The 122,750-nt window shown below is 42.0% G+C and overlaps 2 protein-coding genes and 1 long non-coding RNA gene across 4 annotated transcripts; 2 read left to right on the top strand and 1 right to left on the bottom strand.

Moving 5' to 3' along the window:
• Positions 1-22,083: 22,083 nt before the first annotated feature.
• LOC124865354 lies at positions 22,084-47,526 on the top strand. The gene is made up of 8 exons (XM_047360366.1): positions 22,084-22,665; positions 26,936-27,048; positions 27,591-27,694; positions 28,161-28,335; positions 28,416-28,524; positions 29,238-29,323; positions 45,634-45,704; positions 45,888-47,526. Exons 1-8 carry the CDS (start codon positions 22,213-22,215, stop codon positions 47,123-47,125), a joined length of 2,349 nt encoding a protein of 782 aa, XP_047216322.1. The 5' UTR covers positions 22,084-22,212; the 3' UTR covers positions 47,126-47,526.
• An 11,862-nt stretch (positions 47,527-59,388) lies between these two features.
• LOC124866243 (aldehyde dehydrogenase, mitochondrial-like) lies at positions 59,389-118,952 on the bottom strand. 2 transcript variants are annotated; one of them, XM_047361937.1, is made up of 13 exons: positions 118,819-118,952; positions 105,141-105,245; positions 104,676-104,816; positions 96,801-96,880; positions 78,245-78,356; positions 72,414-72,542; positions 72,111-72,224; positions 71,656-71,776; positions 70,254-70,438; positions 69,967-70,131; positions 69,183-69,340; positions 61,012-61,126; positions 59,389-59,679 (listed from the first exon to the last, which is right to left on the bottom strand). In XM_047361937.1, the coding sequence occupies exons 1-13, from the start codon at positions 118,930-118,932 to the stop codon at positions 59,647-59,649; spliced, it is 1,572 nt and encodes a 523-aa protein (XP_047217893.1). In that variant the 5' UTR covers positions 118,933-118,952; the 3' UTR covers positions 59,389-59,646. The 2 variants fall into 2 exon arrangements, with proteins under 2 accessions (XP_047217893.1, XP_047217894.1); XM_047361938.1 differs by having other exon boundaries at positions 71,656-71,758.
• Positions 118,100-120,430, top strand: LOC124866245. The gene is made up of 3 exons (XR_007037760.1): positions 118,100-118,593; positions 118,745-118,964; positions 120,105-120,430. It is a non-coding gene; the product is annotated as an uncharacterized LOC124866245 (long non-coding RNA).
• The last annotated feature ends 2,320 nt before the right edge of the window (positions 120,431-122,750 follow it).

Below are 122,750 nucleotides of genomic sequence, written 5' to 3'. Positions count from 1 at the left end.
CTGCATTTTGTGGACATCCGGATAGTAAAGAATTACAATAGTCCAGCCTTGAAGTAACAAATGCATGGACTAGTTTTTCAGCGTCACTCCTAGATAGGATATTTCTAATTTTGGCAATGTTCCGGAGATGAAAGAAGGAAACCCTAGAAACCTATTTAATATGGGATTTAAATGACATGTCCTGGTCAAAAATAACACCAAGGTTTTTTACTTTATTATCGGGGGTCAATTTAATGCCATCCAGGTTAAGTGATTGACAAAGCAGTTTCTTTTTTAAAGACTCCGGTCCAAAGACGACAACTTCTGTCTTGTCTAAATTTAGAAGCAGAAAATTTAAAGTCATCCAAGTTTTTATGTCTTCAAGACCTGCTTGTAGTCTATCTAAGTGTTTGGGCTCATCAGGATTCATGGATAAGTAAAGCTGAGTGTCATCAGCGTAACAGTGAAAATGTATCCTATGCCTATTGGAAGCATATATATAGTAAAGAGAATTGGCCCAAGTACTGAACCCTGTGGTACTCCATAATTAACCCTGGAGTTTAAAGATGATTTATCATCTACATGAACAAAGTGGAATCTGTCAGACAGATAAGATTTAAACCAGCCTAGTGCTGTTTCCCTGATCCCTACAGCATGTTCCAGCCTTTCTAAGAGAATATTATGGTTGACTGGATCAAATGCAGCACTGAGATCTAACAGAACCAGAACAGACACAAGTCCATTATCTGAGGCCATAAGAATATCATTAGTGACTTTCAGCAGAGCTGTTTCAGTGCTATGATGAGCTCTGAAACCTGACTGAAACTCTTCAAACAGGTCATTGCTGTGTAAATGCTCACACATTTGATTAGCAACTATTTTCTCAAGAATTTTAGATAAGAATGGAAGATTGGATATAGGTCTGTAATTTATTAAATCATCTCGATCAAGCGAAGGTTTCTTAAGTAAAGGTTTAATTACAGCTATCTTAAAAGCCTGTGGTTCTGATCCATTTACTAAGGATAAATTAATCATATCTAAAATGGGGCTGGTAATCAGAGGGAACACTTCCTTAAATAATTTGGTTTGGATTGGGTCAAACATACAAGTTGAAGGTTTAGATGAAGCTAATATTTCTGATAACTCAGGAAGCTCCACTGGATCAAAACAGTCCAAACACAGATCAGGTTCTACAGTTACTTCCAATGTTGTCTCACTTGCTGAGGATGAAGTAATCCTCTTCGAGAGTATGTCAAAGATTTTCTTTTTAATAGAATCAATTTTATTTAAGAAGAATCCCATAAAGTCATGGCTGCTGAGAGCTAAGGGAATGGATGGCTCAAAAGAGCTATGACTCTGTGTAAGTTTAGCAACTGTGCCATTTTCTCTCAAATTTTCTAACGTGCTTTAAAGTACGCAGCTCTGAATTAAACCAGGGAGCTAGCCTCCAATGAATAATTACCTTCTTTTTTTTTAAGGGGGCTGCATTGTCTAATGCACCACGCAATGATGAAGTAACACTATGAACAAGAGAATCAATTTGTGAAGGGGCAGAAACAAAATTATTGCCCTCCACTGTGTTTTTCTGTGATAATGAGGAAATCAAAAGTGGAACAGATTCTTTAAAGGTTGTTACAGCATCGCCTGATAATGACCTACTATAATGACATTTTCTTTCAGGTGTGGAGTACTCGGTTAAATTAAACTCAAAGGTTATTAAAAAATGGTCAGACAGGACAGGGTTATGAGAAAATATTGTTATGTCTTTACACTCAATGCCATATGTCAGCACAAGGTCCAGAGAATGAAGACAAAGGTGGGTAGGTTTGTTAATGTTTTGAGCAAAGCTAATTGAGTCTAAGATAGCATTAAAGGCTATATTTAGGCTATCACTTTCAGTGTCAACATGAATGTTAAAATCCCCCACTTTAATAACCTTATCTGTATTTAACACTAAATCAGATAAAAGGTCTGAAAACTGATCTAACAATTGAGAGTAAGGGCCTGGTGGATGGTACAAAACAACAAACAGAAGTGGTTTTAGTGCTTTGCAATTTGGATGAGGAAAACTAAGGATTAAATATTCAAAGGAGTTGTAGCTATTGATTGGTCTGGGACTAATCAATAAATCGGACTGAAAGATGATTGCTACTCCTCGTCGATGCCCAGTATTTCGAGGAATGTGAAAATTTAAACAATTAGTAGGGGTTGACTCATTTATAACAACATAATCCTTTGCTGCAGCCAGGTTTCTGTGAGGCAAAATAAATCAATCTGATTGTCACAAATCAGGTCACTGATTAGCAAAGTATTTGAAGAGAGAGATCTTATGTTCAGTAAGCCACATTTAATTGTTTTATTTCTCTTTTTAGTCTGAGCTGTTTATTTTTATGAGATTTTCCTGATTTCCTCGTTTTAGATTATTTCTTAATCCATTAAATTTTGGCCGTGGGCAAGACACTGTCTTAATAGATTAATGGGTGGGTAGCAGTACAGAAGCTGCAGAGAGGAGTATTAAACTACGACCCTGCTTCCTGGTCTGAACCTGGGTTGTCAGAGGTTTGGAGAACTAATAAATTTGGCCAGATTCCTTGAAAGAAGAGCAGCTCCATCCAAAGTTGGATGGATGCTGTCTTTCCGGATCAGACCAGGTTTTCCCCAAAATGTTCGCCAGTTATCGATGTAGCCCACGTTGTTTTCTGGACACCACCTAGACAGCCAGCGGTTGAATGACAGCATGCGGCTAAACATGTCGTCACTGGTCAGATCAGGGAGGGGACCAGAGAAAATTACTGAGTCTGACATTGTTTTGACAAACTTACACATCGAAGCAACACTAACTTTTGGTGACCTCCGATTGACATAACCGGGTGTCATTACCACCAGCGTGAATTACAAGTTCTTTCAAGACTCTTTGTAAAACTATTTCAGGTGACAACCTCATGAAGCTCATGGAGAGAATGTCAAAAGAGCAAAGTATTCATCAAAGCAAACGGTGGCTATTTTGTAAAACTCAAAAATATAAAAATGTTTATTTACTACATAATTCCATGTGTACATTCACAGTTTTGTTGTCTCTGGTGAGAATCTACAATTTAAATAGTCATGAAAATAAAGAAACCCATTAAGTTTGACTGGTTGTGTGCGTGTATATACTGTATATATACACTGCTCAAAAAAATAGGAAAACACTTAAATAACACAATATAACTCCAAGTAAATCAAACTTCTGTGAAATCAAACTGTCCACTTAGGAAGCAACACTGATTGACAATCAATTTCACATGCTGTTGTGCAAATGGAAAAGACAACAGGGGGAAATCTTTGGCGATTAGCAAGACACACTCAATAAAGGAGTGGTTCTGCAGGTGGGACCACAGACCACTTCTCAGTACCTATGCTTTCTGGCTGATGTTTTGGTCACTTTTGAATGTTGGTGGTGCTTTCACACTCGTGGTAGCATGAGATGGACTCTACAACCCACACAAGTGGCTCAGGTAGTGCAGCTCATCCAGGATGGCACATCAATGCGAGCTGTGGCAAGAAGGTTTGCTGTGTCTGTCAGTGTAGTGTCCAGAGCCTGGAGGCGCTACCAGGAGACAGGCCAGTACACCAGGAGACGTGGAGGAGGCCGTAGGAGGGCAACAACCCAGCAGCAGGATCGCTACCTCCGCCTTTGTGCAAGGAGGAACAGGAGGAGCACTGCCAGAACCCTGCAAAATCACCGCCAGCAGGCCACAAATGTGCATGTGTCTGCACAAACGGTTAGAAACTGACTCCACGAGGATGGTATGAGGGTCCGACGTCCACATCACATAGATGCAGTATGAAAACGACCAGCATGGCAAGTAAACATAATAATAAGCAATTCAAAATAATGAGCATGTAAATTAGCCACATTCAAACATGTTGATGCTGTGTGATAATTTCATTTTGCAAAATCATCATTATTTACACATTTCTGAATCCAGTCTAAACTCTATCATTGGTTAATTTCTGTCCTTTGATTACTGGGATCGCATTTGTTTTTTGATTATTTGTTTGTTTTTTGCAAGAACCAATCACAGCTTTTAGAAAACAGTGTCACACCTAGCATTGGGGTCAACCACATCTCATTAAAATAGGAATCTCTGTCGTCTCCTACCCAGAGTCGTTCTCAGCAGCGAGCTCAATCACTTTGAAGCTAAGAGTCATGTTAAGAATTTGTATACAAAGATGAAAACTCTGAGAGTACAGGTCCTGGTAGTTAGACACAACCTCTTTCTCATCTTCTGTGATTTTTGCTCTAAAGTCTGCAAAAACCCGTACAATTCCTTGTTTCAGAAACTGGACCTCTTCTAACCCTCCTCGTGAACAGTTTTGCAGTCCTGGGCCCCGTTTTAGAAAGCGGGGTTAGTGAAAATTCAGTAATTTCTGGGGTACCTGAATACCCTGGGGGTGTGTGTATATTTATATATATATATATATAAAGATTCCGCCATTTCTGATACGTTCCTTGTGTCAGGTCTCAAGAAAGTAGAACAAAGTAGAACTAATAGGATTTTGTCATTAGGGGGCGAATCTAGAATCAACAAATTAAAAAACAGAGGGGCGTTCTTCATTGTTTGTTTTAAATACTAGCGGAAAACGCAACAATTTACCTGCAGCATTCGCTGGAAAAGAACGCTTGTTGAACAATGGTTAGAGTTAAGAGAGTTTTTCATCAAACCGGGGAGAAAAGCAAGATGTGCCAAGATGATGAACAACCATCTACATCATCTATTTCCTCGTCTGAGATACCTATCGGAATTCCTATCGTAACATACTCTGCAGATGATGATTCAACTTCACCAACAACAATGGATGAAAAACAGGCCTCAGGTCAGCTAAGACGTACATCTCTTTTGTGTGAAACCCCAGTAACCGTCTACAGGCATACGCGCCGTGAAATGGATGCCCCGAAGAAATCAACATATTACCTATGCAAGGTACAAAGGCCTCCCCGTTCGACACTCTGCAGGAAGAGGGGTCTTTGGAACCATATGGACTGAGCGGTAGCTGGGGGTATATTTTCATGTACGAAATAGGAGAGCTCTGCCTGTATCAATTGGATCAAGACGAGGTATTTAATGGATCATTGGCTCTGTGTACTCTCACCCACAACGACTGGGCTGTGTTACGGCTGGCAATCCCACACCTTAATGATAACCTTGAATCAGTCTCAGTGTACGAAAGGGAGGATGAAGATGAAAGCTCTCCTCGACCAGCAAAAAGGATGAGAATGTGTCCTTCCGATGTTGAAATAGCTGCGAGAGAACCTCTCTTTAGTGCAGTGTGGGGGTCAAAAACCACAGCAAATGGCCGCTGGTCTTTTCAGGCAAGCAAACGCAAGAATAACCAGACGACCCCCTCAGATCTGTTTGTGTTGGAGGCATTCAATCAGAACTGTGGTGTATTCAAGACTGTGCTGGCTCTACCGTATGATGCTTGGGTTGAGAAGATGAATGAAATTGGACAGCGTCTTTCCAACCTTTTCGAAAACTCACGCTGCTGGATTGATGTTATGTCAGTGAAAAGAATCCTGACGTTCCCTGTTGTGGATCTAAAGCCCACCCTCTTTTGAGGACCCACCCTCTTTTGAGGACCCACTCCCCTTTTTGAGGACCCTCCCACCTTCCTGCGCTATATATCAGGGTCTAACTGCGAGCTCACAGACTCTTCTTCTTCATAACGGCGGGCGGCAGACCTTGAGAATGTATGTAGCGTACGGGAAAACACCATACTGGGACCTCTACAGCCAGCAAGAAGAGACCGTCTTCTCTCCTGATCATGATGATAAAAGCTTCAACACCGGGCCATATCATCCACCTTCTCCAGACCTCTACTCACCAGTCGCCTCATCGTCGCAGCTCTTTGAGTCCCTATTCAGTTCAGGGACACTGACAGGATACAACCTCAGATCGTATCATCCGCCTTCACCCGGCCTCTATTCACCACTATGCGTGGCTGAGTCTGTACACACAGATATCCAACCTGAAGACAAGAGGGTGATCGTGGAGGACAAGGCAACCATCAGCTACTCACCCTCCCCACCAACTCCAGACCCGATACCTGCCCCTCAGCCTTCACCAGAGGAGGAGGAGAGTAATCAGGTTGATGAAATTGACGGCTGGATCTCAACCGCTCTCATCAATACGGTGAAAACAGCAATACTTCATTTATTCAACATAACCTGTTTGAACTATGTCAAAGAAACCTGTTATGGGTGCATTACGAACCACCCGAGCCAACGACAGCATCAGTGCCTGGAGATATTGGAGGAGGAGTATTACCAAGTCAACTTTCAACGCATCGTGCGACGACTCGTAAACCCCAAGCTCCTTCCTGCTATTCGGAAACTTCTGACACTTCGACGCATACAAGCAGATGACTTCAGAGTGAAAACGATTGCTGAGACGGTTTTATATGAACTGAAATCGGTACAAGGCTTCCATAGTGCAATCACTGATATGTACGATAAGATGAGCGGTAATGATTGTCTCAAGCAGCTTAACTCTGTCTCAGAGTGCTACGATCCGATCTCAGATGATTGATGACTTGTTTTGTCTTTTCTGTGTTCTCTCTCAGCTTTCTACTGGTATACATATATAACAGTTTTGGTTTTTTTTTTTTAAAGATTGATATGTTTGAATTGATCTTTATTATCTGAATGTGTTTTTTTTTTTTTCTGTTTCTCTATTAAATACGGGTATAAAATAAAAAAAGAAGTATAAATATACCCTCAGGTGTTTGTTTTATTCATTATTTAACAAGTAGTCGTCAGAGTGAGCATAAAACTGGGATGTCTGAAAGAAGGATCATGAAAAATGTATATTACAACCCATCAAATCCTGGAAGTTTAGGGGGTTTAGAAAGGTTGAGGAGGGTTATACAAGATGAAACGGGGAAGAAGGTAGCGGTTGAAAAAGTTAAAGATTTTTTATCGGGAGAAGATACCTATACTCTACATAAACCTGCAAGAATAAAGTTCCCGAGAAACAGAGTTTTTGTCACCAGACCATTGAGGCAGTTCCAGGCTGATCTCTGTGACATGCAAGCTCTGGCCATGGAAAATGATGGTTATAATTATTTATTAACAGTCATTGACATCTTTTCAAAGAGGGCGTATGTACATGTTTTGAAGAGGAAACCTGCTGCAGAGGTGCTAAAGGCTTTTGAATCAGTTTTTAAAGAAAGTCAGGTCCCAAAAAAACTTCAGACTGATGCAGGGAAAGAATTTTTTAACAAGAAATTTAAGCTTCTAATGGAGAAGCACGGTATTGAACATTCTGCCACAGCAAGTGAAGTAAAAGCCTCTGTGGTTGAGAGGTTTAACCGTACGTTAAAAACAAGGATGTGGAGATATTTTACTGCTAACAACACCCGGCGATACATTGACGTCCTGCAAAATTTAACTAGAAGCTACAACCACAGCTACCACACCAGCATTAAGATGAGCCCAATGGAAGTGACCTCAGAAAATGCCTTTCAAGTGTTTCAGAATCTGTACAATGTTACCTCCAACAGATATTGCAGGGACTCAGTGACAATGTTTAAACAGGGGGATCTTGTCAGAATATCCAAGGTACGTGGAGTGTTTGACAAAAAATACAAACAGAGTTTTACGGATGAAGTGTTTACAGTGTATGAGCGGATACCCCGATCTCCTCCTGTATACAAACTCAAAGATTTGGATGGAGAACCTATTGAGGGTTCTTTTTACGCTGAGGAACTTCAAAAAGTAAAAATATTTAAGGACAAGATGTATCAAGTGGAGAAAATATTAAATCAACGCACCGTCAAGGGTGTCAAACAGGTTTTTGTACGCTGGAAAAATTGGCCTGAGAAATTCAACAGTTGGATCAAGTTTGATGAACTACGAAACGTATAAAATAGGTGTGTACTAAAACCTTACGATTCATACAGCATCACGGACAGCAAGGCAGAGGATGACGGTTTTTACATTACCCTTCCCTCTAATGCTAGCATGGAAGTGTTTAAAAATAATACCAGTTCGAGTTTCCATGTAAATTTAGCTCAACATATTGATTTGGGGCCCCGGTCATGTATGGACGCGGAATCGGATCATTATTTTCAAAATTATTCCGCTTCGTATCCTCTCTGGTTAAAAAAGGATTTGCTATTGCAAAACCCCATCTTAAAACGGCTGCATCAAATATCGCTTCGGATGTCATCGGTAGAGCCGTGAGTAAAATGAGTGGTTCTACACGCACCGAAGGTCAAGAAGGTTCAGGAATTATGGTTTTATCCAAAAGACCCAGAACAAGACCCCCTGGTGATCGTGACAGTTAAAAAACAACGACAAACGCGAAAAAGGAGATCAGTTGGAGCTGACAAACGAAGAGGAAGGAAGTCATCCGCATGTTTTGATATATTTAAATAATGGCTCTTTTACATAACAAATCATCAGAGTGCACGCTGGCAGAGTTGGACTTATTTTCTGCCCCAATGACGCAGCTATCGATTGAAGATAAAATTTACACCGAGATCCAGCCTTTATCAGCAATCACCGATGGAGGCCCGATCGAGTTTTTCATTCCGGGAGATGGAGAAAAGTATCTAGATCTCAACGATACACTGTTGCATCTCAGAGTGAAAATTACTAACGAGGATGGAACAAACCTGCCGGATGATGCACCTGTAGGGCTCATCAACTACCCGTTAAACACCATCTTCAGTCAGTGTGACGTCACTCTCGGAGATCGATTGATTTCACAATCCAGCGCTACACATCCGTATAGAGCCATGATTGAGACATTGTTAAACTTTTCTGAGGATTCTTTAAAAAGCCAGTTTAGCTCTGGTCTTTTTAATAAAGACACTGCAGCGGCTCTGAACTCTATTGTTACAACTAACGGCCCTAACCAAGGTCTTAACAGCAGAGCAGGCTTTACGGAAAATTCCAGGGAGGTACATCTCCTAGGCCCCCTGCATGCAGACATATTTTTCTGTGAAAGACTTCTTTTAAACTCTGTTGACCTCAAAATTAAACTTACAAGAGCCAACGATGCCTTTTGTCTCATGGCCGCAAGAGACTCTACTTTCAAACTCAGGATATTAGGAGCATCTCTTTTTATCAAAAAAGTTACTGTCTCTCCAGCTGTACGACTGGGTCACACTACAGCTTTAATGAAAGCAAATGCTCTGTATCCACTTTCACGTGTGAATGTAAAAACATATTCCATCCCTGAAAATTCAAGGGTATGCAACCAAGAGAATCTTTTCTTAGGCGTCTTTCCCAAGTATGTGGTGATTGCATTACTGGATCATGACGCTTTTACAGGAACACGCAATCTCAATCCATTTGACTTTAATCATTTTGATATGGAATATTTAGCTTTGTGTAAGGATGGCAGACAAATTCCAGCTAAGGCCTTCCAGCCCAATTTTAACCAAGGTAGTTCAGTGAGAGAGTATTACAACCTGTTTACGGCTACAGGACGACATCTAAAAGATCTTCCGCTGAGTATAACACATCAGGAATTTAATCAAGGATACTCTCTATTCACATTTAATCTTAACCCGGGCGAGGACACAGATGCTCTATCTCCAGTTTCCAGTGGGAATTTAAGACTGGAAATGCGCTTCAGAAACTCGTTGCCTCATACCACCACGCTGATCATCTACGCTTGTTATGACTCTATTTTAGAGATTGATTCAAAGAGGCGTGTGCTGGTGGATTATTATTAATCTAATCAGGCATGAATAATCATGAAATTGAGAACATACTGCATCATCTGCTGGGAGATTTGTTTTGCGGTGTGTGGCCGTGCGACCAGCTCCCGCTGCTAGCTGACAAATTCCCAGGGCCGGCCTACTTTATTGTGAACACACATCCTTCACACATGCCGGGAGAACACTGGTTAGCTCTGACTTTGGATGAGAATGGTCAATCCAGCTTTTTTGACTCTTATGGATTCTCTCAGGATTTCGAGTTCTACCCATCAAGCATCGTAACATTTTTAGAAGACAGATCCTCAAAAATATTGTATCATAATAATCAGCTTCAAAACACTATGTCCACTGTGTGCGGTCACCATTGCATTTTTTATCTATGTCATAGAGCGTGCGGATTATCACTGCAGCAAGTGTTGTCAAAATACACCGGAGATGTGATTAAGAATGATTTAACGGTATCTAACTTTGTGAAAAAATATCAGAAATGTGTCATTAATCAAAGTTGTACATTTTATACTCACGGAACATGCTCTTTGGAGATATTTATGGATTGTTATGGAATTTAAATTGTCTTTTCTTTTTCTTTTTTCCATTGTTTGTTTTTTCTTATGATATAATATTTGTGTAATGACATCATTTGTTAGTGTGTGAAGTAGAGAACGAAGCTAGACTTGAAAATATAATATAATAAATATTTTATTGAATAAAAGAAATAGGCTACATGTTTCATTTTCTTATAATGGTTTATGGTGAAAATGTAATCCATCGGGGTGGTAGTGTCGTCTTACGAAGAGACTTTTTTGACTTCCCATCAGCATTTTTTGGATCTTCCAGCTCGGATCTCGACCAATGGGGAGAATGAGTTATCTGCCTTCTTCTTCTTGTTCTTCTCTGCTTAACGCTGGGGGGTGTACCCCCATTTTCAATAGATGTACCCCCTGTTTTGAACTGTCTATATTCTTCACGAGCATAAGGGTTAATGACTGAAGATATGGGGATGTTTACCTCTGACAAGATGTGTAGAAAGTCTGACCACCCTTGGGGTAGCCATGCTCCAGATTTTTTAAACGGAAGGATGAGATTTTCCAACAAGTCAATCATGTGGGACCCCTTTACAACATTCCCTTTATATACAAATTCACCTCGCGAAGTCCAACTCTCACTTCTTTCGGATAATTTCATCAAAATGTACTCAGCATTTTTACGGTTATGCTTCGGTAGGCTTTTCAGTACATCCGTAACAACCTGATCCTTAGGGACCTCGTCCTGCCCTGGGCCTTGTTTTTCTTGGGACCGCTCATGTTCAGGAACCTCTGTGTCACGCTGCAGCGTTAAACTTACCCGCTGTTCTTCTTTCACACCTTGCTTAAGTAGAGTCAGATACCTCTGGAAAAGTGCCGTTAAGATGGGGAGAATAAAACCACCTCGTTGCCTTTTGAGAGCCAGCTGTTTAGTTTTTATTCCGTTTTTTTTATCACGTGATGATTTTTCTTTGCTTCTTCAATTTCCGGTGTTGAGATGGAGATAGTTTAATGTTACCTTTTAGGATATTCAGTGCAATCTCGCGCAGAGCCTGAAGAAAGTCGGGAGAGCAGTGTGCAAGAATATCTTTGCGCTTCTGCGGGGTGGCCTCAAACAAGGCTCTGAATAATGGGACATTCCTTTTTATACGTGCAGACATGATGACTTACTTTGTTCTGGGCACATACACAGCAGGCCACTGGTGAGGAAGTATGCCTGTTCTCAATCTGAAATGTTCTGGGCAGGTAGGCGTAAAATCGATGATTAAATATCCATGAGCTTCTCTCGTCGCATCTTCAAAACTCTCCAAGAAGAGACCCTTTTGAGATGGAAACATTTGACGGGCCAGTATATTCAGCTGGAGTTTATCTCTCGGGTTCTTAAACAACACCATATAATTACAGTTCAAACTAATAGTGCAACTGAACTTTCCTTGATGAAAAACATTCTGAGTCAACATCATAACACTCATATTACGATGGTGACGAAACTGGGTAAAGACCTTCATCACGTTTTCATCATCTGAGGCTTGAGCGATAACATCGTCTAGAATAATCAGATGATTCTGATCAGGAGGAAACAGGTTTTCATCTTCAAAAGAATGAGGCAATCCTTCCACAAATTTAATATTTTTATTCATCTTCTGCAATTCAGCATACATGGGTTGAAAAGAAGTGTAAATCCACACAATATTTTCTGGAACAACATCCATGACATGGTTACAGTTCTGCAAAACACTTTTTACAAAAAAGGTTTTTCCACAACCACTGGGTCCTATAATCATACATGAGAAAGGGGCTCTAAATCTAGGATCAAAATCAACCTCCTGTAAATTGGCAGATTGCAACATTTTTATTTTATCTTTCTTCTTCTTCTTCTTATGCTCTAATAACCGAAAGGCAGAGTTGTCCGTTGTCCCGTCAGAAAAAAGGCATCTCTTGTCATACACCAACCGAAACCTTTTAACAAATGCAGCATTTCTTAAGAGGAATCTCTTTTTATCCCTCCTGATCGTGTGCTGAGGGATTTCAATGACACCCTCAGTTGACCCCTGTAAGTAGCGCTGGACCAGCCCTTTGATGCTGTCCAAATTGACCCTCTCGCTGCATTCATGCGTCTGAGTGATACCCTTAGCACGTATCACTAGCTTTTTCTGGTTTTTGGTTTGATATGCATAACTCTTGGGTCCTGTTGATGCAAACTCCGAAATGCTGTCTCCTGTGAGCTCGTCAGTAAGATCACCCATATAATTCCCCAACTCCAGAGGAGTTTCACCACTTTTTGTCACATATATCAAACTGTCTGTGTCAATATAAATCAATCTGTCCTGCAATTGTTCCATGCTGCTGAGAAGTTTTAAACGTACATAAGCGGTGGTGAATGCTGCAATAAAGACATTGTTTACCTTGCTTGGGGGGGAGATGACACGTTTGCTGTAGTTCCACTGCACTACACACATTTCAGGGTTGAAGAAATGGAAGTAGTTAACCCTGTATTTACTCGAGAACATGAAGCTGAAAAACTCATCAGGGTTAGTGATGACTGTGGTCTGAGACAGATCACTTCGCTGCGCAAACTTTCCCCAAAAGCTGTTTAAGCATAGTTTCGCTACCTGTCTTTTGGCAGGGTTCACCTCGATTTTGCCTGCGTCTAATTGGATACCCTGGTGAAGTTTGTAGTCTGCGACATACTTTGACCTGCTCTCCTCATCCACCGCTTCAGATGGGTAGCCTGAAGCCTCCTGCTTACCCTTTAAAAAGCAGTGAATGTAACCTTGAAAGATTGTGTCGCTGGTCTTCTCAAAATGCCAAACTTCAGTGATTTTAGCTAGGCTATAACCACACTGTAACGCTTTACAAACCTCTACACTCACCCACACACCCGTCAGAGCTCTGTCCTCATCATTATGCCTGCAGGGACCTGACTGGTTATTTATTTCAGCACATGTGCGGCAGAGAGTAAACACCAGTTTACCTTGGGATGTTCTGTAAGGCAAAACAGGGAAAAAGAGCCCTCGTGGTGGGTAGACCACAGCTCTGATTATTCCGAAGTAGCTGCTGGGGTCATCAAAATCTTTGTAAATGATGGTGGGGTGCCCGAGGGGAAAGACGCAGCTAGCATTTACATAAATGCTAGCTCTACATAGCATCTACTATGTAGATGTGTAATCTACATAGTGTACAGTTTCACCTGCCCCCGCTGTGTACCTCAACCTCATAGGACATGTGCGTCCACCATACAGAGCATCTCGGGGTGATAGCGGTTCGGGTGCATTAACTTTCTCAAGAAAGCTGATCACCCCTGGGTCTGATTTTTTCATTTCAGTCCACTCATGCTCCCAGATAACCTCGAGACGAAGACCGTACACAGTTTGGAGCACCTTGCTTCTCTCAACAGTGGCTGCGTAAAACTGTTCAAATGCAACCCTTCTCAAAGGACACTTGTCATGAGGCATGTAACACTTTTTACAGCCGTGGAAAAAACAGCCGTAAAATTCAAACGCAACTTTGACACCGTTAATCTCTGCATACCCATCCACAGAATATGGACCAATTTTCTTTTCCCCCATGTTTAATGCACGTTCGATGTCAATTTTTCTGCTGTCTGAAATCCAGCCAAGCCATTGAATGGACGTGCTGGAAAACGTCTTACTACTACGCCTGTAGTCCAGAGGTGAGGGGATGGCCAAGGTTTTAGGAGGAAGGAAATTGGTTACAAAAACCTTCATGCAGGCTGAGGCTATCGTGACGCATTTAAGCGGATCCACACTTGTCTCCTTAAAGAACTCATCCCTGAATTTAACACAACCTTGATAAAGAATGTCCACATCATTTTTACAATAACGAAGAGCTTCCTTCTCAAAGTCAAAGACCTCTTTGCTCGCTTCTCTGTACCAGCTGTTAAACGCCTGTTGTTCTTGAAGGCTCATGCGTTCTACAGCGTAGGAGGATGAAGGAGGAAAAGACCCCACATACTGGAGATGTTGCTCAGACGAGAATAGGTGGGGGAAAAAACCTTTGGTCTGATCACTAAAACCTAATGCTTTCGGCATCGCGCTAAGCTTCATACACATGAAGGACAGGCTATCAATGAATTTTAACCTGTAATCAGGGTCGGTTAAACAGAGAACTTTACTTCCCTGCATGATGAGATGAGGTTTAATGCCTAACTGCAGCATAGCTGTGATAATCAGGTAGCTATCATACCCACGTGCGTTATGAGCTATTAAGGTAAAGCCTCTGTACATCGGTCTCCTGAAATGGAGAAGTAATTTTTGGGTGCAATTCAATCCATAAGCATGCCATTCCTCACCTTTCAGCGTTTTCACACAGACCAGATAGGGGATGTGCACACCGTTCTCGTCGATGAAGCAATCAAAATCATAAAAAACCAGTTTATCATCTAACTGATTACAGGCTTGGGCGGTTTGAATGTAACACAGATGACCATCGCACGTCACATCTAAATCAGGAGGTATATTCTCACCACAAATACGGCATTTTACATTACACACGTGTGGTTTATCCTGCTTGCTGATTGGAATAATGTATATCCTTTTGCACACCTTGCACAGTTTTACCAACTCACAGTCACTCATGGGCCTGTCAGCAGTAGGTCTTTTGCGGGGTTCCCTGTGTCTACTGAAACAAGAAGAGTTACGACAGATTCTGTGACAACCTGCACAGGCGACAGGTTCGTTAATTTCATGCATACACTGGTATGAGTGACACACCGGACAATAGCCTTCACAATGGTGTGTGTCTGGCTTTTCATAGCTCCCGTAACAATATGCACAGATGTATCTAGATCCTATAAAACCCTTGAGATTTTTTATCCCATAGTAGTGACCTTGAAATAACAGCAGAAAGAGAGGGTTTGATCGATCAGGGAAACTGGTCTCAAATTTACACAGAGCTGCAGAGTCTGTAACGGTTCTGTGAAACACTACAATTTTTCTCTTTAGAATGTTTTCAAATTTACCAATGTCGCTGAAAGTTACTGCTGTCTGATCATCTAAACCAGCCCAGTGTTGCCACTCCCTCCCCAGCTCTAAAGTCTGATTATCAGTAAGGTTAGAGTCAGAGACGTGTGCAAGACTTATGGCAAACCATAACTGATTACCGGAATTATCTACAATATACAGGTGACGCTTTTTCTTATTAATCAGTTCACAGTCTAACGTTCCTTTAACCTTACGTTTTGCCCTCCTGCAGGGTCATTAACTACCTGTAGAACAAATTCCAGGTTATTATCTGCAGGCATTTCAGCGTTGGACTGTACTAACTCATCCAGAAAATTCTCAAAAGCAGGCAGAATCATATTCCCATCATCGTTAATGGTAAACGTGACGTTACGGTTCAGATTTTCCCCGACTAATTCTAGCTGCACAACATCGTTACGTCTGGCTAACGATCTTGCAGTATCGGCTAATTCAGTGAGAATATGCATGATGTTTATATAGATTGTAGCAAGATCAGGAACATGACCAGGGCAGGGAGGCGGAGTGGTAAAAGGTCTCCTTATTTCAATGTTATTAAAACGTTCACGTTCAACAGTCGCAGGAGGATCTCCCTCAATCTGATCAGGGTTGACTGCAACCTCTGGATTTAAATTGCCGCCATGCTGCCCAGTATGATCTGCGGCGTGTGACGTTGAAGGAATTTGTAAGTCAGCTGATTCATTTTGCTGAATGCTGGTTGGAGATGGTGTTCTATTTAAATCGTCAACAGCCTGTTCTAATGAGCTTAAAAAGTCACCGTACAGATTTTGATTTATTACATTTTCACTGTTAGCAGGAAATGCATTTAACCCGATGTTATCTGCTACATCAGCATTAACAGGAATTTCATTAAGATGAGCAACAACATTCCTTATCTCATTCAGCGGATGTGTGATCTGGCTTTCCATATTAACATCAGAAGAAGAAGAAGAAGACCCAGGGATCAGTTTAAATTACCTTGATATCAGCGCAATGTTTCAGTAACAATGTCTGACATGCTGCCAGAAGCGTTAAACATGATGCTTTATTACAACGGTCACGTAAGGATAGGGGAACTCTCTGTCTGCGCTGTTGCTGTCCAGGTCTCGATGAAATCTGCTCCACCATCAACGTTGCCTCTGGAAAGATAAAGAAAAAAATAAATTAATGAAATCAGTCAGTCAGTCATTTTCTACCGCTTATTCCATAGTGGGTCGCGGGGGAGCTGGTGCCTATCTCCAGCAGTCTATGGGCGAGAGGCGGGGTACACCCTGGACAGGTCGCCAGTCCATCGCAGGGCAACACACAAACAACCATGCACACACTCATTCATACACCTAAGGGCAATTTAGAGAGATCAATTAACCTAACAGGCATGTCTTTGGACTGTGGGAGGAAGCCGGAGTACCCGGTGAGAACCCACGCATGCACAGGGAGAACATGCAAACTCTATGCAGAAAGACCCCCGGTTGGGAATTGAACCCAGGATCTTCTTGCTGCAAGGCAACAGTGCTACCAACTGCGCCACCGCAAATTAATTCAGTAGGTAAATGAGTATAAGAAGAATTAAACTTACCATTCAATAAACCTTTAACAAGCCTTGCCCTAGTATAAAGAGCACAGAGTCGCCGTCCTTTCCTCAATTTAAGATATTCTGTGAAACAAAATAAAGTTACCTTACAATGCAGGTCTTTTGAAAAAAAAAAATCTTGTTTCTGTGAAGATTTGAATATAACTATAACTTATATAACAAATACACGGGGTATTTGAATGGTTCCGGACGGTTCCAACTCTTCCTGCACTGAACTGCTACAGTTCTGCTGAATGTTATCCAGGCTTGGGTTCTGGATTAAATCATTCGATATATCTGTAAAATATTTTATCAGGGGTTAAAACAAGTCTGCAATATCGCATAGACTTGTGAAAACATATGCTTAGAAATATATATATATATATATATATATATATATATATTTTATATACAGGTCCTTCTCAAAAAATTAGCATATTGTGATAAAGTTCATTATTTTCTATATATGTAATGATGAAAATTTGACATTCATATATTTTAGATTCATTGCACACTAACTGAAATATTTCAGGTCTTTTATTGTCTTAATATGGATGATTTTGGCATACAGCTCATGAAAACCCAAAATTCCTATCTCACAAAATTAGCATATTTCATCCGACCAATAAAAGAAAAGTGTTTTTAATACAAAAAAATGTCAACCTTCAAATAATCATGTACAGTTATGCACTCAATACTTGGTCGGGAATCCTTTTGCCGAAATGACTGCTTCAATGCGGCGTGGCATGGAGGCAATCAGCCTGTGGCACTGAGGTCTTATGGAGGCCCAGGATGCTTCGATAGCGGCCTTTAGCTCATCCAGAGTGTTGGGTCTTGAGTCTCTCAACGTTCTCTTCACAATATCCCACAGATTCTCTATTGGGTTCAGGTCAGGAGAGTTGGCAGGCCAATTGAGCACAGTGATACCATGGTCAGTAAACCATTTACCAGTGGTTTTGGCACTGTGAGCAGGTGCCAGGTCGTGCTGAAAAATGAAATATTCATCTCCATAAAGCTTTTCAGCAGATGGAAGCATGAAGTGCTCCAAAATCTCCTGATAGCTAGCTGCATTGACCCTGCCCTTGATAAAACACAGTGGACCAACACCAGCAGCTGACATGGCACCCCAGACCATCACTGACTGTGGGTACTTGACACTGGACTTCTGGCATTTTGGCATTTCCTTCTCCCCAGTCTTCCTCCAGACTCTGGCACCTTGATTTCCGAATGACATGCAGAATTTGCTTTCATCCGAAAAAAGTACTTTGGACCTCTGAGCAACAGTCCAGTGCTGCTTCTCTGTAGCCCAGGACTGGGGAATGCGGCACCTGTAGCCCATTTCCTGCACACGCCTGTGCACGGTGGCTCTGGATGTTTCTACTCCAGACTCAGTCCACTGCTTCCGCAGGTCCCCCAAGGTCTGGAATCGGCCCTTCTCCACAATCTTCCTCAGGGTCCGGTCACCTCTTCTTGTTGTGCAGCGTTTTCTGCCACACTTTTTCCTTCCCACAGACTTCCCACTGAGGTGCCTTGATACAGCACTCTGGGAACAGCCTATTTGTTCAGAAATTTCTTTCTGTGTCTTACCCTCTTGCTTGAGGGTGTCAATAGGGGCCTTCTGGACAGCAGTCAGGTCGGCAGTCTTACCCATGATTGGGGTTTTGAGTGATGAACCAGGCTGGGAGTTTTAAAGGCCTCAGGAATCTTTTGCAGGTGTTTAGAGTTAACTCGTTGATTCAGATGATTAGGTTCATAGCTCGTTTAGAGACCCTTTTAATGATATGCTAATTTTGTGAGATAGGAATTTTGGGTTTTCATGAGCTGTATGCCAAAATCATCCGTATTAAGACAATGAAAGACCTGAAATATTTCAGTTAGTGTACAATGAATCTAAAATATATGAATGTTAAATTTTCATCATGACATTATGGAAAATAATGAACTTTATCACAATATGCTAATTTTTTGAGAAGGACCTGTATATATATATTTTTTTTTTACTTACTCTCCTCTTCCGGAGCTGTTAATTTTTCCGGCGCAGGGTCAGGGGACTGTGGTGCATGAATGGCTTCGCCCTCTATTTCATGTTTAGCTGGGATCGGATTGTCTTTTTTAAAGACAAGTTTCCGTCTCAACTTTGATTTTTTCGGAGGCAGACGGTTACAAACGCTGACTTCTCTTGTTAAATCTGTAAGTAGAATTTATCTCATTTATTTTTTAAATCACAAAATAGCATTCACCAGTTGACTAAACCAGATGTTGTTGTTGCAGTTAATAATTACCATAGTCAGACTGTGTAAAAACGATACCATCCAGCTCATCACTCGTGAGTTCTAAAGAATATAAGTTAATCAATATTATTATCCAACGAGCATTCACAAGCACTTAAAGAATTCTTAAAGATGAATACTTACTACTGAAGATTGCGTTGTATCTTTCGATAGAAGCAGAATGTTCACCTTCTTCGTTTCCTGAAATATTTTCCGACATTTGTTTTTCAGCTTCTCCTTACAAGTGTTCTAAAAATATTTCAGTGTAACTGGTTAAAAATAAACTTTTAGCTACCAGATTTGAAGCCGATCTCCCAGTAAAGATTGCGCTGTATCTCTCAATAGAACCAGGGATGACTGACTGCTCCACCTTCAGCGCGCTTAGTCACGCCCCTTGGGCACGTTTTACATAGACATACTGGTTACAACCTCTGGCTCCCACGTGGAATGAGGAGAAAACTGTTTTCTCTAAATCATCAAGATCTCTAAGATGAAAAAAAGAAAAGCTTAAGGTAAGTAAAATTATCATCCATTTTACCAAATGGAGTCTCTCATGATTCCAAACAAAGTCTTTTAGCTGTAGAATCCATTTCTAATTTGGAAACAGGATGCTGAGCACTCATAAATTTTTTTTTTTTTCAGTTCATTGGTTTCTCCGTTTTAGATCATCTCTACAACAGAAGCCAATTCATCCTTCTTTTCTAAATAGCATCTAAATAACCCCCTGTGTTAAAACAAAATGAATTTACAATCTGTCAGGTTCTCTCTTCTTATCAGAATTTCGTGTGATGTGCCTGCATTAAATTGAGTGACCTTTTAAAGTGGAGAAACTACATGTTTTGTTTTTAGATGTAAAAAAAAACATCTAAAAACATACAATTAGAAAGATTCACTTCCTTGTAATGACAACTTCCGGTTAATGACAACATCCGATTAATGATGATATCCGGCTAATGACAAAATCCAATTAATGATGATATCCGGTTACGTCACAGGAAGCCCCAGCCACCGGAAGTCCCGCCCTAGGATGTCCCAGCCACCGGAAGTCCCGCCCACCTGTCAAAATTTTCACACCTCATTTGTGTAATGGGTTGCAAATGTGATGTTTAAATTAAAGGGCTGAAAATCATGTCCTCCATAGAGGACGAAAATGAATTGATGGGTCTCAGGAGGATATAACAATATACTGTACAATAATACAGTATTTGTCAGTGCATGTTCTCTTTATTGGCAAAATAACTACTTAAGCCTTCTGTTAAGGCCTGTGAACCAATTATAATATTTAATTGCAATAATTTGCATGAATGTCCATTGTTAACTCACAATTAATCACAAATTAATCGCAGATTTTAAAAAAAATATTCTCTATTTACCTAAAGAGAATGTTTTTTATTATCATTTTAAGCATTATTGTAGATAAATATACTGCTTTTATGCAAATGTATGTTATATTATAGTTGCAACAGTACCAAACATGACAATTATCAAGAATATTCAACAGAAACCTCTATAAAGAAACTTTCACAAAATAAATTGCCAAATGGACTCATATATACCTCTACACAAGATAACTGTGTTTTACTTATCATGGAGGACAATTAACAAATAAAGTACAATGAATTAAATGCAATAACGGGTAGTATAATACAGAAATGTTTCTTTTTTAGATATGTTTTTCAGCACTAGTGGCCTTTATTTTGTATTTTTTGGCAGTAGGTAGACAGGAAAAGGGTAGAGAGAGGGGGAGACATTCGGCAAATGTCACCGGGTCCTGGACTCAAACCTGGGACAGCCGCCTCGAGGACTACAGCCTCTGCATACGGTCGCGCACCTCCCCCCTACACCATCAGCGCCGCGCCCAATACAGAAAGGTTTCTATAAGGTGCAGTTAGAATAAGACTTATTTTTCTGCTGTTTCCACGTGTTGTATTTGTTTGATGCAAACCCCTAAAACATCTAAAAGATCTGACTTTGCAGAGGAAACTGACCCATATATGACACGTTTTGTTTTCCTGAGTAAGATTCATTAGGAGTTTATTGAAACCAAAAATCTTAAAAGGCTGTTAACACTACTGTTTAGAGTAAATAATTTTTGAATTAGGACAGATGTAGCAGGCTGAAAATGGGATCATTTCTCCTGTCTCTTGCTTTTGCATTTATCATTTTTCATGTTTTTCATTTGTTAAAAATGTTTAGTGCTGCTTCAGTAGTGAATAACTTCATGTAAAATGATGTTTTGCTACGGTTTTTGTCTAAAACAGTCAAAACCTCTGAAGGTTCTTTCTGTTTCTCTTCCTCTAAGCCATTACTGAGGGGCCCCCACAGCAGCTCTGAGAGGTTGTAGAGCTGGACAGGATACGGGACAGAGTGGAATTGCCTCTCCAACTTTTTAAGAAACTGGAAAAACAGCTGAAACAGAAAACGAAATAATAACATTCAAACTACAGTGCAGACATGGTCCAAAAAGTACAGAAGCATGTGTGTTAATCACGCATAAAAAATGTAATGGCACTAAAATGAAGTTGCGTCAATCCACATTTAGTGTTAACTTTAACTTTGATAAAGTATCACCTGTAGCGTACAACTGGAGCAAATAATTTTGTTTTGTATTGCTTATATCTTATAACACGCTTTACATATTTTGATCTTAAATATGTCGTTATTATGATTACTATGATTTTTCTGAAGAGCCTATGCTACCCCGAGGGTCAAAGGTGTAACTTTGGGCCTAGCATTGGGGGGGTTAAGCTCTCTGCCTAGTATTTATTGAATCATTTACTTTTGTAAAAGGAGTCAGGCTAATTTTGCGTTCCTGATTTAGAAATTCATTCTAATGCTTTTACTGTGATTTACTTAACTTTCCTGTTTTCTTTGTATTTACTCTGCAGTTTTTCTGTTCCATATCAGTTCAGCAATTAATAAAAATCTTACTTTTACTTTGTCTTTTTTCTAACACAGAACCAAATATTTAACATTTTTAGAGCAAATTACGCCCTGGGCCAGGGTACATGGTACCTACGAGCAGTGTATGATGGGGCCCTGTAGTGCAGAGCTAATCAGCTTGTAGCAGGTGTGATAATGAAGCTGGCAGGTGGGCAGCTGACATCAGATCTAGTTTTTACTGCTGGCAGCTCGGTTCCACTTTCCACTGGGTTTGTTTCTACTGTTGTCGGGTCATGTTGGCGTTTGTCTGGCTTCTTTGGAGGCTGTTTCATGTTACACTTGGAGGTCCGATACTGCATCCGACGTGGCCAGAGGGGATGGTGCCAGCGACGAACAGTGTCCCCAGTCCTACCTTCTACCGCCTGCCAGTTTTCTTGCACGCATCAACGCCCCTTGTTCCACAGGAGCTGTTCCGACCTATTCGGCACAGAAAGCCTCTCCCGGCCGAGCTCACCGGGCTGCTCATTCCCCCGCTGCGACAACATCAAAGCATCCCAGATAAGGTGGCGCAGGCCGTGGAAGCTTGGTGCGGCACAGAGAACGTTTCTGTACGCGTGGACCGCATACTGCTGCGCGCTTGGAACGTGCCAACCCTGTTCCGGATAGGCTCGTGCTCACCCAGCGCAGTCACCTCGCGGTACTTGTTCTTCCAGTACGGAATGCTGGAGTGTGGCGGACGAGTTCAGGTTCGGACGCACAGCCTTTTAAAAACTGATACTTTATGTTTGTGAATGAGGGTAAAAAAATCTAGATGTAGTGATTGTTTAAAATACACTCGGACACATTGTTGTTGTCGTTGTTTTTTAACAAAAAACATACAGAAATAACACCTGTAGTTAAAGTAGACGTAGATTTTTAATTGTAAAATGCTTGAAAAAGACCACAGAAAAATCACTAATGCCAGTGACCTCTGACTATAACAGGAAGTTGCATTCTGTATTCGCTGTATATTAAGGGCAATGTGTTAAAACATACGCTATAAAACGACATATCTGTCCGACACATTAGAGAAACTTTAAAATTTTTATTTCAGTTAAAAAAAATTACATTTTATTATGATATTATTTGGATTAATTTTAACACAGCGTGATAAGGAATATTTTGACAATTTTCTAATTAGAAATGTTGGCCTATTAAGAACGTTGTCCCGATATTTAAACCTGCGGGGTTACTGTTTCATAACTTCCACCCCCCTGACCTAAATAAATGGTTAAATAAGTTTCTTCAGCACTTGATGGTATGATGAGGAGGTAATGTAAGTGAATTAACTGGTTATGCTGGAACTACAGCTGGGTAGCGGAAAAGTTAAAAAGTAGTTACCCAAAATGTGTATGTATGTATATATATATATATATATATATATATATATATATATATATATATATATATATATATATATATATATATATATATACACACACTACAGACCAAAAGTTTGGACACGCCTTCTCATTCAAAGACTTTTCTTTATTTTCATGACTATGAATATTGTAGCTTCACACTGAATGCATCAAAACTATGAATTAACACATGTGGAATTATATACTGAACAAAAAAGTATGAAACAACTGAAAATATTTCTTATATTCTAGGTTCTTCAAAGTAGCCACCTTTTGCTTTGATTAGTGCTCCGCACACTCTTGGTATTCTGTTGATGAGCTTCAAGAGGTAGTCATCTGAAATGGTTTTCACTTCACAGGTGTGCCCTGTCAGGTTTAATAAGTGGGATTTCAAGCCTTATAAATGGGGTTGGGACCATCAGTTGTGTTGTGCAGGAGGTGGATACTGTACACAGCTGATAGTCCTACTGAATAGACTGTTAGAATTTGTATTATGGCAAGAAAAAAGCAGCTAAGTAAAGAAAACCGAGTGGCCATCAGTACTTTAAGAAATGAAGGTCAGTCAGTCTGAACAATTGGGAAAACTTTGAAAGTGTCCCCGAGTACAGTCGCAAAAACCATCAAGCGCTACAAAGAAATTGGCTCACATGAGGACCGCCCCAAGAAAGGAATACCAAGTCACCTCTGCTGCGGACGATAAGTTCATCCGAGTCACCAGCCTCAGAAATCGCAGGTTAACAGCAGCTCAGATTAGAGAACAGGTCAATGCCACACAGAGTTCTAGCAGCAGACACATCTCTAGAACAACTGTTAAGAGGAGACTGTGTGAATCAGACCTTCATGGTAAAATAGCTGCTAGGAAACCACTGCTGAGGACAGGCAACAAGCAGAAGAGACTTGTTTGGGCTAAAGAACACAAGGAATGGATATTAGACCAGTGGAAATCTGTGCTTTGGTCTGATGAGTCCAAGTTTGAGGTCTTTGGTTCCAACCACCGTGTCTTTGTGCTGCGTAGAAGAGGTGAACGGATGGACTCTACATGCCTGGTTCCCACTGTGAAGCATGGAGGAGGAGGTGTGATGGTGTGGGGGTGCTTTGCTAGTGACACTGTCGGGGATTTATTCAAAATTGAAGGCATACTGAACCAGCATGGCTACCACAGCATCTTGCAGCGGTATGCTATTCCATCTGGTTTGCGTTTAGTTGGACCATAATTTATTTTTCAACAGGACAATGACCCCAAACACACCTCCAGGCTGTGTAAGGACTATTTGACCAAGAAGGAGAGTGATGGGGTGCTGCGCCAGATGACCTGGCCTTCACAGTCACCGGACCTGAACCCAATCGAGATGGTTTGGGGTGAGCTGGACCGCAGAGTGAAAGCAAAAGGGCCAACAAGTGCTAAGCATCTCTGGGAACTCCTTCAAGACTGTTGGAAAACCATTTCAGGTGACTAAGTCTTGAAGCTCCTCAACAGAATGCCAAGAGTGTGTGGAGCAGTAATCAAAGTAAAAGGTGGCTACTTTGAAGAACCTAGAATATAAGACATATTTTCAGTTGTTTCACACTTTTTTGTTCAGTATATAATTCCACATGTGTTAATTCATAGTTTTGATGCCTTCAGTGTGAAGCTACAATATTCATAGTCATGAAAATAAAGAAAACTTTGAATGAGAAGGTGTGTCCAAACGTTTTGTGTGTATACTGCTCAAAAAAATAAGGGGAACACTCAAATAACACATCCTAGATCTGAATGAAAGAAATATTCTCATTGAATACATTGTTCTGTACAAAGTTGAATGTGTTGACAACAAAATCAGACAAAAATCATCAATGGAAATCAAATTTATTAACCGATGGAGGCCTGGATTTGGAGTCACACACAAAACTAAAGTGGCAAAACACATTACAGGCTGATCCAACTTTGATATAATGTCCTTTAAAACAAGTCAAAATGAGGCTCAGTATTGTGTGTGGCCTCCACGTGCCTCTATGACCTCCCTACAACACCTGGAGATGCTCCTGATGAGACGGCGGATGGTCTCCTGAGTGATCTCCTCCCAGACCTGGACTAAAGCATCCACCAACTCCTGGACAGTCTGTGATGCAACGTGACGTTGGTGGATGGAGCGAGACATGATGTCCCAGATGTGCTCAATCGGATTCAGGTCTGAGGAACGGGCGGGCCAGTCCATAGCTTCAATGTCTTCATCTCGCAGGAACTGCTGACACACTCCAGCCACATGAGGTTTAACATCGTCCTGCATTAGGAGGAACCCAGGGCCAACCGCACCAGCATGTGGTCTCACAAGGGGTCTGAGGATCTCATCTCGGTACCTAATGGCAGTCAGGCTACATCTGGTAAGCACATGGAGGGCCGTGCGGCCCTCTAAAGAAATGCCACCTCACACCATTACTGACCCACTGCCAAACCGGTCATGCTGAAGGATGTTGCAGGCAGCAGATCGCTCTCCATGGTGTCTCCAGACTCTGTCATGTCTGTCACATGTGCTCAGTGTGAACCTGCTTTCATCTGTGAAGATCACAGGGCACCAGTGGTGAATTTGTCAATCCTGGTGTTCTCTGGCTAATGCCAAGCATCCTGCACGGTGTTGGGCTGTGAGCACAACCCCCATTTGTGGACGTAGGGCCCTCATACCATCCTCATGGAGTCGGTTTCTAACCATTTGTGCAGACACATGCACATTTGTGGCCTGGAGGAGGTCATTTTGAAGGGCTCTGGCAGTGCTCCTCCTGTTCCTCCTTGCACAAAGGTGGAGGTAGTGGTCCTGCTGCTGGGTTGTTGCCCTCCTACGGCCTCCTCCACGTCTCCTGGTGTACTGGCCTGTCTCCTGGTAATGCCTCCAGGCTCTGGACACTACGCTGACAGACACAGCAAACCTTCTTGCCACAGCTCGCATTGATGTGCCATCCTGGATGAGCTGCACTACCTGAACCACTTGTGTGGGTTGTAGAGTCCGTCTCATGCTACCACGAGTGTGAAAGCACCACCAACATTCAAAAGTGACCAAAACATCAGCCAGAAAGCATAGGTACTGAAAGGTGGTCTGTGGTCCCCACCTGCAGAACCACTCCTTTATTGAGTGTCTTGATAATCACCAAAGATTTCCTCCTGTTGTCTTTTCCATTTGTACAACAGCTGTGAAATTGATGGTCAATCAGTGTTGCTTCCTAAGTGGACAGTTTGATTTCACAGAAGTTTGATTCACTTGGAGTTATATTGTGTTGTTTAAGTGTTCCCTTTATTGTTTGAGCAGTGTGTGTGTGTGCATATATGTGTATATATATATATATATATATATATATATATTTATATATGTGTATGTGTGTGTGTGTGTGTGTATATATGTATGTATATATATATGTGTGTGTATGACAACCATCCCAGACAGAAAAGTTGAAGCTGTTATTGCTGAAAAAGGTGGACAAATGTCACATTGAATCCTATGGATTAGGAATAGGGTGTCATTGAAGTTTGTATGTGAGTCAAGGCAAATAAGCTTTTGGCAATATAGTGTATTGGGTGATTGTGAATTTTTTCTTTCTCAGGACACAAAGCAGTCATGATATGGTATTTTGAATTATACATTTTCAGGTTATTGGTGGTCAGCTGGTGTATTCTTACCTGTTGAAATACACTCCACCCTCACAAGGGTCTGTCATCAGAGTTTTTCCAATTAAGCGTTTCATCCATTGCTATTATAACAGGTAAGTATTGCCACCTGTTTTATTCGTTGATACAAGACACTTCAATCTGGGCAAGCCAAGCAGCCTTATTATAGTTGAGGGGGACATCCCCAACTCTTGGTGTTTGGTCCAAGTGGGTTATCTGATTTATGAACTGGCTGATAAATCACTTCATCGTCTTGCTATCTTTGCTGGCATGTAAATGGTGCAGATCATATGTTATGATATGCCAAAGAGAATGTCACATAATTTGTTTTTTAAAGAACAATTGAACCCCGAATGACTACTGCCAGCATCTTTCTGCTCACTCTCCATTGTTCAGTATGTCAGATTAAGCAAGCTGCCACATTTCCTCATCCTCCTGATCTCATCCCCACACTTGGCTGTGCCTCTCACTGTCTCTTGGCACTGCCCAAATTGGTGGCATTTTAAAAAATTTGTCTGGGGGTGGGTTATGCTTTTACATTGGGTTTTACTTACAATTCAAATAACTTTATCATAGCTCTGCATTGATTTCCCTGATGGCCTTTCATTTTTGTTTTATGAAAATCATTTTGTTTCAGGTTTCATTATTCCTACAAAATTGGTTTTAGACCACAAGTTCAACAAACAACTTTTTTGAAGAGTGTCAAGAGTAAACTGACTTTCAGCCTCATTGTCTGTAATGGTGGGTATCTTCTGATCTTCATCATTGTGTGCTTCATGACTTTTTAAATTCCAAATTTCTGGGTTGGGCTTATAACAATTATTTCACAATGAGTTGAAAAATTGTATAAATTTAAAACATATATTTAAAGTCCACCTACAAAAGGTGCATCTTACTGACAGAAAAAATAAAGCTACAAGAAAACGTATGCTTGGGAAGGGAACTACATACTGTGTGGGTTAGAACGTTCCCCATTGGTTCTAAAAATGGACGTCCGGTTCAGTCTAGCTCTGTTCTGGAAATACCATAACAGGGCAAGACTGTACTCCTTGTAAATTTAATTAGTTTCCCATTGATGTCTCATCAGTGAATAAGATGTCTATCTAAACTCAGCAATAGACCTGTGTGAAAGTCCTGACTTAACATTTTAACATATAACAAAAGATGTTTATCACATTACCTAAATAAAGTTTTTTTTCTGTATCAGCCCAGTGGGAGCCCTTGTCCCAAGGTCATACATTCTTTTTAGGGGATCAAGTCTATTTTATGGCTCAGGCAGGAACTTTGTTGCCTGGAGAGAGGCTTTATGTGGATTCATGCCAAGCTACAAGTTCAGAAGATCCAAGCAGCTTGCCTAAAGTAGATATTATTACCAACTATGGGTAGGTACAAACTGACATACACATTTACTGTGGCGTTTGGTTGGCTGGTTCCCATATCTTGATTTAGTTTTTGATTGCAGCTGCATGACAGATGGCAAGAGGGAGAGCAGCAATTCTCGGTTCCTGTCAGGAGGTGGCAGTGTGGTGAAGTTCTCAGTGGATGCCTTTCTCTTTAGTGGAGTCTCACAAGTAAGTTTCAAAATGATTTTAATGTATTGAGGGCAGAGGTAGCCAACACAGTGCTGCGAGCTTTGGGTCAGCCTCAGGGAGCACACGATTCACCCTCAGGTCATGTTCTAAAAACTTCATCCCACGGCCATTTAAAAGCTGTTATCTGTGATTGCATGTAGGCTTCAGTGTGCAATGCAAAGGTGACCCATCCTTTCCCAAATTTCTGTTACAGTATTGCAACATCTGTGAGTTGCATATTAATATGTCTGTATTTTATAGGGCTGCAACAAATGATCATTTTACAAATTGATTAATCTTTTGACCATTTTTTAAACTAAAATCTGATAGCAAAAGGTGCTTGATAATAATAATAATCGATTAATCCGATTAATTGTTTCAGCTCTAGTATTTTACTTTTTATTTCTTTGGGTCCACATTCTGAAGAAATAAAAGAATAAGAAAATGTCATGTACATGTCGAGGTGTAGAATTAAAAATAACAGTATTTTCAGATGAAACGCCCTGTGAATTCAATGTTTAGATACGTACATGTTTTAAAGGGCATGCTTTAACACTTTTAAAGCTTTACATGGCTGGAGATTTTCCATTTGGAACATTCAAATGTGTGTTTGCACAGAGTCTAGAATCATCATCCGCAATCATCCTAGAGAATTATTTGATGCTTTCCATTCTCCTAAGAAGTTTCATGTTATGCTTCTGCACTTCTTATAGGTGCAGTACCTCCACTGTACACTCTCAGTTGGTCTAAGCACTTCAAACATCGCAAAGGCCTGCAACTTCAACAAGGCTGCTGGCAGGTTTGTGACAGGACCTAAAATTTCAATATACTGACAGTAACAACATTGCTAATTCTTAAAAGCTGCTTTAGTATGCCTTCTGATCTAATATATGACACGTAAACATAGGGTCATGTAGTTATTCAATGGTATTTTGATTTTCTTGAACTTAACATTAAGCAGTTATGTCTGCCTTCTCCTGAACAGTAAAACCTGACAGATAAAAAAAATGACTAAACCAGTTATACATAAGAATATAACCAACCACCTATGGTTTTCCTTTTTTAATAACATTGTGTTTATTGATCAGTGAGAATGCATTAATGCATTCTCACTTATTGTTTTTCTGTTTTTCTTTATTTTTATTATCAGTGAGAATGCATTCTCACTGACTAGAAAAATTGCTGTTTCTATGAAACAGCACGTAAGAATGCATTCTGCGGAATGATCGAAGCCGAAGATGCTGAAAAGATTTGAAAAAGTAATAAGCGATAATTAGCTGAAGAACACATGAAATAGAAGGAGGCAGAAAGAAGAGAAAGGATTAAAAAGAAACAGAAAATGTGAATGCTGAATGAAGGAAGCAGAACATGCTGAAAAATGACAGTAAAAATGATCAACACTGTTAAAGAACACAAGAAATTCATTTCCATCAGAACCAAGAGGAAATCTCCATCAGAACCAGTTAGGAACCTTCCGCCAGAACCAGGTCCAAACTCTGTCAGAATCTGGAAGAAACCTGTATCAGAACCGGACTCAAACTCTACCAGAACCAGGTCCAATCGCCTTCAGAACCAGGAAAACCCTTCTATCAGAACCGGATCCGAACTCCATCAGAGCCAGGAACAACCCTCCATCAGAACCAGATCCAAGCTTAATCAGAACATGGAACAAATCTTCAGAACCAGACCCAAACTTCATCAGGACTAGGAAGAACTCTCTGTCAGAACCTGGTGCAAATCTCCATCAGAACCAGTTATGACCCTCTATCAGAACCACGTCCAAAATCCATCAGAACCTGGAACAAATCTCCATTAAAATCAGACCCAAACTCCATCAGAACCAGAAACAAATCTCCATCAGAACCTGGTTACAATCTTCATCAGAACCATGTACAAAACTCCACCTAAACCAGGTCCAAAGTCTATCAAAACTACGTGAAAACTATCAGAACCAGGAAGAAAACTCTACCAGAACCAGGTCCAAATCTCCTTCGGAACCAGGAGGAACCTTCTATCAGAACCAAGTCCAAACTGCACCAGTACCAAGAGGAAATCCCCATCAGAACCTGGTAGAAATATCCATCAGAACCAGTTAGGAACACTCCATTAGAACCAGTTCCAAATTTATCAGAACCAGTAAGAAAGCACTACTCTGTGACTTATGATGGTAAGACCATCTTCAAAGGTCCCAGGGGAGCAACAAAACCGTGACCACTTGATGTCAGGTGTTTAAACAGCTTCTACTGCTGTTCAAATACCTGAACAAGGATGAATCATTTTAAAGGGCAATTTCATAGACTTTTGCATATGAGCTGTACTAAGCATTATGGATGGACTGAATTAATATTAGCCAACATGCTAGTTTTACTACATTAACATTTGGCTAGCCATAGTATTTTAGCTAATTTCAGCTTTTACACTGCTTTTTGCATACTAAAAGGAGTAAATCAATGTCAGCCTTCATTGTAGTGATAGCCAATATGCTAATGTTAGCATTTTAGGTTCTCTCTTTTCTTTCTCCTTCTGTCCTTTCTTTTTCTTGTCTCTCTATTTCTCCTTTCTGCCTCTTCTCTCTTTCTATTCTTTTTTCGTCTTTCCCCCTTTTTCTTTTTTCTCTTTCTATCCTTTCTGTTTCTTTCTCTTCTTTCTCTTTTCTGCTTTTCTCTTCTTTCTGGCTTGTTCTCTTTCTTGTGTTCTTCAACAGTGTTGATAATTTTTACTGTCAAATTTGTTCAGCATCTTCTGCTTCGTTCATTCAGCATTTATATTTTCTGCTTCTTTTTCACCTTTCTGCCTCTTTCTATCTCATGTGTTCTTCAGCAAATTGTTTTTTTATTTTTGCAAATTTTTACTTTTACAAATTTCTTTGGCATGTTCTGCTTCCTTCATTCAGCATTCACATTTTCTGCTTCTTTTAATCTTCTTTCTCATCATTCTGCCTCCTTCAATTTCATGTGTTCTTCAATTAACTATCGCTTATTACTTTATAAAATGTTTTCATCATCTTCTGCTTCGTTCATTTAGCATTCACATTTTCTGCTTCTTTTCATCTTCTTTCTGCTTCCTTCTATTTCATGTGTTCTTCAGCTAATTATCGCTTATTACATTTTCAGATTTTTTCACCATCTTCTGCTTCGTTCAATCTGTGGAATGCATTCTCACGTGCTGTTTCACAGAAACAGCAATTTTTCTAGACATTAAAGTATCCTCAAATGTTTCAGCTTTTTGATATCTTTTACGGTTTTCCTACAATCGCGATTCAACTTTTAGGCAAGATTTTTGACGTTTTTGATTTTATAATGTAATCCTATGGCGGAATTTGTCAGTTGGTAGAGTGTACGCTCTAGGTTTTTGAATAACCTGAGAAAGAACAAACAAACTCTCCTCACTCACTCAATTTTCACTCTACTGGCACAAATTATGTATCAAAACGTAGGATGCTCTTTCGCGATTCAGAAAATGTCACCCTCATTGATGTGGGACTAACGGATTTCACACAACACGCCTGGGAGCAACGCAAAGTCAACACACCCTCAATGGAAAACCTATAGGAATTTCAGAAAAAATCAAAGCAAAAAATCCTTAAACTCACACATTTTCAAATTGCCGTCTCTCGTAAACCGTTCATGTTAGAGACTTGAGCTTTGCACCAATTCATCTTCAGACCTTGCTGGCACTCACAGTGAAGGAATTTGTTTGATATCTTTTATCGTTTTGTCATAAAATAGGTTTGTTTAGGAGTACCAAATCAGTCCTTCCCAAAAATGTCTTAAAATTGACAAATTTCAAAATTATCCACTTTTCTACACAGTCACATCTCCTACACAGATTTATGTGGACACACGAAACTCTCCAGGATTGTTCACCGATCCCTGCTGATACCTACGGTCTAAAGAATATTTGGATACCTTTTATCGTTTTCTCGTGAAGTAGGTTTGTTTGAGAGTGAAAAATTCCCCTTCACTCAGCTTAAAAATCATCAAAATGATCCACTTTTTCACAGGGTCACAACTCCCAGACCGATTTTTGTAGAAACTTGAGAAGCTCTATGATTGTTCAACAAGGCCTGCTGATTCATTCGGTGCATGAATAAAATCGATAGCCCTTCTAGTTTCCGCGTTATTAGACGTTGTTCGAGAGCATGTTCAGGCATTTTTGTGTTTTTCTCAATTTTTCCCTTTCTTTTCACCAAGTGTTGTCCCTTTAATGTTATATTTTCAGCATAAAGGTGTTAATATTCTCGTTCCCCTGTCCGTTCTGAGAAAAACGGTCCAAGAATGACCTCGATAGCCCTTACGGTTTCCGACTTATGGGCGGTAGTTCGGGAGCATGCGCCTCCATATTAAAAGCCCAGGGAAGGGGGAGACGATAGTGAGGTGCTGCATTAGAAATGCTGCAGGTGTCAAGTTACACTGACACTCTTTGCTGATTGGCTGATTCATTCCTCACTGTTCTATTGATAGCTCTGTGTATCTCCTACTGTCTATGTCTGTATATGATTCTGTCTTTGTTTCTGCCTCTATTCTCTCTGTGTCTCACACTCGGACACACACACACACATGCAGACACACACCCACACATACACACAAACATGGATTACTATCTTTGTGAAGACTTTCCATTGACTTCCCTTCATTGTCCTCATTTCTATGGCCTAAACCTGACCCTACCACAAATCCTTTGCCAATGGGTACACACACAGACACACACACTCAGAAACACACACACACATTCATGGATTACTATCTTTGTGAGGACTTTCCATTGACTTTCATTCATTTTCATTCATTTCAATGGCCTAAATCTGATCTGATTCCTAACCCTTTGACCATCTTCATTGGAGGAAACTACATGGTGGCCATTTTGTGTGTGGCACTTAAACATGTACTGATGTTCCAACAACTAGACAACAGTGATTAAATTTAAAAGGCAATTTCATAGACTTTGGCATATAGGCTGTTAGCACATCAGAACCTAGAACGAATTTCTATCAGAACCAGACCCAAGCTCCATCAGAACCAGGAGCAAATCTCCATCATAAACTTGTATAAATCTCCATCAGAACCATATACAAACACCCATCAGAACCATGTCCAAACTCTATCAGAATAGGATGGAAACTCTATTAGAACCAGGAAGAAACATCTATTTGAACCGTGAATAAATCTCTTTCAGAACCTGGTAGAAATCTTCATCAGAACCAGATCCAAACTCCATCAGAACCTGGAACAAATCTCCATCAGAACCAGTTCGGGACCCTCCACCAGAACCAAGAGGAAATTCCCATCAGAACTTGGTAGAAATATCCATCAGAACCAGTTAGGAACTGTCCATTAGAACCAGGTCCAAACTCAATCAGAACCTGGAACAAATCTCCATCAGAACCGGACCGAAACTCCATCAGAACCAGTTAGGGACCCTCCACCAGAAACAGGTCCAAACTCTGTCAGAACCAGGAAGAAACCTCTATCAGAACCAGAACCAAACTCCATTAGAACCAAGAGTAAATCTCCATCAGAACCAGTTAGGAACCTTCCACCAGACCCATGTCCAAACTCTGTCAGAACCAGGAAGAAGCCTCTATCAGAACTGGACTCAAACTCCATCAGAACCAGTAGCAAATCTATATTAGAATCTGACCCAAACTCAATCAGAACCAGGAGCAGATCTCCATCAGAACTAGTTAGGAACCTTCCACCAGAACCAGGTCCAAACTCTGTCAGAACCAGTAACAAACCTCTATCAGAACCAGAAACAATCTCCATCAGAACCAGTTAGGAACCTTCCACCAGAACCAGGTCCAAACTCTGTCAGGACCAGAAAGAAACCTCTTAACAGAACCACGTCCAAAATCCATCAGAACCTGGAACAAATCTCTATCAGAAACCGGAACCGGACTCAACCTCCATCAGATCCAGTAGAATCAGAATCAGAATCAGAAAAGCTTTATTGCCAAGTACGTTTTTGGACATACAAGGAATTTGTTTTGGCGTAGTCGGTGCAATACAATACAAATTAAACAGTATAAACATATCTACAATATAATATAAATATATGTGCACAGTTTTAAGTGAGTGAGAGTAAGTATAGAGCAGTATAAGATGCAAGAGCAATACAACAGTGCAGGTGATCATTGTCCAAGTATGGCAGTGCAAGTAAAGCAGGAGTCCATGCTGAACGATAATGTAACGCATAGAGTTACAGGTTACAGGTGTCCTGTCAGCAAAAAAGGGGGGGTGTGGGGGAAAGGGAGAGTGTCAGGGTGGTTTCCGGGCTTTGTTAACCAGGCTGGTGGCAGATGGGAAAAAACTGTTCTTGTGGCGTGAGGTTTTGGTCCGGATGGACCGCAGCCTCCTGCCAGAGGGGAGAGTCTCAAAGAGTCTGTGACCAGGGTGGGAGGGATCAGCCAGAATCTTCCCTGCCCGCTTCAGGGTCCTGGAGGTGTACAGTTCCTGGAGCGACAGTAGACTGCCGCCAATCACCTTCTCAGCAGACCGAATGACACGCTGCAGCCTGCCCTTATCCTTGGCTGTAGCAGCGGCGTACCAGATGGTGATGGAGGAGGTGAGGATGGACTCAATGATGGCTGTGTAGAAGTGCACCATCATAGTCTTTGGCAGGTTGAATTTCTTCAGCTGCCGCAGGAAGAACATCCTCTGCTGGGCTTTCTTGATGAGGGAGCTGATGTTTGGCTCCCACTTGAGATCCTGGGAGATGATGGTTCCCAGGAAGCGGAAAGATTCCACAGTGTCAATTGTGGAGTCACAGAGGGTAATGGGGGCAGGTGGGGCTGGGTTCTGTCTGAAGTCCACAACCATCTCCACTGTCTTTAGAGCGTTGAGCTCAAGGTTGTTCTGGCTGCACCAGTCCAACAGATGGTCCACCTCCCATCTGTACGCAGACTCGTCACCATCAGAGATGAGTCCGATCAGGGTGGTGTCGTCCGCAAACTTCAGAAGCTTGACAGACTGGTGACTGGAGGTGCAGCTGTTGGTGTACAGGGAGAAGAGCAGAGGAGAGAGAACACAGCCTTGGGGGGAACCGGTGCTGATGGTCAGGGAGTCAGAGACGTGCTTCCCCAGCCTCGCGCGCTGCTTCCTGTCAGACAGGAAGTCAGTGATCCACCTGCAGGTGGAGTCGGGCACACTCAGCTGGGAGAGCTTCTCCTGTAGCAGAACTGGGACGATGGTGTTGAAGGCAGAGCTGAAATCCACAAACAGGATCCTGGCATAGGTTCGTGTGGAGTCCAGGTGCCGGAGGATGAAGTGAAGGGCTAAGTTGACTGCATCATCTACAGACCTGTTGGCTCTGTAGGCAAACTCCAGGGGGTCCAGGAGGGGGTCGGTGATGTCTTTTAGGTGTGAGAGCACAAGGCGCTCAAAGGACTTCATCACCACAGAGGTCAGGGCGACAGGTCTGAAGTTATTAAGCCCTGTGGTCCTTGGCTTCTTGGGAATAGGGACGATGGTGGAGGACTTGAAGCAGGCTGGCACATGACATGTCTCCAGTGATGTGTTAAAAATGTCTGTGAAGACTGGAGACAGCTGGTCAGCGCAGTGCTTCAGGCTGGCTGGTGAGACAGAATCCGGACCAGCAGCTTTCCGGGGGTTCTGTCTCCTGAAGAGTTTGTTGACGTCCCTCTCCTGGATGGAAAGAGCCGACCTCGGCGTGGGTAGGGGGCTGGTGGGGGGGAACTTCAGGGGGTTGGAGGTGCCAAGGCCCCTCTTGAGGTTGGGGAAGTGGGGTTGGTGGATTGTGGCTGCAGCTGTTGGGGGGCGTTGTGGGGGATGGTTGCAGGACTGTCCCTTTGTCTTTCAAAGCGGCAGTAGAACTCGTTCAGGTCGTTGGCGAGGCGTCGGTCGTTGATGGAGTGGGGGGCTTTCGGCTTGTAGTTGGTGATTTGCTTGAGCCCTTTCCAGACAGACGCAGAGTCGTTGGCTGAGAACTGGTTTTGGAGCTTCTCAGAGTACAGTCGTTTGGCCTCTTTCACTGCCTTGCCAAACTTGTACTTTGCCTCTCTGTATATGTCTTTGTCCCCACTCCTGAAGGCCTCTTCTTTATCCAGTCTTAACCTTCTGAGTTTAGCTGTGAACCAGGGTTTGTCGTTGTTGTAACTCACCCTGGTGCATGATGGTACACAGCTGTCCTCACAGAAGCTGATGTAGGAAGTCACAGCCTCTGTGTACTCATCCAGACTGTTGGTAGTAGTCCTGAACACATCCCAGTCTGTACAGCCTAAACACGCCTGGAGATTCTCCATAGCCTCACTGCTCCACTTCCTTGTCGTCCTCACAACAGGTTTGCAGAGCTTTAGTTTCTGCCTGTATGCAGGAATCAGGTGGACCATGATGTGGTCGGATTGACCCAGTGCAGCACGTGGGAGGGCGTGATAAGTGTCTCTGATGGTGGTGTAACTGTGATCCAGAATGTTGTCCTCTCTGGTCAGACATTTAATAAACTGTCTATATTTGGGGAGTTCGTGGGTGAGATTACCTTTGTTAAAGTCACCAACGACGATTACTAAGGAGTCCGGGTTGGTCCGCTCCACACTCAGTATCTGGTCGGCGAGCATGCGCTGTGCGACCTGCACGTTAGCTTGCGGCGGGATGTAAACACCGACCAGGATGAACGAAGCGAACTCACGGGGGGAATAGAAAGGCTTACAGCAAATCTATATTAGAATCAGACCCAAGCTCAATCAGAAAGAGGAGCAAATCTCAATCAGAACCTTGTATAAATCTCCATCAGAACCATATACAAACACACATCAGAACCATGTCCAAACTCCATCAGAACCAGATGGAAACTCTATTAGAACCAGGAAGAAACATCTATTTGAACCAGGAATAAATCTCTTTCAGAACCTGGTAGAACTCTTCATCAGAACCATATACAAACCTCCATCTGAACCAGGTCCAAATCTCCTTCAGAACCAGGAGGACTCTTCTATCAGAACCAGATCCAAACTCCATCAGTACCTGGAACAAATCTCCATCAGAACCGGACCCAAACTCCATCAGAACCAGTTAGGGACCCTCCACCAGAACCAGGTCCACCACAACCAAGAGGAAATCCCCATCAGAACTTGGTAGAAATATCCATCAGAACCAGTTAGGAACTGTCCATTAGAACCAGGTCCAAACTCAATCAGAACCAGAAAGAAAACTATCAGAACCAGACCCAAACTCCATCAGATCCAAGAGCAAATCCCCACCAGAACCTGGTAGAAATATCAATGAGAACCAATTAGGAACACTCTAACAGAACCAGGTCCAAATTTATCAGAACTAGTGAAAAAGCACTACTCTGTGATTTATGATGGTAAGACCATCTTCATAGGTCCCAGGGGAGCAACAAAACAGCAGCCACTTGATGTCAGGTGCTTAAAAAGCTTCTACTGCTGTTCAAATACCTGAACAAGAATTAATCATTTTAAAGGGCAATTTCATAGACTTTTTCATATGGGCTGTACTAAGTACTATGGATGGACTGAGTTAATATTAGCCAACATGCTAGTCCTACTACATTAACATTTAGCTAGCCTTAGCATTTTAGCTAATTTCAGTTTTACACCGCTTTTTGCACAGTAGAAAGGGTAAATCAATGTCAGCCTTCATTGTAGTAATAGCGAATATGCTAATGTTAGCATTTTAGCCTCTCTCTTTCTATCCTTTCTGCTTCTGTCCGTCCCTTTTCTTGTCTCTCTTTTTCTACTTTCTGCTTCTTTCTTCTCTTTCTATTCCTTTTGCTTCTTTCCACCTTTTTCCTTTTTCTCTTTCAGTCCTCCCTGTTTCTTTCTCTTCTCTTTCTTTTGGGCTTTTCTCTTCTTTCTGGCTTGTTCTCTTTCTTGTGTTCTTTAACAGTGTTGATCATTTTTACTGTCATTTTTCAGCATCTTCTGCTTCATTCATTCAGCATTTACATTTTCTGTTTCTTTTTCACCTTTCTGCCTCTTTCTGTTTCATATGTTCTTCAGCTAATTGTTGGTAGTTTTTGCAAATTTTTACTGTTTCAAATTTCTTTGGCATGTTCTGCTTCCTTCATTCAGCATTCACATTTTCTGCTTCTTTTTAAACCTCTTTCTCTTCTTTCTGCCTCCTTCTATTTCATGTGTTCTTCAGCTAATTATCGCTTATTACTTTTTCAAATCTTTTCAGCATCTTCTGCTTCGATCATTCTGCAGAATGCATTCTCACGTGCTGTTTCATAGAAACAGCAATTTTTCTAGTTTTTATTATTATATTTTCCGTACGTTTTCCTGCACGTAATTAGTCCTACATTTTTCAACCAATTTCAACAATTTTGGTATCAAAACGTTCGGCTCGTTCTGGAGAATTATGCTATGATTTTGGTAACTTCAGCTATTATAATTTTTGAAATATTCATCTTTTTATGCCAATTTTTGTCCCATTGAAATGAATGGAGATTCAGCAAAATTCCGCAAAATTCCGCTAAAACTTTGTGCTCTTTCACAGCTTACTACTTCTGCATACTTTTAGCTAGAAACACCATTCAACTTTTAAAATGTTCACAAGACATTAAGCTATCTTCAAATGATTCAGCTGTTTGATATCTTTCATGGTTCTTCTACAATCGCGATTCAACTTTTATGCAAGATTTTTGAAGTTTTTGACTTTATAATGTAATCCTATGGCGGAATTCGTCAGTTGGTAGAGTGTACGCTCTAGGTTTTTGAGTAACCTGAGAAAGAACGAACAAACTCTCCTCACTCGCTCAATTTTCACTCTACTGGCACAAATTATGTATCAAAATGTAGGATGCTCTTTCGCGATTCAGAAAATGTCACCCTCATTGATGTGGGACTAACAGATTTCACACAACACGCCTGGGAGCAACGCAAAGTCAACACACCCTCAATGGAAAACCTATAGGAATTTCAGAAAAAATCAGAGCAAAAAATCCTTAAACTCACACATTTTCGAATCGCCTTCTCTCGTAAACTGTTCACAAGACATTAAGCTATCCTCAAATGATTCAGCTGTTTGATATCATTTACAGTTCTTCTACAATCGCGATTCAAATTTTAGGCAAGATTTTTGACTTTCATATGTTCTTCAGCTAATTATTGCTTATAACTTTTTCAAACTTTTTTTTAGCATCTTCTGCTTCGTTCATTCTGCAGAATGCATTCTCATGTGCTGTTTCACTGAAACAGCAATTTATATATATTTTTTTTGCATAAGTATAATACAACCATAACTGTATACCAGAATTCAGAGTTACCCAACATTTTGTAGAGTAATTGCATCATACAAACAGAAAAGGACTTAAAATAAAACAATATATACCCAGAAACATAAAAATAAACTGAAACAAAACAGATAATCTGCTAGCACTAAGATGGCTGAGTTTTCAACACAACAAAACCAAGCGTCATAAAATGAAAAAATGTTTAGATTATTTCTTTCTAAACTACTTATCTCTGCCCAAAACACAACCTCTTACGTGAACCGTGGTGAGGAAAAGTTGTCCGGGCGACGAAGTTAAAGAAAGTATACACGGTGAACAGAGGGTTAACTTGCAGCTAGCCTCCATAGCTATGGGGTGGGGCGGCTCGTTCTGCCAGGCCGGCTGAACTGCACGTTACTGCTGTATCCACGGTGATGCGGTCCTGTTGTCCTTCCTTCAGACTGGGAAAACTGCTCCACTTGGCCTCATAGAGACAGGGTCTCTGCTGGGAACTCTCTGGAACACAGTTTGCTTCTGTAGATCTCAGAGAGAAAAGTCAAGCAACGCTTGTACCTTAATTACCCCCGTTCATGCATGAACACCGGATACACAAACAGTAATTCATTCCTACTTAGTGCATATGATCACGTGATCATATGACAATCTTGGATCCAGTTTGAAGAGTTATGTCTATTTGCCAGCAAACATCAGTGCGCTGTGTCCCTTCATCCAGTTCCGCTGGGAACCTGCGTGGAAGAGGTCAGCTTGTTGCCAAAGCGGGGTTTTTATTTGGACAGTGACATCACGGGAAGTCCGCTGTTATTCCATGTTTCTTGCTGTGCTGGAAGTAGGTTAATGTGATTTATTTTGAAAGATCCAGAAAAGTTCTTACTGGCCTTTCACTTTGTACCCATGGCTGGGGTCCCTACATGCCCTTCCTGGAATAAAACACTGATTCCCCCAAATTGGAGTATAAAGAGACAAGTTATGTGGCTCCTTAACATATTTACACACTTTAAACGAGATTCTAATCATATTCTTAACAATTGGGGTTTTACTTTATTAACCAGATTTGAAACCTTATACATATAAAGAAAAAAAGTGGCAGTGATACATTCAGACCCCCTGACTCAATTTCCCTCTACTGTGGGGCATGTTTTTGTTTGAAAATAAAATTTTATTGCAACCTACATTCAAAAGTCTATGAAATTGCCCTTTAAAATTATTCACTCTTGTTCAGGTGTTGGAACAGCAGTAGAAGCTGTTTAAGAGGCTGACATCAAATGGTCGCTGTTTTGATGCTCCACTGGGACCTATGAAGATGGTCTTATCATCATAAGTCACAGAGTAGTGGTTTCATTCTGTTTCTGATGGAGGTTTGTTCCTGATTCTGATAAAGGGTTCCTCCTGGATCTGATGATTTGTACCTGGTTCTAGTCAGTTCCTCTCAAGAACTGATTTTGTATTATTAATGGTATAGCCTGAAATTTTACTAAAGGCACTTATCGGATCTAGGATGACTGGGATTGTTTTACTGAAATGGGAAACAAACAGAATAATCAAAAAGAATAATCTGCATAACTTTTGTTCAGTATTGCAAAAAGATATTCCACCTATGTCAGTATTTTTTCCTCTTTATCATAATGTGAGATGTTCTTGTTTATTTCTGCTGTTGAGTTTAAATACAATCAACGAACCCATCCTAAAAATTGATTCCTTTATCCAAATCTTTTAAGAGCATCAAAAAGGTAAGGCCATTCTACCTTATCAAAGGCCTTTTTGGCATCTAAAGACAAGAAAGCCTTGTCTGTAGTTGCTTTTCTAGTTTCCAACAGTTTGATTTGCCATACTAACAATTTCCCAGTTTCCTCAACCTGTTCGTAAATGGTTTGATTTAGAATAAAATTAGCAGCTGCCCTGTCCGCTGACATTTTGTTATATTGTGCCTTTAGAGTTAACAATTGCTTTTCTGCAGTAGTTGTATAATTGTTGTCACCAGATTCTGGACATTTTTTTTTCTCTAGTAGTAATCTCTTTTTATGAAAACCTCTATCTTTGGATGAAGTATAACTTATTATATGTCCTCTCAAAACTGCCTCAAAAGCATCCCATTTTAATCGCAGCAGTTGTTTTGGTCGTATTATATTCAAAATAGTGGTCTATTTCCTCTCCAATATATTTAACAAAATGATCATCCAGTAACTTTTTTGATTAAAGCTCGATCTAGTTGGATCTCTTACAAAAATATCTGTATACGTATAACCACACACTCCATGATCGGACAGCAGTACACTATCATAAAAGCATTTATCTATTTTTGAGGTCAGTATAGCCAAGATGAGAAAATAATCAATGCGAGAGAAAGTCTTGTATGTTCCAGAATAACACGAGTAAGCTATTTCACTAGATTTAAAATGCCTCCTTACAACAACTAAATTCAACTCTTTCATAAAGCGGTTAATAATGAATAACTGCCCTACTTCTATTGTGAGCTTGATCAACACCTATAGAGCAGTCCACAGCTGGGTCTAATGTACCGTTCCAGTCTCCTGCAATTACAAGGATTGGACAATGAATGTGTGTCTTTCACCGAGAGCAAAAGCAGAAATTCTAGGGGCCTTAAAGGCCCGCGGGCTGCACTTTGGACACTCCTTGGTTTAGAATAATTACTCTTGATTCTTGTTAAGTTATAATATTAATGATTATGCCATTGAGTGGAACATAGCATGATTCTATATACAGTACAGACCAAAGGTTTGGACACACCTTCCCATTCAAAGAGTTGTCATTATTTTCATGACTATGAATATTGGAATATTGTAGCTTCACACTGAAGGCATCAAAACTATGAATTAACATATGTGGAATTATATACTGAACAAAAAAGTGTGAAACAACTGAAAATATGTCTTATATTCTAGGTTCTTCAAAGTAGCCACCTTTTGCTTTGATTACTGCTCCACACACTCTTGGCATTCTGTTGAGGAGCTTCAAGAGGTAGTCACCTGAAATGGTTTTCCAACAGTCTTGAAGGAGTTCCCAGAGATGCTTAGCACTTGTTGGCCCTTTTGCTTTCACTCTGCGGTCCAGCTCACCCCAAACCATCTCGATTGGGTTCAGGTCCGGTGACTGTGGAGGCCAGGTCATCTGGCGCAGCACCCCATCACTCTCCTTCTTGGTCAAATAGTCCTTACACAGCCTGAAGATGTGTTTGGGGTCATTGTCCTGTTGAAAAATAAATGATGGTCCAACTAAACGCAAAGCGGATGGAATAGCATGCCGCTGCAAGATGCTGTGGTAGCCATGCTGGTTCAGTATGCCTTCAATTTTGAATAAATCCCCGACAGTGTCACTAGCAAAGCACCCCCACACCATCACACCTCCTCCTCCATGCTTCACAGTGGGAACCAGGCATGTAGAGTCCATCCGTTCACCTCTTCTGCACCGCACAAAGACACGGTGGTTGGAACCAAAGATCTCAAACTTGGACTCATCAGACCAAAGCACAGATTTCCACTGGTCTAATGTCCATTCCTTGTGTTCTTCAGCCAAACAAGTCTCTTCTGCTTGTTGCCTGTCCTCAGCAGTGGTTTCCTAGCAGCTATTTTACCATGAAGGCCTGATTCACACATTCTCCTCTTAACAGTTGTTCTAGAGATGTGTCTGCTGCTAGAACTCTGTGTGGCATTGACCTGTTCTCTAATCTGAGCTGCATTTAACCTGCGATTTCTGAGGCTGGTGACTCGGATGAACTTATCGTCTGCAGCAGAGGTGACTCTTGGTCTTCCTTTCCTGGGGCGGTCCTCATGTGAGCCAATTTCTTTGTAGCGCTTGATGGTTTTTGTGATTGCACTTGGGGACACTTTCAAAGTTTTCTCAATTGTTCGGACTGACTGACCTTCATTTCTTAAAGTACTGATGGCCACTTGTTTTTCTTTACTTAGCTGCTTTTTTCTTGCCATAATACAAATTCTAACAGTCTATTCAGTAGAACTATCAGATGTGTACTGTATCCACCTCCTGCACAACACAACTGATGGTCCCAACCACATTTATAATGCTTGAAATCCCACTTATTAACGACAGGGCACACCTGTGAAGTGAAAACCATTTCAGGTGACAACCTCTTTAAGCTCCTCAACAGAATGCCAAGAGTGCGCGGAGCAGTAATCAAAGCAAAAGGTGGCTACTTTGAAGAACCTAGAATATAAGACATATTTTCAGTTGTTTCACACTTTTGTGTTCAGTATATAATTCCACATGTGTTAATTCATAGTTTTGATGCATTCAGTGTGAAGCTACAATATTCATAGTCATGAAAATAAAGAAAACTCCTCGAATGAGAAGGTGTGTCCAAACTTTTGGTCTGTACTGTATAACAAAAGTGGGGTATAATCAAACAAACCCAATGAGTACTAAGCAAACCAGAATCATCTACCAAAATTTCTCGCTTAACAATTGAAGGTCTTAAAAAAACAAATGAAACCAAACCTGTTGTTTGGATGACCTTTCTTTGATTTTGGCTATGAACTCCTCCACTCCAAATAGTTTGTTTAATTCCAGAGTCTCATCCTTACCATTATTGTAGCAGGCGATCTTATCCCATGTCTCAGTCCTCGCTCCCACAGTTGTTTATGCACCAAGCTGTACTGTTTTCACTGTTTGTGCACCTCTGTATCCAAGTCATGATTAAGCTGAACACAAATACTCTTGTACAAAATGACCTTTTACTATTTTGCACCCTCGATGACAGCGGTCTTCTGTTTTTAGCTCCGCAACTTCATTATTAGGAGTCTCGAAGGGTTTCCCGAGCCCCTCTTTGGCCCAATATGACGTGCCCGCTCCAGAACTATGGGTGCCTGCAGATGCATGTCCAATGCGGCTGAAAGCCAGCTCTCAAGAAGCGTGCATCAATCTGATTTCTCTGCTCTTTTGGGCAGATCCACGTTGTTTGAACGGGACCTTGTTTCCATATCGATAACTTTATCCTCCAGGATTCGGTTTCTTTTTTCCAACTTCTCAACCGTATCTTTCAATATATAGCAATCATCCGCAACAGCGTAGAGATGAATCTCAACCTGCCCAAAGTTATTAATACAATCACTTAGCTGTTTTGTCATTTCCTCCGATGCCTTCAGTATGCCATTCAGCTTACCCAAAAATTCAGACCTGAGATTGCCTACTGCCCGCAGAATCTCCTTCTTGATAAGCATGAGTTCACTGCTAACACGTCCCACCGGGTTTTCAGCTAATGGTTCAGCCATTCCAGTGCTAGCCTTAATGCTAATACCAGCTTTCTCAGTGGGGCTGGCGTCTTTGCCAGGCCTTTGGCCAAAGCTCTCCCAAATTCGGTAAAGCTTCGTCTGTGTGGCCGGCTTTCCTTTGTCCTTAGTGTTTTTTGCAGGGCCTGCCATTTCCCTCTTTAAAAGTTCATTTGTATGTGCCCTACAATATCAATTACATTGTCTACAACAGGATAATTATACAGAGAATATCGGAGCTTGGTTTAGCGTATCTGTCTAGATGGCAGCCATTACAGGAAGTCCCTAGAAGCTTTTCCTTTTGCCATAAAATGTCTTTTGAGTGTTTAGAGCATAGAGAAAAATAACCTTGGGGTCAGGTCGCTGTTTTATTTAAAATTGTGGCATAGTATGCTTGATGTGAATATCAGACCTTGGTTTTTACAAGAAGAAACATATTATTGTGACATTTACTGTTTTAATCTGTAACCTGCAACAACATGGCTATGAAGTTGTGGTACTGCCTTTAATTTAATTGTTGGATAATAGTACTTGAATAATTTTGAGTTTCTTTTAAATAAAGTAAAATTCTTTCTGGTTTCCATATTTCACTGATGTATAAATTAAACCTAACATCCATGTACTAGTGAACCGGAGTGCTTCTGTGTTTTATATGTAGGTGGGAAGAACTGACTGCTCCCCCTCCTGTCTGTTCCTGCTGTGAGACTGTGTGCACTGACAAGGACATATGTAAGTTCTCAGGTTGTGATTAATGGGGAAAAAATGCTACATCTACCATTTACAGGATGTTACTTCCATAATGAGATAGCAATACTAAAATTATTTGTCAGATGTGGTTCTGTTATCTATTAAACAAAAAAAAAAATAGACTGTAATGACAATAAATAGGATGTTCACTCTAATTCCCCACAGCTGTGAAGAACCATGTCAGAAGTTCAGGTTGGCTTGTTGAACCAAACTGGGAGGAGAAGCCTACAGGAAGACTGCGATCTTTTAAAGCTGAGGAAGAAAGAGAATATTTGGATAAACAAATTACCAATAAAGACAACATGGATGTGGATCAAAAGGACAGCCAGAGTCTTCTACAGGACAGAAGTAGTTTTAAAGATGAAGAGTCTTTTGCTGCCATAAAGGAATGGAGAGTGGCAGATGTCCCAGAACAGGAAAAGGCAGAGAAGGAGCAGACAGAAAAAAAAGTTAAGGTCATGGAAAATGAAGGCAGTGAAATTAAAATGCTGCTAACACACAGTATGTCAGATGAAGCTAGACCACACAACAACACTGGTCAGGTTGGGGAGATGGACACAAATTTTAGAAATATTGTATCCAGTTTATCCATTGACTATAAAAGCTCAGATGCTTCAAATTATGGCTCTGGTACCAGGACAAATTACAGTTTTGGTACTGAGTATAATCCAAAGATTCAAGGTTCTTCTGGTGCTGTTTATACTGTTGTAAATGCCTTTAGTACACTTTGTCCACTCAGTGACGGTGTTAGTTGTAGGCCTGTTTATAGTGCCTCTCAGGAGGAAACTGGTAGGTATAATGGGGGACATGGCACAATGTATAGCACTGTTGGTACTGAAGGCATTAGCCTTGATAATGTTAGCAATAGTTCTGGTGCATTATCGGAGAAGGGTACGCCTGAGTTGGATTTAGTCTTGTGGTCAAAACTGGTCAGTTGTGTTAATAAATCAGCAATCACCACAACTCTCCACATACCAGTTCAAGTAATAGACTCAGTTGGCAGTGAAGGATTAGGTGGAGATGATTATCTACAGGTCAGAGGGTTACAGACAGGACAAACTCACCCATATTGGCTCAGAGAGCTGATATGTGATGATGGTGAGTCAAACTTTAATTCTGGATTGACAAGCCAACAACATCCTAAGAGTCTGTCAGGGGGTAAAGGGAAACTAAGCAAAAAAGATTCTGGTACCAGAATGCCACCTCCTATATTTGACTCTCTTTCTATAAAATCAGTGCAAATTCATGAACACAATTCTTCTGTGGCAACAATCACCACTTCCTTTCAGGACTCTGAGAGCAGTCCTTTGATTGACAGACGCTGGGCTGAGGTGGTGCCAGATTGGGTGGTGCAACATTTGGCTTTTCTTGTGAAGACGACAACTCAAGTTGTACAGGATTAAAGCCACAGATTTATTCACCTGTCACATCAGTGCCACAAAGTTTGTAGGTAGGTATTTCAGTGACAAAGCTTCTACAGGGGAGGAATAGTTACTGTCATTTTAGTGTAATTATCTGAATGCGTGGAAGCCTTGGTTTGAGAATTGAAGCTTCTTATTTCCAGTTAGTGTTATCTAGACTTCAGAATATTGCATTAAAACACTTAGGAATCAATGAATGCTTTTCTTTTTTCTTGAACCTTTGTCTCAGTTAGGAAATTGCCTACAAATGTATATAGTAAAACCTATGGCAGCCTTTCAAGAAAACTTTCTTGGATCTGAACCAACAGAGGAATCAGAGAAATAAGACATTTACTGGTTGTATGAATGAAAAAATGTTAATTAAATTTCAAGTCTATCTGTTCCTTCCAGAGTTTGGTTTATTACTGTGGTGAAAGTAATTAAATAATTTAGTATAACACAAATGGGGCCAAAACATTTATAGAGTAATGAGGACAAACACTTGCCAGAAAGCATGATTCTGTGTTAATAAGCTTCAGTGAATCAATGTCTAAACATCCAGGTCTCACAATTCCTATAGCTCACACATGCTTTAAGTCTAAAATGGCTTATTAAAGAAGAGTCTGCCACATTAGGTGAACCCCCATTTTTAGGGTTGGGGTGAGAGCTATGGTGGGAATTAGGTTAGTGAGGAATACATCTAAAATAAATTTGAATATTGTGGAAAACATTCAGTATTCTTTTTTTGTCACTCATTTCAGAAAGTTAAACTCAGAGATTCATTACACAGGGTAAAATATTTCAATCTTTAATCTATAGTTTTTCATCTTCCTTTTGACATTACTCCATAGATTCTACATTGGATTTGGCCAAACAAGCACAGTCACACCATGGTCTGAACCACTTTATGGTACCTTTGGCAGTGTGGGTAGATGCCAGGTTCTGCTGGAACATCAAATTAGCATCTCTATAAAGCTTGTCAGCAGACTAAAGCATTAGGCTCTAAATTTCTTGGTAGATGACTGCGTTGACCTCAGAAAAAACAGTGGACCAATACCAGCAGATGACATGGCACCTTTTAAATAATCACTAACTTCAAGCAATGTGGATTCTGTGCTTCTCCACTTTTCCTAAAGTATCTGGGACATTGATCTTGGAATGAAATGCAACCTTTACTTCATCTGAAAAGAAGACTTTAGCCCACTGAGCAACTGGTTAGTTCTTTTTGTCTTGATTCAGGAGTAGCTAGACACGATGAATGTGACATTTGTAGCACATGTGAAAGATTTGTCTGAGTGTAGTGGATCTTGTTGTGGTGAGTACAGCCTCAACCAGAGTGAATTTTGCTTGACAATCCTGTGAAGGCTGCAGTTTTCCCTGTTGCCAGTGCACCTTTTCCTACTGCAAGTTTTCCTTCCACTTCATCTGCCTATACATTTGGTTGGTTACAGCACTCTGTGAACAACCATCTTCTTTAACAATAAACTGTTCTGGCTTACCCTCCTTGTGGAGGATGTCATGACTCTTCTAGACATCTGTCCAGTCAGCAGTCTTCACCATGATTGTGTAGCCTACTGACCCAGACTGAGAGACCATTTGAAGGCCCAGGAAACCTTTTGAAGATGTTTTGAGTTATTTAGCTCATTAAGGTGAGACACAATGAGTTCCCAACAACCCTAATTTTCTGGGACACTGAATTTTGGCTTTTCATTATCTGGAAGTTAGAATTATCAAAATTACAAGAATTAAAGGCTTGAAATATTTCACTCTAATCTAGGAGTTTCACTTTCTGAAATGTATGACATGTTGAACTTTTTCATAATAAATTTATTAAAGATGCACCCGTACACTGGTAATGTTTAAGGTGGACTTCTATCATCTTAAGACTGTGGTCCATAATGACTTTCCACAGTATCCAATCAGAGTGTTTGGGATGGGCACCAGTGGAGTTACTAAAATGACTGGAAGTCACTACAAAGTTCCAATCTTTAGAAATACAAACTTGTGTGGGGAGGGGGTATTGGTTGTGGTATGGCAGCATATGCAGCTGCACGTGGATCATGGATTTATCAAAATGTGAAGTTTTTTTGTAAATGGAAAGAACTTTGGGCACAAGCTCAATGTCTGTTGTACTACCAACTCACCTAGACTATTTTGTTATATGTCAATTCATTTTTACATAATATTGCAACAATGATGCCATAATGACCCCCTAATTTAGCTCTCCTTCCAACAAACCGTTAATTGTGTCTAAACAAGACTACATATTTTAAAGTGTGCTTTTAAAAATTAGCAAAGCATAACGTGGGGAAAAAGGAAGATTTTAAGACTAGTTTTCAAAGAATTCTATAAGGACTCATTCTTTGACCAAATAAATAGTGACAGAAGTTGGTTACATGAGATCCAGCAATCAAAAGTGATGAAACAAATTCAGCGGCTTGTGTTCAGAGATTTGGTAAAGTTTCAAACTAAATAATTAAATTTTTTAATGATTTTTAATCATTTGACAAGACCTTGGGAAATCAACTTATCGCATTAGTTTTGAATTAAAAAAAAGAGGAACATGTTTTGAGGTAACACTTTTAGACCAGTTTCAATAAAGGCAATTTAAGAGATTACATCTTCCAGTTAGACAAATGTTTTTCAGAACAAGCAGAAAATTAACATTTTTAAAATAATTCAATTAAGTTTTATTTATATAGTGACAATTCACAACACATGTTATCTCAAGGCACTTTTCAAAGTCTGATCAATCGAATCATAAAGATTTCATGTTGGGTACATTCCAATTAGTCATAACTATCAAACAGTGCAGTCGGATTCAGTTTATTGAAATTGGTTAAGTTTTTCTGTCTAAGGAAACCCAGCAGATTGCATCCAGTCAGTGATTGCAGCATTCACTCCTCCTTGATGAACATGTAGAGACAGTGGACAGTCACTGGCGTTGACTTTGCAGCAATCCCTCATACTGAGCATGCATGTAGCGACAGTGGAGAGGAAAAACTCCCTTTTAACAGGAAGAAACCTCCAGCAGAACCAGGCTCAGTGTGAGCGGCCATCTGCCACGACTGACTGGAGGTTTGAGAGAACAGAGCAGAGACACAAAGAGAACAAAGAAGCACTGATCCAGGAGTACTTTCTATGGGAAGGAAAAGTAAATGTTAATGGATGTAGCTCCTTTAGTCGTTTCACCTAGAAAGAAAGAACAGATAAACTCTGAGCCAGTTTTCAAGGTTAGTCTGAAAGAGAGCACATAGTTACAGTAGAAGCTCAGTCAGTAGCTATGTGTAGGAGAGAGAAAGGGTTAAACACTGAAAGACAGGGCTATGTGGATCATCTGTAGAAGGTGAGCATTAAGTTGTTGCCAGCAGAAGCTTGGACGATTCCCCCCTCCAGAAAGGTGTCACAGGTAGACGAGAGTCAGGCCAGGTGTAGCTTCTAGGAAGAGAAAAGAGAGAGAACATAAAGTTAAAAACTGAAAGAACAGCAACTAATGCAAAATTGGAGAGTAGTATGAGAACAGCCTAAACCTATATCAGCATAACTCAATTCAATTAGATACTTTATTTATCCCCGAGGGGAAATTAGACAAGGGAGGGAACGGGTTACCGAGGCTTTGCTGCCCACTCACAGGCGCTGCCCTTGCTAGATGAGAAAAGAGGCCACATTAGGTGAGTAGAGGGAAAAAAATTATATTTCACACTTTATCCTTAGCAGGATACAGCTTGAGATTGCAAAAAACCTCAACACAAAGAAGCAACAAGTTTACCAAACAACATCATGCTGGGATCGGTGAAGGTGGTGTGAGGGGGTGCATAGGTTTATCTTGTGCATGTGAGTGTGTGCAAGTGAGTGTGTGCAAGTAAGTCCATGAAGCACTGTCACAGAGGCCATTGTCCTTGATGGTACAATGGAATGTTCATCAACTGGCCACAAAGTTCTGAGCAGGTCCACAGATGTTTTCAGGGAAGGGAGGGGGCAGAGTGAGCAGAGCGTCATGTTTACAAGACTTCCAGGAGAAGTTGAAGATAACCAGCCATCAAGGCCGTGCAGGAGAGCCAGATTCAGAAAAACAATTATTTGGGTTAGGCTGACTCTTAATTTTCCGTCAGCCTTGAAAGTCTTGCTGGTGCTTCTCAAAGGCGAATCCAAACAGCCAAATTCCTGGTCTTTCGCCAGATCCGAGGGAACAACTTTTTCCAAGATTTATCCCATTTCACCCCTAAGTCCAGGATCCGCAACCTGCCTGCGATCCTAAGGATCACATCCAGTCTGCGATTCAGCTCACGTAACATCTCAGTCTGAGTGCTGATCACTCTGAAGATCCCATCACACATGCCAGGCAGCCTCACAATTGCCAGAACAACTGCTGACATTGTCTGAATTTCTCGACATTCCAGGTAACCGCTGACTCCAAACAGCAGAAATCCTGATATCAAACATCCAATTATATACATATCTTCCACATCCTCGACTGACATTATCGACAAACACACAATCCTCCACTTCTGCCAGGAGTCCATTGTGTATCCAGAGAAAAACGTCCCCTGTGGACAAGAGGGTCCCCTCCAGCATGTCTTCTTATCAAGAAAATTTGATCAATTGCATTGAGAGACCAGCTGACCAAATCCATAACTCCGAATTTTGGACGATATGCTAAAAGATGCTCCAAGAAGAAAGACAAGACACAGAGCTGAAGCAGGGCAGATATGGGAAGGGTGCGGGAGATAGAGAAAAAGCGTCCTCCTCTACCGAGAGCAGAAAAAGAAGAATAACTACAGAGATGGCTCAGGATAACCTAAGCCACTCAAACTATAAGCTTTATCAAAAAGGAAAGTTTTAAGCCTAGCCTTAAAAGTAGACAGGGTGTCTGCCTCACGGACTAAAACTGGGAGCTGGTTCCAGGAGAGGAGCCTGATAACTAAAGGATCTGCCTCCCATTCTACTTCTAGAGACTAGGAACCACCAGTAAACCTGCAGTCTGAGAACAAAGTGCTCTGTTAGGAACATATGGACCAATCAGATCTCTGATGTAAGATGGAGCTAGATCATTAAGGGCTTTATATGTGAGGAGGAGAATTTTTAATTCTATTCTGGATTTAACAGGGAGCCAATGAAGGGAAGCTAAAATAGGAGAAATAAGATCTCTTTAATTTTCATCAAAACTCTTGCTGTAGCATTTTGAAGGCTTTTAACTGCATTTTATGGGCATCCTGGTAGTAAAGAATTACAATAGTCCAGCCTTGAAGGAACAAAGGCATGGACTAGTTTTTCAGCGTCACTCCTGGACAGGATATTTCTAATTTTGGCAATGTTCCGGAGGTGAAAGTAGTTTCCGGTGAAAGAAGGAAATCCTAGAAACCTGTGGGATTTAAATGACATGTCCTGGTCAAAAATGACATAAGGACATGTCTACCTCGTCCTATCAGCAAAGATTTTGCTCTAAACAATGTACTTCTCAGAAATGTCAATCTATCCCTTTTCAGGATTATGTCTAACTACTGTGTTTTTGTATAGTAAACCAATTTGATCCAGTGCCTGAAATCAGAACGTCTACTGCGCATTTTATTACCCTTCAGAAATTAGTCATCTTATAAAACCATGTGTGATCTCACCTCATGTGTTATTCTATTCTTAAATCGATCTCATAAACTTTTGACTGCCACTAAACTGTCGTTGTGGGGCTGCTGAGGTAAATCAAGAGGATAAAGAATGGTGGCCAAAGCCAGACTACCTTTATCTCACTCCACATGTCTGTCTCCTCTCTCTGGTTCTCTACTCTCTGTCCTCCACTCTGCCTTTTTAGGCAATTTTAGTTTGTTTTTGCTGATGAAGGCATCAGCCATTATCTCGTGATCTACAGCTCTCACTGGAGCAGTTCGCAGCTGAGGGTGAAGTGGTCGGGATGAGAATCAGTGCCTCCAAGGCCATGGTCTTGAGACGGTAAAGGGTAGAGTGCCTTCTCGGGGTTGGTTGGGGGGGGGGGGGGGGGGGGGGGGAGTTCAAGTGGAGGAGTTCAAGTATCTTGGGGTCTTGTTCATGAATGAGGGAAAAATGGAACAGGAGATCAATAGACGGATTGGTGCTGCTTCAGCAGTGGTGCGGGCGCTGTACCGGTCTGCCGTGGTGAAGAGAGAGTGGAGTCAAAAAGCAAAGCTCTCGATTTACTGGTCTATCTATGTTCCTACCCTCATCTATGGTGTTGAGCTTTTGGTTATGACTGAAAAAACGAGATCAGGAATACAAGTGGCCGAAATACGTTTTCTCCGTAGGGTGTCTGGGCTCTCCCTTAGAGATAGGGTGAGAAGCTCAATCATCCGGGAGGGACTCAGAGTAAAGCCGCTGCTGCTCCACGTTGAGAGGACCCAGTTGAAGTGGCTCGGTTAGGATTCCTCCTGGATGCCTCCCTGTTGGGGTGCTCCGGGCACGTCCCACTGCGAGGAGGCCCAGAGGAAGACCCAGGACATGCTGGATGGTCTATGTTTCTCGTCTGGCCTGGGAACGCCTTGGTATTCCCCCAGACGAGCTGCCCCAAGTGGCTAGGGAGAGGGAAGTCTGGGTCTCTCTGCTTAGGCTGCTGCGCCCGCGACCCGACCCGGATAAGCGGAAGACGATGGATGGATGGATGGATAAACACCTTACTTTGTATTTCCACAAAGCTCTGCCTGCTTCAGGCAGTTAACATTAAGGCTCTGACTAAGAAAGAAAAAAAGTAGGTAAAACTTGGATTCCCACTTCAGTTGTAGACATTCTTTCAGTTTTCTTGTCCATTTTCCTTCCTTCTTAAATTTAAAGGTAATTTAGACTCCAAGGTAACTGCAGACCACTTCGTGCTCACTTGAATTTAAACTACTCAATTATTCAAATCATAAGTACGGACTTTGTGAGCACTAAGAGGCCTACACCCCCAAGGAGTTACAAAAAATCTGTCATTCTTTTGTAAAACTATTTATTCTCAAAAATAACGAGAAAAGGGGAAAAAAACAAATGTGACAAATAAACCCACATGTATAACAGACAGATTCAGCACTTAAATGAACATATGGACAGACATTTAGACAAACACATGCTGGCATTTGACATTCATATTTTCCTTTTTACATCGCATATGTATTTTGCTCCCCACATTTGTGTGTGTCTGTTGTTTGTTTCTGTGTGTGCGCATGTGTATATGTGTTTCTTGTGTGTGCTACGCATGTGTACGTGTACGTGCGCGCACACACACACACACACACACTTGCAACCTGAAATTCCATCTCTCAAGCCTGCAGAGAGCCTTTTTCCTCGCTTTCAGTCAAGGTTTTATCCTAGTGTCAACTTCTACCAGAAACTCATTCCCCTATTTAAAGGATGCTTTTATTCTAATCAAAGTGCATAAGGAGTTTTACGTCTATCCTTTCAAGAGTGAAAATAAAATTCAAGCAGTAATTTTAACCGGTAACACAGCTATACCTATATCTATATCTGACTTGGGCATAACTCAACATTTAACCCATACTTGTAGGAACCATAAAACAAATCAAAGCAAAACTTCTGAAGCCACCACAACAGCTCATCTATTGTTTTAAAACAGCTGTCAAGCAATGATAATTTATGTACAAATCTTCCAACAACAGCAAATGAAACTTAGAAAGCATTTAAGGTTGTCAAAATCAGAACATGCAGTTTTAGTCTCTCATCACATGCAACTTGCTTCAATTGCCACACTCATGTGCCCCTTTTCCACTGGCTCGATTTGGCCAGCTTGTAACAGCTCTGCACGGCTCTGCACGTTGTGTGTTGCATTTCCATAAACCCGCTTTTGCTCTGCTGAAGGGAACACCTCCTGGAGGCGCGGCTTTAAAGCATCATGAGTCGTGCTGCATAACCGTGAATGAAACACCCAACCGCCAATGTAAAGAAGAAAACCTGAAACGCGTTACAAAAACAAGAAGTAACAGGTCTATTGTCTGGGGATTAAATCCGCTGACTGCACTGACAATCAGATTTGATGAGTAGGATTTTGACATCCATTTTATTATTATTATTAAAGATTTCACTTTCCCTTTAAGAGACTTGGAAAGATTTGAATTAGGTCCCATTTTATTTCTAATAGTTGTTGCCTGTATAGTTATTCAGCTGCCGCTGAATATTGCAGTCTCCTCTGATCGCCAGAAAAGCTTGCACCTTGTCGTTGCTCCAAGGGGTGACTTTTCCGGATAACTGTGCAGACTCCCATCATTTGTTTCTCTCACTCGCTTGAATGCACGTTTGAAAATGCTGGTTAGTTTTTTATGCTGGTCGACTCTTACGGCTGGCCGCGCCGATGGCCAATCAGCGAACAGCCGTTTGTTCAGGTCACGTACAGTACCGTCTCAGCCTCGCTTAGCCCTGCTAAAGAAGGAGGAACCAAAAAAGTAGGTACCGGTACTGAAATAACAGTAATGGAAATGCTCACGAAGCGAGCAGAGTCAGGCCAAATCGAGCCAGTGGAAAAGGGGCAATACAGATTTCAGCCTGTCATCGCATACAACTCACATGAATTCAAAACACTACCGTTCATACGTCATTCAGATATTCACCCATTCACCCATCTGCCATACGCTGCGAATCCAGGCATTTTCATTCATACATCTCATCCACACTTTCTCATCCTTTTTCATGCCCCCAGGGGTCCACTGACCTAATTAATAGTTTGTTGATTGTTATGACGTAGCGAAAGCTTCTTCAATAATGACGGAGGATCAGATGTCTTGTCCATGCATCCACAGGAACCTAACAGTGTCTCTGTCCTTTTCTGCAAGAGAGATCTAAAGAAAGGCCTTAGCTATATCAGCAGTAAAGGGTATCTTATGCAGTCTGAACTTAATGAGCACATCCAGCAGGTTTGGGTTCAGGTTAGGCCCAGTGTGCAGACAGTCATTGAGGGATGGGCTGTCATTATCATGTGAAGATGCATCAAATACCACTCTGAGTTCAGTTGTGGCCTTGTCCTCTTTTACAACAGCGTGGTGTGGCTTGTAATATTTCAAAGTCTCTTGGGTTGCCATCTGAAACCTCATCACAGATACCTTTTTGCAGGTAGTCCTCTATTCCACTGTTGTACCTGGCGAACAAGGTTGCATCAGAAATCAGCTTTCTCATTCAGCTCCCGAAGCGTCTTTTTGCTACCCTGAAGTTGTCTGGAAGCTGGTCTTTGTCACATCGCCAGGGTAACTCAACTTGGTAGCGTCCATGTTCAAAAGTGGTAGTCTGTTCAAACGAAATGCTAACTTTACCATGTGGGCTAACACTAGCATGTTGGGTAACATTGACGTACTCATTTAAAAAAACCCACGTACAAACCCACTGTCATCTGGACAAAGCCAGCAGCACTGTGAGGATCTTGTTTGATTCCTCCAGTGCATTTAATACAATTCAATCTGATTTACTTTGTCCGAAACTCCAGAAGACTCAGGTGGAGGCCTCAACAATCTCCTGGATTAAAGACTACTTGACAAACACACCACAGTTTGTGAGACTGAAGGGTTGTGTGTCTAACCAGGTAGTCAGCAGCATAGGAGCACCACAGGGCACTAACCATTCTGTCTATTTACTGGAATTTTTCGTGTGGGTGGGGTGTCAGCTTCAGTCAGTTTGGGGAGGTAGGTTCACTCCCACCGTTGAGTCCCTCAATTACGCGTTCCCGTTGATGGGTTCGAGTGCGTAATGTGTCCCAATTCTCCAGAGGGGTCATTCGCTCCGTCCCCTTTGCGTCCTCGATCCACACTTCGGCCAAACGTGCATCTAAGCGGACTTCGCCAAAGTATATTACCTATAATTAATTGCTGCATGTGACGTTTTGAGCAAAAACCATTCATAACCATCAATGTAATCAACCATCAAATCAGAATCGTAGACCTGCGTAAACTGTAGACAGCAAGCCGACAATATATTTGTTTTTTACTGGTTTTCCAGGCTTAACATTGTAAGACGCCACCGGCTTCAGGATGATTCTGGCAGTCAGTAGCCCATTACGTTAAAATTACGTTTTGAACAAACACTATCGCCGCGTCAAGAGGCTGGTGTATAAGCCTCCTTCACTTCCTGCACTTTCTTCTCCTCCTCCTTGCAGTTTTACAATAATTTTTTAGCAGCAAGACCGCAAACCAGCAACAGGTCCCGCCATTTGTGATGTCACAGTTACAGCACAGAGGTGCAAGTCGGTGAAGTAACCCTATCCCAATTCTCAAATTTTGCTCGATTGTAACCTGCGCACTTCGTGCACTTTTACAAAGACATACTTTATAGAGGGGTGTAGGGTGTGGTATAGAAATTGGAACAGGGCCCATGTTTTCCCTCTATGTTATAAGTATGTGCATACCCTGGGTTTTTGGTTTCAGAAAGCCAGGTAGCGGTTACCAAGTCATTACCCCTGCAACATACTCCGTGAACCCACCCTGCTCAGTAGCAGAGTTTATTAAACTAACCCTGGGTTTGGTGTACTTTTTCGCTGAGATCTCAATCTCATTCATATTCTCAGTTCTCGTTTTGTTTGTATAACATAGGCAGACAATCATACAAAGGCTTAGTGCTGTCTGGAATGTTATCATTGCACTTACACTGTTACTGTGTACCGGGGTAGTCCATGATATGAACCACAAACATTCAGTGGATACAGATTGTCCACCTTAGCAGAGTGGTTCATGTCCTGTCACCTTGATCACCAACGGAGGATGTACTGAAATTGTGCTTTATTTTATTATCAGATACAAAGAACTTAGGTTTAATTACATTTTATTTTAACAGAAGCCTCTTGGACATTTATAAATAGCTTTGCAATCTAAAAAACTGTGGGCAAGTAATAAAAGAAGAATGTCACAGATTTGTAGGTAAATGGCCTGCACTTGTATAGGGCTTTATAAAGTCCCCAAAATGCTTTGCACTACACACCAACAGTTGCGAGCTACATTGTAACCAAGGCAGACTGACATAAGTGAGACACGACTGAGACACAGTGCAGGGGTTTGAACTAACCCACTGTTTACAGGGTGAAACCCTACCTCTGTCACCACCATCGCCCCAGTATCAGTGAGAGCAGTAATTTAATCTGTATCATACCTTGATTATCAACTGTGCTATGGTCAACGATGACTTATGATTTTTAGTTTGAGTAACTCTTGGTATTGTGGTGGCAGTCTGCCCAGGGATGGAGCTAAAGTTAGGAGGAAATGCTCATTGGGGAAGAAGACCCGCGGTGGTGTTGGTAGTGGAGGTGGCTGCTTCTGGAAGGCTTGCAGAAGCACATGTTCAAAATGAGATGGCTCATCCCAGGGTTGCACTGTCCTCCTTCCTACAAGATTACAGTTTTTAAATTAGATTCCACACTGTGCTAGTGTGTTGATGTGCAGGTCTACTCTTGTGTACTAGAACATGTACACACCTCTGGGACTGGATGAATCAGCAGAGGATAAAGGACCAGGGACCTGAGACTCGGAGACACGAGGCAGCAGGTCTTTCAGGTGGAGGGGACCTGTCCTCAGTGTCATCAGGATTTGTTTCTGTCAAAAGACATGATATTGACACAATAAAGCAATTGTAACAGTAGTAAAGTTTTTGGATTTTTTTTCCTTTATTAAATGTTGTTTGGCAACTGCTGCATCTGCTGGTCTTGGGCTGGTGCAGGTAGGTCATCTGCCATTTCCTCGACCTGGCCCATCTTGCTGGTGGTTGGTCATTGAGTGACGAAGGGGTCACGGAATGACAGGACGGAAGAAAACCTCCACTTCTTCACTGCACATGCTGTTGCTCAACTCCTCCTGCTCTCCAGCTTCTTTCTCTCCCTGAGGTACGTGTCCCGCAAACCCTTCCATTACCCTCTTTGTGAAGGGTGTTGAAAACTGTCTTCTTGACAACTGTTCAGTCAGCAGTTTTTCCTATGATTGTGTAGCCTATGACCCAGAGTGAAAGACAGTATAAAAGCTCAGGAAACCTTTGTAGGTGGTTGAGTTAATTAGCTGATTAGAGTGTGACAGCATCAGTGTCAAATAATGAACTTTTTCATAGTATTCTAATTTTCTGAGACATTAAATTTGGGTTTTCTTTATCTGAAAGCCATAATCATCAAAATGACAAGAAACAAATGCTTTAAATATATCACTCTGTATAATGATTTTATAAGAGTTTCACTTTCTGAAATGACAGGTGGAAGATATTGCACTTTTACACAGTATTCAAATTTTTTGAGAACCACCTGTACTTCTACCCATTCATCTGACAGTACAACCTCCTAAATCACAAAGATGACAGAATCTCAAATTATTTTATTATGAAATATTACCAAAAACTGCAAATTCACTTTTTTAACAATCAAGCTTTTGACAGTCACTGCAAAGCTTGGCAATATGATTTACATTTCTGCTAGAAAAAAGAAAAAAAACAATTAATGGTACAGATTTTATTTCACTTCAAGGATGTTCTGTGCAGGCATATATTAGAAAGCTAATCAAAAAGAAATCACAGTTGAACATGTCCTCTCAGCACATCTCAGGCTTCAGTAAATATATCTAGGAATTCTTCTGTGGCACCTTGATTGTCACCTGAAACAAGCAAAATGATGATTTCAGAATGTGCAGAACATTTCCTCATGGATCACTGTTACTGTGAATAAAAAATATCAAGTTTGTGCCATGAAGAATAAGGAAAAAAGAATGAGAATTGACTCAATGAGGGAAAATGAATAACTGCAAATCATGTGTCGTATTAGAGATGCTCATAAACTTGACCCTCCTTTAGACATATCACACACTGACAAAGACTTGGGCAAAAGGCCTTCATCATGGCATTAGATTAAGCCAAAAATAATGTTAATAATCCACAAATGATTCTCCTGTTATTGTCAACATGCAGGGCATATGGAGCCGTTATGATAAACTGTTTAGGTGCATGTCAATACATGTCAAATAGTGCTCTTTAAAGTCATGACATGTTTCTGCTTGTTAAGATGCTCAGTCCGGTTAAATTCATACTTGTTTTTATTGCATGTCAGTGGAGATTGACTAAACTGCTCCACTGCTCTTATCTAGGCTTCAAGCCTGGGTCAACTTTGGTAACATTTGGTTGTGATGTTTTTTTTTCAGGTTAATCTTCCAGCTAGTTTCATTTCAACTTTGTGGACCTGCTGCGAGGACCAGAACTCAGTAACATAATTTATTTTGCACAGTTACAATTATGTTCTGAATTCCAAAGAGAGAAACTGCCAAACATCCACCACCTGTGCCAGATAGAAACAGCTGACACCCTTGAGTCTGGGTTGGACAGATGTGCCAAAATTTTCCCCTTCACTGAGCAGAGGAATGGGGGGTTCAAAACCGCAGGTTCAGGGACCCAGGTCAATTCATTGAGCTGACGCAACATGACCTAAGCTAGCAGTGGCTTGTCTTAATTTGTCCAAGGCTGTTTTCAGACATATGAACCTGCTGGACCTCAATGCCTCCCCTTTCTACCCTCTTCCAAACTTTCCCTGACACTTCATACAGGCATTCAGAATAACAAAAAAAACTTAGTTGAACTTTCAGAGAGAAACACTGAATACAGCTTATGTTAAATGCTTAATCAGCTCTGAACCTTAAGTCCTAGTTCCTTTGTAAATTCCTCTTCAATTTGCTTGATTTCATGTTTGTTTAAATTACTTTCTTGCTGGAATTTGTTAATCATTAAAACACAGTGTGATTACTAAAAAGATTTAATAAGTAGCTGCTCAATTGCTACAATTATTAACTCACCATTTATGAGTCTTTATCTATTCTCTACATTTTGGTCAACCCTGTGCTTCATTTGTTAGCTGTGAGTCTATCCTTCCCTCGCACCAATTCAGACTTATTGCACTGATTTTTAGCTTTTAGGATGTGAGGTATGTGTTGGGTAATTACCGTTTTAATTTCTGTGTAGGCTTCCAGTCCATACTCGCCCAACTCTCTGCCATTACCTGAGGCCTTGTAGCCTCCAAATGGAGCCTGGGTTCCAAACACATTGTAACAGTTTATCCTGTAGAGAGAGGGGAAAAAAAGTCACTTTAATTACATTTTATAAATACCTCTGCAGTAGAAGCAGTTGCATCAAATTTCACCTAAACTTAACAGCAAGTTAAAGTATTCATTCCTGAGGTACCTTGGTCCACTCAAGTCTATTTTGTTGGCTGTAATATGTAAGCATGCACCATACCAAATCAGGCTGAGCTCTGAAATTTGACCGGGCCAATGAAACCTATTGGTGTCATTGTTCTCCTGAAGACTAAGTTTGTGTCGAGCTTCAGCTGGCTGACAGGGCCAATACTGTTTAGATACGGTTTCAGAATCAGAATCAGAATCAGAATCAGAAAAGCTTTATTGCCAAGTACGTTTTTGGACATACAAGGAATTTGTTTTGGCGTAGTCGGTGCAATACAATACAAATTAAACAGTATAAACATATCTACAATATAATATAAATATATGTGCACAGTTTTAAGTGAGTGAGAGTAAATATAGAGCAGTATAAGATGCAAGAGCAATACAACAGTGCAGGTGATCATTGTACAAGTAAAGCAGGAGTCCAAGCTGAACGTTAATGTAACGCATAGAGTTACAGGTTACAGGTCAGCAAAAAAAGGGGGGGTGTGGGGGAAAGGGACAGTGTCAGGGTGGTTTCCGGGCTTTGTTAACCAGGCTGGTGGCAGATGGGAAAAAACTGTTCTTGTGGCGTGAGGTTTTGGTCCGGATGGACCGCAGCCTCCTGCCAGAGGGGAGAGTCTCAAAGAGTCTGTGACCGGGGTGGGAGGGATCAGCCAGAATCTTCCCTGCCCGCTTCAGGGTCCTGGAGGTGTACAGTTCCTGGAGCGACAGTAGACTGCAGCCAATCACCTTCTCAGCAGACCGAATGACACGCTGCAGCCTGCCCTTATCCTTGGCTGTAGCAGCGGCGTACCAGATGGTGATGGAGGAGGTGAGGATGGACTCAATGATGGCTGTGTAGAAGTGCACCATCATAGTCTTTGGCAGGTTGAATTTCTTCAGCTGCCGCAGGAAGAACATCCTCTGCTGGGCTTTCTTGATGAGGGAGTTGATGTTTGGCTCCCACTTGAGATCCTGGGAGATGATGGTTCCCAGGAAGCGGAAAGATTCCACAGTGTCAATTGTGGAGTCACAGAGGGTGATGGGGGCAGGTGGGGCTGGGTTCTGCCTGAAGTCCACAACCATCTCCACTGTCTTTAGAGCGTTGAGCTCAAGGTTGTTCTGGCTGCACCAGTCCAACAGATGGTCCACCTCCCATCTGTACGCGGACTCGTCACCATCAGAGATGAGTCCAATCAGGGTGGTGTCGTCCGCAAACGTCAGAAGCTTGACAGACTGGTGACTGGAGGTGCAGCTGTTGGTGTACAGGGAGAAGAGCAGAGGAGAGAGAACACAGCCTTGGGGGGAACCGGTGCTGATGGTCAGGGAGTCAGAGACGTGCTTCCCCAGCCTCGCGCGCTGCTTCCTGTCAGACAGGAAGTCAGTGATCCACCTGCAGGTGGAGTCGGGCACACTCAGCTGGGAGAGCTTCTCCTGTAGCAGAACTGGGACGATGGTGTTGAAGGCAGAGCTGAAATCCACAAACAGGATCCTGGCGTAGGTTCCTGTGGAGTCCAGGTGCCGGAGGATGAAGTGAAGGGCTAAGTTGACTGCATCATCTACAGACCTGTTGGCTCTGTAGGCAAACTGCAGGGGGTCCAGGAGGGGGTCGGTGATGTCTTTTAGGTGTGTTTATGTTTGATTTATTTCAATGAACGCTAGAAGCTTTAAAATAACTATCGTTTACTAAATACACTAGAAACATTTACTGTTTTACAGACCATCTTTGGTCTCTGTAAATTGAAAATGCCACATGCAAACAATGTGGGTTACATTGATAACTGGCGAACATTTTGGGGAAAACCTGGTCTGATCCGGAGAGACGGCATCCATCCCACTTTGGATGGAGCTGCTCTTCTTTCTAGGAATCTGGCTGAATTTATTAGTTCTCCAAAACTCTGACAACCCAGGGTTCAGACCAGGAAGCAGGGTTGTAGTTTAACACTCCTCTCTGCAGCTTCTGTACTGCTACCCACCCATTACCCTATTAAGACAGTGTCTCGCTCACGGCCAAAATTGAATAGATTAAAAAATAATCTAAAAGGAGGAAATCAGGAAAATCTAATAAAAATAAACACAACTCAGACTGAAAAGAAAAATAAAACAATTAAATGTGGCTTACTGAACATAAGATCTCTCTCTTCAAAGACTTTGCTAGTTAGTGACCTGATTTGTGACAATCAGATTAATTTATTTTGCCTCACAGAAACCTGACTGCTGCAAAGGATTATGTTATTATAAATGAGTCAACTCCTACTAATTATTAAAATTTTCACATTCCTCGAATTACTGGGCGAAGAGGAGGAGTAGCAACTATCTTTCAGTCTGATTTATTGATTAGTCACAGACCAATCAATAGCTACAACTCTTTTGAATATTTAATCCTTAGTTTTCCTCATCCAAGTTGCAAAGCACTAAAACCTCTTCTGTTTGTTGTTTTGTACCGTCCACCAGGCCCTTATTCTCAATTTTTAGATCAGTTTTCTGACCTTTTATCTGATTTAGTGTTAAATACAGATAAAGTTATTATAGTGGGGGATTTTAACAGTAAAGACATAACAATATTCTCTCATAAGCCTGTCCTGTCTGACCATTTCTTAATAACCTTTGAGTTTAATTTAACCGAGTACTCCACACCTGAAAGAAAATTTCATTATAGTAGATCATTATCAGATGATGCTGTAACAACCTTTAAAGAATCTGTTCCACTTTTAATTTCCTCATTATCACTGAAAAACACAGTGGAGGGCAATAATTTTGTTTCTGCCCCTTCACAAATTGATTCTCTTGTTCATAGTGTTTCTTCATCATTGCATGATGCATTAGACAAAGCAGCCCCCTTCAAAAAGAAACTAATCATTAATAGGAGGCTAGCTCCTTGGTTTAATTCAGAGCTGCGTACTTTAAAGCACAATGTTAGAAAATTGGAGAGAAAATGGCGCTCTACACACCTAGAAGATTCCTACTTAATCTGGAAAAATAGCCTACTGTTGTATGAAGACACTTCACCAAGCTAGAACAGATTATTTCTCATCATTAATAGAAGAGAACAAGAATAATCCTAGGTTTCTCTTTAGTACAGTTGCTAAACTTACACAGAGGGCAATAATTTTGTTTCTGCCCCTTCACAAATTGATTCTCTTGTTCATAGTGTTACTTCATCATTGCGTGGTGCATTAGACAATGCAGCCCCCTTAAAAAAAAAGAAGGTAATTATTCATTGGAGGCTAGCTCCCTGGTTTAATTCAGAGCTGCGTACTTTAAAGCACGTTAGAAAATTTGAGAGAAAATGGCACAGTTGCTAAACTTACACAGAGTCATAGCTCTTTTGAGCCATCCATTCCCTTAGCTCTCAGCAGCCATGACTTTATGGGATTCTTCTTAAATAAAATTGATTCTATTAAAAAGAAAATCTTTGACATACTCTCGAAGAGGATTACTTCATCCTCAGCAAGTGAGACAACATTGGAAGTAACTGTAGAACCTGATCTGTGTTTGGACTGTTTTGATCCAGTGGAGCTTCCTGAGTTATCAGAAATATTAGCTTCATCTAAACCTTCAACTTGTATGTTTGACCCAATCCAAACCAAATTATTTAAGGAAGTGTTCCCTCTGATTACCAGCCCCATTTTAGATATGATTAATTTATCCTTAGTAAATGGATCAGAACCACAGGCTTTTAAGGTAGCTGTAATTAAACCTTTACTTAAGAAACCTTCGCTTGATCGAGATGATTTAATAAATTACAGACCTATATCCAATCTTCCATTCTTATCTAAAATTCTTGAGAAAATAGTTGCTAATCAAATGTGTGAACATTTACACAGCAATTACCTGTTTGAAGAGTTTCAGTCAGGTTTCAGAGCTCATAATTGAATTGAATTGAATAGCACTGAAACAGCTCTGCTGAAAGTCACTAATGATATTCTTATGGCCTCAGATAATGGACTTGTGTCTGTTCTGGTTCTGTTAGATCTCAGTGCTGCATTTGATCCAGTCGATCATAATATTCTCTTAGAAAGGCTGGAATTTGCTGTAGGGATCATGGGAACAGCACTAGGCTGGTTTAAATCTTATCTGTCTGACAGATTCCAGTTTGTTCATGTAGATGATAAATCATCTTTAAACTCCAGGGTTAATTGTGGAGTACCACAGGGCTCAGTACTTGGGCCAATTCTCTTTACTATATATATGCTTCCAATAGGCATAGGATACATTTTCACTGTTACGCTGATGATACTCAGCTTTACTTATCCATAAGTCCTGATGAGCCCAACCAGTTAGACAGACTACAAGCAGGTCTTGAAGATATAACAACTTGGATGACGTTAAATGTTTTGCTTCTAAATTCAGACAAGACAGAAGTTGTCGTCTTTGGACCGGAGTCTTTAAAAAAGAAACTGCTTAGTCAATCACTTAACCTGGATGGCATTAAATTGACCTCTGATAATAAGGTAAAAAACCTTGGTGTTATTTCTGACCAGGACATGTCATTTAAATCCCATATTAAACAAGTTTCTAGGATTTCCTTCTTTCATCTCCGGAACATTGACAAAATTAGAAATATCCTATCTAGGAGTGACGCTGAAAAACTAGTCCATGCATTCGTTACTTCAAGGCTGGACTATTGTAATTCTTTACTATCAGGATGTCCACAAAATGCAGTTAAAAGCCTTCAGCTGATTCAAAATGCTGCAGCAAGAGTTCTGATGAAAATTAAAAAGAGAGATCATATTTCTCCTATTTTAGCTTCCCTTCATTGGCTCCCTGTTAAGTCCAGAATAGAATTTAAAATTCTCCTCCTCACATATAAAGCCCTTAATGATCTAGCTCCATCATACATCAGAGATCTGATTGTTCCATATGTTCCTAACAGAGCACTTCGTTCTCAGACTGCAGGTTTACTGGTGGTTCCTACAGTCTCTAGAAGTAGAATGGGAGGCAGATCCTTTAATTATCAGGCTCCTCTCCTGTGGAACCAGCTCCCAGTTTTAGTCCGTGAGGCAGACATCCTGTCTACTTTTAAGGCTAGGCTTAAAATGTACCTTTTTGATAAAGCTTATAGTTAGAGTGGTTTAGATTATCCTGAGCTATCTTCCTTATTTTTTTACCTCCGTCTTCTTCCCTCCCTGTTGGTTGGAGTAAGGGGGAGTCAGGTTTAGCCTAAACCGGCTCAGTTATGGTTGAGGTGCAAACACACCCTCCATTTCTGCTACCTGTATGACCCCTTCTCTTTTCTAATGGTTATAATTAGTCTGACAGAGAGAGGTATCCCGATCATTGTGGTTTTTAGTATAACAATGACCATCAGTGGGACCCTTTGTGAAGTGCCTTGAGACGACATTGTTGTAAATAAGCGTCGTTTAACTAAATAATCTGAACTGAAACTATCTGTGTAGTTATGCTAATATAGGCTTAGGCTGCTGGAGGACATAATGACCACTTTCACCCTCTTCGCTACATTCTCATACTACTCTCCAATTTTGCATTGTTTGCTGTTATTTCAGCTTTAAACTTTGTTCTCTCTTTTCTCTTCCTAGAAGCTACACCTGGCCTGGCTCTGTGTCTACCTGTGACACCTTTCTGGAGAGGGGAATCGTCCGAGCTTCTGCTGGCAACAACTTAATGCTCACCCTCTACCGATGATCCACATAGCCCTGTCTTTCAGTGTTTAACCCTTTCTCTCTCCTAGACATGGCTACTGACTGAGCTTTTACTGTGACTAACTCTATGTTCTTTCTTTCAGACTCTAACCTTGAAAACTGGCTCAGAGTTTATCTGTTCTTTCTTTCTAGGTGAAACGACTAAAGGAGCCACATCCATTAACATTTACTTTTCCTTCCCATAGAAAGTACTCCTGGATCAGTGCTCCTGTGTTCTCTTTGTGTCTCTGCTCTGTTCTCTCAAACCCCCAGTCGGTCGTGGCAGATGGCCGCTCACACTGAGCCTGGTTCTGCTGGAGGTTTCTTCCTGTTAAAAGGGAGTTTTTCCTCTCCACTGTCGCTACATGCATGCTCAGTATGAGGGATTGCTGCAAAGTCAACGCCAGTGACTGTCCACTGTCTCTACATGCTCATCCAGGAGGAGTGAATGCTGCAAGTCACTGACTGGATGCAATCTGCTGGGTTTCCTTTAGATAGAAAAACTTTTTATCCAATTTGAATAAAAAGCTAACTCCAACTGCACTGTTCAATTGTTAGGATTAATTGGAATGTATGAACCTGACTGTTGTGAAGAGCCTTGAGACGACATGTGTTGTGAATTGGCGTTATATAAATAAACTGAATTGAATTGAATTTTGTCAATCTGCCAATCACTTGAGGAAGATTTTAATCAATAAGGTGAAAATGGAAAGTTTGAAAAATGCTGGTGCGTCACATTTTCAAAACAAATCCAGGATTACATATATACAGGGGTTGGACAATGAAACTGAAACACCTGGTTTTAGACCACAATAATTTATTAGTATGGTGTAGGGCCTCCTTTTGCGGCCAATACAGCGTCAATTCGTCTTGGGAATGACATATACAAGTCCTGCACAGTGGTCAGAGGGATTTTAAGCCATTCTTCTTGCAGGATAGTGGCCAGGTCACTACGTGATACTAGTGGAGGAAAACGTTTCCTGACTCGCTCCTCCAAAACACCCCAAAGTGGCTCAATAATATTTAGATCTGGTGACTGTGCAGGCCATGGGAGATGTTCAACTTTACTTTCATGTTCATCAAACCAATCTTTCACCAGTCTTGCTGTGTGTATTGGTGCATTGTCATCCTGATACACGGCACCGCCTTCAGGATACAATGTTTGAACCATTGGATGCACATGGTCCTCAAGAATGGTTCAGTAGTCCTTGGCAGTGACGTGCCCATCTAGCACAAGTATTGGGCCAAGGGAATGCCATGATATGGCAGCCCAAACCATCACTGATCCACCCCCATGCTTTACTCTGGGCATGCAACAGTCTGGGTGGTACGCTTCTTTGGGGCTTCTCCACACCGTAACTCTCCTGGATGTGGGGAAAACAGTAAAGGTGGACTCATCAGAGAACAATACATGTTTCACATTGTCCACAGCCCAAGATTTGCGCTCCTTGCACCATTGAAACCAACGTTTGGCATTGGCATGAGTGACCAAAGGTTTGGCTATAGCAGCCCGGCCGTGTATATTGACCCTGTGGAGCTCCTAATGGACGGTTCTGGTGGAAACAGGGGAGTTGAGGTGCACGTTTAATTCTGCCGTGATTTGGGCAGCCGTGGTTTTATGTTTTTTGGATACAATCCGGGTTAGCACCAGAACATCCCTTTCAGACAGCTTCCTCTTACGTCCACAGTTAATCCTGTTGGATGTGGTTCGTCCTTCTTGGTGGTATGCTGACATCACCCTGGATACCGTGGCTCTTGATACATCACAAAGACTTGCTGTCTTGGTCACAGCAAGATGTGCACCAACAATTTGTCCTCTTTTGAACTCTGGTATGTCACCAATAATGTTGTGTGCATTTCAATATTTTGAGCAAAACTGTGCTCTTACCCTGCTAATTGAACCTTCACACTCTGCTCTTACTGGTGCAATGTGCAATCAATGAAGACTGGCTACCAGGCTGGTCCAATTTAGTCATGAAACCTCCCACACTAAAATGACAGGTGTTTCACTTTCAATGTCCAACCCCTGTATATATAGAGTGACATCCAAGTGCAACTGTATTAAATGACAAATTAGGACTAAAACATGTTGAAACATTCACAGTAACTTTGCATTAAGTAAGGCTCCATGTTACAATGCAAACAATTTAGCACTTCTGGTCAAATTCATCCATTTACATAAAGGTATAGTCTGTACACTAATATCTATGAGGGGGTATGCAGGATTTAAACCAACAACTATCTGATAGCTGCCCACCCCCCCTCCACAAAAACCAAAATATATAAATAAAATATTTAAGGTTGGCATACCAGACTGTGCCAGCCCTGAGACCACTGGACACATAGTTGGCTTTGTCAATGTTATTTGTGAAAACCGAAGCTGCCAGTCCATATTTAGTGTCATTGGCTCTGGTTATAACCTCCTCCAGCGTTTTAAACTTAAAGATCTGCATCACTGGACCGAAGATCTAGAAGACATCAGAAGAGACTCCATGAATCTGAAAATGCTTACAGAAATAAAAGCTTTACTACAGTTCTCTATGAAAAGTCATGAAAGTAAAGCATAATATAGCATTAATGAGTCATGGATACAGGTTCCTAAATCTTTAAAGAACAGATCTGAAAATATCTAAGAGTTGGTAGTGTCTGGACAAAGACCACAGTTAAAGGCCTGGCTGAAGGAACACATATTCAGTGTCTGGCCAGTCAGATTTGATCTGTTGTAGATAACAACAATTTCATGTTTTGAAAGAGTAGAATTGAAATATTGATGTTTGGTGAATCAGTAGAGAATATATAGTTTATCACAGATACAGGTCTAAATTTAATTGGAGTATAAAGCTGAGATTGCTGCATCACCAAGTCACTAAATGTCAACTATTGTGTTCCTCACATGCAGAGTTGGTGAAAGAGAGGGTAGGGATTTGAGAAACACTTTCAAGCACACCAGTGGCAGCGCTTGAAAATAGATCTGCTTGCCTGCCTATCAAACATTTTCATGTACATCTAAGGAGATCATAAAGATCTCAGGAAAATGTAAGACTGGGAAAACATTGAGAAAAGTACATTGACTTAACCATTCACAACACTCTACCTCCTCCTTGGCAATGGTCATGTTGTCCTGGACATCTCCAAACACTGTAGGCTGTATGAAGTAGCCTCTGTCTGCAGCCACTCCCCCTCCACACATCAGCTTGGCACCTTCTCTCTTCCCACTACTGATGTAGCCAAGGATCTTGTTGAACTGCTCCTGATCCACCTGGAAGGTGTCACAGAAGGAACAGTGTCAATTCCATGCCATCTGTGGACTCCTATGTATGTAATGTACTTATAAAGTCAGTGTGAGAAACGACAAGAGTTAGGGGACTGAGTTTGTTCTACCTGAGGGCCCTGCTCAGTGTTAAAGTCAAACGGGTCTCCCACAACTCTTCTTTTAGCACGTTCCACACTGCGCTCCACAAACTCATCGTAGACATCTGCCTGGACGAAGAGTCGCGAGCCAGCACAGCAACACTGGCCTTGATTGAAAAAAAGGCCCATGTGGGACTGCTCCACAGCATTTTCCACTGAGAAAAAAAAGAAAAGATCTTTAGACAACACTATTACAACAGGCATGCAGTGTGCAAAAATATCAGTCTTTAAAAAAAAAAAAATTAATAAAACAAAAGTGAGGATGTTTCCAATTTAATGGTTTAAGAATGTAGTGGGGGTACACTTAAGAGCATAACAAAACTCATTTAAGCATGTTTATTTAGAACCGGAAGAGTCTGAGGAGTAAAGCTTTATTAAAACAAAGACCTCTTAAAATAAAAAAAAGATATTTGATAAGATAAGAGCAGTGCTTCGCAGGAAGCCACTAAAGTACTCTTAAAACAGGCCTGATTAAATATAAATCCATTGTCGATTTATGTGGCTGTAATATTGGGTGATACGGCAGTTGGCAGTGGTGCCAGGTTCGAGGCACTTTAAAGGGGTAATTAAGTCAGGTTCAGTGTAAAAGTCATAGACATTCAGTATTTATCTCTGGGGGTCCAAGTTAGGGGCTATCTGATTGGGTCCACATTCAAAATAGGTTTCTGCCAAGGTAAAACAGCTACAATTTCAAATGTTTTCATGGAATGATAAAACATCATTTAACAGATTATTTTGCTTTCAAGGAAGCAAAATAAAGTGGTTTTAATTCTAATATTGCAACCTCTTTTCTTATCCGTTTCACTGGGGGCATTACAGGAAACAGACTGGATCAACACAGTCTTCAGTGTAAATGACAGTCCAATGCTCAACTGACAATGTTGGAAAAATGTATACAAAAATGTTTCATAGCTTGGAAAGTTATAACATTTGAGACTGGAGTCATTTTCAGACTGCAGAAACCCACGTTGGGTGACCTGTTCCTAACTTTATACTCTGATTGACCCGAGTTTTGAGAAATGGTAGGAAACCAATTTCTGATAGCCCCCCCAATCTCAAACAAAAAAAGATTCTAACTATATCTTTAGTAATGAGGTTCTTATCGACAACTCAACAATCAAAGGTGGAGATAGCATGAAGAACAGAAAACTGGATTTGACTGCACTGTTTGATAATTAGGATTGACTGGAATGTATGTAACTGACTTCAAATCTGTGTGATTCAATTGAATTGACTTTGTAAAGTGCCATGGGACATCATGTGTTATGAATTGATGCTATATAAATAAACTCAATTGAACTGAATTGAAATGACAATGCTAGACTCACACAAAGACCAAAATGACAGGATGCTGAGTGCAAAGAATACATACAATTGGCATCAGACAAAACGATGTTTGGACTCTTCCCTCCCAATTCCAATGTAACTTTCTTCAGGTTACTACTGCCTGCAGCCTGTTGGATCAGGTGACCCACCTGACAGAAAATGGAGAGCTTGACACACTCAGTTCAGACAAAATCGATTTAGTGATGAAAACATACAAACAAAAAACGTTCATTAGACATCGGTCTATAAAAAGAACTGCTGAAGTCAGGCCAGCTGAAAGCTAATGGAAAACTATTCAAGAGTGATATGTTGAAATAATGAGAATAAAGATGCGTTTATCTGCGTGTATTTATCTGCATGTAGAGGGTGTAAATGACCTCTGACCAGTCAGGATGGTTTTTATTGCCAGGTGTGAACATTCCTACAAAAAGCTGTACACCTCAACATAGCACTGGGGTTCCATTAGTGCCAGATCTGAAAAGGACCTTCAAACGGATGTACCTCTGTGGATCCAGTAAAGGCCACTTTGTCAACATCCATGTGCTTTGCAATGGCTGCACCAGCTGTTGGTCCCATTCCAGGCAAGATATTCACCACGCCTTCAGGAAAACCTACCTGCACACAAAGGATCAAAAACACAAATTCATTACCACTTGCATTTATTCTTTTCTATTCAGAAAAGAAAAGGTGAGACAAAAAACAAAGACTTAAAAGGTACAATCTTTAAGCTGTGTTCAGGTTAATTTGTATGCACTCAGCAACTTCTTTTTTACAGTGACTGTAAAACAATAAAAGGCAGAATACCTCTTTAATAAGACTGGCCACATAGAGTGCTGTGAGTGGTGTTTGCTCAGCAACTTTCATCACCACAGTATTACCAGTCGCCAAGGCCGGCCCAAGTTTCCAGGCCTGCATTACCAGAGGGAAGTTCCACTGCATCAAAGAAGAAAAATACAAAGCACATTATGGTATTCCTCAAATTACAGTTCTGTAATGTCATCGTTTGCCTCATGTATAAACTTCACTGCTTCTAATGCAACCACATGCAGACATGTTTCTGCTTTAATGCTGCAATCATAGGCATCTAGATGATCTTTGCTAAGAGCACCAATTTATCTTACTGACAAATGTATTGGTACCTTTACAATTCACTGAAACAATGCTTTATTTCTCCTGGTAAGGGACTAAATTAAAAGTAACTAATATACATCTGCATCCCTTAGCATGTGAGAGTAGGCAAGGTGGAGAAAATGAAGGATTTGCTGTTTATTTCAGGAAGATATGGCAAGATGGTATGGGCAGACGTAAATAAAAAACTATAAACCAAGGCATTATAGTCTATTTCAATGTTTTCCGCCTTTCAGCCATGTAAAACGAGAGAAAAAAAATCAACTGGGCATCCATGTACGTATAGAATAAGAATTGACATGTCAGTCGTTTAATCTGTAAATATATACTGCTCAAGAAAATAAAGGGAACACTCAAATAACACATCCTAGATCTGAATGAATGAAATATTCTCATTGAATACTTTGTTCTGTACAAAGTTGAATGTGCTGACAACAAAATCATGGCAAGCAGACATGACTCTTATACTTGGACACAAAAGTGACTACGATCATGCCGATCATATTCAACAAAGTTAAGTAATGATTTTGCTGTTTGTGTATCCAGCATTCATTCCTAAAAGGGGTGTAATAGCCCCAATCGAAGCAGATTTCTCCCCACGGCCTGGAAAAGAAGGTATCGGGACCGCCACAGCATAGCACCCCTTCCTGCGTGCATGCCCAGGTAACGAGAGCAACCCCCACTGAAGGAGCCGAACGTTCCTTTGTTGTACAGTCCAGCCGGGCCAGCTAAAAAGCCGACCCCCTTACAGCTATTGAGATTAGCTGCAATGCTAATGTCCACACATGGATGACTGGACAGTTTCGCTTCCCTGAACTCGTCGCCCAGAAACCTTGTCCTCAGCACGGCTTATGTAAGAGGTATTGTTTGGGCAGAGAAGATTAGTTTTAGAGTTAAATAATATAAATAATGTTCGTTTAATGACGTTTGTTTTTGTTTGTGTTGAGAAAATTTAGCTAAGTGCTAGCAGACTAGCTGCTCAGTTAATGATGTGTTGTGTTTTTAAAGTAAGGGCTTAAAGGGTGGTTTTTATACACAGATAGGCCATAACGCGCTGTCAATGCCGATGCATTTTGATAATTTTATTGCTGGTATTTTAAAGATACATGTTCGACTTTAAAGAGCTATGGGCTTTCTTTTCTTAGCTTCAACAGCCAATGGCTAAGGTAACATGACTTATTAAGAGTCATGTCTATTAAGACTCATTTATCCAGAAAGGTTGTTTGTTTTCCAGTCTAGGAAAATAATATTTCCCTAAATATTATTTTACTAAATATGATAGCTAATTAAACAGCATTGGACCTAATTTATCCAGAAAGGTTTTGTTTTATTCAAAATAATGTTTCCTTAAATGTTATTTTAATATTTCCTTCATAATATTTCTTTAAATATTATTGTATTAAATAAAGGCAGGTAATTAAATTAAACCATTGATAATTAGTCATCCAGAAGGTTGGGTTTATTCAGCAAATCATTCTTTAAAATATTATTTTATTAAAATGTTTTATCTGATCTTGGTTCTCAAATATAAATGACATTGAATGGTAATGTTGCATCACTTTATCGGTCATGGCTTTTAACCATCTTTGATTCACTTGTTTGTATGGCCTTCTTTATTCTCTCATTCTGCTTGGCAGTTTAGTTGTATTGTCATAGCATAGCAAAGAGTTTGTTGATTGAAATATGTTTGACTTTAAGTTGACTTATTTATGTTAATAAATTCTTGCATTTTAAGAAATCGTGTGAATTTGTTCCATATGTGTGCTGAGTTTTGCTGTTCAATAATGTCAGAGCTTGGTTCACCCCTTTCACTATTGTCCTTATACCACCGCCTTATTGGGCTGGTATTCACCGGACAACACTTAACAGACTGAATTATTATTTAATAAAATATTAAAATTAAATATTAATATATTCATATTCATAATTACAACATTCTTGGCATCCCTGGGTGGGCATTATTATGAACAGTTTGCACTGTACATATATGAGAATGAATAAACCACATCTGCACATTATGGATGCACCGAGTGATGAGCTTAAAATCAGCTGTCACTGGTCACAATAGGACTCAAAACATCAGAGTTCTAACATTAGATATCACTGATTATATTTAAGAACTAATATTAAATAATATATTCATGGTAATAATCACAACATAATTGGCATCCTGGATCGGCATTAATTTGAACAGCTTGCACTGTACACATACAGGTCCTTCTCAAAATATTAGCATATTGTGATAAAGTTCATTATCTTCCATAATGTCATGATGAAAATTTAACATTCATATATTTTAGATTCATTGCACACTAACTGAAATATTTCAGGTCTTTTATTGTCTTAATACGGATGATTTTGGCATACAGCTCATGAAAACCCAAAATTCCTATCTCACAAAATTAGCATATTTCATCCGACCAATAAAAGAAAAGTGTTTTTAATACAAAAAACGTCAACCTTCAAATAATCATGTACAGTTATGCACTCAATACTTGGTCGGGAATCCTTTGGCAGAAATGACTGCTTCAATGCGGCGTGGCATGGAGGCAATCAGCCTGTGGCACTGCTGAGGTCTTATGGAGGCCCAGGATGCTTCGATAGCGGCCTTTAGCTCATCCAGAGTGTTGGGTCTTGAGTCTCTCAACGTTCTCTTCACAATATCCCACAGATTCTCTATGGGGTTCAGGTCAGGAGAGTTGGCAGGCCAATTGAGCACAGTGATACCATGGTCAGTAAACCATTTACCAGTGGTTTTGGCACTGTGAGCAGGTGCCAGGTCGTGCTGAAAAATGAAATCTTCATCTCCATAAAGCTTTTCAGCAGATGGAAGCATGAAGTGCTCCAAAATCTCCTGGTAGCTAGCTGCATTGACCCTGCCCTTGATAAAACACAGTGGACCAACACCAGCAGCTGACACGGCACCCCAGACCATCACTGACTGTGGGTACTTGACACTGGACTTCTGGCATTTTGGCATTTCCTTCTCCCCAGTCTTCCTCCAGACTCTGGCACCTTGATTTCCGAATGACATGCAGAATTTGCTTTCATCCGAAAAAAGTACTTTGGACCACTGAGCAACAGTCCAGTGCTGCTTCTCTGTAGTCCAGGTCAGGCGCTTCTGCTGCAGTTTCTGGTTCAAAAGTGGCTTGACCTGGGGAATGCGGCACCTGTAGCCCATTTCCTGCACACGCCTGTGCACGGTGGCTCTGGATGTTTCTACTCCAGACTCAGTCCACTGCTTCCGCAGGTCCCCCGAGGTCTGGAATCGGCCCTTCTCCACAATCTTCCTCAGGGTCTGGTCACCTCTTCTCGTTGTGCAGCGTTTTCTGCCACACTTTTTCCTTCCCACAGACTTCCCACTGAGGTTCCTTGATACAGCACTCTGGGAACAGCCTATTTGTTCAGAAATTTATTTCTGTGTCTTACCCTCTTGCTTGAGGGTGTCAATAGTGGCCTTCTGGACAGCAGTCAGGTCGGCAGTCTTACCCATGATTGGGGTTTTGAGTGATGAACCAGGCTGGGAGTTTTAAAGGCCTCAGGAATCTTTTGCAGGTGTTTAGAGTTAACTCGTTGATTCAGATGATTAGGTTCATAGCTCGTTTAGAGACCCTTTTAATGATATGCTAATTTTGTGAGATAGGAATTTTGGGTTTTCATGAGCTGTATGCCAAAATCATCCGTATTAAGACAATAAAAGACCTGAAATATTTCAGTTAGTGTGCAATGAATCTAAAATATATGAATGTTAAATTTTTATCATTACATTATGGAAAATAATGAACTTTATCACAATATGCTAATATTTTGAGAAGGACCTGTATGAGAATAAATAAACCACAACTGCACGTAACTTGTGACATTCCTGGAGTTCACAATTTTAGACTTTTGTCAAAGTTAATAACTCCTCCTTGCTAGTAACAATCAACTCCACTGCTTAGGCAAAATTTTAGATGTTTTCACTAAGTCTGGTTTATTCTGTGTGAGCATTAGCTTGAGACTTGGTTTAACTTCACAGTTAATCTCACTGCCCAGTTTGCTGCTCATCTGGATCCAGAGGCTGTGTTTTGTGTAAGACCACAATTTGAAACTGAAATTACTTTGCAGTTAATTTTAGTGTCTGACCTAAGATCTTGATGCATACTTATATTCAGGAAGTTTATGAGTTTGTTTTATGTTCTGTAAAGAACAGGATTTATTATCCACCTGCTGTAAAAGGGGGTGTATCACAACCCAAATTGCAAGTATTACCCTGATGGTCCGATAGTGTCCAGTGGTGTCCTACCAAACCCCATTGCAGTGGACAACCACCAAGATGACCAAGTGCTGGACTCAGCAGGTGCAAGTGCTCCTGGTGGATGGAGGGAGCAGCCTTCCAACCTGATCTGCACTACCCTCCCTTCTAACTCTGTGTCAACCCCTAGGGACCAGGAGAAGCACACAGGGTTCTCATATGACTCATTCCAACTTGATCCACCACCACAGGCACGAGTCCACTTATTGGAAAACTCATTTAAATCATGAGAAAACTCTTTTCTGTCCCCAGAGGTTAAATCATGATCTTCCACCGGCAAATACTTTTGGCAATATAATGTATGCTATGTGCAATGCAGTGGCGATTGCTCTAAGACTGCAAGGGAAGCTCAGCTTCCCCTAAAATGTAAAAAAATAAGTGATCAAATATATACTGTTGTGTGTACATGTCATTGACTAAATATGCGCTACAACGCGCTCAACTTTTGTTCAGAATCAGCTTCTTATCACTGGTAACGACACGGCTTTCCTCTCACTCATTCCTGCAGCTTCACAGTGCTTTAAACAGTGAGTTCAATAGTGAAGCAAAATGCTGGGCTTTGTCCCGCCCATCGGACGCTCAGCGTCTCTGGGAGTCTATGGGGTAGTGGGTTGGCCCGGATGCTCAGCTTCTGCATGATGATTGGATGATCTGTCTGAGGCTGAATCCCTTTTTGATTGACAGCGAAATGAGCAATCTTGAAATTGAGCTTCCCCTCCAGTATATGGCTAGTATCTATCCTCCCAGTATTTCATTGGATTCTCCAAATTTTCAACAGCCAACTTTAGACAAGCTTTATTTGTGATGTTTTCTTTCCCTAGATCAACTATAGTGTGCTGTGCAATACTTTGGTATACTCTTTTTCTAGGCCATCATTCAAAATTAAACCAACTTATAGTGATTTGCGCATATCAGCAAGAACGTTAGATTTCAGCTGGCTTTCCATGCCTGGTACCCATAACTTCATTTGTAGAATAATTTAAGTTGAGTATTATGTATGTGTGGATTATTGGGGTTCTTACAGACATCTGGTGTGAATTGTTTTGTCAGTGACACTATTAGAAGGATTTAAACTGAGAAAAACACTGACACGTTCAACACTAAGTCAGACAGAAAGAACATAAACTGAGATCAACTTCCTCAGATTAGAGTATACAAGGATATCACAAGGGACTTGTAACTATGCATACATAAAGTGTATAAACATACATACAGGTATGATCTGTCCACAGACTCCAACAGGTTCATGTCTGGTATAGGTGAAGTAATCTCCATCAACAGGGATGGTCTTTCCTTCCCACTTGTCCGCCCAACCTGCATAGTACCTAAACACAAAAACATTCTAATGCAGTATACAGTGGTGTATAAAACAGATTTATTCTGTTTTCATCCCCTTCCAACAACTAAATATTTTAGACCAAATACGTTTTAATAAACAAAAAAAAAGATATAATAGGTTTGTGCGATACACACAGTCAAACATGGATTGACATTTTAGAAGCTCGATGACTTGCCATGGTGAATTAAACCGTAAATTCTGCCCTTGCCAGGTAATCCAGGTAAAAGTCCTTATTCAAAACCAGCTAGGGAGCTGAGACACAGCATTAAGAAGGAAGTTCTTTCAATTTTTCGGTAGTCATATGGCATTATTAAAAAATAGATTCTTTGAATTTCACTGGCTAAAACCTATTATCCAGTCCAAATATAAGACTAACATAGAACTTCATTTAGTGATAACTAGAAAAACTTCATCCCTCAAAGTTACTCTCAAAAACTTGAGAGTAACTGATGAAACCTGGGATTGTACACTATATAGAGTAAATGGGTCAACCTCATGTGTTCGCCTTGGACTAATTCAATTTAAGGTTCTCCATCAAATCCATTATACAACCCCTGGCAAAAATGATGGAATCACCAGTCTCGGAGGATGTACAAGGATATTAAACTGAGTTGTTTAATTTTGGCAAAAAAAGCAGATCACAGTCATGACACAAACTAGTCATTCTAAGTGGCAACTTTCCAGTTTTAAGAAACACTAAAAGAAATCAAGAAAAAAACATTGTTGTAGCCAGTAGAAGGATCATTCTACAGAAACATCCACGTTTGGAATGGCAAGATGTCTTAATTTTATTTTTATTTTTCTAACATTTAAACTTGGACTACATTGTTACATAAATCATTGACTTTATGAATACACAAAGGAAAGATTAATTAATTTCATTCATCTAAATACCATGTGAACCGACTTTTTTGTCACTGGTGTTACCATACGTTTTTTCATAACATTATTGTCTCAATCTCGTCAGCACATGAAGTCACGAGTCAAACAAGAATAGTGACAATGCAATGCAACCAGTTGACTGTATTTAAAAATGTATTAAGGCTTGTTAAAAGTGTGATTGAATAACTTTAATTTATTTGCGCTACCATGTATTTGCTACAACAATGAAAATATTGGTGACTGTGGCTCAGTAGGAAGAGTAGTCATCTTGCAATCAGAAGGTTGTGGGTTCAATTCCAGCTTCCTCCTGCCATATGTCGATGTGCCCCTGGGCAAGGCACTTAACCTCAAGTTGCCTACCGATCTGCGTATTGGTGTATGAATGTGTGAGTGTTAGTGAGTGCGATTGGGTGAATGTGGCGCTAGTGTAAAGCGCTTTGAGCGGTCTGTATGACTGGAAAAGTGCTATATAAGTTCAGTCCATTGGAAAAATCTTATATAAACAATGAATGATGCACTCTTTAAAATCTTAACTTATGAGTGAAATAAAATGTATAGATGTAAAATTATGTGAAATATAACATTTTATGAACATGACATCAGAAAAACCTCAGAGTAACACCAGTGACACATTTCTCATTTCTCTCATTTCTCATTTTAAAGCAAATAAACTTTTACATCATTAAAGGTTTAAGAACACATGAAGTCCATAAACAAACAACTAAACTGTTTAACAAAGTTAAGATTAAGATTCAATTGTTCACTACTACAGAGAAAAGTGGTCGGGTTTCCACCAACAAACATGGAACAATTTACAGTTCATGGCAACTTTTTTCACTTGTCCAGCTTCGCCATGATGAACTCCCAGAACTGCTGCTCAATCTGCACTGAACGCTTATTGACTGCCAAGGGCTCTGGGATCAGGCACATGATCTGGTCATTGTTGTACCAGCTGACATCATCTCTGGGGCTTGGCCAGAAGAACTTATTAAGTCCATTCCAGTGCATGCACTTGACTTTTGTTGTATTCTTCCAGCTGCAGGATGATGCCAGGGTAGGATTTGTCATCATAATGTACAACACACCACTGTCCAATGTGATGGTCTTTGATGGCGTTTGGTCTAAATTTACTGGTTGTCACTGGTGTTACCCATAACGAAGGTAACACCAGTGACGCTTTTCATGGAAAAGGCATTTTAAAAAATGGCTGCTACAGAGCATGAAACCACATGTTGTATATCATGATATATTCACTAAATTATGTAGTTTTATACATTTTCATTGAATTTGTTTTCAATTCCCTGCCAATAAAGTGGGTCACACCAGTGACGTCAACTAAAAGCTTAATTTGAAATCATGACATAAATGTTAATATTACTGAAAACTGAAAATAGACAGTGTTTGTACCATGGCAGTTCTTCATAGATCTTTAGGAAAGAGGTCAGAGGAAGTCAAGTGATGTCATCAGTTTGATTTCTTTTTCCAAAATAAAAGACTTTTGATGCATGGTAACACCAGTGACATTACTGCAAGGGACAACTACTCTTTGAAGATATTTTATAATATTAATTTGGCGTTTTGTTTTAATATGTCATTTATATAATATATTTGATAGCTATTTATACATTTTTGCATTTTGAATGTCAGAAAAATCACATTTTTTAAACTCAAAGTAAAGCACTTCCCTCTATAAATGACTGTGGGGACGAGCTCTTTTGCGGTGGTTGAAGTTCTAAATAATTGATCAAAAAGCAAATATTACCAAGTTGGTGGTGCCAAATGGTTTGATAGTACAAATAATATGTATTTTAAGAACAAAACAAATGTTACAAAAATTTTTTTCAAAAGTAATGTTTCTTTAAACATTATGGACAGAAAAATGGAAATTTCTGTAGAATGAGCCAGCAGTCACTTTTTTTAGCTCAAGCAGAGGGAATAAAATATGGAATCACTCTGAAAATTTTCCTACCCATAACTAACACCTGCATCAGATTAGAGCTGCTTGTTAGTCGGCAGTTAAAAAGGAGTGATCACACCTTGGAGAGGTTTTGCACCAAGTAGACTGAAATGAATCATGGCACCAACACGAGAGATGTCAACTGAAACAAATTACAGAATTATCAAACCTTCCTGAAGAAAGTAAATCATCACACAATGTTGCAAAATATGTTGGTTGTTCCCAGTCGGCTGTCCAAAATCTGAACCAAGTACAAACAACATGGGAAGGTTGTTAAAGGCAAGCATACTGGTAGACCAAGGAAGACATCAAAACGTCAAGACAGAAAACTTAAAACAATAAGCCTTGAAAACAGAAAACGCACAACAAAACAAATGAGTAACAAATGGGAGGAAAATTGAGTCAATTTTTGTGACCAGACTGTTAGAAACACCCTAAAGGACAATTTTTTCAACAAAATTAGACAACTGAATGAACATCTTCCAAGGCTGGAGATTCCATAATTTTTGCCAGGGGTTGTAGTAGAGTCAGACTCTATAGGATCTATCCTACAGTCAGTGAAACTAACAGCTAAAGGTGATCTAACCCACATGTTTTGGTCATGTAAAAAAATTGCATAATTTCTGGAATACAATATTTGAGACTTTATCTAAAGCTTTTGGCAGGGACATCCAACCTGGTGTATCAATACCAAATAATATAAAAAATGTGCTGGCTTTCTCAACTCTCCTTGCTCGGAGAAGAAACTTGAAATTGGGAAAATCAGCACTGCCACCCAAAGTTCCCGCTGGTTGAAAGACCCAAATTTATTCCTTAAGCTAGAAAAGATAAAGATTTTGCATTAGAGGATCGATCCTAAAATTCCACATAACATGGGTCCCCCTGCTATCTTACTTTGAGAAGCTGGGTGTCCTCTCTCAAACTTGGTATTCAGGCATTAATTAGCCCTGTTTTGCTTTTGTCAGTACTTCCTTGGTGATCCAGAGGCCTTCATGAACTTCTCCTCTACTGCCCATTGAGTGTTCGTGTGCATTTTATATATGTGTGTGAATATATATATATATATATTGTCAAAATAAGGTGAGATCTTTCCATGTAATCCATGCAACATTCATTAACTGCTACAGTTAAATCCATAAAAACTACAATAAATATCCTTTTGTGTAATCCATGCAATAATTATTAAAATACACAGTTGAAGCATTAGAGAGTGAAACAAGCATGTTCTCATATTCTAGAACTGACAACCTGGAGGCCTGTGTGGAGCCAAATATTTCCTGCCATATATTATCTGTCTTGTGTTTTGCTAAAATATAAACAAGTGTATCCAAAGAAATGATGTATGATGATTTTATATTCTTTCACATGTATTGAATAAAATTAGTAGTCTTTGATTAACAAGTTAAAAGATGTATGATTGAAATGTGGTTAAGAACTGAGAATTAGAGTAAAAAAAAAACATTAAGGTTTGACATTTTCCATCAGCTATATATGAAAGAGATAATGTTGTGTGGTGTATGAATAAAAAGGATGAAGTTTAAGTAATGGTTTTAAATTGTAAATGAAGTAAACGCTGTAACTAAAAGTTTGAGCAGCACTGATGTAAGAATTAAAGCCTCTGTTTAAGAGGAAGTGTAACGTTGAGTGAGACAGGGATAGAGCAGATGTTCGGGAATTGGGGAAGTGAGAACTGCAGCTTACAGCACAAGACTGATGACTAAGGCGGGGACGCAGGGCAAAGAAGAGGCCAGCAGACAGCTCAGGACTGAGGTGATGATGGCATGTCTGATATGGACACAACTCGGGAAATTCCAGAAAATCACCTTATGTCATGGGTGACCAATGGGACAGCCATGGCAACAACCACTGGCCAATGAGCACAAAGGGTTTGGTGGAAATGCTCTATAAAATGGGCAAGAATAGAGGAACTAGTTGGTTGTTTTCCTCGCTGAAGACCAGCGAACAAGATCGGAGAGATGCTACAGATGAATCAGAGGACCAGAGACACAGCCCAGCTGATCGACTGCATTAATAAGAGGATCAACCCGTTTGCCTTAGAAGGACTGTGTCTCAAGATTAAGAATCTGATTTCATCTAAAGCCTTTTTATCCAGACAACAGAAGTGAACTTGATCGGTGAACAGCTGATTGCTCTAAGTTTCAGGCTTCTGGAAGTCCTGAACCAACCTTATTTATGTCTCTGGGTTTCCTTCAACTCTTCAGCCTCTGGAAACTACTGTCCTCTGAGACATATGACAACAAAAATCCTGTGTAACCATTGAAGCCTGGAGCATGAGTACATGCCACTTAAAGGAAGAAAACTGAAGATTAAGTCGTATTCCCTTCAAGAAACCACTCATTGTTACCAGAATAATTCTTCTCCATCAGGTGCATGGATGAGCCTCCGTCTTCAAAGCCTCTCCAAACTCATTAGTTTCAGCATCAGGGTAAGACAGGCTGAATTGATTGATTTATTTCTATTATTGAAATTATTACGTGTTGCCGAATTGAAGCTGTTATTGACCCCTGCAAAAGCATTAATAATTAAAGAAAGCATATACAATTCTAGTTAAATCGTGGACATTCAATTATTATTGTTGGTTTTTCATTGGTGGTAAAAAGTCTTGTTGCCTGGTTCCAAAATATTTTAAGAGGTTTTTATAGGTTGCCTTAGTCAAGTTTGTTAAAACAGCGCCCTTGGGGCTCATGCTGAGGTACTACAATTAACCTAGCCCATATACCAAGAGCCAGTTGTAAATTAGGGAATGAGCAGCCGTGAACAAAAGTGACTGTCGAAGGTGTGGATGACTGCGATAGGCTACTCGGTCGCCCGGACCTCCAGTTGAAGAAGGGCGAGACTTTTGGATGAAGGCTGTCAGAGGCTAGGCGAGTCATTTCCCGACACCAGCTTAAACAGAACTTTCAGTAAACCTGCTTAGTAAGATCTTTCAGGTTTAGGGAAGTCCGGACCCGTTAGATGGAGAGCTGGATTGAGCAATCCCTTTAGACATGGGGATGTAGGAGGGATGGGTTAGCTCATCGGACAACAATAGGTGGCGCCCGAATAGGGACCCTGACAGAGATAAAGGGGCCCCAGAAGAAGGATGCTCAGCAGAGAGACGTGTCTGCCTGAGCACCCTGGACCGACAGCCTGAAAGGGAGTAAGGTTGTCTGTGACTGATAGGGCCATAAGTCACAACCCTCGCAGTAACTGCATAGCGTGCAGGTGAGGATAGGGCTTTATTGAGGGTAGACTGACCAGACCCAGACAGTAAAGCTAGTAGCCAAATGATCTGAACCTATCCCTACTCGAAGGTACCTCGAGAGGCTTTGGAGACGGACAACTCGAGATGACAAAGACATAGCGATGGACAAAGAGATTGAAATGCAGGAACTGACGGAGCGGGGAGTTGAAGGACCACTCCGGTCAACAGAACAACCGACATCAACACAGTTAGAGCTACACCACTTCCCTACTGAGGTGCTGCTAGGTGGGGACGGATATTAAACATGGGCTTCATCAGTAAAGAAAGTTTTCCTGAGTTTCAACCAAGAGCAACTAGAAGATACACTGGTGAGTCAGCTAACTAACCACTTCCAAAGAGATGAAGTATACTATTGTTCAGAGATAAAACATAGATTTAGACTGGTCGTGATGCCATGCCCCAAGGTAGTCCAGAAGAAGGAAGACATTGGTCGATGGTTATGCTGGTGGATAGGAAAACACTCCCACGAATGGCCAACACCCCAAGCCACAGGGAGCATGACCCCACACAAAGTAAAGTAAGAGACCTTACCTTCCAATGTGAACAAGAAGCCAAAGAAAACAGCACCAGTAACCAACTCAGAATGACAAGAAAGACAGATCTCCAAGAAAAAGAGCCAAGAAAGGTTAGTCAGAAGTCAGACAGAGTCATGATGAGGAAAGTCCTAGACCCGATGCCACTAGATGCAAGACGAATTTCCCTGCAAAATGGGACCCGACTCTACCAAGCTATCGGAGACCCCTGGGACATAGAGGGAGACGGATTGTTAGTTTTCACAAATGACAACTTTAAGATCCACAATATCAAATTCAGGAAAAGGTTAAGAGCCCAGGCAGGGGAAGATTACAAAAAAAAAGGTTCGAGAGCTGAGAAGACAAGTGAGCCAGAACAAAGCAGGCAAAGTGCATCTGACTAGCGGGGCCGACCTCACTTATTATGCTGTCATCCACTCTCCCATTGCAGCTTAGAAAAAGGGAGAAGACTTGAAAGAGTATAGAGAGAAAATGTAGGTAGTCCTGGAAGAAGGACTGAATGCTGCCATCAACCACGGCCTGAGAAGGGTAACAATATGCCTAGACAGACTGAGATCACATGACCTGCCATGGGAGTCGGCAGAAAAAGTAGCCGTTGCAACAGCACATCATGTAGTCAAGAATCTGCTGACAGATGCCTCACTGACCGAAATAGTCATCGTTACTTCCCTTAGCCAGCATGAGAGTCGGAGGAAGAGAGAGCTGGCGTTAGTAGAAAGGATGGATGAGAAGAAGCTGAAAGATCCCCCTTACTTAGAGATACCAAGAATCCAACAAGGGAACGAAATCAAACCACACCCTGATGAAAAATGCTACCTGCACAAGAGTGAGACCAACCAAGTGTCCCGCCTGGAGAAAAGACCAAAATCAGCAAAGAAAGACGCAGCTGCCCCTTCAACCTCTGTGCAGGCTGTGGAACATAGCCTAGCTAATTGCAGCCTGGAAGATCTAGATAAAACAGAGCTGGTTCCAACAAAAGATTTAAAAGCAAAGAAGAAGATAAAACAAAGTCCAGTCAAAGATGAGCTCCTGAGTAAATTCAAAATGGAGCCCCTGAACCCAGAAAGAGAAGATAGTGAAGTCAGTGGCTTGGAAGAAGCAGAAACATCAGAACATGAGACCTCTGGAGCAGAGAGTGCTGACAGTGAAAGCCTGTTTTCAATCCCAGCGCAGCTGGCAACCCCTCACAAGCCACTCAAAGTAGGACAGAGAAAAGGAGAAAAGAAAGCAGCGGAAGTGTTTGACATCTACCGGGTCTCAGAAAGAATGGCCAGAGACCTGACATGGGGGCCGGTTCAAGAGAATGATGGCCGTCGAGCGTTCATATCAGAAGCTGGACAGAGAGACTACCACATCCCGGCTGTATGGGCTGACCACCTGGAAGACAAAGTCGAACTCAGGGTAAAAGCAACAGTTGGGGAATGGGCCAACATCCTAATGATGCCATCCTACCACACCCTAGCAACTTATCAGCCCCTGACCAGCAAGTTCAGAACCGCTTATGTAGGAGTTGTGCATAATGTGATGTTAAGAAGACTAAAGAAAGCTGCATACAAGTATGCACAAGCGATCGAGTGACAGGTTGATGAGCCGTCAGCCGAGGAAGAAGAGGAAGAACCTCCACTGCCGTCAGCACCACACTCCACAAGCAAGCCCTTAGGGAAAATGTCTGAGCAACCCACGGCATCCAGCCCTGAAGCTGATGTTTTTCGTGAGTACAAAAAGATCAAGACCTTAGTTAGAAAGAAAAGATCAGAAGAAAGTAGTGAAGATTACATCAAAGATGTGTGGCCGATGATTACCAACGCTACTGAGATTGACAAAACTAAAAAATTGTGGCTGAGCCATGTAACAGCCCATCCCTTAGACAAGCAAGGAACAGCTCAAAGCCATTATAGGAGGTTGGTGTTGGAAGACATGGATGATGAAAACTCCCAGATCAGAAGAGCAAGACTGCGCATGGATGGAGGTCAGCGCCTTGCACCGGTGTGGCATGTTCTTAAGCAAACAATCTCACCAGCTAGATATGTGAAGTCCCTCCGAGAAGTAACCAAAGGGAGGAGAGGAGAGATCGCTTCTGCCGAAATTCTGATGCAATGTACAACAGTTCCACAGATGGATCAAGCAGTAATCTCTTATGATCTGGACCGGCAGTTTTATAAAGAAAGAAGAAGGAGAAGAAAAAATGACAAAGAAAAACTGGACATGGACTGCATCAAACCAGAATGACCTGGATAAGCTCAAACAAGCGATCCAAGAAGCCGTAAGATTAGAACCGAGGAGCTCGACTGAAAAGTTGGTGGCCGAGATCAGCTGTGAAGATGAGGACTCCATGCTGAAAGTAAGCAATGAAAATGGGGGTTAGTAACTTTGTGGAGTTACACTTTGTCATCTGTAGAGAAGAAATTCCCCCAAGAAGAAAAAGAGTTGGCAGTGCTTGCTAGATACTGGAGCACCTTAAAAGACCTAACACAAGGACAGCAGATTAAAATCATCACTCAGAGCCAAGTCCACAAGTATCTCAGGAAAGGGACGATGGAAAGCACAAAAGCAACCAATACAAGGTGGGGAAGATGGGAAGACATCCTGCTGGACCCCGACCTTGAGATTGGCCCAGCACAACCAGCCAACAAGAAAACACCATTAGAGCCGTCTGTGACAGAAAGGCCGCCAGAGTGGGTCCTATACACTGATGGGTCGAAGAAAGGACCGGATCAGATGGCCTACTGGGGGTTTATTCTCAAACAGCACGGTCAAGAGAGTTGCCGCCAGAAAGGTAAAACTCCCGGTAGTGCACAGGCGGGAGAAGTGACAGCAGTGCTGGAAAGAATGTTGGAGTTGATAAAAAGAAGAATCAAGAGAGCAAAGATAATCACAGACAGCCACTACTGTGCACAAGCCTTGAACAAAGACTTATCCATTTGGGAAGAAAATGGATTTGAAAGCACCAAAGGAACGTTAGTGGCCCATCATGATCTGTGGAAGAAGATTGCCGAGTTGAGAATGAGCCTGGAACTGGAAGTAGAACACCAGAGGGCCCATGTCCGACAAGGGGCTCACTGGCGTGGAAACGATGAGGTGGATCGCTTTGTTCAACAGAGAAAAGTTGTCTTTGTCAGGATCGAGAAGTGGGACAGAACGCCACAAGGACGGGCGGTCCCTGAAGTGTACGTGGATTAGGCGTGCTGCCTACTCGTAAAGAACTGGAAGAGCAGGAGCTCTGGATCCCTATGAAATAGATCTGGTGCGTACTACGGGACTGTGAAGTATGTGGTCAATATAACGCAGGACGACGTGGACAGCGGCTGGAAGGACTGACCATCAAGAGCACCATCCCCTGGGGTTCCGTGTGCATGGATGTCGCGAGCCCCATGGGGATAACAGGGAAGAAAGGTGAGAAATACCTCCTGGTCTGTAGTTCCCTTGGGGTGCCTAAGGAACTGCGAATGGACAATGGGACTCATTTTCGCAACGCACAGGTTGATCACTGGTGTCAGAGATATGGAGTAATGAGAGTTTACTGTCCACCATACACTCCCCAAGCGAACGGACTGGTGGAATGCACCATAGGTCTGGTGAAAAACTGGATAGCAAAAAATGCTAATTCTCGTGACTGGAGCACCAAAGCTGTAGAAATAGGGCAAGCACTGAATGACAGACTTCGAGTCAGTAGACCCTCCCCTGCAGCAGAACTCAACCAATTACCATTTTCTTCACAAGAAGTGGGGCGGAGCTCCAATGAGAAAACAGGGAAGCCAACGCCTAAGGTGCCATTCCGTGAGGGACAACAAGTGTGGGTGAGAGCACGAGATCACCCTGTGTCGACAGCAGTGAAACCCAAGTATGATACCACTGACATTGTGAAGCAAGTATTAGACCGTAACACAGTATTATTACAGAAGAGAGGGATCCAAGGAGTTGAACAGCTCAAGCCAATTCTCAGCTAAGGATAACCAGAAACCAGAGAGATGGCCAGTGAACCAAGCACCATGCCACCCTACATCAGACTGGCCACTGTATATGGGGTGGTTGCCATTCGAAGAACCACTTCAAGGCTTTGGGCAGGAAGAGCCTTGAAGAAATTGGAACTTGCTAAAAAAAGGATTCCTGTCAACAGAAGATTAAATGCTGTGGTGGCGAGAGGTCAAGAACTAACTGTTGCGCAATCTGCTCGGGCCCAAGTCAGCTCAAAGTCCGCTGGGAAGGACCAGGACGAGAGAAACCACTACATCAAGACACTGGTGGCGACGAGTTAGACAAACTGCCATACAAACCCGTCAAGGTAACGGATATCTTCATTTGTGGAGGGTGCCAAATCACCACTCTCCCCAGAGTGGTCTTTGTGACCCAGTGAGATCTGCGTGAAGAAAGGCCAAGATAGTGTACCTGCCTGTAGGACGGTTCATTTCTTAATTACTGTGACTCTTGTGGAGCCCAGACAAGATCAGGAAGGCTGATGCAGGTGGTTCAGGCAGAAGGGTGGCAAGTAAAGCGATTTTATGATCCACTCAGATACTTTAAACCACATCCTGACGAAGGGAGGCCTGCACCATATAGACAGGCCACCCAGGTGTGGAACCGAAGGTTGGGGTCACCTGAATGATGGCCTGGATGAGGGACCAACAGATCTGCTGACAGCATCAATCAGGGAGTCCTGGCCCTATGATCCAGCCTCTGGCCAGGTAAGCCGCCCACTTTTAAAGAGATATTTTCGGCACTAGTGGCCTTTATTTTTCCATTTTTTGACAGTAGGTAGGACAGGAAAGAGGGGTAGAGAGAGGGGGAGACATTCGGTAAATGTCTCCGGGTCCGGGACTCGAACCTGGGACAGCCGCCATTCGAGGACTGTAGACTCTGTATATGGTCGCGCGCTTTCGCCTCTACACCACCAGCGCCGCCCACCTTTAACCACCACACAGAATCCCCTGGTGTTTCGAGTGTATAGAGATCAGGGTCACGAAGGTGTCGGCACTGCACTAGAACAACCTCACGACAATTAAGAACAACAGGCGCAGCCAAGTGGATGGTTTGGGCCCTGGGAGTTGACAACCTGGGGGCAGTTAATATTAGAAGTTGTTGCAAATCCAGACCTCCCCCTGGTAGACTTGCCCAACACTCCCAAGGAAAGGGATGATAGGGGTACAGGGCTATACTACTACACCACCAGTTTAGATGCCTGGGGCAGCCATGGAGCCAGACCCAAACAGAAGATAGGAGAGTTCATCGTAACCTCTGAAAACTGGCATCGCGATAGGTTGTTACAGATTCCAGGTACTGGGGCTCATTGGACAGACACACCCACTGACCTTAGCTCCACCCAGAAAGTATGACTGGCAGTGCAAATAGTTGTAGTCCCATTTAGAGGTGTATAAACCGTCGGAGCAATAACATTCATTTCAGAGCAACAAAACGTAGACCCTGAGAAAGCAGAAGTTGCAGCAGCATACAGGAATAAACGCTCACATTCCTGGCCTTGGCCCTCTTTGCCACAGAAGTGTAAATGGACAAAAAAGGACAAGAATTGACGGACAGACAGGAAATAGGGACAAAAGTTGTCAAGCATCAAAGGAAAAGAAAACACAAAAGGAAGAATGTTATTCCCCATCTGGTTCCTACACTGATGACAGAGTTAAAATTGGGCCTAACACCTGGAATGGCCTGATGCATGGAATCCCCTATTTGAAATTGCCATCAGGATTAGTTCTACTGGACACACCGAGAGCGGATTTTGCCCCTTTCTATCCAAACTCAGAGTTATTTTGTCTCTAATATAGAGTATCAGAGGAAAGCAGATCTGCAAAAGCCTGACCATGCTGGAAAAGGCCAAACCTTGCCTTGGGTGTAAGTAACTTTTTCCTCTCATATCGCACAATGTCCTCGCCTGGCAACAAAGGGCGTTACCTGCTGGACACTCAAGTTATACTCTCACCAGAAGGGCCCGAAAGCCTGCCATGGTTATTCAATACAGTCCACCTTGAAGTGAAAGGAGCAGTTCTGGGAATCAGATGGAGACCACATTATCAAGAACCATTACAAGGCATGTATTATGAAGTTTCAATGGCCGGAGCTGTAATTTGGGCCATATCACCTTCTATGTCAAGAGAAGTCAAGAGAAAAGAGCGCCAACCTGGTAGATATGTCTTCAACAACACCCAATTACCCATTTCGGTGAAAGAAAGCACGGTCTACCCTAACCCTCCACATCCACACTGTACCATTCCGGCTCGGCCGAGCCATCGGGTCGAACTCAAGATTCACAGCCACCTGCTGTACACGTCAATCTGTGAGTAGGGTTGGCTTATGAGACCTACAGACAAAGGCGGGCCGTAGACGGATGTAACCTTGCAGGACCACAAATGCAACCTGACTACTGAATAGTCTACCAGTGGACATGGGTGTGGAAGGGGTTGGAACCTGGATTGCCTTAACCATCACCTATTTATCAAACCTTGCTCAAAGGACGAGTAGACAGAACTGAAGAAGCAGATCAACTGGAATTAGCAGGCTATTCCAGAGGACAACCATGCCAGAGATTTATTCGGATATGATTCCTCTCAGTTATTTGGCTACTTTTAACGCCCAAGATGAAGAACCTCCTGACGACCCTGACAACACCAGTCCCTCTACTCGACCCAAGCTATGGAAACGGATAAAGATTATGGATAAAGCGTCTTGTTTAAAGCCTTTTCTTAGGCTTTTTGCTTTGCTTATAGGCATTATTCTTTTGTTAATTATATTTTACCAAGCCGGAGTGGGACCATAGAACTTAACCCATGTTAAGGTCGCTCATGGTCCTTCAAAATATGCTAACCAAACTTGCTGGAACACAACCTCTCTGAACGTCTTTTTGCCTTGGACAGAATACCCTCCCCTAAAGAACCAGTCTGTGTTCTTTTGTGAAAGCCAAAAACCCAATTTCACCAGAATAAAGAAGATTATACAGAGAAACCCAACATGGATAAACGACTCCACGACCCAACAATTTGTCAATCGCACCTGGTCAATCTCCAACCTTGAACTCACGGATGAAGGAGTAATAATATGGGTGAGAATCCTGCACCGACTCGTCCGCCGTACAATTCGCTGCAATTGGATTCACCCTGATCGAGGGGTCCCGGAGTGGCACTGCGACTGGGCCTGTCGGCCCTTGGTACAGTTTAAAGGCCACGGTTACTGGGAGCCTGAAGTTATCCACAAGGCTCCTTCAAGAGTTGTGACTTGCCCAGCCTGGTTTCCCCGTTGGGAAGTTTGGGGAAAATACCAGTTAAATTGTGACGAGACTGTGTCCACTAAACCAGACGCATCCCAGCACACCAGCAACCACACCAACTGGGGCCTTGTCATCCCCGCAAATCGCACCCGCCTTCCTAACACTCCTCGGCCTAAAAACACTTCATCAACCAGAAACCGTACAAGTTTCCCGTTGGCTTTTCGGAATCGAGAAGCCCTGCAGGAATGTATTAATACCAAGCTCAGACATTTGCCCAGCTGTTTTTGGAACATATTCACTCGATGCCACACTCAGAACTATCTGCCCTTAGCCCCTCTTTACACTCATCGAGTCTACCTCTCCTTCATAACCTCCTGGTCGAAAACCATCTGGACTGAAGATGAAGAATGGCTGAATCCAACATTTCCCTGGGTTTGGAAGGCTTATGGTGTTCCTCACTTCAAAGGAGACTTCCCCGAGGGTAAAAGCCGAACACACGAAGACCTTGATTTTCTCTGACTTTTGGGACTTTGGGCATGGATACAGTGTGATCTCAAGAAGGGGGTGTCAAAATAATCCATGGAAATATCCAGACAACAGAAGTTAACTTGATCGGTGAACAGCTGATTGCTCTACGTTTCAGGCTTCTGGAAGTCCTGAACCAACCTTATTTATGTCTCTGGGTTTCCTTCAACTCTTCAGCCTCTGGAAACTACTGTCCACTGAGACATATGACAACAAAGATCCTGTTTAACCATTGAAGCCTGGAGCATCAGTACCTGCCACTTAAAGGAAGAAAACTGAAGATTAAGTCGTATTCCCTTCAAGAAACCACTCGTTGTTACCAGAAGAATTCTTCTCCATCAGGGGCATGGATGAGCCTCCGTCTTCAAAGCCTCTCCAAACTCATTAGTTTCAGCATCAGGGTAGGACAGGCTGAATTGATTGATTTATTTCTATTATTGAAATTATTACGTGTTGCTGAATTGAAGCTGTTATTGACCCCTGCAAAAGCATTACTAATTAAAGAAAGCATATAAAATTCTAGTTAAATCATGGACATTCAATTATTTTAGTCACCGTATTGTTGGTTTTTCATTGGTGGTAAAAAGTCTTGTTGCCTGGTTCCAAGATATTTTAGGAAGTTTTTATAGGTTGCCTTAGTCAAGTTTGTTAAAACAGCGCCCTTGGGGCTCGTGCTGAGCTACTAAAATTACCCTAGCCCATATACCAAGAGCCAGTTGTAAATTAGGGAACGAGCAGCCGTGAACAAAAGTGAATGTCGAAGGTGTGGATGACTGCGATAGGCTACTCGGTCGCCCGGACCTCCAGTTGAAGAAGGGCGAGACTTTTGGATGAAGGCTGTCAGATGCTAGGCGAGTCATTTCCCGACACCAGCTTAAACAGAACTTTCAGTAAACCTGCTTAGTAAGATCTTTCAGGTTTAGGGAAGTTCGGACCTGTTGGATGGAGAACTGGATTGAGCAATCCCTTTAGACATAGGGAAGTAGGAGGGAGGGGTTAGCTCATCGGACAACAATTATATATATATATATATATATATATATATATATGGATTTCATCTCTTCTTTTTGCAGATGACGTGGTCCTGCTGGCCCCCTCTAGCCAAGACCTACAGCATGCGCTGGGGCGGTTCGCAGCCGAGTGTGAAGCGGCTGGGATGAGGATCAGCTCCTCCAAGTCCGAGGCCATGGTACTCGACCGGAAAAGGGTGGCTTGTCCTCATCAGGTTGGAGGGGAGTTCCGGATCGGTGCGGCTGCCACAGTAATGGGGGCGCTGTGCCGGTCCGTTGTGGTGAAGAGAGAGCTGAGCCGAAAAGCAAAGCTCTCAATTTACTGGTCGGTCTACGTTCCTACCCTCACCTATGACCATGAACTTTGGGTCATGACCGAAAGAACGAGATCCCGGATACAAGCGGCTGAAATGAGCTTCCTCCGAGAGCACTCCCTTAGAGATAGGGTGAGGAGCTCGGCCATCCGGGAGGGGCTCGGAGTAGAGCCGCTGCTCCTCCACATCGAGAGGAGCCAGTTGAGGTGGCTCGGGCATCTATACCGGATGCATCCTGGACGCCTTCCTCGGGAGGTGTTCTAGGCACGTCCCACCGGAAGGAGGCCCAGGGGACGGCCCAGGACACGCTGGAGGGACTATGTCTCTCGGCTGGCCTGGGAACGCCTTAGGCTCCCCCTGGAGGAACTGGAGGAGGTGTCTGGAGAGAGGGACGTCTGGGCGTCTCTGTTGAGTCTGCTGCCCCCGCGACCCGATCCCGGATAAGCGGAAGACGACGAGAACGAGTATATATATATATATATATATATATATATATATATATATATATATATATATATAATAACAATAATAATAATAATGCATTTTATTTGACAGCGCCTTTCAAAACACTCAAGGACACTTTACTACATTAAAAACACAAAACATTGGGGAAAATAAAATAAAAACATAAAACCACAAAATAAAAACCTTTAAAGTGAGAAGGCAAACTTGAGTTTTCAATTGTGCTTTGAAGAAGAGAAGATAAATAATATTACGGATGTCTGGAGGAAGAGCATTCCAGAGTTGGGGAGCAGAGTGACAGAAGGCTCTTTTCCCCATGGTACTGAGACGGACAAAGAGCACAGAGTTGGACGGAAGAGGAAGAATGAAGGGAACGTGAATAGGTGGTGATGTGTAGAAGATCGGACAGATAAGGAGGGGCGAGGTTATGAGTTGCCTTGAATGTGTACAGCAGGATTGGAATTGAATTCTAAATGAAACAGGAAGCCAGTGAAGTTGCTGTAGAACTGGAGTAATGTGATGAAATGAGCCCATTTTAGTAACGATGCGAGCAGCAGAGTTTAGAACCAGTTGAAGTTTACGGATTGATTTCAGAAGCAGACCAACGAGAAGAGAATTACAGTAATCAATTTGAGAAATGACCAGACAGTGAACCAGGATGGAAGCAGAGTGCAGTGAAAGAGATGGACGAAGTCAGTTAATGTTACGAAGGTGGAAATATGCAGCCCGGGTAATATTATTAACAAGAGAATTAAAAGACGGAGTGCTGTCCAGAATGACACCCAGACTTTTGACCCGAAGGGTTTGAGAGACCACACAACTGTCAATACAGAGAAAAGTTATTGACTTTAGAGAGAATTGATTTAGTGCCAATGTGTGGAAAATCAGTTATATCACTGTTTAATTTGAGAACGTTGGGTGTGAACCAGGATTTTATTTCTGCTAAGCAGGAAGTGAGAGAGGAAGGAGGGAGCAAAGAGTCAGGTGCAGTGGATAAGAAAAGCTGGGTGTCATCAGCAAAACAATGAAAGTGGATATTAAATTTATATTTATATATACAGGGGTTGGACAATGAAACTGAAACACCTGCACAGTGGTCAGAGGGATTTTAAGCCTATCTTCTTGCAGGATAGTGGCCAGGTCACTACGTGATACTGGTGGAGGAAAACGTTTCCTGACTCGCTCCTCCAAAACACCCCAAAGTGGCTCAATAATATTTAGATCTGGTGACTGTGCAAGCCATGGGAGATGTTCAACTTCATTTTCATGTTCATCAAACCAATCTTTCACCAGTCTTGCTGTGTGTATTGGTGCATTGTCATCCTGATACACGGCACTGCCTTCAGGATACAATGTTTGAACCATTGGATGCACATGGTCCTCAAGAATGGTTCGGTAGTCCTTGGCAGCGACGCGCCCATCTAGCACAAGTATTGGGCCAAGGGAATGCCATGATATGGCAGCCCAAACCATCACTGATCCACCCCCATGCTTCACTCTGGGCATGCAACAGTCTGGGTGGTACGCTTCTTTGGGGCTTCTCCACACCGTAACTCTCCCGGATGTGGAGAAAACAGTAAAGGTGGACTCATCAGAGAACAATACATGTTTCACATTGTCCACAGCCCAAGATTTGCACTCCTTCCACCATTGAAACTGAGGTTTGGCATTGGCATGAGTGACCAATGGTTTGGCTATAGCATCCCGGCCATGTATATTGACCCTGTGGAGCTCCCGATGGACAGTTCTGGTGGAAACAGGAGAGTTGAGGTGCACATTTAATTCTGCCGTGATTTGGGCAGCCGTGGTTTTATGTTTTTTGGATACAATCCGGGTTAGCACCCGAACATCCCTTTCAGACAGCTTCCTCTTGCGCCCACAGTTAATCTTGTTGGATGTGGTTCGTCCTTCTTGGTGGTATGCTGACATTACCCTGGATACCGTGGCTCTTGATACATCACAAAGACTTGCTGTCTTGGTCACAGATGCGCCAGCAAGACGTGCACCAACAATTTGTCCTCTTTTGAACTCTGGTATGTCACCCATAATGTTGTGTGCATTTCAATATTTTGAGCAAAACTGTGCTCTTACCCTGTTAATTGAACCTTCACACTCTGCTCTTACTGGTGCAATGTGCAATAAATGAAGGCTGGCTACCAGACTGGTCCAGTTTAGCCATGAAACTTCCCACACTAAAATGACAGGTGTTACAGTTTCCTTGTCCAACCCCTGTATATATATATATATATATATATATATATATATATCTTACCTGAGACATTTCACAACCAAGGGTAAATCAGCCTTATAAGCGACAACATACGGCTTCCCATTGTCCAAAGTCTCCAGTTCCTGAGGCAAGAACAGAGTTTCACATACAAAGGTGACTTAGTGAGTACAAACAAACTATATAAAAAGGACACTGTGTTGGCACCCCGATTTTGAGATTTATGACTTTAGTCTTAACAAAATTAAAAACTTGTACAGAAACACCCAGACGTCCCTCTCCCCAGACACCTCCTCCAGCTCCTCCGGGGGGAGCCCAAGGCGTTCCCAGGCCATCCGAGAGACATAGTCCCTCCAGCGTGTCCTGGGCTGTCCCCTGGGCCTCCTCCCAGTGGGACGTGCCTTGAACATCTCCCGAGGAAGGCGTCCAGGAGGCATCCGGTATAGATGCCCGAGCCACCTCAACTGGCTCTTCTCGATGTGGAGGAGCAGCGGCTCTACTCTCTAAGGGAGAGCCCAGCCACCCTACGGAGGAAGCTCATTTCAGCCGCTTGTATCCGGGATCTCGTTCTTTTGGTCATGACCCAAAGTTCATGGCCATAGGTGAGGGTAGGAACGTAGGCCGACTGGTAAATCGAGAGCTTCGCTTTTTGGCTCAGCTCTCTCGTCACCACAACGGACCGGCACATCGCCTCCATTACTGTGGCAGCCACACCGATCCGTCTGTCGATCTCCCGCTCCATTCTTCCCTCACTCGTGAACAAGACCCTGAGATACTTGAACTCCTCCACTTGAGGCAGGAACTCCCCTCCAACCTGAAGAGGACAAGCCACCCTTTTCCGGTCGAGTACCATGGCCTCTGAATTGGAGGAGGTGATCTTCATCCCAGCCACTTCACACTCGGGTGCGAACCGCCCCAGCGCATGCTGTAGGTCTTGGCTAGAGGGGGCCAGCAGGACCACGTCATCTGCAAAAAGAAGAGACAAAACCCACTGGTCCCCAAACCAGACCCCCTCTGGCCCTTGGCTGCGTCTAGAAATCCTGTACATAAAAGTTATGAACAGGACCGGTGACAAAGGGCAGCCCTGCCGGAGTCCAACATGCACTGGGAACAAGTCTGACTTGCCAGCAATGCAGACCAAACTCCTGCTCCGCTTGTATGGTGACCGGATGGCCCCTAATAAAGGGTCCCCGATTCCATACTCCTGGAGCACCCCCCGCAGGGCATCACAAGGGACATAGTCAAATGGTAAATGGACTGAACTTATATAGCGCTTTTCCAGTCATACAGACCGCTCAAAGCGCTTTACACTAGCGCCACATTCACCCAATCGCACTCACTAACACTCACACATTCATACACATCAACATATGGCAGGAGGAAGCTGGAATCGAACCCACAACCTTCTGATTGCAAGACAACTACTCTTCCTACTGAGCCACAGTCGCCTGTGAGAAATGCTTTCTCCAGGTCCATAAAACACATGTGGACCGGTTGGGAAAACTCCCATGAACCCTCAAGTACCCTGTAGAGGGTATAGAGCTGGTCCAGTGTTCCACGACCAAGACGAAAACCACACTGCTCCTCATGAAGCCGAGTTTCGACTATCGGCCGGACTCTCCTCTCCAATACTCTGGCGTAGGCCTTACCAGGGAGGCTGAGGAGTGTGATCCCCTGTAGTTGAAACACACCCTCGACCGCCACCCCAGTCTGACAGTCCAGAGCCACTGTCCCGGACTGCCACCCAATGATGAAGAGGCGTGTCAACCATGACAGCCCCACAACATTGTTGTGACTATGAATCTGAATATCAGTCAGTCAGTCATTTTCTACCGCTTATTCCATAGTGGGTCGCGGGGAAGCTGGTGCCTATCTCCAGCAGTCTATGGGAAAGAGGCGGGGTACACCCTGGACAAGTCGCCAGTCCATCACAGGGCAACACACAAACAACCAAACACACACCTAAGGGCAATTTAGAGTGACCAATTAACCTAACAGGCATGTCTTTGGACTGTGGGAGGAAGCCGGAGTACCCGGTGAGAACCCACACATGCACAGGGAGAACATGCAAACTCCATGCAGAAAGACCCCTGGCCGGGAATTAAACCAAGGACCTTCTTGCTGCAAGGCAACAGTGCTACCAACTGTGCCACCGTGCAGCCTGAATCTGAATATATTATGTAATATTTAATATTAATATTTTAATATTTTATCAAATAATATTTCGGCCTGTTAAGGGTTGTCCTGTGAATACCAGCCCAGTAAGGCGATGGTATTAGGACAAAATAGAAAGGTGTGAGATGAGCTCTGACATTATTGAACAGCATAAACTGTGCACACACATGGAATGAATTCACACAATTTCTTAAAATACAAGAATTTATTAACAAAAATAAGTCAACTCAAAGTCAAACATATTTCAATCAACAAACTCTTTACTATGCTAAAACAATCCAACTAAACTACCAAGCAGAATTAAAGAATGACGAAGACTAATGGACTATGTACAATATAAACAAGTTGATTAAAGATGATTGAAAACCATGACCAAAAGAGTGATGCAATATTACCATGCAATGTTTATGTTTGAGAACCAAGGATTATCTTGAAGAATCTGGAAATGAAGTTAAGTTAGTCTTGGAACTTGGAACTTAGACAATAATCAGCAACCTTTAGACAACCATTCACAATGCAAGATCAGATAAAATATTATTTTAATAAAATAATGTTTTAAAGAATGACCTGCTGAATAAAACTAACCTTTTGGATGACTAATTCTCAACGGTGTCTCATTAGCTGCCTTTATTTATTGAAAAAATATTTAAAGAAATATTAAAGAAATAGTAAAATATTTAGGGAGGTATTTTGGAAAATAACCAAATCTTTCTGGAGAAATGGGCTTAAGTATGCAAGCACGTGTTCTTAGCTGTTAGCAGTTAAAGCTAACAAAAGAAACTGATAGCTTAGCACCAGAATCAAACACGCACCTTTAAAATACCGTTAAAAAAAGGGTTAAAATGCATAAGCGCGGACAGGCGTTATGATCAATCTTCTGTTTAAAATCACCTTTTAAATAAAGTTTGTCTTAACTTTAAAAACACACAAACACAGAACACAAAACTGAGCACGTGCAAACTTCATAAAATGAAAACGTTTAGATTATTTCATCCTAAATCTCTCTGCCCAAACCCCTAACCTCTGAACCATGCTGAGGAAAACCAGTCCCGGGCGGCGCAGTTTCAAGAAATGTCCACAGTCGACAAACGGTTAGCTACAGCTAACCTCCTTAGCTGTGGGGAGTGGCTCATTCTGTCAGGCCACCAAACTGCAAGTTACCGTAACCATGGTGATGCGGTTCTTGTTGTCCTACTTTCATACTGGGAAAACCGCTCCACTCGGCATCGTAGAGACATCGTCTCTGCAAGGAATTCTCTGGAACTCAGAGAGAAAGTCAAGCAATGCTTATACCTTAATTACCCCCTTTTATGGATGAATAACGGGTACACAAAGAGGGATTCGTTCGTACTTAACTGGTGCATATGATTGTGTGATATTATGTTACTCTCGGATCCAGTTGAAGAGTTACAGGGGTTGGACAATGAAACTGAAACACCTGGTTTTAGACCACAATAATTTATTAGTATAGTGTAGGGCCTCCTTTTGCGGCCAATACAGCGTCAATTAGTCTTGGGAATGACATACAGGTCCTTCCCAAAATTCCTATCTCACAAAATTAGCTTTTTTCATCCGACCAATAAAAGAAGAGTGTTTTTAATACAAAAAACGTCAACCTTCAAATAATCATGTACAGTTATGCACTCAATAGTTGGTCGGGAATCCTTTGGCAGAAATGACTGCTTCAATGCGGCGTGGCATGGAGGCAATCTACCTGTGGCACTGCTGAGGTCTTATGGAGGCCCAGGATGCTTCGATAGCGGCCTTTAGCTCATCCAGAGTGTTGGGTCTTGAGTCTCTCAACGTTCTCTTCACAATTTCCCACAGATTCTCTATGGGGTTCAGGTCAGGAGAGTTGGCAGGCCAATTGAGCACAGTGATACCATGGTCAGTAAACCATTTACCACTGGTTTTGGCACTGTGAGCAGGTGCCAGGTCGTGCTGAAAAATGAAATCTTCATCTCCATAAAGCTTTTCAGCAGATGGAAGAATGACGTGCTCCAAAATCTCCTGATAGCTAGCTGCATTTACCCTGCCCTTGATAAAACACAGTGGACCAACACCAGCAACTGACACGGCACCCCAGACCATCACTGACTGTGGGTACTTGACACTGGACTTCTGGCATTTTGGCATTTCCTTCTCCCCAGTCTTCCTCCAGACTCTGGCACCTTGATTTCCGAATGACATGCAGAATTTGCTTTCATCCGAAAAAAGTACTTTGGACCACTGAGCAACAGTCCAGTACTGCTTCTCTGTAGCCCAGGTCAGGCGCTTCTGCCGCTGTTTCTGGTTCAAAAGTGGCTAGACCTGGGGAATGCGGCACGTGTAGCCCATTTCCTGCACACGCCTGTGCACGGTGGCTCTGGATGTTTCTACTCCAGACTCAGTCCACTGCTTCTGCAGGTTGGCAGTCTTACCCATGATTGGGGTTTTGAGTGATGAACCAGGCTGGGAGTTTTAAAGGCCTCAGGAATCTTTTGCAGGTGTTTAGAGTTAACTCGTTGATTCAGATGATTAGGTTCATAGCTCGTTTAGAGACCCTTTTAATGATATGCTAATTTTGTGAGATAGGAATTTTGGGTTTTCATGAGCTGTATGCCAAAATCATCCGTATTAAGACAATAAAAGACCTGAAATATTTCAGTTAGTGTGCAATGAATCTAAAATATATGAATGTTAAATTTTCATCATTACATTATAGAAAATAATGAACTTTATCACAATATGCTAATATTTTGAGAAGGACCTGTATACAAGTCCTGCACAGTGGTCAGAGGGATTTTAAGCCTATCTTCTTGGAGGATAGTGGCCAGGTCACTATGTAATACTGGTGGAGGAAAACGTTTTCTGACTCGCTCCTCCAAAACACCCCATTTGGTCAGCTGGTCTCTCAATGCAATTGATCAAATTTTCTCAACGAGAACACAGGTTGAAGGAGAGCCCAACTTGTCTGGGCTGGACGTTTTTCTCTGGATACACAATGGACTCCTGGCAGAAGTGGAGGATTGTGTGTTTGTCGATAATGTCAGTCGAGGATGTGGAAGATATGTATATAATTGGATATTTGATATCAGGATTTCTGCTTTTTGGAGTCAGCGGTTACCTGGCATATCGAGAAATTCGGAGAATGTCAGCAGCTGTTCTGGCAATTGTGAGGCTGCCTGGCATGTGTGATGGGATCTTCAGGGCGATCAACACTCAGACTGAGATGTTACGTGAGCTGAATCGCAGACTGGATGTTATCCGCAGTTTGCGGTTCCTGGACTCAGGGGTGAAATGGGATAAATCTTGGAGAAAGTTGTTTGCTCGGATCTGGCGAAAGACCAGGAATTTGGCTGTTTGGATTCGCCTTTGAGAAGCACCAGCGAGACTCTCAAGGCTGATGGAAAATTAAGTCAGCCTAACCCAAATAATTGTTGTTTTTCTGAATCTGGCTCCCCTGCACGGCCTTGATGGCTGGCTATCTTCAACTTCTCCTGGAAGTTATGTAAACATGACGCTCTGCTCCCTCTGCCCCCTCCCTTCCCTGAGGACATCTGTGGACCTGCCCAGAACTTTGTGGCCGGTTGATGAACATTCCAACGTACCATCAAGGACAATGGCCTCTGTGACAGTGCTTCATGGACTTACTTGCACACACTCACTTGCACACACACACACATGCTCAAGATAAACATATGCACCCCCTCACATCGCCTTCACCGTTCCCGGCATGATGTTGTTTTGTAAACTTGTTGCTTCTTTGTGCTGAGGTTTTTTGCAATCTCAAACTGTATCCTGCTAAGGATAAAGTGTGAAATATGATTTTTTTTCCTCTACTTACCTAATGTGGCCTCTTTTCTCATCTAGCAAGGGCAGCGCCTGTGAGTGGGCAGCAAAGCCTTGGTGACCCGTCCCCCCCTTGTCTTGTGTCATGATGTATGTTTGGATGGGTTGTACTGGAATTCTAATTTCCCCTCGGGGATCATTAAAGTATCTTTGAATTGAATTGAATTGATGATGCCACTGTTTGAATAAGAGCACCTCCTGTCCAACAAGCCGATCTCTTCCACGCCGGTGTTCATCGGGATAGGAGGGGGACAAAGCACGCTGATGTCTCTTTGCTGGCAAAAAGACATAACTCTTCAACTGGATCCAAGAGTGCCATAAGATCACGCAATCATATGCACCAGTTAAGTACGAGTGAATAACTGTTTGTGTACCCAGTATTCATTCATAAAAAGGGGAAATTAAGGTATAAGCATTGCCTGACTTTCTCTCTGAGGCCTGCAGAAGCAAACGGTGTTCCAGAGAAGCCCCTGCAGAGACGCGGTCTCCCAGTCTGGAAGGAAGACAGCAGAGACCACATCACCATGTTAAAGTGCAGCGTGGTTGGCGGACACAACGAGCCGTCTTTCATCCACAGCTATGGAGGTTAGCTGGAAGCTAACCCCTTTTGTTCTCACCACAGTTCATTAGGCAGAATAATATAGAAGTGATTTAGATTGAAATGATCTAAATGTTTTTCATTTTATGAAATTTGGTTTTGTTTGTTGAACTCAGCTATCTTGGTGCTAGCAGAATATCTGCAGCACACATGTCCAGTTTGTGTTCTTTGTTTGTGTGTTTTTAAAGTTAAGACAAACTTTACTTGAAGGGTAATTTTAAACAGAATACTGATCATAACGCGCCGTCAACGCTTATGCATTTTAACCCTTTTATTAACCCTGGTATTTTAAAAGGTATGTGTTTGATTCTGGTGCTAAGCTATCAGCTTCTTTTGTTAGCTCAACTGCTAACCGGTAAGAACACGTGCTTGCTACTAAAGAGTATTTAACAGAATGGTTGTTAGTTTTCAAGCTAGTGAATAATAGTCCCTAAACATCATTTTACAAAATTTGAAAACTAAGTAAACACCATTAAGCCCCATTTCTCCAGAAAGATTAGGCTCTTGTCTAAAATACTCCCTTAATAATATGTCTTCAAATATTATTTCAACAAATAAAGGCAGCTAATGAGACACCGTTGAGAAATGGTCATCCAGAAGGTTGGTTTTATTCAGCAGATAATTCTTTAAAACATTATTTTATTAAAATAATATTTAATCTGATCTTGCATTGTGAATGGTTGTCTAAAGGTTTGCTGATTATTGTCTAAGTTGGTTCCAAGACTAACTTAACTTCATTTCCAGATTCTTCAAGATAATCCTTGGTTCTCAAACATAAACATTGCATGGTAATGTTGCATCACTCTTTTTGGTCATAATTTCTAATCATCTTTAATCAACTTGTTTATATTATACATAGTCCATTAGTCTTCATTATTCTTTAATTCTGCTTGGTAGTTTAGTTGGATTGTTTTAGCAAAGTAAAGAGTTTGTTGATTGAAATACGTTTGACTTTGAGTTGACTTATGTTTGTTAATAAATTCTTGTATTTTAAGAAATTGTGTGAATTCATTCCATGTGTGTGCAGAGTTTATGCTGTTCAATAATGTCAGAGCTCGTCTCACACCTTTCTATTTTGTCCTAATACCATCGCCTTACTGGGCTGGTATTCACAGGACAACCCTTAACAGACCCAAATATTATTTGATAAAATATTAATATTAAATAATATTCTCAGATTCATAATCCAAACACTTTTATATTCAAAATCTAAATCAATTAAAAACAAAAAACAAAACTATATATAATTAACAGTTAAAAAAGCAAAGCAGTTGAAATGCTGTTTGACTCCAGTGTGACATTTAATATGAACTCACAGCGAGGTAGGCAGAATCTTTTTCAACAGCATCAGCTAATTTGTAAAGGAGCAGGCCCCGATCAGATGCATCCATGCGGCGCCAAGGTGAACCCAGTCTAAAGGCATTTTGTGCTGCCTTCACTGCCTTGTCTACATCTGCCTGGAAACGGACAATTTTTGGTATTCAGCCAAGAAAAGCAATACAAGTAGATGCGTTAATGCATTTTCTGCAAAAAAAATGCAAGAGGATTGAAAGAACCACAGAGCAATACTAGACAATGACCCAGTTAACAACAGCGGGGATTTTTTTTTTCCACAATCAATTTTATGCATTCTAATAGTATTTTAATAAAATAGCGACAAAGTGAAAAACATTGGAAAATGATGTTTAAGCCAATTACGCTATGAGGCTAAGGATATGTTCCTTTGCACAGAAAACAGATTGTAAGTCAGGCAAAGTACAGTTTTAACCCTCAGCATTTACCTTATCAGCCTCTGCAACTTGACAGATAACTTCTCCAGTAGATGGATTGATTGTAGAAAAGGTTTTTCCACTCACAGCATCCTGCCATTCGTTGTTAATAAACAGCTTAAACAGAATACACAATATTGTGTTAAATATTTTAGCTTAATTCTCTGCTAAAGCAATATTACAGTGAATAAAAGAAACATTATTCAAAAACAGGAAAATTAAACATTTCATATCTTCTTTGGAAAAAAAGGGACACATAATGAAAAATAATTGGATTACATTTCCTGTTGGCTGTAAGCAAGGAAAATAATTTTTCTATTCCTGTTCCCCTGTATAACAATATTCAGACTGCTTGTTTTACGTTTTTGCAAATTATTTTTATTTTAACTATATCCGTTTAATCAAGCAGATAAAAGAAAACCCTCAACCTCCATATATCCTCTAATAAGGCCATGGAAAAAAATGACAAGTTTATATTAAACTATTTGAAAGTTGATCAGCAGGATGTCAACAGATAAGCCTTTAGCCCCAGACTCAAAGCAGCACATGAAGCAGCAGTGATGTGCAGTAATGGATGTCTAATCCCAGTACAAACAGAGTCAATGCCTTTCTTGGACCATAGTTTTCATCTGTAACCACCTGGTACAGGAAAAAAGATTTATCGTACTCGTCGTCTTCCGCTTTATCCGGGACCGGGTCGCGGGGGCAGCAGACTCAGCAGAGATGCCTAGACGTCCCTCTCCCCAGACACCTCCTCCAGCTCCTCCGTGGGGAGCCCAAGGCGTTCCCAGGCCAGCCGAGAGACATAGTCCCTCCAGCGTGTCCTGGGCCGCCCCTGGGCATCCCCCCGGTGGGACGTGCCTGGAACACCTCCCGAGGAAGGCATCTGGTATAGATGCCCGAGCCACCTCAACTGGCTCCTCTCGATGTGGAGGAGTAGCGGCTCTACTCCGAGCCCCTCCCGGATGGCCGAGCTCCTCGCCCTATCTCTAAGGGAGTGCCCGACCACCCTACGGTGGAAGCTCATTTCCGCCGCTTGTATCCGGGATCTCGTTCTTTCGGTCATGACCCAAAATTCATGGCCATAGGTGAGGGTAGGAACGTAGACCGACCGGTAAGTCGAGAGCTTTGCTTTTCGGCTCAGCTCTCTCTTCACCACAACGGACCGGCACAGCGCCCCCATTACTGTGGCAGCCGCACCGATCCGTCTGTCGATTTCCCGCTCCATTCTTCCCTCACTCGTGAACAAGACCCCGAGAGGAGCTGATCTTCATCCCAGCCACTTCACACTCGGGTGCGAACCGCCCCAGCGCATGCTGTAGGTCTTGGCTAGAGGGGGCCAGCAGGACCACGTCATCTGCAAAAAGAAGAGACAAAATCCTCTGGTCCCCAAACCAGACCCCCTCCGGCCTAGAAATCCTGTCCATAAAAGTTATGAACAGGACCGGTGACAAAGGGCAGCCCTGCCGGAGTCCAACATGCACCGGGAACAGGTCCGACTTAGTGCCGCAAATGCGAACCAAACTCCTGCTCCGCTTGTACAGAGATCGGATGGCCCCTAGTAAAGGGCCCCTCCGATTCCATACTACTGGAGCACCCCTACAGGGCATCACGAGGGACACAGTCGAATGCTTTCTCCAGGTCCACAAAACACATGTGAACCGGTTGGGCAAACTCCCATGAACCCTCGAGCACCCTGTAGAGGGTATAGAGCTGGTCCAGTGTTCCACGGCTGGGACGAAAACCACACTGCTCCTCCTGAAGCCGGGGTTCGACTATCGGCCGGACTCTCCTCTCCAATCCCCTGGCGTAGGCCTTACCAGGGAGGCTGAGGAGTGTGATCCCCCTGTAGTTGGAACACACCCTCCAGTCACCCTTCTCATGTAGGGGGACCACCACCCCAGTCTGCCAATCCAAAGGCACTGTCCCCGTCCACCACGCAATGTTGAAGAGGCGTGTCAACCATGACAGCCCCACAACATCCAAAGACTTGAGGTACTCAGGGCGGATCTCATCCAACCCCGAAGCCCTGCCACCGCGGAACTTTTTAACCACCTCGGTGACTTCAGCCTGGGTGATGAAAGAGTCCAACCCCGAGTCCCCAGCCTCTGTTTCCGCCGGGGAATGCGTGATGGCAGGATTGAGGAGATCCTCGAAGTATTCCTTCCACCAGCCGATAATGTCCCCAGTCGAGGTCAGCAGCTCCCCACCCCCACTGTAAACAGTGTTGGCGAAGCGCTGTTTCTCCCTCCTGAGGCGCCGGACGGTTTGCCAGAATCGCTTCGGGGCCAACCGGTAGTCCTTCTCCATGGCCTCACCGAACTCCTCCCAGGTCCGAGTTTTTGCCTCTGCCACTGCCCGGCCGCGGCACGCTTGGCCCCACGGTACCTGTCAACCGCCTCAAGAGTCCCACAAGCCAACCGCAGCCGATAGGACTCCTTCTTCAGCTTGACAGCATCCCTTACTGCCGGTGTCCACCACCGGGTTCGGGGATTGCCACCGCGACAGGCACCGCAGACCTTACGGCCACAGCTGCGGGCAGCAGCATCGACAATAGATGCGGAGAACATGGTCCACTCGGACCTGCCAAGTCTGTCCGGCTTTCTCCTCCCCCAGCGGATCCAACTCACCACCAGGTGCTGATCAGTGGACAGCTCAGCCCCTCTCTTCACCCGAGTGTCCAAAACATGCGGCCGAAGGTCTGATGATACGACAACAAAGTCGATCATTGACCTCCTGCCTAGGGTATTATGGTGCCAAGTGCACTGATGGACACTCTTATGTTTGAACATGGTGTTCATTATGGACAATCCGTGACTAGCACAGAAGTACAATAACAAAACACCGCTCGGATTCAGATCGGGGAGGCCATTCCTCCCGATCACGCCTCTCCACGTGTCACTGTCGTTTCCCACGTGGGCGTTGAAGTCCCCCAGCAGAATAATGGAGTCCCCAGGAGGGGCACTATCCAGCACCCCTGACAGGGACGCCAAGAAGGCCGGGTACTCCGCACTACCACTCTGAAATAATAGTCAAGAGACCTCTCCCCAACCTGAAGGCGCAGGGATGCGACCCTCTCATCCACTGGGGTAAACCCCAACACGAGACGGCTGAGCTGGGTGGCGACAAGCAAACCCACCCCAGCCCGCCGCCTCTCCCCGTGGGCCACTCCAGAGTAGAAGAGAGTCCAGCCCCTCTCGAGGAGATGGGTTCCAGAGCCCACGCTGTGCGTGGAGGCGGGCCCGACTATTTCTAGTCGATATCTCTCGACCTCCCGCACAAGCTCCGGCTCCTTCCCCCCCAGCGAGGTGACATTCCACGTCCCTAGAGCCAGCCTAAGCATCCGCGGATCGGGCCGCTGAGGTCTCCACCTTCGTCCGCCGCCCAATCCTCTTTGCACTGGTCCCTCACGGTTCCCCCTGCAGGTGGTGGGCCCACTGGGGGATGGTCTCGCGTCTCTCGTTCAGGCTTGGCCCGGCTGGGTCCCGCGAGGAGCAACCCAGCCACCAGGCGCTCTCCGACGAGTCCCGACCCCAGGCCTGGCTCCAGGGTGGGACCCCGGCTCCGCCGTACCGGGCAATGTCACGTTCCTCGATTTTGTAGTCGTCATACACCCGTTTATATTAAAGAGCCTGCTACCATACATCTCCATGAAAACCCTACCAAATTATTAGTTTTGACGTAAAATACTAGTGTATAAAGAACTCTTTTTAGGTTCTTGCTGAATTTTTATATAAATCAAGTGACCAAAGGCATGAGAAGTGCCCCTTTTCCACTGGCTCGATTTGGCCAGCCTGGAACAGCTCTGCACGGCTCTGCACGTTGTGTGTTGCATTTCCATAGACCCGCTTTTGCTCTGCTGAAGGGAACACCTCCTGGAGGCGCGGCTTTAAAGCATCATGAGTCGTGCTGCATAACCGCGAATGAAACACCCAACCGCCAATGTAAAGAAGAAAAGCCCGAAACGCGTTACAAAAACAAGAAGTAACAGGTCTATTGTCTGGGGATTAAATCTGCTGACTGCACTGACAATCAGATTTGATGAGTAGGATTTTGACATCCGTTTTTATATTATTATTAAAGATTTCACTTTCCCTTTAAGAGACTTGGAAAGATTTGAATTAGGTCCCATTTCATTTCTAATAGTCGTTGCCTGTATAGTTATTCAGCTGCCGCTGAATATTGCAGTCTCCTCTGATCGCCAGAAAAGCTTGCACCTTGTCGTTGATTTAAGGGGTGACTTTTCCAGATAACTGTCCGGACTCCACCATATGTTTCTCTCACTCGGTTGAATGCACGTTTGAAAATGCTGGTTGTTTTTTTCATGCTGGTCGACTCTTATGGCTGGCCGCGCCCATGGCCAATCAATGAACAGCCGTTTGTTCACGTCACGTACAGTACCGACTCGGCCTCGCTTAGCCCTGCTAAAGAAGGAGGTACCAAAAAAGTAGGTACCGGTACTGAAATAACAGTAATGGAAATGCTTGTGAAGCGAGCCGAGTGGAGCCGAGTGGAAAAGGGGCAATATTTGTCCTGCTTCCACTTCAGGGTCATTGCTTTCCACTCCACTTTCTTAATAACAGTAATTTAGAGTAATGACAGCCCAGCGGTTTCCAAAACTGCTGATAAGCCTTCCTTGTGTTTCCAATTAAAATACTCTCCTCCTAAATCATTGACATTTTAAGATTGGCAAAGCAAACAACAGTTCTTCCCCAAGCAGCACTAATCATGTAATGAATGTCACAGGATCAGCACAGTGAATCTATTTCACTGTGCTGATCCTGTGAATGAATAAATGAATGATTGTAATCTATTTCACTGCACAAAAATCTAACCATTTAAGGTTAAGCTCACATACAGTCAGTAAGTGAACAAAGCATCTAGGAGAAAAGTCAACCCTCAAACATGATTACAAGGCATTAGTTAAAAACTGCAACTAATTTGCAGAGTTAGTTCTTTTCCTAATCAGCAGGGATCACGTGGAGCCGCTGGACAGCTTGCAGGCATTCAGTTTGCTTTCTGTTCTTAAATGTTCACAAACGTGATGTTCATCACTATAAACACAATAAGTATTAAAACCAAACGACATGTGCCTAGAGTCCATTAATAACTTTTTGTTCAAAATAGGTTCCTCATTGTGACTTCTGCTGTTGATATTTGGAACTGCTTCTGATACTTGCCATGCTATTTACACAAAACCAACCACAGTATTGACGTGCCGTTATTTTACATTTTAATAAATATCGCACGTGGAATCATATACTGAACAAAAAAGTTTGAAACAACTGAAAATATGTCTTATATTCTAGGTTCTTCAAAGTAGCCACCTTTTGCTTTCATTACTGCTCCGCTCACTCTTGGCATTCTGTTGAGGAGCTTCAAGAGGTAGTCACCTGAAATGGTTTTCACTCCACAGGTGTGCCCTGTCAGGTTTAATAAGTGGGATTTCAAGCCTTATAAATGTGGTTGGGACCATCAGTTGTGTTGTGCAGGACATGGATATAGTACACATCTGATAGTCCTACTGAATAGACTTTTAGAATTTGTATTATGTCAAGAAAAAAGCAGCTAAGTAAAGAAAAACAAGTGGCCATCAGTACTTTAAGAAATGAAGGTCAGTCAGTCCGAACAATTGGGAAAACTTTGAAAGTGTCCCCAAGTGGTCGCAAAAACCATCAAGTGCTACAAAGAAACTGGCTCACATGAGGACCGCCCCAGGAAAGGAAGACCAAGAGTCACCTCTGCTGCGGACGAAAAGTTCATCCGAGTCACCAGCCTCAGAAATCGCAGGTTAACAGCAACTCAGATTACAGAACGTGTCAATGCCACACTTCTAGCAGCAGACACATCTCTAGAACAACTGTTAAGAGGAGACTGTGTGAATCAAGCCTTCATGGTAAAATAGCTGCTAGGAAACCACTGCTGAGGACAGGCAACAAGCAGAAGAGACTTGTTTGGGCTAAAGAACACAAGGAATGGACATTAGACCAGTGGAAATCTGTGCTTTGGTCTGATGAGTCCAAGTTTGAGATCTTTGGTTCCAACCACCGTGTCTTTGTGCGGTGCAGAAGAGATGAACGGATGGACTCTACCTGGTTCCCATCGTGAAACATGGAGGAGGAGGTGTGATGGTGCTTTGCTGATGACACTGTTGGGGATTTATTCAAAATTGAAGGCATACTGAACCAGCATCTTGCAGCAGCATGCTATTCCATCCGCTTTGCATTTAGTTGGACCATCATTTATTTTTCAACAGGACAATGACCCCAAACACACCTCCAGGCTGTGCAAGTGCTATTTGACCAAGAAGGAGAGTGATGGGGTGCTGCGCCAGATGACCTGGCCTCCACAGTCACCGGACCTGAACCCAATCGAGATGGTTTGAGGTGAACTGGACCGCAGAGTAAAGGCAAAAGGGCCAACAAGTGCTAAGCATCTCTGGGAACTCCTTCAAGACTGTTGGAAAACCATTTCAGGTGACTACCTCTTGAAGCTCCTCAACAGAATGCCAAGAGTGTGCGGAGCAGTAATCAAAGCAAAAGGTGGCTACTTTGAAGAACCTAGAATATAAGATATATTTTCAGTTGTTTCACACTTTTTTGTTCAGTATATAATTCCACATGTGTTAATTCATAGTTCTGATGCCTTCAGTGTGAAGCTACAATATTCCAATATTCATAGTCATGAAAATAAAGAAAACTCTTTGAATGGGAAGGTGTGTCCCATTTGGTCTGTACTGTATATAAAATCATGCTACGTTCCACTCAACGGCATAATCATTAATATTATAACTTAACAAGAATCAAGAGTAATTATTCTAAACCAAGGAGTGTCCACAGTGCAGCCCGCGGGCCTTTAAGGCCCCTAGAATTTCTGCTCTTGCTCTCGGTGGAAGACACACGCATTTTCTCTCCCTCCCTTCTCTCCCTGATTCCTGCTTCTGCTTTTTGTCTGTATTTTTCTCAGAGCCTCACTTTGCATATCCTCCAAACTTATAAATTATGGATTTGGTCAGCTGGACTCTCAACCTAATTGATCAAAATTTCTTTTCAACGGGAAGACAGGGTAAAGGAGACCCTCTTGTCCAGACGGGACGTTATTCTCTGGAAACACAATGGATTCTTGGCAGCAATGGAAGATTGTGTGCCTGACTATGATGTTGGTCGCGGACGTAGAGAATGTGTACATATTTGGACTTTTGATAACAGGATTTCTGCTTTTTGGAGTTGGTGGTTACCTGGCTTATCGAGTGATTCGCGAAACGTGGGCGGCTGTTTAAAGCTTTCCAAAGCTGCCTGCGATGTTGGATGGAGTCTGTACAGCGATCAACAGACTGAAATGTTAAGAGAGCAGAATCGCAAGCTGAACACGATTCTTGAACAGAACCGCAGCCTGGCAGCGGTTGGACTCAGAGGTTAAAGGATATAATCTTGGAGAAGTTGTACGCTCGAGATCTGCGGAAAATCCCAGAAATTCGGCTATTTGGATTTGCAATTGAGACATATCAGTAAAACTCTTAAGGTGGTTGGAAATTCACAACTACCTGAACCACAACATATGTTGTTTTTCTATCCGGCACCCCAATGTGGCCTTGGCAACTTCTGCTAACTGGCTATCGGCAAAATATCTCCTGGATGTTATATAAACACAACGCTCTTCCCCAGCACTCCCCTACCAGCTGTGTGCTGATAGGACTATGCGACCGATTAATAAAACTTCCACCTCTCTTCTCAAGGACAATGGCGCTTCTATCAGTGTTGACAGTCTAATTCTTGCAAACACACTCAGACTTATATATTTACACCCTCAAGATTCCACCGTACCCTTGCTAAATCTTTACTTATGTGTTGCTTAACCCTGCTGAGGTTTTTTTGTACTATTTCAGACTCAGTTCTGCTAAGAATACAGTCTGAAATATGATTTATTTTCCCTCCTATCTTACTTTACCTAAATGTAGGATTTCATTACTTTCCATAGATTTTCAGATTTCTCAGAAGGATTACCAGCAAAAGCCAATTATTACTAGTATATACACCAATGACCAGAGATTTTTAGATTTCTTAGAAGGATTCATAGATTTTTAGATTTCTTAGAAGGATTGTATTACAACAATTTCATACCAGTGAAAGCCAAACATTATTAGTGTTTAAAAAGTTTGGACCTACCAGTGACCCAGCTTCTCTACTTAGACTTCAGTGAGTGCCCATGATTGTTACTATTTGAATGATGGGACCACAGCTGCCTTATTCCAGCGACCTCAAGGATTAATATTATAATTTTTCTTCTAGCACAGGATGAATTCCTTACCACAGAGGACTTAATGAGCTAATTACCTGTATTAGAAAGAATGGATTACAACCAGCTCTTACCACTAAAACCCCAAGGATTATTAACGTCATTTAATTTGATTTTCTATGTTTGCTGTATCACTGTAATGTTTTTCCTCATGTACAGCGCTTTGAGTGCCTTGTTGCTGAAAAGCACTATCTAAATAAACTTGACTTGACTAGAATGATTTGTGTTTGCAATTCAGCCGCACTTGCACAGCAAATCAAAACAGCTCAGCATAAAACACTTCAATCACTATTGCATGCAACAAGTTGATACCTTGGATTAACTAGTGGTGGTTCTAAATCACCTTAACTATGCTTCACCCTGCCTAGTCTCTAAATGCACCTATCCGATTTAATATAAGGAAAAAAACCAAAAGAACGAAATTACTTTGACGTTTATTTCTTCTCTCCACCGGATGAGGATGGGTCAGGGCTGAAGAAAAAAAAAAAAAGGGGGGTGGGAGAGATCACACGTGATCAACTGAAAAGAAAAGTTGGTCGTGGCAGATGGCCGCTCACACTGAGCCTGGTTCTGGTTCTGCTGAAGGTTTCTTCCTGTTAAAAGGGAGTTTTTCCTCTCCACTGTCGCTACATGCATGCTCAGTATGAAGGATTGCTGCAAAGTCAACGCCAGTGACTGTCCACTGTCTCTACATACTCATCCAGGAGGAGTGAATGCTGCAAGTCACTGACTGGATGCGATCTGCTGGGTTTCCTTAGATAGAAAAACTTTTTTATCCAATTTGAATAAATAACTGAATCTGACTGAACTGTTCAATGGTTAGGATTAATTGGAATGTATGTACCTCACTTTTGTACCTCACGTGTTGTGAATTGGCGCTATATAAATAAACTGAATTGAATTGAAAAATGGTAAACTTCTCATCCATCCAAGAGGGGCAAACATGAAGAATCGTTCAGTCGACTGAATCACAAGGGGAAACTCCTCTCCTTGGAAATACTCTGTGGGTTTTTCACCTGTGTGGGGTCTTCCATCAGTATATGAATCTTCTGACCTTCTTGCATCAAAGAAATTTCCGGCTTTCAAACTCTTCCAGGAATGGCTGTGTGGAGGAAAAGTTCGGCTGCAAGCTTTTGTCTCGCCAGATATGCGCCTCCGATGCGTCGTCCCCTGAGACACGCTGGAAATGGAAACGAGGGTTTTATAATCCAGGGTGACATCAGAGCTGCAACTTCTGTTGAGCTGCGCGTGTTGACCTGCGCAGCCTAGTCAGTCTGTCCGACCAAAATGAATGACACCAACAGTTCCCCTGTTTGTTCTGATAAAAACGGTCCAAGAACAACATCGATCTCCCCTACGGTTTCCGAGTTATGGCCAGTAGTTGGGGAGCATGCGCCTCCATGTTATAAAGCCAGGCCAGGGGCAGACACAGAGTGAGGTGCTGCGTGAGTGAGAAACAGCAGGTGTCAAGTTACACTGACGCTCTTTGCTGATTGGCTGATTCATTCCTCACTGTTCTATTTATAGCTCTGTGTATCTCCTACTGTATATGTCTGTATATGATTCTGTCTTTCTTTCTGCCTCTATTATCTCCCTGTCTCACACTTGGGCACAGACCCACCCACACAGACCCACACACAAACACACACATTCATGGATTACTAGCTTTTTGAGGACTCTGCATTGACTTCCATTCATTTCTATGTTCTAAACCTGATCCGACCCCTAACCCATGTAGTTACTTCATAGGAAGTAACTACATGGCGGCCATTTTGTGTTGGGTACTAAAACAGCATGTCCTGCTGTTCTAACACTTAGACAACAGTGGTTTATCTTAAGCCTTTATGACCGGGGTTAGCGCCGGCGCTTCCATTTGCATATCTATTTTTAAACGCCTGTAGAATTGCGAAAAAATAAGCCAGAGCAATACTCGTACTCGTAGTCTTCCACTTATCCAGGACCGGGTCGCGGGGGCAGCAGACTCAGCTCTCTCCAGACATCTCCTCCAGCTCCTCCAGGGGGACCCCAAGGCGTTCCCAGGCCAGCCGAGAGACATAGTCCCTCCAGCGTGTCCTGGGCCGTCCCCTTTTGCAAATGAAACCAAAGAGTTCAACTTAAATATTCTACTCGGCACGTGTCCCAGAGCACAGTTTTTATTTTCCAGAAACTGTTGCAGAAATCCAGTAAAAAAAAAAAAATCACAAAAAACAAACATTAAAATCCAGACCGCAGTGTACTTTCGCCGTCGGAATATGCGTGATGACATTGGTAGATGAACTATCACATGGTTTTCTTCCACACCAATGCCCGCAACAACCGGAAGTGATGTCATTTCCCAGGTGATTTTTTCCGGGAGTGGTCTTTTTTGTCCCAGTAGTTGTAGTTTTTTCACAATAAACTTTGCTCGCACTTTCACTTTTGTTGTTTTTTGCACTTTTTATTGTTTGAAGATGGTCTTATCAACATATAAGTGTGCTCATAGGTATCTGGCACACTTAGGGATTTAATTACACTTCTGTAAATAGTTTATTTTGATGTATATATTATCCTTTCTCAAACTGTTCACAATGTACATTTTATGTTTGTTTTTGTCTCTGTTCATAAAAATGTGTGTATTTCAAAAATGAAGTTATGGAAACACTCCAAATAAATTTCCTGTGGTTTGAAATGGTTTTGTGCAACTTTTTTATATTGCAATATTTGAGGGATACAGCTATGATATTTCTGTATTTAGGAAAATATGTGCAAAAAAAAAAACTATTTTAATTTTTCTTTCTTTCTGGTGGTTAATTGCACTTTTTTTGCAATTTACTTACTTAATATGGAGTTATTATATCCAAAATATTAAAATTTAGGATGTAAGGGTTGTATTGATGTATAGCAAATTGAAATGCTCCAAAAAATGGCTCTACAGCATGTACAAATGTAAAAATATGCTCTGGCGAACTTTTTCTATGGTAGGTCATAAAGGGTTAAAGGGCAATTTCACAGACTTTTGCCTATAGGTTGTTGTAAGCATTATAGATGGACTAAATTAATGTTAGCCAACATGCTAATGTTAGCTTAAATGCTAACATTAGCATTAAGGCTAATTTTCACTTATAAGCCTACATTACCATATTGAATGGAGTGGGTTACTATTAGCCAACATGCTAGTGATAGCATTTTAGTTAGCAATTGCTTTCTAGCTAATTTGTTAAGAATAACCTTTATTAATATTACTCATAGCTGTTATCCCATTTATACCATAGTGATATAAAGCATAAGTTCTAATGTTTCCCGTTTGTTAGAATAGGGCAAGAATCCTCATCGACACACATTAAAAGGATAAATGGCCCAAGGTTTGCTATGAATGACCTGAGGCTGTGGCACAGGGTTTGATAGTGGAGCAGCCGGTATAACAGGTTTGATTAGAATGCCACGGCACACTTAGATTAATTATGGACACCCACTACTACACAATCTAACAGATAGACACCACAATGGTGACACATAGTCTACTGATAATCACTGAGGGAGGGAACATCCATTGCATTGAAGTGCCAGATATAAAACTACAAGTGACCTTTCGAAGCTCTTTCATCATCCTTTCACAGACAGCGACGGTCTGAGACGGGAGCCTCAGGGCTGATCTCTGTAATAATTCCTCTGCCTAATTTAGATTAATGGAGTTGAAAGTTAGAACCTGTTTGAGAGTCGTTCCTTTAAGAGTCTGTAGAGTGTGGGATCGCTTCTGAGGACCAATGACCAGAGGAACTCCGAGACGTCTGACCGCCAACAGGGTGCGGTAGCTCGGACAAATTTTAGCGTATGCACTGCAGCTATAATAATCTGTTTCAACAAATAGCGTGAGATAACTTTAGCTTGTTAAACTGTGTTGAAGCTGATAGTCTTCCTACTTGAACAGTTCAGATGACCGGTGCTCTTTGCAAATGTTTCTGCTAATTTATCAGATTTCAACTGACTTTCTTCTGTCAACTTAAGCTTATTTCTGCTAACTCTTCTGTTACCTGCTAATTTATTGAATTCTAGCCAACATTCTGCTGTCAACCTAAGCTTCTTTCTGCCAGGTTTCAGCAGAGTTTAGCATTTCCTTTTTTCTGATAATTCATTACATTTCACCAGATTTTATGCAATCAACTTCAGCTTGTTTCTGCCAGCTTTCAGCTAAAAAAAATTTCAGCTTACTGCATTCACACAGCATTTCATAAGAAATGCTAATTTTTCTTGTTTCCATTTGGGATTAATAAAGACTTTTTCAATTTAAATTTATCCAGCACCTTTCTCAAAAGCAGATTTAGGTGCACCCAAATCTTTCAATTCATCTGTTAAATTTGGCTAAATCCATTAAGTATTTTCAAGGGAAGTGTGAGTCAAACCCTGTACTTGATGAGAGTAGACTAAATTGTTTTGAATTCTTATTCAGTCAGTCATTTTCTACCGCTTATTCCATAGTGGGTCGCAGGGGAGCTGGTGCCTATCTCCAGCAGTCTATGGGCAAGAGGCAGGGTACACCCTGGACAGGTCGCCAGTCCATCGCAGGGCAACACACAAACAACCATTCATACACCTCAGGGCAATTTAGAGTTACCAATTAACCTAACAGGCATGTCTTTGGACTGTGGGAGGAAGCCGGAGTACCCAGTGAGAACCCACGCATGCACAGGGAGAACATGCAAACTCCATGCAGAAAGACCCCCGGCCAGGAATCAAACCCAGGACCTTCTTGCTGCAAGGCAACAGTGCTACCAACTGCGCCACCGTGAATTCTTATTCAATTGAGCCAAAAAGAATTTGCAAACCGGATGACATTCTCTTTTAACAAAAGCAAAGGTGCAAAAAGCCTTTGGATCTACAACGATTACCGAATTCTTTTCCAGCAATTGGCTAGTTTATTTATTTAAAATATTGTGGGCTTAGTTTATTGTTGATCCGCAATATATATTTTTTTCAGATTTTAGTATTGGAATTTATTTTTTTGTCCATCGAGTAGCCTATTTTTGAGTCAACGATTTTGACCCGTGTGATTAAAAAGTTTGGACACCACTGGTCTAAGCAGTACAAGTAAAACCTGATGCTATATACTTGCTGCAAGCCTGTAATGGAAGAGACGTGTGCAATGTGCATCCGCCTCTAACATTACTTCCAGTAGGCGTTTCCACAAATACAGGTAATGGAATTTGAACCTTAGACCTCTCCCCTCAACAGGTTTCTCTGGAAATGTTTGCTTAAATCAAGTCAAAGAAAATGTAGTTTCCTGCAGCAAAATTAAATCCTTACTTAGCTGCGCAAACAATGTTACTATGTTCGCTTTAATCTAGTTCAGGGCCACTACGCAGCATTTTGCAGCAGGTTGGCTCCTGTCCAGCAGCTACGGAGCAGCTGCTAACTTTACCTTGTGATAATGGACCTCAGGCTGAGTGCTCGGAACAGGAACAGCGGTCCCATAATAACAGACTGAGGGCCGGGGCATGCGGGGAACAAGCCGGGAAAGCACGGTGTGGAGCATGCTGAGTCTTCCTGCACGGAGCAAACCACACAGTAAGATCACGGTAACGGGCGTCTGCTTCTTGTTTTTTGGTGGTTCGCAATCAGCTTTTGGTGTGCCTTACCGCCACCTTCTGAAGTGGAGCGTGATTTTATTTATAAAATCTGGTTCACACTTACAAGACACTAAAAACCCTTATTAAAATGGTCGGAATTTTAACGAAATAATTCAACTAAATTAAATTGTACTTTTTTTTTTATCACGAAGCTTACTTTGAAGGATAGCCTATGTATATCTCTGTGATATCTTATGCAATCTAAAAGTGCATGTTCAACTGTCTTAATGTTCCACGCTCACAAAGTTCTAGGGTGCTTTCTTATTTTGCTCAGACTGTTCAGGTCTGAATGGCTAAATCTAAGCCTTTGACATAATATGCTCTTCCTTCATTTTCCTTGATGTCTCGTTTATTTTACCCACTGTTTTTTTGAATATAGTAATCGTGTTTCCCTTTCCACTCCGTATTCCATTCTTCTTGCCATTTCTTTTTCACTTCTTCCTTCACTATAGATTTGATTTTCGCTTTACTTTAGGAGACGGGCAGTGACTTCTGTAGTCTTCTTCTTCTTCTTAAAGTTTTACGGTGGTTGGCGACCTACTTAATGGGGCATTACCGCCACCTACTGTTCTGGAGTATGGGTCAGCCACTACCCACACCGTCCAATAGATCCCAGTATCTTTTAAAAAGGACACCAATACCCGAAGTTGTGCTTTACTTCCCAAACCCAAAATACTTTTCAAAGTGAACCCCTTTACCCCTAGTTCCTTCAACCTTTCCCTCAAAATCTGCCTATATGCACTGTAACCTCTACACCTTAAAACCACATGTTCAACTGTCTCTTCTTCCTGGCAACCTTCACATCTCCCCATCCCATGTTTCCCTATTATGTATTGTGTACTATTTAGTGAGCAATGTCCTATCCTTATTCTTGTAATAACAGATTCTTCTTTTCTATATCCTCCCTGCACTCTGGACTCTGCTATCCTACTGTAAATGTTATGCAGATGTCACCCCTTCTTTCCATTATCCCACTCCCATTCTGATATATTCTTTTTAAAAACTCTAATTCCTCTTGTGATTGAAATAAATTTTTTATTTTTTTTTATGAATATCTCTCGCCTGTGGACCACTGGAGATAATGCACCAGCTCCCATGCAACCCTGTACGGAAGAATCAGTTATAAAAAATGGATAGATGGACGATTACCCTCTCCAGTATTGGATGCTTTGCTGACATATTTTTACTTTTGGACATTTTCTATGATGCTTCACTATAGCAATAATGTGCTTTTTTTTTTTTTTTACAACCGGGGGCCTCTGATTATTATCTTAAAAGATTAAATAGTACTTCAACTACAACCCCAAATCCCTGATAAGTTGAAAAGGAGGCGCTGTGGATGCAGAGCAGGAGCAAAGAAAAGAGAGAGAAGGAGGAAGTTCAAACCATCTCTTTCGTCGATCCTGATGGGCAATGTGAGATCATTGGGAAGCAAGTTGGATGAACTCTAAGCCCTACAAAGGACCCAGCCAGAGTATCAGGTATGCAGTATTATGTGTTTCACTGAGACACGGCTGCAGGATCATATCCCTGACTCCAGTGTCTCTCTGCCAGGCTTTCTGACCATACAAGCAGACAAAGATTCAAAACGTAGCGACAAACGTAAAGGAAATTCAATTCAATTCAAAAATACTTTATTAATCCCAAAGGGAAATTAAATGTTGTTATAGCTCATATTATGTAGGTTTCTTCAAAGAGCCTTTGTACAGGTCCTTCTCAAAATATTAGCATATTGTGATAAAGTTTATTATTTTCCATAATGTCATGATGAAAATTTAACATTCATATATTTTAGATTCATTGCACACTAACTGAAATATTTCAGGTCTTTTATTGTCTTAATACGGATGATTTTGGCATACAGCTCATGAAAACCCAAAATTCCTATCTCACACAATTAGCATATCATTAAAAGGGTCTCTAAACGAGCTATGAACCTAATCATCTGAATCAACGAGTTAACTCTAAACACCTGCAAAAGATTCCTGAGGCCTTTAAAACTCCCAGCCTGGTTCATCACTCAAAACCCCAATCATGGGTAAGACTGCCGACCTGACTGCTGTCCAGAAGGCCACTATTGACACCCTCCAGCAAGAGGGTAAGACACAGAAAGAAATTTCTGAACGAATAGGCTGTTCCCAGAGTGCTGTATCAAGGCACCTCAGTGGGAAGTCTGTGGGAAGGAAAAGGTGTGGCAGAAAACGCTGCACAACGAGAAGAGGTGACCGGACCCTGAGGAAGATTGTGGAGAAGGGCCGATTCCAGACCTTGGGGGACCTGCGGAAGCAGTGGACTGAGTCTGGAGTAGAAACATCCAGAGCCACCGTGCACAGGCGTGTGCAGGAAATGGGCTACAGGTGCCGCATTCCCCAGGTCAAGCCACTTTTGAACCAGAAACAGCGGCAGAAGCGCCTGACCTGGGCTACAGAGAAGCAGCACTGGACTGTTGCTCAGTGGTCCAAAGTACTTTTTTCGGATGAAAGCAAATTCTGCATGTCATTCGGAAATCAAGGTGCCAGAGTCTGGAGGAAGACAGGGGAGAAGGAAATGCCAAAATGCCAGAAGTCCAGTGTCAAGTACCCACAGTCAGTGATGGTCTGGGGTGCCGTGTCAGCTGCTGGTGTTGGTCCACTGTGTTTTATCAAGGGCAGGGTCAATGCAGCTAGCTATCAGGAGATTTTGGAGCACTTGCTTCCATCTGCTGAAAAGCTTTATGGAGATGAAGATTTCATTTTTCAGCACAACCTGGCACCTGCTCACAGTGCCAAAACCACTGGTAAATGGTTTACTGACCATGGTATCACTGTGCTCAATTGGCCTGCCAACTCTCCTGACCTGAACCCCATAGAGAATCTGTGGGATATTGTGAAGAGAACGTTGAGAGACTCAAGACCCAACACACTGGATGAGCTAAAGGCCGCTATCGAAGCATCCTGGGCCTCCATAAGACCTCAGCAGTGCCACAGGCTGATTGCCTCCATGCCACGCCGCATTGAAGCAGTCATTTCTGCCAAAGGATTCCCGACCAAGTATTGAGTGCATAACTGTACATGATTATTTGAAGGTTGACGTTTTTTGTATTAAAAACACTTTTCTTTTATTGGTCGGATGAAATATGCTAATTTTGTGAGATAGGAATTTTGGGTTTTCATGAGCTGTATGCCAAAATCATCCGTATTAAGACAATAAAAGACCTGAAATATTTCAGTTAGTGTGCAATGAATCTAAAATATATGAATGTTAAATTTTCATCATGACATTATGGAAAATAATTAACTTTATCACAATATGCTAATATTTTGAGAAGGACCTGTAGATGCTGATGGCTGTGGGCAGGAAGGATCTCCTGTAGCGCTCCGTCTTACAGCAGATCTGAAGAAGCCTCTGACTGAAGACACTCTGTTGCTGTAGGACAGTTTCATGAAGAGGATGCTCAGGGTTCTCCATAATGTTCTTCATTTTATGAAGAATCCGTCTTTGCACAATGATCTCCAGAGGTTCCCCAGAACAGAGCCAGCCTTTTTTATCAGCTTGTTGAGCTTTTTTAAGTCCCTGGCTCTGATGCTGCTTCCCCAGCAGATGATGGTAGAAGAGATCACACTCTCCACAACAGACTTATAGAAGATATGCAGCATCTTGCTGCAAACACCAAAGGACCTAAGCTTCCTCAAGAAGTACAGTCTGCTCTGTCCCTTCTTGTAGATGGTTTCACAGTTGCATCTCC

Source organism: Girardinichthys multiradiatus, chromosome 3, assembly GCF_021462225.1.
Source record: "Girardinichthys multiradiatus isolate DD_20200921_A chromosome 3, DD_fGirMul_XY1, whole genome shotgun sequence".
Lineage (NCBI taxonomy): Eukaryota > Metazoa > Chordata > Actinopteri > Cyprinodontiformes > Goodeidae > Girardinichthys > Girardinichthys multiradiatus.
Note: the sequence above shows the minus strand (reverse complement) of the source record. Positions and strands in the feature narration are given on the sequence as shown.

What these genes read in the sequence shown, in the direction of transcription:
- LOC124865354 (XM_047360366.1), top strand. Translation starts at nt 22,213, where the DNA reads ATGTTGGCGTTTGTCTGGCTTCTTTGGAGGCTGTTTCATGTTACACTT. An exon ending in ATCCATTGCTATTATAACAG is followed by an intron (nt 27,049 to 27,590) that starts GTAAGTATTGCC and finishes ATTTTGTTTCAG; the next exon opens with GTTTCATTATTCCTACAAAA. An exon ending in CAGCCTCATTGTCTGTAATG is followed by an intron (nt 27,695 to 28,160) that starts GTGGGTATCTTC and finishes TTTCTGTATCAG; the next exon opens with CCCAGTGGGAGCCCTTGTCC.
- LOC124866243 (XM_047361937.1), bottom strand. Translation starts at nt 118,932, where the DNA reads ATGCTCCACACCGTGCTTTCCCGGCTTGTTCCCCGCATGCCCCGGCCC. An exon ending in AAGTTGCAGAGGCTGATAAG is followed by an intron (nt 104,817 to 105,140) that starts GTAAATGCTGAG and finishes GTCCGTTTCCAG; the next exon opens with GCAGATGTAGACAAGGCAGT. An exon ending in CTCAGGGCTGGCACAGTCTG is followed by an intron (nt 61,127 to 69,182) that starts GTATGCCAACCT and finishes CTCTCTCTACAG; the next exon opens with GATAAACTGTTACAATGTGT.